Below are 144,179 nucleotides of genomic sequence, written 5' to 3'. Positions count from 1 at the left end.
GCTAACAGCCTGCCTGGGCTGTGATTCTGTCCAGCCAAACCAGGACACTGTTTTGGTATAACTCTTCCTCTTCTCTCTCTAGCCTGCCAAAATCCTTCTACCCTTTTAGCAAGAGTTTCACACTAAAAGGTCATGATGTATCTCAAAGGTTCAATCACAGTTTCCCTGCAAAGCAAAAAATGTGTGCTCCTTTCCACTATATTATCAGTGGATTTACTGACAGAATAGGAGCAGGGATTATATGCTGATGGATGTGCAGGATCAGGAGACTTGGATTTTAATATTATATTTCTCATTAGCCTAGCACCATCAGTTTTAGAAAGCTCAGTGAGGTGCTCAGCTGTTGCTCTGTGTTCATCCTTCCTTCCTTCCTCTAGCTATGGAAGTGTCATGGTCTAGGCCGACTCAGCTGGCAACTAAACACCACACAGCTGCTCACTTGCTTCTACTTCCCTGGTGGGACAGGGAGGAGAAAATATGACCAAAAGACTCAAGGGCTGAGACCAGGACAGGGAAGGCTCACTCATCAATTATGGTCACAGGCAAAAAATAGAATTGGTTTGGAGAAAAAAATCATCAATTTAATTTAAACACCACCACCAATTTACCAATCAAGTCAGATTAGGATAATGAGAAATACAACCAAATCTTAAAAACAGCTTCCACTCACCCCTCCCTTCTTCCTGGGCTAAGCTCTGCTCTCAGTTTCTCTCCCTCTTACCCTTCCAGCAGCACAGGAGGACAGGGAATGGGTGTTGCGGTCAATTCATCACATGTTGTTCCCGCCACTCCTTCCTCTTAAACGGGAGGACTCCTCACACTCTTCCCCTGCCTCACCACGGGGTCCCTCTCCCGGCAGACAGCCCTCCAGGAACTGCCCCAACGCGAGTCCTTCCCGCGGGGCCGCAGCTCCCCAGAACCCCCCAGCGCGGGGCCCTCCCGGGGCTGCCGCCGTCCCACCGACGGGCGGCTCCAGCGCGGCCGCAGCCGCGCTCTGCTCCGGTCCCGGTCCCTGCTCCTCCGGCCCGGGGCCCTCCGCGGGCTGCAGGGCGACCTCTGGGCCATCGCTGGGCTCCAGGGGCCGCAGGGGCTCAGCCGCCACCCCACCGCGGGCCACAGGGGCCCAGCCACCACCCCACCGCGGGCCGCAGGGGAACCTCTGCAGCGGCACAGCTGCCCCTCCCCTGCCTCACTGACCGGGGGTCCGAAGGGCTGTTTCTGTCACATCCCTCTCCTCTCCCCCACTCCAAAAAAAAACCCAAAAACCCCGAACCCTTACCCAGGAGGTTTTCCGCCTCTTAAATATATTATCACAGAGGCACTGATTGGCTTGGCCTTGGCCAGAGGCAGGTCCAACTTGAAGCTGGGGGAGCTTCTAGAAGCTTCTCATAGGAGCCACCCCTGTAGCCCTTCCCCTGCTACCAAAACCCCACCAGACGCAAACCCAACACAGCAATAAAGGAGACTCTCTTACCTAAGCTGACCTGGTAAGTGCACGTACTGCTGGGCACATTTCCTCACTGTTCACTTCTGAAACCAGCTTTTCTCTGCATGACCTTCACAAGCTACAATTTCCCCACCTGTACAATGACTTCTTTGTGAACTACCTCAATGTCTACTGTATCACAGCTAGGTATTTATAATACTACAGTTGATTTTTTTTTCAGATGGAATGACTCCATTTTAGACAGCATTTCTTCAAAGCATTGATGTATTTTTCCTTTTTATCCCTGGAATGTATAAGCATAGCGGATTGCAAATTTTAAAAATCCCAAAGAGTAATTTTATTAGCTGCTGAAATACATTAGTGTTCCTGGACTTTGAACTAGGAATAACGATAATAGCCTTTCCTGAGAGTGGAATTTTTTCCTGACAGATTTTTTCTGATGTTAGATTAAATTATCTTTGTACTGCTTTAACTTTAGTGGTACATAAATAGCTCTTTCTTAGTCTGCCTTTATGTGAGAGGACAGTAAATATGGCTTGCTTTTTGATCTGAGTTACTTATTGCATGGTGATGGTTAGCCAGATGATGGCTGTTGCTGGGCAAGCTCAAGAAAGAATCCAAGCCTGTGATCTTTCCTGTCACTTAAGAGGCCTAATTTTTTATGGTGCCTATTATACCTGGAAGGCTTGTAAGGAATCACAGAGAGGCACAGGGAACTGGGCAAGAGAAATCACTCAACTTTGCCTGTGTTTCTTGGTTCTGCCAGTGCTGTGTGTAAAGCCTTTGTGGAGAGCACTCACTGTCTGAGGTCACCCAGCCCTGGTGGTAGTGTACTGGTACCTATGGAGAGCAAAGTGATGACATCATAGGGCAGGTCTTCATTCGCACACCTCTCTATGCTTACTATCAATGCCCTGAATACCTTCTATCTCTGTCAACTTTGAAGCAAGCTTAGATGCTCTCAGTGCACTGAACAAGCAGGGTTTGCATTGCACAAGCTCCTTGCCCCATCTGAGGTCAAATACACCACCCTGCTTAAATGTCTGTACACTCTAGAAAGAGACTGCCTGGGTCCATGGGTACTCTGCTGCCTGAGTTTGACATTCTTTTGTACAGTACTTTCACACAGGGGCTTACCCATACCTCCATATTTGAAACCAAGATGCAATTCTTCTAGTGCCAGTGAGAGCAAGTTCTGAGTTGCACACACCACAGCCAAGTGCATAAAAGACTTTTATTCCATAAGCATTCAAGTGCTCATTTAAAATTCTTTTCCTTCCTCTCACAAGGGGTAAGGAGTTGTTCTTAAGCTCAAACATTCAATATTTGCAGACAGCAAACACCAAAGGTTCACAGACATTCAGAATTAAATTCAGTTGCAATCTGATCAAACAGCAACAGAGAAAAATACCTCAGTTAGTTTCACAGATCTAATTCTTACAGATATTATAAAGACCCAAATACACAAATTCAGAATTAAGAAAAGTCTGTGCATCAACTTGTATGAGAAGATTAAATAATGGTTCTTTGTAATTTCATTCATCACTCCTGAGGGTGCAAATTGCTGTTTTCCTAGACACTTAAACACTTACATACAGCTATTGTAGCTGAACAATCGGGCCAGAGAAGAAAGCAGGAAAAAAAAAAAAATGAGAGGGACAATGACAGCTAGGATTATAAAAAAAGTGGTTACTAATTTTAAATGGATTTGAAGGTGTACTCATTAATTCAATGTAATCATTATTCCCAAATCAATCAAAATTAGGATTAATAGGAAGCTATACTGAAAAATAAACTCTCTTGGACTGCCAGATCTGGATAGCTAAATAACTTCCTGGTCATCAGTAGACCATGATTCAGTAGCCCTAGCTCTTATGGAAATATTGATAATGTTTGTAGGATTTTATCATGCTGTAATTTGATTTGAATTTCAGACATTTAGAATTCTCAAGACCAGGAGCTGAGTATTGGTTTCATGAGCTGCCTCTCCACAGCAGCTGGTGGGAAGAAAACTGCCCACTGAGATGAGACTGAAATATGCCTGGGTAGCCCCATCTGCAACAACCTGGACACTTTGGTCACTACTTTGCCTGTCAGCTAGTCAAACAAAAAAAAATATGTAGAGGTGAGAGGCAGAAATCTGTCATCTGCACATCGAACAGAGTTCAGACGTATCAGTAGGGTCCTTGTCCGTGTATTAGTGGTGGGAAGCAGCGTGGCTGGCTGTATAGTTAGGAAAGTCCTTATGCATGTGAAGAAACTTTAACACCTGCTTAGTCTCAAGGGAGCTAAAGGAACCACTTGGGAGTTTAAAGTATGCATGAGAGTCCCTTGTTAACCAGTGAGAGTGGAATTTCTAGGTTGAAACCCTGCCACTGGGCCTTCATCATATATAGATGTCAATAATGGAAGTTCAGTCATGTTGGTTTTCCTTTTTTTTAGTTTTTTACAGTCATGTACTGTTTCTGATTCTTCAGTGCCACATTTTCAATCTTGATCATACTCATTTTCAGTCTTTCAAGATGCAGTTTTTCAGCTGGAGATGTATTTTACATGCCCATATTTTGTATTTAGTGTTCAGAGGCAACATAATACTAAATCCTTTGAACATTTACTTTCCCTCCGAGTAAAGGACAGTGAAAGAGCAAGTTCTAAATGGTCCCAAATTTGGAAAAAGACCTCACTTCTGTAGCTGAATGCCATCTGTGCATCAGTCATGTGGTGAATAGGAGTAGGAAAAATATACACAAAAATTACCCTAAAGGCCCAGTATTTCCTCAAGCTCTCCAGCTTACCTGGCTGTGGCTCCAGCCTTCCCATCTTCCTGACTGAAGACTTTATTCAATGCCTGCTCTGAGGCTGATGGAAATCATTCTGTTGTTCTACCAATGACTTCAGCAGGTGCTGTATCGGACAAAAAGACTGGGAAGAACAGAGACTTCATCCTTTTTTTCTTTTTTTTTTTTTAATAATTATGCAGAGACTGCGTAATTGTTGTCAAATTAGTTTGGTCACTGATGTATTTTCAAGTTTCTTTTTATCTTTTTGGAGTTGCTGATGCATGATTTTATCCAGATCTTCAGGATATTTGGAACCCTTTTCTGGAAGACCCAAGCAGCTAAATTGCTGAATCAAGGTTTTTTGTAAGTAGTGTCTGGACTCCCTAACTAAAGTTTGAAAACTATCATGCAGCCATAAGCCTCAAAAAAAGAAATAAAATTAAAAAGAACATGATTTTCATTGTCATTTTTAAACTTGATTTAAGGTAGTTTCACAAATTTTTGAGGCTTGATGCATTATCATTTGATTTTTGGAACTGCCAAACCCCGTAATTTCTTCTCTAAACTTCTGTTGTCTGGTCCTCAGCGATACTAGTAATAAGTGTTTCCTAACTGTTGACTCTAAACAACATTGTGCTTAGTGTATTTTCTGCTGATATTAAACATGGGCATCTCTTCTTCACATCTCCTCAAGGTGACTTTCAAACTGAGCATTATTCAGTGCTTACATGAACTCTATCATGTAAGAAGTAGAAGCTGTAGGTATTAAGTACTTGTGAAAAGATGGTGTATCAATAGTACACGTGATTCAGGGTACAGTGTTAACCAGTGCAGGGAACACTTTCAAAAGGAGAATAAAAAAAAAAAAAAAAAAAGATGAGGAAATATAATGCCTGACCACGAGGCATTTTATATTGCAAGTCTGTAATGCAGAAATGTTACCGTGAAACTCCAAGCGCCACCATCTCCCAGTGTCATACATGAAAGGCAAAGGTTATGAGCAGTGGATACTGCAAGGTTACAGATGTGCTAAATTTAGTTTATTAAACTGTCACAGACTATTTATACAGGATGCTCAGGGGAAAACAAAATCTAGTATCTAATGTCACAATGGATGCACTGCTTGCACAGCAGAAATTGTCCAGTTCAGATAATATTTTTATTTATCGGTCATACATCACAGCCATTTCAGCATTTCCCAGTGATTTATGTCTCTGTTCTCATTTCCCTTATAAAAATTTGCCATAGAAGTAGATGTAGAAACAGCATGTGTCTTTTCTGCTCAGCTGGTAACAGATCACATATGGGAAGACAAGCTGCTTTTATTTTCATGACTTTCATTAAAATAATGTGATGCTCAGAAAAGGCATTCCTGAAGGCCATTTGATAAACAGGAAGCATTCTAGGCTATTGCCTTGCCAGTGAGATTTAAAGTCTACCAATCTTCTTTGGGAGGCTCAGTGCAATTTTTGCTTCCAGCTGCATGGCTACTGGAAAGGGCGTCTGTTTAACATCCCATGCAGAACATTACCTTTAAAAGAAAATCACCTGTCTACAGCTACGCTTCAGTGTCGGTACAGATATGAGCCCAGCTCCTAACATATAATCTCAGCTACATTGCCAGGTGGCCCAGAGTGCCTTGCATGAACACCTACCCATGTTTAAAGGGATGTTTCTTCTTCACAATGATGTAAGTGATACACTAACACAGCATCTGTCCATGCTGAGTCTCACAGAGACAAATACAGCAGGAAACTCTGTCAGTGAGTACATTAACATAGGCAGATTGGTTTGAGTCTGCAACAAAGAGGCAGCACACCTGGTCTGTGAGACTTTACACACTGTCATAACAGGTAAGTTAAGATCCTCTGAAGCAAAACCAAGGCAGCCTAACCTTTCCACACTGTTGAACCAGTTAAGAAGATTTCAGAGCTGCGGGTATAAAATGCATGTGGAAGAGAGGACGGGGGCAAGAGAACTGGGAGCAAGAGATTAACTAATTAGAAAAATATCAGAAGCAGAAACTCATATGTGAATATTATTTTTGGAAACAAGATTTTGTTAAAGAATTTTTTTTTTTTTTTATAAATGGAAAATGCTTCAAGTTCAAGCCATGCTTAAAAGCACAACCATATGGGACAAGAGAGCAACAGCTGCACTCAAGTGTTTTCTTAAGAGATGAACATTCATACTTACTCTGTGCTATATCAAAATAACATTTCTGTATATCAGCTTGCTTCACAAGTGCTTTTGAAAGGGAGTCATTGTTTGTCCTTTCCAAAGCCATTTTTTGCTGGGGCCATCATTGCTCACTCTTCCCTGGTGACGCACAGTATGCTTGATACTCATATGCAGAGTAAAATATCCCTTTTCTGGCAGTAAAGAGGGCATTGGCCCCTCAGTATTGCCTTGAAGAAGTGAGGCATATGTTCTGTCCACATTATTTCAATATTTATCCGTCCTTGAAATAAACATTCAAGTATAACATGTTAAAAATAAAATGTTCAAGATCTTGCTCATAAATACTTTATTTATGGCTTTGAAAATGTAAGTTGGAATGTCAAACTGAAATATGTCTTGCACTTACAACCATAAATTACATAGCACAATAAACTTACCGGACATTTTACAAATACAGATATTTCCCCTGTCCCAAAGAATTTAAACCTAAATCGGGCATGACAAACAGAAGGCATGGCAGAGGACAATAGTTCAAGACAGGAATGATGAGAAAAGAGTAAACATTGTCTGAAGTGATGGGTTTGAATGAGAGAGAGCAGGAAGACAAGGTAAAGTTCTTCTTTTAGGTGCAGGAGATTTTTAATTTTAAATCCCTCTCTGTTCCCCAAAGAAGGACAAAATAGAGCTCTGGAGGTCTTCCTTTACGTGCTTACTGATAAATTCACTTGCTGAGTTTTGAAGGTTTGGTTGGAACTTGTTTATGTTTTGATTGTTAATAGACTATTATACTAAGTATACTTACAGAAGGACACTGAATTTACAAGTGACAGCTTTTGGCTTATTAACAAAGTCAAAAAGCTCAGCCAGAGGTGACAGAGGGTTTTGTTTTGCTCTGTGTTCCCAATAGGGAGAGGCTGTGCCAAGTGCAGAGAGGAGCCACAACCATGGTGCAGAGCTGACTTCACAGCAAGTACTGACAGTCAGCAGCATCTGCGCAAGACAGGCTACATGGGAACCGGCTGGTGGCAGCCACCCCAAGCTAACTTGTGGCAATTTCTGGCTGGCAGAAGTAGGGTTGATATCACTGGACAGTATTGGTGTACTGTGTGTTGGGACCTAGCAAAGGTATGCTGGTAAACCTCAAGGCATCTACAGAGGGCTGCAACTTCCATGTGTCCCTTTTCTACCAAGGAGGCCAGAATGGGGTTTTAGTGAGGTGGTAGATGAGATTTGTGGTGGGAATAAGTGATCTGGACCTCAGAAAGCTGGGCAATAACTCCCTGGAGCTCAAGGCTGAACAAACTCTACGTGCAGTGCTTTGAAGCAGTCACTTCCCCAAACATGAGCTAAAAGCACAGAGAATTATCCAACTTTTCTTTGTTGGTCTTTTCATCCCTCTGCAATAATACCTGAATTTCCTCTTCTTAATCTATGCTTGGGACTGGTAAAAAGCAAGAGCTATTCCTCTACACTGTGGCAGTGGTGCTATAGCTAAGGTACCTTGTGGGAGATGTAGTCCAACTGCAGCAATAAAGCCAACTGCAGTAGCCTCAACACAGGAGCCTACTGTGATTTAAGGCACCCTCAGACACCTGAAACTCTTGTAAAGGCCTCATGGGAGCTCTGTAGCCATCTGGGACTACAGATGGTGGTAAGGTGTGATACCCCATAGCGCCTGAAATGATGCTAGGCATCAATGTTTAAGCAACTGAATTTCTCCCATGGTGTCAAACAAAAGCAAAGGAAGGGTAAAAGAAAAAATACTTTAATATATGTAACTGAAATGATACTTTACCTCAGCCATTATTTCCTGACTACCATGAAGCCGTGACAAATATGCATAAATTCTCAAGCTACAAAACACCCTGTTTATCTACCGGCAACTGAAGTTGCTGAATCTTTTGAACAGGTCTCTTGTGCCATGATACCCACCTTAGCTTTAGATAAAACAAGCTCACTCTGTTGGTCTTCAGCAATAAGTAGAGTAGTTGGGTGACGAAAGGAATATCAAGCTGTCAGAGGTGTACAGACCAGCCTCAGCCTTGGTGGTCTGACACGTCTCAGAGAGGTGGTGGACAGGCACGAAGCAGGAACACGCGATAAGACACTGTGTAAGGAGCTTTGGCAACTGATACATTCTGGCAGCTGAGAAACTGTTCACCTCTGCTGTCTGACTGCGCTGTCTACGAGGCCAAAGCTCCCCCAGTGCTGCTTTTTCTTCCCAGAAGGGCAGCTGTACACTGCTGTCAGTATGTAGTGGATTGGGCATGCTTGTACTACAGGGGACACTTAGCCCTCTTGAGGCAAGACATAGCCACTGCTACTGCTGACTTGATTAAACGTCCTAGTCTGAAATCTGCATGCAAAGGGCTCTGTTCACATTGGCGGATGCATGAGTGCAAGTGGTTTACTCCTCTGAGAAAGACATGTTGGACAATTTTTTGAGATATACAGTTTTCAGTGACAACTTGTGACTTTCAGTGGGAGACCACAGCCATTTATAGCATACGGCTCTTTTAAAAATGACATTAAGTACACAATTACCAGCACAAACACAAGCTCCAGTTGCAGTTCTCGTTCCTGAAGGGACAGAATGTATGTACACCTGATTGATGAAATCACTGTTGTCCTGACTTGTTATCTTGTTTAGTTACAGAGACTAAGCTTAAAGCTGTTTAATGGTTTATCCAGGTCCCTAAGCTTTCTATTTAGTTTTAACCAAAGATTAGGACAGACACAGCAATCCCTCATTACTGCCTGCTGGGAATGCAAACTAGCCAATTTGCTAGAAGTTATGGGCCAAAGCATCATGCCCCCACAAATATGTTTTTGCACAAAACTATGGTTTTCATTTTCCTAATTGCTGGATCCAACTGCTGGCTTCCAGAGAGATAGACCAAGGTGCCCCTGAGCAAATCAAGGAAGAACTGTGCCTTGCAGGAAACTCTCATCATGGATAATACAACAAAATTTAAAAATGTATCCGAGACAACTAACTAGCTATTCTGGAGACATTTAAAAAAAATAAAAGTTATGATAAATTAGCTTTGCCTGTGACAGTGTTAGTGTTACCTACAAGTCTAATACTGTAGGAACAAGCAGATCAGAAAAGGCCACCACTCTCCGCTGAGCTGGAGTGATGAAGCAGATGTCTGAGCAGGCAACAGTGCTGTGGAAACTGTCTAGAACTCAGCACTTTGCTTTCCCAGACTGAAGATAAGAAGGAAATTCATATGAAAACTGCTAATATGCTAAATCCTGGTCTATAAACTTGAATATCTGGGCTTAGCACAACAGTGCTGGATGGGGCTATCAGGACAGCTCTTGACCTCCTACAGATGGTAGCAAAGTAACTGCTTCCATTAGGCCACAACTGTAACACGATAGGTGCTGATGTCCCCACTTAGATAAGTCAAAAGCATCCAGTTTGTCTGTATGAGAAAGCTTTGTGGGAATGAGTTGACTTCCACAAATTTGTCAGGAAGTGGTTGGAATGTGTAACTTACATTTCTCTGTTTTGATCAAGCTTTAGTTGCTCAGTTTGTAACAAATATTAACTTTATATAAAACTGCAATCTATATACAGACAATGTTAAACAGTTACACATTATGAACATTATCTATCACATAAGCTAATTTAATTTAATTTTCAAAGTTTCATAGAACTAAAACACTAATATTGAAACAAAAATTTTCCAATACTATCACAGTAGTCAAACCCTGTCAGACTTCTGTTTGATGGGAGTGTGTTAGCATTTATTCTGTTTTGGAATAAGCTTTGTTTTAAACCATTGGAATTTCCTTTAGAACAGAAATCCCAGTTCCCAGCCATTTTTGTTCCCATTGTTCCTGCATCCCAGATCCCAGCACCCAGAGGCTAAACTTCTTTTCCAGTGCATGTCCCTGTTCCACCTCCCCATGCCCACAAGTCCTGCTGTGTAGAGTCTCACAGGCTCTCTTTTTTGAGAAACAGCCTCTGCAGACAGCACAGGCACACAGCCCACTCTTTGGAGAGCAATTGTATTGTGTTAGATTCCCGTGCCTAGGGCTCTTTGTAGCATAATCTCTCACAGCACTAACATCAACCATCTGGTACTGTTTAGCCCAAGGAAAGGCCCTGTGGACTACACTACCCAAAATCCCTGACAGGGGAGTCAACGAGTAGCTAATGAGTGAAGAATAAGTCATGCTCAGTCACTGTGTTCCTCAAAATCATGTTCTTTTTCTTGCATAAAAGCTACTGGCCAGATGTACACAATGGATGATGGTGGCAGCAGGTAAAAACATAAGCCAGAAATAGGTTGTACTTAGATTCATCTCAATAACAAGTGAAAAACTCAGACCTAGTCTTTCTGTTCAGATCCATGTCCCCAGCCATAATATAAAAAACTTACGTTTGCTCTGTCCTGATAGAAATATCCAAAAAGTCACAGTCATTGTAAAATTCTAATAAAAATGCCCAGATTCTATAAACAGAACACCCAATGAGATTAACCAAAATGAATCCCATTAAGGATAGTGGGAGGCAGTGGTTAAACACAGACAACTCTCCAGATGCTGTAGCAAGACACCCATAAAGATTTCATCACAGGCACAGCTGGAGAGATGCCAAAATGCAACTGGAACAGGTGACAGCAAATCTCTGGTTCTTCCTTAAATAGTCACACCACTGAGAGCTTGGCATTTGCACCCTCTTCTACCAGCTCTTTCAGATCAGAGTGCTGCTGCTTTCAATGCTGACAGCAGGCATCCACTTTCAGAGATGGATTACCATACTTTAAAAAAGCTTCCTTAAAGTTTACGATGGTGGAGATGTCACATAACATTTGGCTTTTGATGTGATGCAGTGTAAATGCTGTAATCATATTTACAAGACATGATTGATAACATGCTGTGCATTAACTCCTTCCTTTAAGCTTTCCCATAAAACACGCTCTTCTGCCATTTCCCAATCTCAATTACCAAAGGATCCAAGTGAAAAAACAAAAATTAAATAGGTCCAAGCTGGGCAAATAGGCCCTGAATGACTGTTCAGGAGCAGGAGATGAAAGTTCAGCTCCAAATTTCAATTTGCTGAATTATTACTCTCTTCCTTTAAAAGTGCAAACTGGGGGTTTGGAGGTGGGGGTGTTTGTTTGCTTCACTGAACAAGCTAGACTCACACCCTATCTAAGATTAATGTGAGATCCCAATGAATGCTAAATCCCACAGCAAAACTGTTCACTTAATCACCAGTTCAATTAATGCTTTTTTTTCAGCAAAGTGCTCTCACTGATACAGAAAATTACTCCTGAGCTCCACTGCTGTACAGACATCTACAGGATATGCTGTGGAAGAGGCTATGGACTTCTTGAGCTGTTTTGCTGCCTTATAGTACTCTCCCCTCAGCTGCAAGCAAACCACAGTAAATCACTCTAAATGACTGCTAGGTTAATATAGCTAGCTCTGTGGGCAGGGAATCAGGGAGCACTCTGTTGCCATTCTGTCTCCAGAGCTGGGAGGTGATAATCTCTGACACAGGGCAATCGCAAACGGTGGCAGGCAGTAACCCTGTTAGATACTAAAGACTTCCACTGCAGCCTTAGGCACCACAGCCTGTGTCTTGAGGAGGGAACATTTTACAACCGAGTCAGTTGTGCTCACTTACCTTGCTTGAAACTCCCCTTCAGCACCCATACAGGCAAAGTTTAAGTCCTGTAGAAGACCATGAATGTGAACAGCTCACACAATAGGAACGGCATTAAATTCTTGTAAGTAGATTGTGATGGAATAATTAAATCAACAGTAAAAATGCAAATTTGTCATAGTGAAAGAAGAACGTGATAAATAAGCCCAACTAGAATGGAAGGTCTTAATACACATTGGTGTTGCACTAGACTTTCTGATTCTGAGATTAAGGCTAACAAGTAGCATGTATTAATAAATCTCCAGTTGCAAAAGAATCAAATTTAAATTTTTGTGTCATAGAGAAATATATCATTTTGGTATAGCATGTTTGAATACACAGCCAAGAATGTCTAAAATATACTGTAAACCTTTAGACAAATAGGAGATGAGGTTGAATTTGAAGAAAAATCATCCTTCCAGAAGTCTGGCATGTGGTAAAGTCATGCTGGAATCATTTAAGATTATCTCACATAGTAGTTGGAGACACTTTGAATGGTAGAAGGACATCCAATCCTGCAGATGTTCAGATAACAAATGTTTTCAAGGCACTTTGAAGATGAAGCACATAAATAGAAGGTTTCATTATTAGATATTAGGAAGACTAATAAAAATAAATACAGTTCATACTAAAGAACATCTGAAGGCTCTTTTATGAGACACAACATAAGGGTCTTTTCAAAGTAGTGATTTATTTTTTCACATTACTCCTTTCCATTAACAGAGCTCAGAAATTAATTTGAAAACTTCTGTTTCATTCAATCCAGCAGTGTCAAACATTTTGCCAAAGAAAGACACAACTACTCAGACAGCGTAAAGAAGCTTGTAAAAAGCTACTAGACAGAGAAGTTCACTCAACCACTAGCAGCACTGATTGGATCCAGAGCCACCACAAAAATGGATAGACAATATATGCCCTTACCTTAAACCATCTCAAATACCACACAAAGGAAGGGGGGACAAAGGAGCAAAAGAGCATCCTGCGGAAAAACAAAATGAAAGCCATACACCAAACATCTCAATTTCGAACAGTTGTGTAAAAACATCTGGAAGCTGCAAATCCTGAAAAACCCAGCAGTTCCCTAGTCTCCTGTTTCACCCAAGGACGCCATATTTGGTCTCTATGAACAAGGAAACACGAACAGAAAGAAGCACCGCATGTCAAACAAGGCGCAGGCACAAGCTAAAGATATGTTTGCTTCATTACAAATTAATCCATTTTCTGTGTGATGAATGAGAAATGTCCTACAGACTTGGGCTGTGAGAGCAGTATACTGCAAAACTCCTTTGTTATATGGATAGGTGTTGGAAGGGGATCTTACACCCTGAGCCTTACATCCATAAGTGTGATCTTTCAGCCATGTGCCTACAGTAAATGTATACTGTACCTAGTCAACCTTTTGATGGATATATCTTCAAGAAGGGAAATTCCAGAAAGATCGTAGAAGTGCCTTTGAAGTAAGGAATATACTGAATGATAACCATTAAAAATTTATGAGGTTTCCTTTACTGGTAGAAGAGAAACCTCTGTGGTATTCGATAGACCTAAAGTGAGACATACTGCAAATTTAAGTACCACTTACAAGAAAAGATGAGGAAGCAACTCACACTGTGTTAGGAAAAGAATATACTACCTTGTACATAGTATAAGGCAATTTTTGTGAATGTTAATATTATCAGAGAAATCCTTTAATTGAAATACCAGACAGGATATCCTCAGAAAGGATAGGGCAGGGAGTAGGAAGGTAGAAACAAAGCAGATGCGAAATAATTGTCAACTGGATCAGTAAATGACCACTTACAGAACTGAGAACCGAAGCACGTAAGGACAGAACAATCCTACAGAATACAAAGTTCTTGATTTTCCCTGTGATTCTACAGAGAGGGAGGGTGGGTGTGTTCCCGACAAATAAATACTTATTTCTCTGATTTAGACATAAAAGATGACATGATGTAGAAAACCCACAGGCAGTTTTCTAGTGAAAGAGAAGCCTAGGAATACAAGGAATATTTTAGGAACCTCCAATTAGGGTTAGGACTATAAGGATCCTGAAAAGCAAAGCTATTAGGGATGACACTATTTTGCATGTGTGGTGCACACATGTAGAACTAAAAATACTCAATGAAGTTGTAGATTCAATTCTTTAAAATTAAGAACATCAGAACTTCCCTCACCCATAAATCTTCCTTGGGCTCACTTGTGTGTGTGCCTCAGGATATGGTGAGGGCTTACAGACTGGGATGCTAATCATCAGTGTGTCCCTTCCCCAATGTTCTGCATGTGCTTTCTGCATAATTCAGACACAACTTTGAAGAGAGAAGTGTTAAGTTGCTTGCAGGTCTCTGTTTTTCATCTTATAATACTTGAGTGCTTCACAGACTGCATTCACAACAAGCCTGCAAAATGAGGGACTACTATAAAAGATGGGAATTGAAGCACAAACAGATGAAGAGGCCCACCTTCACTGGGTGCCTAAATTGAGGCTGCTCTCAATCCACTCATCACCCAGCCTGTATCTGTGCTTGGGATTGCAGGTGCAGGACCTTGCACTTGGCCTTGTTGATCTTCATGAGGTTTGCATGGGCCCAGTCTCCAGCCTGTCCAGGTCCCTCTGGATGGCCTCCCTTCCCTCTAGCGTGGTGACCACACCACACAGCTTGGTGTCGTAGGCAAACTTGCTGAGGGTGCCCTCAATCCTACTGCTCATGTCGCTGACAAAGATGTTAAACAGCACTGGTCCCAATACCGACCCCTGAGGAATACCGCCCATCACAGGTCTCCACTTGGACATCAAGCCATTGACCATAACTCTTTGAGTGCCACTGTCCAGCCAATCAGGAATCTGATCCACCAAGTGGTCCATCCATCAAATCCATGTCTCCCCAATTTAGAGACAAGGATGTCGTGTGGGACAGTGTCAAATGCTCTGCACAAGTCCAGGTAGATGACGTCAGTTGCTCTTCTCTTATCCACCAATACTGTAACCCTGTCATGAAAGGCTGCCAAATTTGCCAGGCACGATTTGTGCTTAGTGAAGCCACGTGGATGTCACCAATCACCTCCTTATTTTCCATGTGCCATAGCAGAGTTTGCAGGAGGATCCGCTCCATGATTGTACCAGGCACAGAGGTGAGACTGACCGGCCTGTAGTTTCCAGGTCTTCCTTTTTTCCCTTTTTAAAAATAGGGGTTATGTTTCCCCTTTTCCAGTCAGTGGGAACTTCACTGGACTGCCACAACTTCTCAAATATGACGGATAGTTCAGTCAGTGGCAGCATTTCACTACCTGAGCTCTGCTTGACTGAGTAAATACCTTCCAGTTTCCCCAACAATAAAGGCTAAAAAAAAAAAAGATAACAAAGTCTTTCATTGAAGAGCCCTGTCCCTTGTGCTACTGCATTCAGTGTGCTGAACAGGCCTGCTCAGACTGTTGCCAAAATGAGTCTCCTAAGCAGACTGCAAGTAGCAGTTTTCTCCTATTACTCCAGTGAGTTTCTTCCCTTTCTTGGAGAATTTCTAAAATCTCATTGAGGAAAAAGAGTGCAGTCATGAAAGGTGAACTCCAAATTGGAGTTCCTATTGGAAATCCTACTCAGCAATTTCAAATCTAAGCAAGGTAGTGGTATGAAGTCTGGAAAACATAAATGCAGCACAGATCCCTGTATTCCTGTTTTGAGGGGAAAAAAATTAAAATTAACTGGTTTACTGGAAATCAGTTTTCTTGGTTTTGACATTGTGTGCAGATGAGTAAGAATGGATGATGGAAAGGCTCCTCATATCTTGTGTCCTTGATACAGCAAAATAATGTGGAAAAATTGGTTGGCTGTTGGATACCAAGATTTGCTAATTATAGCGAACATCTGAAGGCTATTTATGCATATGCTGCTCTGGCCAGTCTTGAAAGTATAAAACACAGTGAAAGGTGTTTAAACTTCCTGTACTGTAAGCATGCGTAATGCCCTAACATAAAGCAAATGAAATTCAATGGTTGTGAAAGAAGGTAATGGTCTCTTCTGGCTTTAAACTCTATGAATCTGTAAAAAATATATTAAAAAGTTACAAAGGCATTACTATTAATAAAATAAAATTTCCCCCTTAGTTGTATAAGAATATTTGGTTAGATCTTTCCAGACTTTTGATTCAGCATCTTCCCAAGACCCTGACATTGGCTGGAGAATAGAAGACCCACAATTCACGGGAACAATCATCTGAAAAAACAAATTAGCTGCTCTAACTTATTTTCAGCTAAGAAGGCTACAAACAGTTGTTTCTGTATATAAGGCAATTCTTTTGCCATAATACACTATGGTTTAGCCAATGTGGGGTCATACAAGACCTTGCCCCATCATATCACACTATGCAATAAAATGACTGTCACCATGTCCTTGTCACTATTGCTACCTCCTGCTTCCACTGGCAAGCAACCAACACTTGCAACTTGATTGACACCTTGAAATGAATTTCATAACAGCTATAGACAACCACATTTCTCTGTCATTCTCCTAAGACCTTTACATGCAGCCCTAGAGCAAGATTTAGAAATTGGTTATTTGCAATAGAAGAAAATAATTTCCTACCCGTCAGCCCTTAGTAGCTGATAAGTTCCTCTGTCAACATGAGCACAGTGACATTCTGCTGATGTGGAAGACTGAAATGCAAGGACAGGAAAAGCCTACCAGCACATGGTATGCCTCAACTCCGTGTGGAGAAATCTGTAATGGTATTCTTGGACTTTCCAGAAGTTTGGATCCAACACTGACATACCTGAAAGTGAGGCTCCATTTTTATTTAGGCAGGAATTGTTTTTTTTTTCCTCTTTCTTTCTAAGCCCTCAGGCACTCTGGGCCATATTCACTGACACTGCATGCCTGTTACAGCATCCAAATTCAAGAGCATAATGAGTGATTCAGACCAAAACTTGAGTGGGGGAAGGCAACAAGATTCAGCACCTAATTTAGGCTCCATAGTAAGCTGTCTGGATATTCTGTACTTCAGCAGATCATATGAATATCCTTTTGCCACTCTGCCAAAGAATGCAGTACTCCTGCATCTCACAAGATATAGTTTTAGCTTCGGCTTTTTACAACTACATGTGAACTTTACTGTAATAACACCCAAGAGAAAGAGACGGATTTCCCCTGTTTAAGTTGCTCATAGCATCAAGATTTTTTGTGTATTCATCCCTCTAGGTCATGTATGATAGTCTAGTGCAAAGTTAGAGGAAGCATAGACGTTCTATCAAGTTCCGTTTTAACTCTCATTTAATAACAGTCATTATTGTTATGTCACATAGCGGCTGCAGAATAGCTACAACATTTTCAGCCAGTTCTGTGCTGTCACCTGCAACCTGATGAATCCAAAATACCCTGGCATTGTCTTCCTGAAAGGCTCGCACTGACCTGTATATTTTTTGAATTTGTTCCAATTTCCAGCAGTTTCTTCAAGGTTTGTTCGAATAACCATTTGCATTTGAGGCTGTTTCCCACAACAAAAGGACACAGACTCTGAATGTAGTCTTTGTGCTTTCTCTTTGACCCCAGTTATTTGTTGCACAGACGACACATCGTTGTTGCAGTTCCCTGGCACCTGTAGTTACTGTCGCCACTAATCCAGTAATTTGTAGTGCACTTTTTAGGGCCATGTCAGCCAATTGCTGCTTTTTGATTGCCTCCTTTTGCACACCACACACTAACTAAGCCTGCAAAGCAACACTGAAACTCTGCAGCTCTATGCTGCTCCATTAATCTTCGTAATTGAATCAAACAGTCAGAATTTCCTTTGTTTCATTTGTTCTCCATGTGGAGACACACCTTTTACTACTAATATATATCAACTACATACGTTCACCATGACCTTTGATAATTGTACTTAGTAAATACGCAGCCTCATGAAGATTAGCTTTATAAAGGCTACCTTGTCCAGCTTCTCAAGCAGGACACAGCAAACATCAGTAGTCATTCAGACAATTTTAAAATTTCTCACCAAATGTTTATATGTCACTACGTTACGCTTCAGGGTTTTGACCCTATAGCTTCCTGTATGTGCTGCAGAGTATATACAAATTTTGATAAATAACTCAATTTGTGATTCTTTGATGATGTATCTGCAGAACAACAGCACAGAGAAGGAATGAAAGGAAATCTTTCTATGGGAGACAGGCATGCTGGAGTGGTGTGGGTTCTTTTGTTCTTCCACACAAGACTGGAAGCCTAGCCCTCCTGAAGACAAAATGAGTTTTGGTGTAAATTACAGCCACAGATCTTGATTATTACAGCATTTTGCTTCCTTCAGTGTTTTACCAGAATAAGGCTCAAGAGAAGCAAATCCTATGACAGATGTGTATCCTCCCGCAGAGGCCTTACTTGACATTTTGCTGCACTCAATAATATTTAACATAGGTGTTTAAATTGTGCAAAGGACTTTGTGGGAGAAACTGGTCAACAAGTTTGCCAACTTAAATGTTAAAATAGCATTTGATATCAGGATGGTCTCTAGATGAGGCTCCCCCCTATACTGAAAACACCTGGTAGTTACCTCGAGAGAAAAGGAGGAGAAAACACATGCATATTCTACAGTTATCATATCAGTAGGCACAGAGGAATTAAAACTTAGTTTGGGTCAGAGTACAGAAAGCTGACCTCACTCCAAGTGGAAAATTGCCAATAGGGTGGTGATGGAGACATCCTGAGGAGACGAGACATTTCATCTGGGAGAGAACTGGCCATCAGGAATGGTGACAAAGGGCCAGGACGGAGCTGAGGACCTGGAGGATGTATGCTTTTGGTGTTAGACAAAGGGTACAGATGACTTTGGAACAATAACTCAGGCCTTCACACAGATGTACCAAGATGCTGCTATGCTCTGAAGTTACAGAAAGGTACACTTTAAGCATTAAGTATATATGTACTTAACATTGAACAAAGCCACAATGTTCCCTGAAAGAGGTTACTGCTTACAAACCATTACCTATCCTCTACAGAAAATTGTCAACCTTTCTGCTCAGTGTTTTTGTCACATTTAATACATATATCCTGAAAAAAATTTAAAAAAGGTGGAGTCTGGGAACGAAGTAGAAAATATGGCAAGCCCTTGCAGTGAGCAGAGAAGCAGAAAGCAGAAAAAAGCAAGGAAGATGTGCTGTCTTTCGAGGATTTCAAAGCCATGATTATTTTTTTTTTTTGGCATGATGCAGCTTTTTAATTCATAAGGGGTCTCAGTGTTTAGGAGCTTTTAAATTATGGATAAATATTATACATAAAATGCTGTATTCTCTTTTCTGCATTTCTTTCTCTCACTCATTCCTCCGGCACACTTTCCTCAGAGCTGCTCACCTCAGTGGTTGAAAGGCATTTATTGCTGGAATCTTCTAGTCTTATTTATTCAGGCATAAGAAACATACCTTATATCTATTGCCTAGAGAGAACAAAAATCATAGAAGTGAAAAAAAGCATTTCCAAAGAGCTACAAAGCCTCACTACTTAAAGGCCTTGCAAAACAGAAAAGAAATACCTGGCAAGAAGGTCGAAGAGCAAGTAGTAATGCTTAAAAGCCCTAGGTTACTGCTTCAGCCTGTGTATAAATTATCCCTCTAGAGGCCAGCAGAGTATCAAAAACCAGTTACCACGAACTAGACCATAATACCACTGTAGGCCCAACTCTTACCCAAGTTATTAACATTTAAAACTTCTTCCAGCTCTCCAAAGGCTGCCTTTTGCATTGAGACTTAACTGTCCTGCAATTGTAGTAGGAACGTAAAAAGCATGACATAGTATTACCTGTATCATAGATCTAATTTCCTTACATGAGGTCATGGATGTTAGAAGTAGAGAGTGCTCACCAAAACAGATACATTGCCTTCATTCATAGAGGGAAGATCTGCTCATTTAAGCAGCTTGTTTGAGGTTAGTGTATACTTAAGAGAAAAGTTGTGTATTGTGGTCAGAGCCAGGAAAGGAACTCTACCATACTTCAGCACTGATTTACTGTCTCTGAACTTTGTGTCTTCATTTTACCCTCTGTAAAATAGATAATGTAATACTTACAATGCACAGCCAACCTGGGAGAAACACCTCCTGCCTCACAGAAGTAAATCCATTAAATAATGGGAACATTAATTACTGTAATCAATTATATGGAAAAGCCTCAATAAAAAGTGCAACGGGAATGCAAAGCAATGAGACATTTGGCAAATGAAACAGGTAGATGCATGCCCTAGTATTTTTTTTTCGGGTAAGTGCACTGATCTAATGCTTTCACTTTGAGCGGTCTCACTCTAAGGCTTGTTCCTACAGCCCTCACACATCCACATTCCCACAGAAGTTTGCTTGAGGAAGGCCTCGAGATGCAGCTTTGTGTGTTTTGTCTCAGTGCCAGGAAATATTATCCTTTTAATTAGCAGGTCCATTTCTTTGATAAGTGGCTTCACTGCAATTTAATCCCTTCAGTTGTCATCCAGCACCCGGGAGGTAAGGAAAAAGGAAGCAAGCACTGAATTTTTCCATCATATCTACAGAGGAATATTTCTGAAACACTGTACTTGTGTGGGTGGGCAGATGGATGGATAGACAGACGGAAAAGGGAGTTTCCTTTATGGGATTCCAATAATTGGTATGTGGTTTACATTCCATTCATCTGAAGGACACTTATTTTAATCAGAAACAGGCCTGGACTACTAAACTACCTCTAGTGTTCAAAACATGCCCCTGCTTTTAGATGATGACTTTTCTCACATGCATCTTTTCTTTGACACCCATAGGCCCCAAAGAGTAATGTGGTCATTTACCACCAAGAACTCAGCGTCAGGTCCTATAATAGGCATTGGTTCGGAGCCCTTATCCAGGCAGAGGTTTTCTGATTGCTAGCTTCACAAGCAGAAGCACTTTACAGCGTGGTATTTGAAACTGGTATTGATACCTCGAAGAGGGTTTTGGTTTTGGTGGGTTTTTTTCTGAGGCTCATCAAACTCTGGAAAAGCCTTGCCTGGACAGTGTCAGGGAGGTCTGGCAGCACAGCTTGGTCTCAGTAGCCAGATGCTAATGCAGATAACTGCTGAGAAAAGCCCCATATTCAGCCGCTGGACTCGCTGCTGTGCATTAAGCACAAATGAATGAGGGGCTAATACCTTGTCCAGAACGAGTCAGACTAGATAAACAACAACACAAGGCAAATTAGCTTTGGAGCTGGGGAAAATGTGGAGAACTTCAACATCAACTGATGTCATCCAAGGGCAGGGAAAACTTATAATGACTTTTGTAGTGCATTGGTATGCTGTTATTCAGAACTCTGGCTGGACTATTTGTGATAGGCCTGTAGCAAAGCGTAAAAATTTCTTCAAATCCCACTTTTCCCCACCAGCTAAGCTGTTTCACTGTTCAGATTTGTTCACCCTTAACTTTTAATTATGCAAATCCTAACATATTTTTCTTTTCGGGGCCTATGTTGACTAACCTGTCTAGATTGTTTGGAGATTTCTGTACCATTCATCCTTGACCACACAAAGCGCTTCATGTCACAACCCCCTATGGTGCTCACCATTCGGGCAGGTCTGTCAACTAGCCCAGTGGGAGATCTGCTGCAGGATAGTACACAACCTAAGAAAGGAAGAACAGTTTTGCAGCTCAGGTCTATGGCAACCTGAGTCCATCACAGACTTTTTGCATGCACTGTTTACCTGCCTCGTGCCTCAGTTTCCCCATGGGGAAAGGGTAACTAGGGAAAGATGCAGTCCTGACATCAAAGGGAAGGCTAAGCCCGCCCTGTCCTTTCCACATAGAAGATGTGATGGGGGACGTCTGTGGCACTGGGCTGTGGACACAAGACAAGAACTGCACAGGGTCACCAATTCTTTCCGGCTCCGCGAGTCCTGCAAAGACAACACGCAACATGGCTTTGGCAGTTCATCAGTCTTTGGCCTGCACTAGGCAAGCAAGAATTGCCAATGTCATGAAGGAAGAACAAACATCAAGTGCCTCTTCCTTCTCCCTTGTGATTCAATAGCCTCTTGGCAACATTAATTTCTCTGCTGTTTATTCAGAACATGAGACCCTTGGGACCTAATTTAACATTGGCACTGGCAGGTGAGAAGTATTCTAAGTTGCATTCCAGGTTGCAAAGGTCTCAACAAAATCCTCCATCTGCAACATGATGATTTCCTCTCTCATACCACAATGAAGAAGGAAACTCTCTCCTTGGGCAAAGGCCTTTAGCACTGCACTCTGCTAGATGCCTGAGAAGTGTGGGTCCATCCTGTGCTACCTTTGCTACACAGCTGTCACAGGATGCCTTAACCAAATTATGTTACCATGCTTTGTCCTGCCTGGGCTCTTACAGATCCTGATCTCTCAGGCTACAAGATTTCTGTCCAAGACTCACTTTGAAAGAGATTTTTCAATCTTGATGTAGCTTAGAGCAATAACAAAGCTAATCCTGTAAAATACATGGGTCGGACAGTCGGGGTGTTGGCTACATTGCTAATTTGGAGTAAATCTATCAAGATTACTGATATTCTGATCACGGAATACTGGATTGAAAACAGAATTTGGAGTACTCAACCCTGTTCTGGCCAAACAATTTCCAGTTAGGCAAATAATAACATTTTGTAAGGTTCGCTGGTGTTGTCCTGTCATTTGGGTTTCATCCACAGTTGCTTGTTTGGTTCATTTGGAATTTGACTGTATTCTGGGATGTTTTTCTTTCTTTCTTTCATTTTTTATTTCCTGCCATGAAGTAAACCATAATTTATTTTGGATGCTAAAATTTAGCACAGAGCTAACATTTGCTACAATAACGCTTTGCTGCTGGACACCCATGTTTTTCCAGAACCATGTACTTACGTTGAACACCAAACCAGCTTGATACAAGGAGTCTTTAGATTCATCTTTTTGCGGGTGACTATAATGAGTTTGCACCACATTTGATTAAAGGTGGAATTCTGAATAAACTATAGCCAGCACACCACAGGGAACTCCTAGCAACACAGTCAGCTCATTTAATCATTCATCAGTGTTCTCCCTGGACTGATCAGACAGTACCTTCACACACCAAGAGCTATAATCCAGCTTTTAATGTTAATTAAGGTGTGACTGCTTAAACTTCTGTGATTTTTTCCCCCTCCTCTTCCCTTAGCTGGCCACAACTGTTCAAGTGTTGCTGAAGGTTATTCTGTTTAAGAATTAAAAAATGCTTAGCTAAATACGTTAGCTTATTTGCTTTTGCTGATAGTAGCAGTCCACCCACAGAGCCCTTTCAAATCTCTTCAGTGTTTTGGAAACTGGATAAGGGACTTATTCAGTGACACGCAAGTTTTGCTTGAGCCAGGAATGAAGCATGCATTTCTTGAAATGAGAAATAACCTCAGACCACACACAGAGTGTAATTTCTGAACTCCGGCTTGGACTCCCTTCCCCTCATCCCTGTGCACACATACTCACACTCCTGCTAAAAAACAAGATGATGACTGACATCCCTAAATCCTTTAAGCATTCTTCTACAGCGAAGAGCAGAGCGAGGTTTTCAGAGCTTTTATTTGTGCCTCATTATTAGCAACAAGCTGATGAAAAAATGGATTACTACAGTATGTGCATACCATACCAAAGAGAAATAGCAAAAATCCTATGCCATCTAAACACAGCTTTCAAGAGGAGAAAGTGCTGATGCAAACATATTAAAGCCATTTTTACTGCACAGGGAGAGGAGGAAAAGCCCTCCCCAGAATTTTCCTAAAGAATAATGTTGGTTCTGTCACTCCTTGTTTAGTTAAGCTAAAATCACTGAGTGTTTCAAATACTATTTTCCATTATAATCCAGAGAAGTAAAACAGACAGATAAGTTTATTGCATACAAAAAACTCAACATCCTTTCCTCTCCCAAGCAGAGGAACTATGTTGCACGGCTGGTGAGAACAAACTACACACAGAACAGGCAAAGGGCAAATTTTTCCACAGCTGTTACTCCATTGCTTCAGTATCACCTCCAGAGCTTAGTTCTCCACAGCCTTACAGTAAGCAAGTGCACTTAAACACTAAGACATTGGTCAAACCCCTGCTCAGCTCTCCTTAAATATTTCCTTTATGCTGTTCTAAAAGAAGTAGCTTCACTGCATTCAACAGGTAAGGAGGTCTCCTGTGTTACAATTGTAGCACCTTTGCTGAACCTCTCCTGTAGAGCTTAAAATGAACAAGCAAAGGTGCTTACAGACTGACTTCTGTACCTCAAGCACTGCTTTGTGCCCGATCAGTAATACCATCATACCACTGAGCCATTGATAACTACTCTATCACCCTGGATGCTCTAAATCTGCTTATGCGTACAAATGCACATCTATACTTGTATTATATGCACTGCCGTTATTTCCACCAATAGTTAAGCTTGCTTAACACTTTCCATTATAAGCCCTTGCTTTCGGTTGTTTATAACTATGACAAACTCTGAGTGCTCAAGCTGAAATTTTCCATGCTGAGTGCCTGCGTCAGGCTGAATTTTTCTGGTAAGTTTCAACTAAAATAGTACAGCTGTTCTGAATATGGGGTTAAAGGGGATCAATCTGCCTTTCCCCCATATTTTTCATGCAGCCATTTCACTGAGAATCTGTTTTGTCTTCATGCTTCGGAAGAGATATTGGGGGTGGGAAAAAGGGTTACTTTACTGTAAGGGATCAGACTGTCAGGATCATGCCCAGTACTTGCCTTCTGAAAACCTGACAAATTTTGTCCAAGTTACAAAGTTCTAAAAACTGTCTTTTATCTATGCTCCATGTAAGTCTCCTAGAGAGATGAGCACCATTATTTTCTGAACACTCCACTGAAACAGAAGACAACCTTGATGCCACACACCCCCTTCAGGTCCATCACCACACTGCGTGCACGTCCTTGTCACAGATGAAATGAGCAACCTTCCAATTACAAAAGGATCTATAGGGGCAGTTTGGGACTTTTCATGCAATTTCTGGTACTGGCCCCCAGGAGCTGCTGTGGCACCAGAACTGAGAGCTGAGAAATTCTGCCCATTGTACCATCAATACCCGTTGATGATGCTCATGCAGGAAGCTCATTAGCTTGGAAACAAGCCGAAGAGCTTGGGGTAATAAGAAAGACATGGAAAAGCAGAGCAGACTCCAAGAGACAGATGCAACATAGCCAGGGCATAATGATCCATTGTGTTAAACACACAAACATTGTTCCCAGACTGCAGAATAGAACGAAGAATTCACAAAAGCCAGCTCTCCTGTTCTCAACCAGTTTCTCTGACATCTACTAGCAACTACATCCTTTCTTCCTCTAACTGGCTGGTCCACAGAAGAGACTGTAACCTACTGCTTCCTGCTATTAGCCACTCCAATCAGTCACGTAATGGAAATTGTGATTCTAAATGTGGATGATGATACACATAGGAATCAATCACTTCTGAGTAATAGCATTCCTTTTTTTATTTTATCTGAAAGTTTTCAGAAAGAACATTGTTGAAACTGCACTAGAAATATTAAACTTATATAAACATTCAAAAGCTAGAAATTGACAGCATTACAAATGCTCATGCAAACTGGTGTAAATGCATTACAGCATAGACTTCAACTGTATGCTCACTGATACTAACTTTTTTCCAGGGTCATCATCCTTCTTCTCTGCAGAGGACACCATATTTCTGGAAAGATCCCTTTGTTTCTTTCCCTTTCAGATTTGTAGTTTTTCCCTATGACTGTCCCAGCACAAAGCCAAGAAATTCCAGGTTGCACCCCAGAACAGCTGCAGAGGCCACAACCGCACAGCGGCTACCATCTCAACTCATACAAACCAAACTACTGGGTAATTATAATCTTTTCTAGTTAATTCCTGATTCCCTGCCGGAACAAAACCAAAAGGTAACGCCAGACATGTATCACAGACTTCATGTCTGTTACCCTATAATCCCACAAGGCTAAAAATGGTTACTGGCAGGAACAGACTCACTGCAGCTTCCTAGCAGTTCTGAACACCGATTTCCCGCCTCTGAAGGAATGAAACAACAAAAGATAAAGCAGTGGCATGCTTAAATTATAGTAACTTAATTACAGAGGGTTTTATTGCTCGCTCTGAGTCTTAAACACAAAGTCTTCTATTAAGATGACTCTTCAATTTCCATGGTAAGGAAATTAACATTAAAGATAAAAGATAAGATAAAAATGTCTCATTCTACTTTTTTAAACTCCCTTAAACTTTCTGAAATTATTTTCTTACCATGATTTTTTTTTTCAGACACATCATCCTCAAGACTAACAGGAGACAGCTGTCTCTTCTCATGGTAGAGGTTAAGACTTCATGTATGAGATGAAAAACTGCAACCACACTGAACCTACCACCACAATCTAAATACCTAACCATATGGGAAAACACTGCAGCATTGCAAAAAGGCCTAAGACTTTAGGTTTCTTGGGGTAAGGGGGGCAGAACAGTCTGACATTCTGCACATCAGGGTCTCCAGGTGCATACATTCACTAGCTAGGATATTCCTCCTTTTAATGGTATTCATGGATGTTAATATGTAGAGTGCCTGAATCAAAGGGTAAAAGAAAAGATTAAGAAAAACAACTTTAAACAGCTTTCGTCATTATTACTGAGTATTTTAACCTTTCCATTACATAAGAAATACAAGTCCAACCTTCCCCTTTAAGTGCCTTCCTACTGCTTCTATCTCTTTCAATGAAGTGGAATTTATGAAGAGCATGCCTTCATACATACCCAGAAACGTTTTAAGAGAAATACCATAGTCTAGGCCAAGTGCATTTTCCTATTTAATTTCTTTTTCCTTGTTCATATGCATAGCTTACAAAGAATCAGAGAGATGAATGCCACTGAATTCAGGTATTTGCTATGGATGCAAGTTACAATTTTTTAATGTTTTCATAGCAGCCTAAGGTTTCTGAGTTTGAAACAAAGTGCTATCAGATGGTGAATTACCCAATTACAACCATTTGACAGAATCACAAAATTCTAAGCTACAAAATTATTCTGTGTTCCCAAGGTTCAAACAACAGTATGTCATAGAATCATACAACAGTTTTGGTTGGAAGAGAGCTTCAAGATGTAGGTAAAATAACTATTATTTGTTTTGACACAGGCCTAAAAAATGTATTTCATACAATCATAATTTATCTCCATGTATGTTAGAAGTCGATTATATCGTATAGATAATCTACAATATAATTGTAATTTATATTATACACATGTATGTAAAATGTATATGTATAATGTATATATACATATATATATGTATGGTATATACTATAGAGAGTATATATAAGTATATGTATCAGTGTATATATATAATATATTATCTACCTCTAATGACTATGGTATGTAGTAATATAAAGTAGTAGGGTTCACTACAAGGAACTTAGATTCTGGTTTTGTCAAATACTGCATAAAGCAACATGTCAGTAGCAGAACAGAATCTTAACATTTGATTAAAGAGAAGACATTCCTTGATATTCCCTCCAAGTATAAGTCTCTTAAACTAGAAGTAGCATTTGTAATGCAGCAAATTATACAACTGCAACTACAAAACACTGGGGGGCAGAGAGAGAGGCAAGAGGAGTCTGAATTACTCTAGCTATACTAGTACAGTATCTGCACATAGAAGGACCAAGCTAAGTTCACGGCTGAATCTACTGTGCAGGCAAGCGATGCAACCAAAGCACAAAAGAGAAGTTTTAAGAAAACATCTTTCTCAGAGGTACTCAAATTACAATTCCCAATTAGATCACAGTATGAATTTATTTTGTTTGCCATTGAATTACACACCAGAACAATGAGAAACCGTGCTGGTACATCCATCACTGCCTGAATTACGGAGTGGCCAGTGCTGCCAATGGTTGTGAGCACCAAACAATACAAACTGACATCTGGTATTTGTTTTTAAAGTAATTGGCATAGAATGATTTTCAGGGTGATACAGAAGATCATGTTTACATGAGTGTTCACTTGATGGAAACAACTTAGTATCAAACCATAGAGGAAGAAAATCCTTTAGTATAAACAGTGCTGTTGAAGTAAAACACAGATTGATTCTGAGTTGAGATGATATTCGTTTAGCATCCGAGCTATCCCCACTGCTTTGTCATTGTCTTTAACAGGTGTAGCGCCAAGGATTGTGAATGTTGGTATCAAGTACACAACCAATGTTCAGCCATTGAAACATGCTACAATAGATGGGTGAAAATTTTAATGTAATTATGCTGCATGTCTGCATTTTCAAAAAACAGTGCTTTAGCACAGCAGGTCTGCTCTTGCTCCAGTTTGTGTAAGTTACGTGTGCAATCTCAGTTCAGTCATACTGCGTGTAGACACACAGACACAAGGCCAGGTTCTGACTGCTTGATTCCATCCTTTCAATTCAAGCCAACTCAAAGAATGATTGAGATAATCTGTCCTCAAGTATCATGGATATACAACATACATACATTCAATTACTACTTTCGTTTTACAGCACAATCTTCACTTCATCTTTGAAAAAGGAAATTTAGCTTTTTGCATGCCAACGAAACAAAGGTTAGGATGCCAAGCAAACAACTCTGAAGCCTTCCAATCATCTTGTTTAGATGTATTTTCCTCCTCTTGCAGAATTAGCTGGCAAAATCATGCATGAGATACAGGCTTATCACAAAGACCCTCCTATGATCCACATGTGATCTACAGGAAAAGAGGCATACCTCTTAAAAATGCTCTGAATCACTGCATACCTCTCTCATCTGCACATCTATATAAGAAGCAGAAATTGAATTTCCTGAGTTATCTTGAGCCAGTTTTCTACATTTCAGGTGCCTTAATCAGGAAGGAAGTCTACTTAGATGATCAGTACTCTCTTCCTATAAGATGCACCAAGTCAAGATGTACTGAATTGTGGAATGCGCAAATGCAAGGACGGAGAGTTTTCAGAAGAATATTACCTCATTTGTTGCATAAGTCGGAAGGTATGCAGTGAATAAAATACGCAGGGCACTGCATGAACAAAAAAATATGTAGCAGCAAATGCTTCCTTGGAAGAACAGAATCCCCTTCTCCTTCTGCTGTTAAGGTTCCTAAGCAAGTAACTTAAACCACACACAGTAACTGTATTATCATCTCTCAAGTATTCAGTGATACTTTGATTATGCTATTACCAATTTCTCTTCCCTCCTATTAATGCTGCTTTCGTTCACTGTGCTGAAGCCATGGCACTGGCATGAGTCCGCCTTTCAGTGCTCACGGTCATGACCTGCTGAAGCTGAGCAAATACATCCTTTGAAACTGCCTTAATGTGTTCACAAAATGTTTGTATGCACACCCTGACTTTCTCAAACATATCCATTATCTGAAATTATTCATTCTGCCTCCCCAGGCCAAATATGAAATCTGTGTACCACATGGCTACTTCCAAATGTAGTTAAAAGCATAGCTCCAGTTTGCAAAACATGCTTAAGATCTGAACTATACTGCAAATCAGACTCAGGACACACACTGTTTTTAACTAGGTCTGGTGACAGTTTTGTAAACAGGTTGCTGACAGAGCTGCATTTGTTAGCATAGGCAGGGTCAGATTTCTTACTATTTCACTGGAAACCTATTTTTTTTTTCCAGTCAAAGAATTTCCATTGAAGGCAATGGGAACCTCCTGTTATGTCAGGGACACAGAGACAGACCCATAGGAACCCCACTGAGTTAAAGAACAAGGAAACTGCAATAAGGAACAGTAAACCTACCACGCCATTTCCAGCTGAAAGCAATGACAAAAAAGACACCCTTCTCCTCCTAGCTGATTTATACTGAGATCAGGTGATAACTACAATGAAGCGATTTCCTTAAGCTAGGAGGCTGTTACATTTTCCACATAGCCTGTGCCTCCCTTCCACCATGCAGGAACCTGCATGCCAAAGATGTATGAACTCCGTTCTACCATAATCCTAAACACAGCATCCTCCAAAGCCTCCTTGATTTTTAAAGCCAAACAAAATGATCATCACAGATTTCTGAGATGACAAAACTGATCTCTTTAACTTTTGAAGGATATGCCTTACAATATAGTAAAATTCTTCTTTTTGAATTTGTTCAGATTCTTTTTTTCTAAATCATACAGACATACTCTTCATGAAAAAATATTATATACACAGATCCCTAGGGCACTAAATTGCAGTATTTATGGATTAGGTGATATTCCCTAGTAAAATACATTAAATTTGCAGAGGAAGCTACATAAATCTTACTTCAAGACATCTTCCTGCAGCTCAGTTCAGTTGGAGATAACCAACTTACTTCCACAAATACATCATCAGTACTTGGCATACACGTGAATAAAACATGCAATTTTATGGAGGTCTGATTTATGCTTATCATCACCTTATAGATGAGAAACATAATTTCCTGATTACTTCAGGAAAATGTCGACAGCTTCATACCTGGGAATCAGCCCTGCAGTTCAGCCTTCTACATGTACAGTTCCACTGCTCTGAAGTTCTTCTAAAAGAAGTAAAATATGAAACCTTACCCAAGTCAATCAGATTTTGCCCTCCTCAGTATCTACAGATTCAGACCACGACTGACAAACTAGTGGTGCTCAGGTGAAGCCTCTCTCTAGTGCCCTGACATCAGCTAACATCAGCAAGCTTATTTATAGCCCCTTCTGGCCCCCAGATTGAGAAGTTACCAGTCCCTCCTTCTGGCCTAAAAAAAGTCAGTTTTACCCGTGCATCTTCTAACTCGTCTCACCTATTCCTGATGTCTGATATTGGCACTGTACAACCTATTACACAACAATTACCCTCACAGACGTTTTCTGTTACCTAACTTCAATTATCTTTGCTGCAGTTTAAGCCATTTACCTCTTCTCTTTTTGCTGTGGACTTTCTCTATGCAGCAGCCTTTTTACATATTTGATGACCATATTCTTTATTCCACCAAACCTTCTCTTCTTTAGCTAAGCAGCAGTTTGCCTCTCCAAGCAGAAGAACGCTAATCTGTAACAAAAATCAATACTGCTGCCACCAACAAAAGGCCTTAATTTATGCCCTATGTATTAACACCAGCAAGAAGGGGGCAGATATTCCTTGTCTTAAGGTGACTTCCTTCAGCTGTACCTAATTCACATGTATCAATAACTAACAGTTTATGGCTTCTTCTTTCATTTTCTTAGTTGGGACTTTTTTTTTTTAAAACCTGCTCCAACTGACTATCCTAAATTTCAGTTTGTATCTTAAGTATCATTTGGTATAATAAAGTGGCAACAGTACAGACTCAGGGCAAGAAAAGCAGTCAGGGAACATATTTATCTTACTTAGGTTAGCTGCCTGTAAAGACCAAGGCTTTTACTACTTTATGATGTATGTTAAATACTGAGCTCTTTGTTTCAGGTAGTTCAGATTTCCCAGTTAGGTTTTTCAGCATCTTCCACTTATAGTAAGTGCATAACGGTTAACACAGAGACAGAGCAAAGCCTACAATAGCTTCCCATGACCTGAAGTAGAAGCTGCTCCAGATAAAATTTAAGCTGATTTTCCAGTGGGCAGTCATCCAGACCACAAAAACTACCACCATTCACACACTGCTGCTGTGCAGCTTCAGTGTCCAAGGTTTTAAAATTTCATAAAATTCACCCTTCATATAAAACAATTTATACAGTATACCCAATGTAAAACCCTATACTAATACAGCACTATAGCTGAGATTTCAAACGTTACAACAATCAAAGATTAGGGTTAAGGTTTCCAGAGCAACATGAAGCCCTGGCCTCTTTTGGTTATGCATTATGACAAGGTACTGCTCCACATGATCCCATAGCATGGACAAATGTGACAGACCATTTGGCAAATGAGGTATAGCATTGCTTATGTTACAACCACTCCTCCAACCTGTGAAGAACCGTTTTCATTTGGAAATTTTATTATAGCCAGCATTTCAGAAGTAAGATGGTAACTTGTTGGTATGTAGAAATTCCTTACTCCATACATACTGTACTCCGTATTCTCAACAACTGACAAGGTGAAGCCCTCCTTTCTGAAATACTGGTAGTATGTTAAGTATCAGAACAAAACCGAGATCCAGCAGCTTTTTTTTGCCCCTCATGTATACCTTGGAAAGTATTTATTGTTTTCAGAGGTGTACACATTTATCTATGTTTTGCATCCAAAATGCTAAATAGAACCCTGAGGTCATGTTCCTCACCATCTTAGGAGGAAGAATGAATATGTTCTGTTATAGAAGTAGTTGAATGGAGTGCAGCTTGTGTATATTCTTATCTATCATTCTATTTGATACCACATGTATTTGATACATTTATCAGAGAGAGGACTTACGGTTGAATCTGATCCCAGTTTTACACATTTTTATCCTGAAAGCTTGGGACTGCAACCCTACATAGCACTAGTGAACTTTTGGGTAAAACTAATGCTTATGACACCCAACATAAAAACTATTTGCCCTGAAAATGATGAACGCAAAGTAATAGTATGCCAATTTTAGGTTGTGAGAAGTGCTACGGTCATAACCAGGAGGCCCATTCCAAATCCAGTGCTAAAGGTACAGTCAAATCTGGAAGACACACATAAATAGATTTGCTTTGGCTGAAACAGAGCAGCCAGAACAGGCACCCAGCAACTGTCATGCCAAAGCCAGAGAAACACACAACACTCAGTGTTATGGACAGAAATCTGCCTACGTAGTAGAGGTGGCATAAAGGAAGGACTGGCACCAGTGCTTTCCTCAAGCATAGACTGCTGTCTAAACAGGCTCAAAGCATAATGGAGTTAAATAGTCAGATATGATCAGGAACACAGATTCTCTGTGCTTTCAATCGTGAAGGGATGCATGGTGCACACACCCAGTGAACTTGGATCATTTATTCCTTGAATTACTGGTCATTTGCATAGATGAGATAATGGAGTGGTTTGAGACAATGGTATGACTTGAAACTAGGCGATTGACTGAACCCTCATAATTGTGATGGATTGCTACAGGAGTCATCCAGGTGGCAATTTTGGATAGTAATTCTCCCCCTCTACTGTCACTCCACCTGGAGTCGTGCATCCAGCTCTGGGGTCCCCAGTACAAGATAGACATCGACCTGTCAAGAGAACGGCCATGAAAATGGTTAGAGGGCTGGACTGAGAGAGTAGAGCTTGTTCAGCCTGAAGAAGAGAAGACTCCAAGGAGACCTTATTGTGGCCTTTCAGTACTTAAAGGGGGCTTATAAGAAAGACTGAGAAAGAATTTTTACCAGGGTCTGTAGCGACAGCACAAAGGGTAATGGTTCTAAACTGAAAGAACATAGATTTAGGTTGGACAGGAGAAGTTTTTTGTTTTTCGTGTTTTTTTTGATGATGAGGGTGGTGAGACACTGGAACAGGTTGCCCAGATCTGTGGATGCCCCATCCTTGGAAATGCTGAGAATCTGTGGGGGTGGAATCCATCAAAGGGTACTAAGACACAAAGACATCATCCCTGTCTCATGAAGTCCTCAAGTCTCTAGTAGCTCAGAAAATATGTGAAGTATCATTGTCAATTCCCGTTAATATCATTAGATTCTGCTTAGATGACTGAGGGTGTCCAAATGTAAGTAAAAGGAAAAACCACTTAGTACTGTTACTGAGTCTAGGTTTATAACCAGAATTCCAGAAAGCAAAGTGCACTCAGAACATTTAAAAGAGTTTAATTTAAAATCAATATATCACAGCGTACAATATATAGTACATATGCACTATACATTACGTGTGCAATTACATATATATTCACATCTGTAAACACAAATCTGTATCATTATAAATATGAATTCATCACTTTGTCTTCAGTTTCATGGAGGTATCATGTTTTGCTGCATACTGCTGAGGTTGTGGATATTTTAATGTTCAACTAAAACAACTATAGTGCAAGTCAGGTAGAAAACTTTCATTTTACTACTGTACAAGATGTAGCACTGGATGGTTCATCTGAATCATCTGGACTATATTTTTTCCATAGAAAATTTTCATTTTTTTTCCAGAGAGAACTTTCACACGCTTCTCTCTCTTCTATCACTGGGTAATGAGGTGCTCTTTCACACAGCTTCTCTATGACTGCTATGTCTGTGAGTTTTCTGAGGCTCTCTTCATTCTGCTCATTCAGCATGTCCCAGAAATCTTTTGGTCTCTCCTTTGATTTTTCTACTTGCCCTGAAGGGAATCTCCTTGGTGATTCTGTAGGCCCATTTCCATCATTTCTGAAGAGGTCATTGAGAATAGAGGTATCCCCAAGTAAGTCTACGAAAGACTTTTTCTTGCAAGTCTGAGCTTTTCTCTCCCCATTTTCTGACTGAGACAGGGATCTTTTTCTTGGCAGCTGTGGTCCTTCTGAGTCCTGCTGTCCTTCATGACTTTTTACAGGCAGCACCTCAATTATTTCTGATTTACTGCTTAATGAGCCAGATGCCATAAAATCCTTGAATGCCTGACTGTTTCTCCTTTCGGTATGTTGAGTAGCAACAGTGGGTGATTGTTTATATTTTGCATCAACACACACATCTTGCAAGTAGGAGTCATTGTGAAGCTGCTCTACTTTTCCTTTACGGCTCTGCTGGCTCTGTGTTTCTGTAGTTCTGCTCAGAAGCACTCCTTTAGTTGACAAAGATCTAGACTTAGATCTTTCAAAATAAACAATGGATTTTCTTTTTCTGGAGTGTGTTGTACCCAATTCTCTTTCCTCATAGTGATGTGAAGCTTGTGCTGGTATTTCAACTGGGAAGAAAGACTCCATCTCTGGATGCTTGGAAATGTAGAATTCCTTCAACATCTTCTGCCTTGTTTCTGATGTAGCTTTTACAATACACTCTGCAAGTGCTTCCACTGTTCCCATATTAAAGTGGGATACCATTTCCTCAAATTGTCTCCTGTAATTATCAAGAAGGAAAAATGTGTTGACACCTTTAACTAGCAACAAAAGCAGCTTTCAAGCAGTTCATTCAATTCACCTATTTCACATATCCCAGAAAGTAATCACTAAAAGTAGCTTCCTTATTAGGAGCACTGTTTGTTTTTATTAGCAAAGAGAAGACAGAATAATGACCTCCGAAGACGCGAAAAGACTTCTGAATCCCAAACTCCAGTGTGATTTCCTCAGCTTATGATCCAAAGACTTACTTTCAGCATAAGTAAGATATTGTACCAAAGGACCAGATTTCAGAAGTATTTAGCTACCAAAAGGATGCAGATCGACAGATGGTAGACTGTTGGGTTTTTTTGGCGGGGAAGAAAAAAAAGGTGGTTGCTCAAACTCCTTTTAAAAGAGTTGCTAAAGAAGAGCTGCATGCACATATTCACAGGACATGGGGACTGTCCCCTCCATCCTTTCCAGTGAACTATGGAATATTTGGTCCTGCTAAGAGGCCAAGCTCTAACTAAAGGGGATCAACCTAACTGAGTTAGCTGTGGTCTGGGGTAAGGTAACCTAACTGGAAAGCTGGAGAGGTGGATTTATGCTCCCTTGTCAGAGAAAGCATAGGAAATCTGTTGCGTTTCCTCTATGAGGGTTCCAATAGGCAGTGAGATTTAACCCTGTTTGCTCTCAAACACCACTTGACAAACACCACTTGACTGGCTAGCTCCAACTATACCCTTTGTGTGTGGTGACTGCAGACAGCACCCCACTTCCCCTTACAGCACAAACCGGGGCACCTAGTCATCGTCATTCATTGCACAGCATATCCTACTATGTACTACATATGTAGTTTTCTAATAGTCTTTCAATGACGATGATATCTAGGCAAAACCAGTAGGCAGTCAGAAGCTCACACTATAAAATTTCTTGTTTCTATATAGTTTAAACATTGGTGTGTAGTACTGCAGGATGCACATACAGTGAACACTTGTAGTGATGACATCTGCACAGCTATGTGATATATGACACACTGAATCAACATGTTAAAATGATTTGTGGGTTCAATTCATTTTATTAATCAATTTTGGTATTCTTTGTATAGTGTGAGTGGAAGTTTCCCATTAGTTCTGCTCTTGCCATAGAAAATAATTAGTATTCCCTGAGTATGGCTGAAACAAAGACAAAAGCAACTGCCCAGTGGGAAGTTCATTTCAACCTTAGAATTTTATTTCCATCTCACCAACACAGTCTCACCTGCGGATTTCTTTGGGTGTCTTTCCAATCAAGAAGGTGGTTGAACCTACTCTGTGTATTTTTTTGTTGTTCTGGGTCACAGGATGCATAACATACAGGTGGTGTTGATTACTGCTTGCCAACATTTCTTGCCCTTCCTCAAGAATGTTCTTCTCTGCTGTGTTGTCTTCAGAGTTCTCTTCATTTTTCTAGTAAAATGAGACATGGAAATCATCAAAATGGCTGTGTCTCTGATATAATGATGAGTTATGTTGTGCCCAACTCTGTCATTCTTAGTATTCAAACCATGGAGGGCTAGCTAAGACTGGGATTGAGAACTGCAGTGTAGAATCCCTGCTCAGCACAAACTTCCAGGGACAATGAAGGCAAGTCTTGGCTCTCTAAGAGTAAGGTGGGATATTTTTCCAAACAGGTTAATTGTGAGGCTAAATGAAAGATCACTATAAATTCTCTAATGCAAAAACAGGGGTTATACAAATACTTCGTTCTGTGCCACAGGACCCAAATCTCAGTTACAACCTTCAAATGTTACTATAAAATAGAAAATGCCTGTGTCAATAGCTTACAGTCTTAATAGATACATAATAGCTTCCTGGTTTAATTTATCAAGATTAATGGATTATTTGGATTCACAATTTTTACATAATATATGTTTGGAACTTTTAGTTACTTTAGTAATTTAATACTCAAAGAAAAACTATAAATAATCACAATGCTATTCAAGGATACCAAAGTTAAGGTAAAAACATTTTTGTCAGTATCACAATCTCTAACACACACACAGTTATTCAGAATTGTAAAGATACTTTCAGAAGATGTATCACTACACTCACATGTAAAGGAATAGGAAAAAAATTATACATTACACTTTCATTATAATACTCATAAGATTAAAACAGTAACAATCACATGATGCTTCTTAAATGGATAATGAAAATTTTAAGTGTAATAGTCATAAAAAGCTAGTGTTTTAATCAACTTCAAGAAGATTGTGCTATAGATAAACTCATCATGCATTGACAGTCAATGTCTTGTACAAATATACAACGCTATTTACACCTTAGTTATTTTTCAGAAATTCTCACAAATTCTGTTCAAAATTTCCCCTTTGCCTAAAGGCAAGCCAAGGCAAATACAAAAATTAGAGAATGTGTTTGAAGAGCAGGGAGATCAGGGGAAAGAATTAACTGCTTTGTGATGTCCTCAGTCCCCCTATTAACACTGCTTCAGAGATGAATACACAAACTGTCATCTGCAGTTCAAAATTTGGTTTTGGATCTACAATGTTTCTTTTCAATATGTTTCTACTTGATCCATGTCCACTTCCTTTACTTCCACGGGCTGCTCAAGTGTTCTTGAGCTTCAGAATCTCACATCTGTTCTCAATCCATTACTTCGGCAAGTAATCTCAAACTAGCATACAGAGAGAGATGTCAATATTAAGGGACCTACAGGCATAAATTTTCACTCTTTAAACTAAATGCACAACTCCAAAGATTAATATTTCACTGCACTATTGAAATCATACTACACAAAACTGAAACAGAGGCCCCAGTTAAGATAAAAATCCTATTCTCCAAGTAATGTTATGATGATAGTCACAAAATTAAGATCGAATTAGCTGATGTTATCTACAGTATAAATAGTCTACAGTTATCCTGCTAATTCTGTATAAATTTAAGATGTTTAGATATTTTTTTTTTTGGAAGATATGTATGGATAACAGAACTTTACTTGGAAAATGTATTTTAAAAGGAGAAAGCAATGCTAGTTTTAAAATATATTTTTGATGGAATTTTTGCATGAAAAATATTCATATTATTCAGATCTCACTATGATAAGACCTAGTGTATTTGTCACTCTTCAGGAAATCAAGACTGTATAATTTAATCCAAGCACGCATAACTTGCACAGAATACAAGCCTAACCATGTCAATGCCTGTCTTAAAAGTATTTTAAATCCCATAAATGTGCATCCATTTACCTCTTATTAAACAAGACCAAAGTATATGAGGCAGCAATACTCTAGCTTCCATATCCGTTCAAACACAGAAGATTAAAAATCTTTTTGGGAAAAATGCCAAATGTTGTAAACATTACATTGAAAGCTGTAAAACTGCTTCTCTTTGCAGAGAACAAGAATTAATGTAAAAACTACTTCTAATTGCAAATAAACTCACAAATGGAATATTTGGAATAGTTTGGAAGCACAAAACTATTAAGTACATTGACCCACAACACCAAACCTGAAGGAACAACAGCAAAATAGCACCATATACATACAAAGAGCTCCTCTTCTTCTACCTAAATCAGCTGTTCAATTTTTTCCTTAAGGGAAAAAAGTTACTATGAGCAAGTTACCTCAAGAACTGCAGGAGTAATGCCAGTGAAAGCCCACGGCCAGTGAGTTACTCCTGAAAATCCTAGCTCTCTGGAGCAAAGCCAGTTGGTTAAATGGCACCCAGTTAGGCTGAAACACAACAACTGGCTCTGTTGAACTTGCAAATGTTTTTGAAAGTTTGCCAATTTAAATCCAGTCCCCTACTCCCAAATCCAGTAATTTCTTTTTAAAAAACAATAAACATTTTGTCAGGGAAACTAAAATCTTTATTTAATTTTTTTCTTATGATGTCTCCATGTTTGCTGAAGGTCAAATCTGAAGTTTGTTACTCTGAGCAATACATGGATTAGGGTCTAGGTAGAGGTAAGCTCTACACACATAGACGAAAATATTCCCTGTAACTTTCTACTAGCGTTACCATTAAAAAAAGTGAGAACTTCAGTCAACATTCCAGCACTGCAAACAGTCCACACTATTTTGCTTTCTTTTGAATTTGACTTCATGTATTACTCTCTTTAATTCTTCCCTCTCATGGCCAACTTCTTTCCCATCCTCTTTCAATGTTCACCTTCTAACTCACCCATCAAAATCTATTTAATGATGAAAATTGCCTTTCAATAGCTTTGTTTTCTGTTCCTCAAGCACTTTACCAAACTACTGTGCGAGTCCCCCCATTATTTGTTCCTACATGAAACCCCATGTTGACCTCGCAGCAGGTCTCGTTCCCCTGAATTATCATGTGTATTATATGTGTAAAAATCTCACAAAACAAAATTGAAATTAATATTATTTGATTCAGCTAGGAACCCCTGACTCTTGTTCTTACACTGATACTAGCACATATAATTATTTATATTATTGAATGTCAAACCCTTTATGGATTAATAAATGTTATGACTAAAAGACTGGAATAATAAAGGAAACAAATCCTTCAGTACAACATGTGTTCCATGCATTTGGAAGTGCACATTACCTTTGTTTAAGTACTGGATATTAATTAATATACTTCAGTTAGCACAAGTGTTGCTGAACTTCCTGAAAGAACATTTTAATAACGTAAGGTCCGACTACAGCATTTTTGAATCATTATTGGAAATATTTTGAATATTACTGGATCATCAAGAGCAATCAGTCCATAAACATATCTCAGGACTATAAAGAAACAGTGATTCAACAGAAAGAAAGAAAAGGATAATAAAGAACAAGTCAACTTTTTCTGGTCAAAAAAAAAAAATCCCAACTATTTTGCCAAATCACAAGTCTGGTTTTGCTTTATGGTTCAGCCACGTAACTACCGAAACACATTAACCAATTTAAGACAGAAAGGAGAAAAATAGTCAAAAAACTCAAATGGCACAAATAGCAACACAAAGTCTTTCTCCTCGAATTAAGATTCGATCTAGTACCTAAATAGGTAACAGCAAGTTTCTCCCACACTAAAATGTAAATATGCTTTAAAATTTCAAATACATGAGTATGGGCAAGTTATATGTATGACATAAAGCTAAAGAAATACTTAAAATAGCATACAGTATCTGCTATATGTATTTTAAAAGAATTTTTACAAACAGATCAACAGAAATCATGGAAGTCTTCACTAAATGTTTAACTACACTATAGACAGTATGCATTTGCAGTGCATGTTATGACATTTCCCCTGTTGAAAGTGGCAAAGTTTCACTTAAACTTGACCACATACTTATTGGTCATCTGAAATTAACTGTGCCTATATTGAGTAATCTATAACACCATTATACATTTCTGTATTCTTCACATTTCCTGCTTTCTCAAACCAGTACCTTGGTGGGGGGAAAAAAGGTGTAGCAAATTAAATCCTTTGACACCAAAGGTAAAGAATTTCAATTGAATTACTGAAAGTAACATTTCTACTACTTTATTCTACTTTGTGCACTTCTACTTTGTCATTAAATTCTTCACACAAAGTTCAAAAGAAATAATTTATTTTCAAAAGCATAGATGTAAGACAAAGGCCACAGATGCAAGTCGTTTAGTAGGAGGCAACATTTTTTGGATGCAAAAAATGACATGAGAAAAGGTTACACTATAGAAAATATCCCAGTAAATGTAAAGAAAGTTAATGAAAGTACAGTAAAATGAAATTGTGAAATGCTATTGTGAACTAGGGAAAATAACACAGAGAAGTGCAGCCTTTCCTTCCTGTCTCACACTTGTTTTCTTATCCTACCCCCTCTTCATTTACTGCACTTAATCTGAAGAGGCTTTCCATATATTGCAACAGAAAAAAATAGGGATTATTATGTAGTTGTGCAGAAAATAGTTTTTAAAGTATTCAGAAAACACAGTGATTCTTACCATACATGAAAAAATACTTCAAAGAAAGCATTTATGTTCATCTTTCGTGTTCCAATTAAGTCTATGTGGTTTTCAACATAAACACATTACATCTTTACCACAGAAGATCTTTTCCTCCATTCCTTCTTCTTTTGTTATGTATGGCTCTTATTCTTAAAAATGATGTATCAAGTTTTGGATACCAATAATGAGTTTCCATTTCTTTGAGTTACATACTACACACAGGCTGTAATCAAGAGTCCAGCAAATATGGTAGCATCTGCACATTTGGAGTCTCACACCAGTTCACATGTAAGAGTAATGCTCTTCAACGAGAATAAAGACATGCAGCTGAGCATAGAGCAAATATGTAAGCACCACAATGCTGCAGTCACTTCTTCTTAGAGATTCCATCTTGAATCTCCAACAACTCTTGGATCTGTTAGCTCCATGTGACAATCTGTCTCCAGCTGCATAGTTACAGAAGTTTTAAAAATAGTATACATCTACCAAAACCAATTTTTGTCTATCTCTGACAGTACAGAACTTCAGTATCTGTTCTTACTACAACAGGAATAAAGAGGTGGCTCCACACCCTGGAGCAATCCGTGCTAAAGCACGTATACGCATCCTTGGACATGACAGAGATGACTGGCTACCTTAAGCCTGTGACTTCCCTCTTCCTCTCTTTAGCCCCTTCAAACAAGGCAAAAGGCAACAACGTTTGTCTTTTTAAGTAGAGCAAGATGAAAAATGTATGGGAGTCTAAGAGAGCAGAGGCTAGGAGTAAGATGAGTAGAGAAAAAAAAAAAAAAAAAAGAGAGAGTTTCAGGGATACCTTCTTTTCTAAGCTCTCTCACATTTGTGGTAATTCCTCAAGTCACCAGAGGATAATAAACTTCCTTCAAAAGCCTGAATCTGAAGTTGAAAACAGGTTTGCATATTTGTTCCTCAGCCATAGTTATACTGTGTCTCAGCATCTTCTTTTACTGTCTGGCTACCTAAAGTATCACTATGGTAAGTATCTAGCCAGATATTGACTTCCAGTCAGCAATAACCCTCTCTGACTTCCCACTCACAGCTGAAACAGTGTTAATAGGCTTTTCCCTTCAGGTATGCCTGAAAATATTGCTGCCAGATATCCAGGATACTTTGCATTGCACAGTTTCATTATTTATTCTCATTTCTAAAACAAACAAGAAAGGCCTTCTCAAATCTCTAGTTGTCTTGCAGCCACCTAAATGATACGAAAGCATGAAAGCCAAAGAATTCAGTATGACCGTCCTCTTAAAACACAGCTTACAAGCAAATAACAAACCCTTAAGCTGTATTCTCCCACTTCCCTCAAAACCTGAGAAAAATACATGACTTTCCAAATATATTGAGAGTTGCAGTGGGTTTTGCATGATTGTTAATATTTTGATCAGGTGATACTGCATGCCAGTGAACTTATCTACTCAAATTACAATTCTAAATTATTTCAGCTCATCTTTTTTCCCTTTATAGTTTTCTTTGTTTTTTTTTTTTACCTGGGAGCTTTTCCCGTAATATGTATGAATTACTTTGACCTTTCGATATGCTTTTCTGGAACATAGGCTATTCCTAGATGTTGTTTTTGTTTTACCAATGTTTTCTCTATTTGTCAGGACATAAATAAATACCCTGAAATTGCTTGTTCTTGGTCTTGTTTCCTTCTCTTTTCTACAGATGTCAAACAGGAATTTCTTCCTAAATTATTCTGCATGCCAAGGAAGACAAAGTGTAACAGTGTCCACATAGAATTTCATATAATTTCTCTAAAAATGAGGCCAAGATAATAAAAAAGTTATCAAATAATGAGACTGTCTCTCACCCAATTCTTAAATAAACCAGAATTGCTTTTCTACTTACAGAGGACATACTACTGCACAAACTGCAGTTCAGAGGGTTATGGTGAGTTATACAATTCCACAGCTTCTAACAATCCTGAACTTTATCATATTTTAGAATGATTTCTGATATGGTCATTAATTTTCCCTCTGAATTTAACTTTCTGAATTGAAAAGCAGGCTCACTCTGACTGAATTTGTCTACTGTTCTAACAAAACAGGATTGTAGAGTGAGAATTAGAGGAAATTGTATAGCTAATGGCCAATACCTCGATTGTCTTAGAAAAAGAAGCTAACCTCTCTTACAATTTTAGAATACTCTAGGACAATCGCATTGATACTCAAACTTCCTGAGGTAAACAAAACTACTCAGGATGTTGGCTATGACTACAAAGATATCTAATATTTGATAGTATCACAGCAGACCAACAGCTGAAATACCCTCCAAACTACGAAAACTTTTAGACTTTTTCTGGGTCCAAAGCACTCCTCCAAAATATTCTGCCAACACCAAGAGACCAGTATTTAGCTACAACTGCTGATAAAATCAAAGAAATTTTATCAGACTAATATGTAGTTATTTTCCCTGGTTGTCATATCTAGTTTTTCTGCTTGTATAAACTGATACCAAGGACATTCCATAAACTCTAATCTTTTACTTGTTAGTGGAGAATTGAGTACTGATTGACAACTGAGGACAAATTGCGTTCTTTCTTTCACATTTACTTCTGAGTCTGTTTCTTCTTCAGTCAGGTAACAGAGCAAGAATTTCTATAAGACATATCACTTTCTTGCACCAAAAACCTGATCATAATTCAACATAGCTATTACTACTGTTGAGAAAGGCTGAATATACTTCTCAATCTCAGAATTGAAAGCTAAGGTAATTGCTTATTCCAGCAGAATCTTCTGGTCCTGCACCTAGCTTCTTTCATCCTCTGACCCCTCCCTCAAACAGCAGCAAAACCAAAAGCCATACAACATAATGAAAATGTAACTACAGGCTTCATAGAATGCCACATATGAACTGACCGCATTTAAAAAAAAAAAAACAAACCCAACCAAAAGCCATACTGAAATGGTTAATTCTATTGTAAACTGAAACAGTAAACTCAAGAAAGCAGCGTTACAGGCCAATCATTTGGGAACAATTATTTTAAAGCTGCATAGCATTCCCCATCCTAGAAAAGCAAGGATAATGGAATGTTATCTCCCAAAAGCCTACTCTTTGTAAACAACTATCTGAACTTGTTGAATCTGAAAGCTGTACAAACACACTGCGATCAGAGTTACTATAACTGACAGAAAGTCTTTGTTTAAATATTCTACAAAATGTCAATGTAATACAAATAAGATAAAGAGGAATTCTTAATGACACAACTTTTTTATTTACAGTATTCTCAACAGCACTTAAATCTGCATTGGAGATACAAAGGGCACGTTTTTTCCTAGGCTGACAGCATGCTTAGTTCTCTCATTTACACCACATTGTAATAACATAAAGAGGGGTTTACCATTAATCCAGGTTTTGCTACAAAGCATCCTGTTATTTCTCTGTCAAACACTGGCAAGAGTGCCAAATGTCTGTCATCCAATTCAGAGGATTAAGTCTCTTATAGTGCAATTCTTGTACGAATTTATAAAAATACAGATATAGTTTCTTGGAGCTGGTCACAGTCTATATTTTGGCCTGAATTCATGCACAGAGGTTGAATATGACAGCTGGCAGGAAGCTGAGGGGAGAATACATCCTCCCTCTTTTCAGTCACCACATTTTGGCTGCCATAGTGATTAATCCTCAATTGAATGGCTGTCTTTGTACATTTCTTTTCAGTAAAACTTTAAGTAAACTTAAGTTGAAAACACGCAGTTGACTGAAAAAAAAAAACAACTCCACATATTCAACAAGTACAGTACAAGTTCTTGTGACTAATAGTTTTCCACGTATTAAAAAGTGAAAATTAACTCTAATCATCAGTTTTTCAAATGGTTTAGTATGTCCTGTTCCTGTTTTTTGCCTTTTTTGTGAAGCCTCCAAGCCTCCTCCAAAGTCTTCCCCATGCTGTACCCCCCTGCCCCCCAAGATTCCTATTGAAGAAATACTATACAGATCAAGCTTTACAGTAACTAGCAAAAGCTTATTCCAGATTTCTGTACTTGTGTAAAATGTTTCATATAGGCTGTTTTTGCCAATTAACACATAAATTAATCAGGAAATTAATTAAGGGATGCAGTCATTTAATTCAGAATAGACTAGAAACATTAGAAGATATTTAATCTTGCCTCTGGGAGGCTTCCATTTATTATGGTAGCTAAGAAAAAGCTTCACAAATAACAGTGCAAGTTATCCAAAAAAAAAAGTATGTAAAAAGCTCCTGCACTGAAAATCAGCCAGGTTACTTCAGAACCTAGAAGCCGCTACCAAAACAAAACAAACAAACAAACAAACAAACAACAACAAAAAATCAAAACCTTCTAAATATACTCAGTAGATGATTAAGGTCTTAAGAGAAGTTGTTAACACTTTCACTTTTTCCCCCAAATCAATAATGTCAGAATAATTTTCAGCAAAATATCACATGAATGACTCAAGACTTTTTTTTTCTCCTGAAAAGCTGGTCTGCTCTGAAAATTATAGTCTGGTTTTTTATATGTCCACCATGTCCAGTCTGCATGTTCACTTCGCACGTTTTCTTTCAGAAGCTTTTGTTTTCGATATCCTTCTTCTTGTAGTTACAAAAGACAGTTCTTTAGTTTGATTTTCAGGTGTCTTAACAGATAGTGATGGGTTAATACAGACAACAATCTTCCACTTGTTTAATGAAAAAGCAATGAATTTTTAACCAAGTCTATTTGCACACATGTGTAAACAGAAGACTTGAATTTAAACTAAAATGCAGAACACAGCTTACACAATGTCGTTAAATCAGGCTAAATCCAACAATGCAGGAAAAGACAAAGTTATTTATGGTAGTAGATCAACTTCTAATATAATCTTCTTCCCTGACATTTCTACATAAAACACCAGAAAACCCTTCTTACACATAGTCTTCTGTGAAACAGTGTATCAAGTGTATTTTGTACTCATAAGCACAAGGAAGCAAAACAAAGACCAGCTCTCAGTAATTTTTACTGGAGTGATAATCAGCCACACTAAATGATGGGCATTTTCTACCTTCAGATGTTTAGAATACTGCAGCCTGGCGTGATTCTCCCTGCATCGTGGCATCACAGATCTGACTGTAATTTCTGCCTTAACACTTACGACTTGCTACAGAAGATTACAAAAAGCCAGAGATCTTAGATTGCAAGGAGAGACACTTGACTGCTCTCTGAGACTCAGGTTCTGAGATGTACAATAAATTTTTAGAGCTACAGAGGAAGTTGAGATGTACTATTAACCTGCAATACAGTGTAATCTGTATCTCCAGAATTTCTTCAGAACAGCTATCTGTCACAACTCTGCATGTTTTGATTACTGAGGCTCTTAAACACCTCCAATTATAGACACTTCAGTGCCTTCCACATAAGCAGCACTACCAGAAACATCAACTGCTTGATGGAAGATTATCATATTGTTCTTATCTCTTTTCTTCTCACAATCTACATGGATCCAACACTGCCAGTTGTGGTCAATGGTCAGAATACAGACAAGCTTCAGACACAGAATAATGGGTACAATTCAGGAGCTGTTGGTAGTAAATTAAAATATTTTTGCTGTAATTTTAAGTATTCTACATTTAAGGGATATCAAGTATATAAAAGTCATGTCTATCTAAAAAAATTGTTAGTCTTTTAAGTACCTCCCTGATTATACTTGCAAAATAAAGAATAAACAGATCTCCACTGCTCCAGATGACTATTTATGAAGGCCCATCTCTCTTCATTGAAAATGCTACTCCAACTCACTTAAAAGCTACAGAATCATCTTCTACTTTTATGCAATCCCACAGACTTCTGTGACAAGGGGAATATATTCCCCAAAATAACAATTTATTTTCGTTTCTTCAGGATTATGCAATTAAAAAACCCCCAATTTTCACATTTGTTTGCTTCTACTATTGTCATACACAAACTATCTTCAAATAGTTATCTTTTTTTTATTCAGATGCTGGACAGGATTTATTTTGACTAATGATATTCAACCAAAATATGGTTTACCATATTCAACCAAAATATGGTTTATTCTCTAGCTTGTACAATTAATGCATACTTTATACTGTTACTTTTACTACTTTCAGATTTTATCTCACCTTTCTCTCACCTGCTAAGTTGTGACAGAGCTCTCATGATGAGCTGTTTTTATTTTTTGATGACAGACTTTGTATTGTGGTTGCTGCTACCTAACTGTATTTTCAGTAGCCAATTAGAATGTATGGAAAACAAACATTCAGTACTATAAACATGAACATTCTAGCTAAACTAGTCTGTTTGCACAATTCCTTTTAAAACAAACAAAAATAGAAAGTATGACTGCACTCCCTACCACCTCTGGAGAAAGAAGAGTAGTCAAAGGCTCTGCAGCACTCTTGAAGCCAAGTACCAGGACTGTTATGGAACCTAGAGCACAAAGCAAGCAAGAACAGAAGAAATAGTAGCAAGATGTATTTCTAATAAAAAGAACCAAGACTTTGTTCCCTTAAGCCTTTAGAGGTATAGAACAATAGCAGGTTAAAATAATATGCTCTATTACTTCAGAGAAAAGGAAACCGGACTATATTAATACTAGCATAGGCAACATTAAGGACAGTCTGACTACTTACTACTGGATGAAAGAAATACACTTGATTGAAAGCTACAGTTTAAAAGGCTAAGAGAGATGTCTTGGAATTAGCCAGATCTAACGCAGACCTTCTGAAGTCAAATTAAAGAAAGAAACTATTACGAAGATGAACACCTTCTCGTATCCTAAAGTTCTAATGTTACACTTTATAACCAATTTAAACCCAAGCTTATTTATTCATAGTTACCTATGTTCCTAAACAAGATGTTCTACATACCTTCAAAGTTCTCTTTTGAGGAACAAAACTCGCTGCTCCCCATCCCTTCCACCTTATCTCTTTCATCTTGAAGGAAGAATCCTCACAGGCTTTGCAATCTGCTCCAGTTTTAAGCAGTTTCTACAACTCAAGTGACTACATTAGCCTCCATGCTTCAGCAATAAAGGAAGGACTAATAAACCTAATTTATATTCCTTTTAGTTACTGCAGGCAGAAAACCAGGAAGATGACCTTTTTTTAAATTGCTTTCCAGCAACTTATTTTTGCGGTTACTCATATTTACCTAAATTCCATAAATTAGCTACTGAAACTAAAGAGCTTAGGATGTAAAAGTTCATGTGAATTTAGTGAAGCCAAAATGTGATCAGGAGACTAAGTCTATAGCAAGAAATTAACAAAATGTCAATGTTCTTACAAAAGGTTGTCTTATTATTTCTGCCTATTACTTATTACATTTTGCTTATTACTTATTGCTTATTGTAACATTGTTTATTGTGCCTCCCATTCTAGATTCATATGGAATTAGGACAAAAATATTTCACTCAGTATTCAACCAAGATTTGTAGGAAAAGCTGTATTTCCCAACTTACAAGTCATCCACTTCAGTGGAATACTTCGTTCCTTCTCATATACTCTTGCAACCCTTTCCCAGAGATATTAGTCATTTCTTGAAATTGTATTTAGACTTTATTAAGTCAGAAATACATTATTACAGACAGATTGCAGAACAAAATTGCAAAGCAGCAAGACAGAGTTAGCATAGGTAAACTGAGCAGCACAAATGATTTTTACTTTTGTCCTAAAAAGACCTATCTACAAAATGAAAGGAAGAGATCCTTTTTTTATCACTTCTGCTTAGAAATAAAAGAATTTCATTAAGTGTGCTTAAAAAGGGACATAGATATTATCAGGGCATTATTCAGGAGCCTTCACAATGCTTCAATATAAATATACTGTAAAAAAAGCTTTAGTTAAGAATGTGATCACTGATACTTAGAGGAAACAGAAACAGCTACACAACAGTTTCTCACAAACACTGTTAGAACAATGATGCTAGAAAGCATCAGCGAGAAATTTCAGCTGACAAAATTTTTTTTTCCTTTCAATAACTCTGAGTTTATAATTAGTGTTCCAGTATTTAATACTGTAATTTTATTTATCTAACATAATGATGGAAATTTCACTGTTAGGCTGTACTTTTAATATTATAAACAACGCTATTTTAATTTGTTGAAAAACTTTTTTATTAAACTTCACTTCGAAATCAGCATTCTCTTTATAACACAATTAGTTGCTCTGACAGTGAATGTCCTAACTGAAACTGATGGCAAATAGTGAAAAATGACCAGCAAAGACTGATGGCTAGAAGAGCAACAATGATCACATTTTTTCACAGATTTTATTCTAAAATACAAATAAAATAATGAAGAAAGGAAAACAGTACCAGTAACATTCTAAGTAGATCATACTTCAAAGTTGTCTATGAAGCTCTGGCAGCTCTTTTTTTTTTTTTTTTTTCTTTTAAGCAAAGCAGAAAAACTCACAGCTTTGCATTTAAGAACAGCCAGCCATCTAGGGGTTATTTCTAGATTAATGCCTCTATGTACAAGAAAAAACAGGAACCAAAGGAAGAGGCAGGCTTCTCCATAGATCATTGATATTTTTCTTCTTTCTTAGGTCTCCAAGAGAACTGAAACTACTGTTGCTTCTCAGTGAAAATTAGATACCTTAGAAAAACCGACTGACAAGTTAATCAGGAAAAGCTCATTTGTAATACTTGCAGTCACACAAATGCCAAATCATGAGATGTAAATTACATGAACAAACAAACGAACTTCCATAAACTAGTTTTGCACATATGTAGATCAACAGACATTTACTCAAAGTACTCTCTTTGAAGTTTTCTTTTATTTATGTTTAGTTTTAATAATGTTGTCAGCCATTGCCATTAAGTACCTTCCTACAGTATTCTTGAGTATTTTTGACCAACTTTTCTGTTAATAAGGGACATTCTAATGCAAATGTGTTAGAATTGAAAAGGCCTCACTTTTACTGGTTGGCCTGGCTTGAACTTCCCATTGTAAAAATTCTTTGGCATCCCTGCTAACGGCTTAATTAAATACAGTACAGCAACAACACTGGAAGAAACTCTTCTAGCCACTGTGGATGTTCAACATCCCAGCACAACACAGTCTTATGTCTACAATTTCTGTAGTGACTACTAACATATCTATAAAGACTAAACAGCACATTGACCAATTACTTATTTTATGCTTGTAGTCTAATCTTAAGAAGCAACTCTAGGAAACCGCAAGTGTTTATTGCAAGGCAAACAACAAAGTGTCCACATAATCAGAGTAGATTAAAACCACTATGTAATAAGAACAAAAATTTGTACCTGAGTTTATTCCAGATTTGCATGTACTCCAAATGTAATTAAACAAGACGCATGACCAACAAAAAGCACAAAAAGTACCTGTTGCTGCAAATAAGCACTCCCAGTTAACGCCAATTTTACGTTTCGGATATTAAGCGTAGACAATTTAACTCATTATAACAACTGCATATGCCCACCCCACCGTCCCCCCCAAAATAAATCTGCAAACTGATTTATGTTTGACTTTCTATGATACAGAGATTCTAGCATATACTGTGGCAACTGTATTTTTGTTAACTGGATCCAGGACAAAATGAAGTTTTTCCAAGCCTCAAATCAAAAAAACATGGCACAGAATTCGATTTCAAACACCCAATCTTTAATTTTACCGTTTCTCTCACAGAAAAATCCCCCAGAGGGTGCTGTGCTGCTTAACTCTCAACTCCTTCAGAGCTGGCCAATGCAAAAACAACCCCAAAAAAAACAAGACATAAAAGTAATTTATTAGACCTCCATTTGAGCCTCCTCCTCCTCCCATTCTCAGTGGCTTTGATCATTCATGGTGGCCATTAACAGAAAAACAAGTTTGTTAGATATTTTTAAGATGAAAAATGAGGATTTAAAAAAAAAAAAAAAAAAAAAAGAGAGAGAGTAAAACCAACATTTCCCAAACATTTCTCTTTACCTTGGCACTACAGACTGCTACATTAGCAGGGAGCTGGGAAAACTGCTTCAACTCAAATACGTCTCGCACTGCCCACCGGCTCAAGCGATTCTCAGCTTTGCTGGATCCAACCACATTCTGATTTGAATGAATATATGCCACTTCTTGAACACCATCTGATATATTAGAAGAAAGATATAATCAAAGATGTTGGTTATTCCCAAACCCTGAAGACACACAGTTGCACTGAAGAAGGCTATTGTAATTTAAAAAAAAGTTTCACATGAAAGTTGTAAAATTTGTTATGATTTCATTCAGCATCAAATTTCTCAGCTTTATGAAATTAACAACAATCAATTAGACTGATTCAGATTTATCCAGACAGTTTAATACTGCTTCCATTTCAGTGTGGGTTTTTTCAGATGGGCAAAGTAGTTTCAGAGCATCTACTATTTAACGGCTGCAATATTAATTCTTAAAGTTCAATTTCTAACAGAATCAAATCTGCTATGTGGTATTTCAAACTCCCAGATCACGCAATTTTTTTTCCATGTATGTTAAGTTTTTATTTACCAGACCTGTCAAGACTTTTACGGTTTTACAGTTCAAACATTTAGATTCATGTATTCTTAATAAATTTTCAATCTTAGCATCTTTCAACAGACAGTAAGTGCTTAACAAAACATTGCAAAGCAGCCCATAACCCCAGAAGACAGGAAAGCAAGGCTAAGAGGTAAAAAGAAAGATACAGAAAGACACTACTGAACAGTTTAGCAGAGCATTTATTAGCATCTTGTAACAGACACATGTACAGCAGGAAGAACTTCAAAACTGCCAGCAATGATAAACTAAACATATGTTACTACTTTAGGTGAAATAAAATCAAAGAAATTAAATGAATGGTTACCTAAATACCTGTCCATTGATTCCACTTTTTGATCTTCATGTTCAAACTCAGTTTTACTTGCAGAAGTTCTAGACCCAGCATAATCGCTAGACTTCGTTTGTGCAACAGAGATATCTTGAATAGCATGAAGCATTTTAGACCCAAACCGAACTCTGTCTCTCTGGCTTTTACACTTATAGCTTTGCTTTCTGGCATGAATTTTCTGAACTGGTAAGTTATCTTCAGAAGACGAAAATTCTTCTATATTCTGAGAATCACTGTCCTTTTCTTTTCTTCTGGGCTTCTTTGCTTGTAGCAGAGATTTGGAGACATTACCTAGTCCATTGTTATGGGCATGTCTTTCCTTCCATTTCAGAAAACTGAAAGTTCTTAATTTTCTTGATTCAGAATTATGGGAAATTTCAATATCATCAGACTCATCACTTATGTCGCTTGCCCCTTTCAATTCTCTTGTGTTATTCTTGATGTCTTCAAAAGACACGACTTGGCTGAAATTTGACTCAGTACTATGGAATCCAAATTGCCTACTGTCTCCCTTAAATACAAACCCATCTTTTTCTGTTGCTAACTCTTCACAATTCTCAGACGTTGACCTGTGTATTTCAACTTTTTTAGTAAGCCATGTTTGATGGCATGCTGGAACCTGAGTAGGAAAGATGACACCTTCCTCTTCTTCAGAACTGCTTTCAGTTTCCATGACTATATCACTTTGCTTTGAAATGCCTTGATCCTCATTTTCTCTGTCCCCTTCCTCCTCTGAGCCTGATAAAACATGCCAGTCTGTACTACGCATATCTTGTTTATCAGTTCCATCTGGTGACTGAGCAGCTGTCCTAGGCTCCAAAAGGGGCACATGGCTTCGACATCTCTGAAAATCACTGTGCTTGCTATTTATGTTTGTTCTTATAGTCTGATCATCAGAACTTGAATGATGAGAGTTATAATTATTATCCCCTTCTTTGGTAGTTTCAGTTTCTCTCTGCAACAACTTAGAGAATCCACACTGCATTAAGGAAAGCTGTCCCTTCGTAACCATTAAATTATTTGCATTGCAAGGCTTCTTTCTGTCACATTTTTTCACAGAAGTTTCCAGAATATCATCATCACTAAAGTCATCAGAAAACCCCATTTCTTCTCTCTTTAATTGTGTCTGAATGCTTTGGGGATCTCCATCTTCTTTACAGTCTGGTTGTTCATACTAAAAAGAAAAATAATTTACAAAGTTACTTAAAACCTAAATAGTATATGGAACACGCCTAATTACAAAGCAGCAATGATTTTGAACAAAGTAATTATGTTACTCAATCAAAAAAATATACAAAATAGTATTACAATACACAAACAGAAAGCAAATACAGAACAAACCATAAAGAGAAATTATATGAAAGTCTTCAGCAGAATACCACAGAATCACAGAATGGTAGGGGTTGGAAGGGACCTCTGGAGATCATCTAGTCCAACCCACCCCCCCCCCCCCCCCCGCTAAAGCAGGCTCACCTACAGCAGGATGCACAGGGCTGTGTCCAAACAGGTTTTAAAAATCTCCAGAGAAGGAGAAATTACAATGAAAATCAACAAAAGTATTATATATTTGAGACTATACATGCTGCACACTGCTAAAACAACCTATGTCTTCACAACCCACACCCATATTTTTCTAGTTTATACTAATACTGTTGCAGCTTGTCATCTTCAAAGGTAGTTTGAAAAGTGACTTCATGATTCAAACCTCAATACTGTGTAATGACGTTCATAAAAAAAAAAAAATCTCACAGCAGTGGTCAACCTCCTTGTATACGGGGGCTAATACAGCTTAAAAAAGTTAGGAGTACATAACATTTGCTCTAAAATGAGCGGAGGGCTACTGTTATTGAACAAAAATTACCCCCAGACAGCCTTAAAACATACTGAAAAAACAGAATTCCAGAATACAGCTCCAAAACTGTGTATTACGGAGACAAGAATTATGACAATATGTAAACGCAAAGTCAGAAGGGTGAATACTAAACTTTTATACATGAATAGAAGTTTTAAAACTAATATAGTAATCCTGCTATCACCCTGCTTATCAAAAAGCATTTAACATAAGCTAAAAAAAGTTACTGTTTGTTACCAAGTCCAATGTGAGATCATACCCATACAGTGATGTATTAGCAATGTGAGGTCATGACCAATGTAATGGCATACCGATCTAAATTAATACTGACATTTACCCACAGAAATCTCCAAAAAGCATAAGAGACAGTGGCTAACTTTTAGTACCATTCAGTGAGATCTACTCTAACGACATTTTCACGGTCAGAGGCCTTACTGTAGACCTGTTTCCCAAGTCATTTGGACACAGTGTTCAGTCTAAAACATTCATAAAAATGCCCCTATTAAACCCAGCCTTTCAGACAAAAAAACAACAAATATTCTAGTTCCAGAAGGAAACCTTTAGATAAATTATTAAAATAAAAAAAGCCAAAAAAAAAAAAAATGCCAGCATTGAACAGACCACTGATTTGGTGGGAATCACTGTCTGATCATGTCTTCCACAGAGTTCCACAAAACCTGAAGCAATCTTTCAATCCTCTAAAGCAACTGTAGTCCTTTACACAATTCCCTAACCAAAATCTTCAAAATAACAGCAGGTGTCACATTCTTAACTGACTTCTTGATCAGAAAAGCTGTCATATCATACCATGTGTTGTCATTCCGTATCATAAGGCTGTCACTCATAAGACACTATGGAGCAATACATCATGCCACATTACCAGATGTACAGAATACTCCATTTTAGACACGGGAATACAGATAGCATGACATTATCTAGTGCTTTACAATATGTAAAATCCGGACAAGCAGACAATAAAAGACGGCAAATGCAATCTAGGGTAAAAGCATTATCAGCTTAACAACATACTGTCCACATTTGCCACTGTAGTATCAGGAACTGGAGGGACTGGCATGTTCTGGTCCATAGTCTACAAAGACACCTCACCTTTTCTGAGCTGCATGGAGGAAGCTCTTCCTTTAGCCATGTAGTTGCTGTCATGACTCCTGCTTCTACTCGCCCTTCCCTCTAAAACAATCAAGAATATAGTAATAAAAACTGTATCTGTTCCAGCTAACAAAGGCAAGCTCAGAGAAAAAAGTAGTTTTTCTTTCTTTCTACAGAGGTGTAAGCACCAGAAGTACAATAGGCAAAGTCCAGACTAAGACGTACATTTTGGCAATACACTTACTGCTCTTTGATTTAACGCGTAACCTGCAGGAAAAGTAACATACCGCATCAAATGGGAGGATCTTATGCGTACACTGTTTTAATAACTTTTAAACTTTTTTCCAAAGCAGAATACCTAGTACAACATTCATATTATGTGCCATGTTTTACTTTAATTTAGAGAAATTTTGAACTTAATAACCCTGAAGCACATGTTCTTATACCACATTACTCTTTTGGCTATGCTATCTTTATACTGCTATATCCCCAGCCTCTTCCTAGCACAGGCAAAATAACAAAATAAAGGGAAGGATAGAAAGAAACACAGAATAAAGCTGCAATAAATTTCAAGCTGCAAGTTAGCTGCAGCAAACAAGCTACATAGAAAAAGGTATAATACTGCATACCATTAAAATCAGTTTGCACTATATGCTACGGGATTGGGCCAACAGTCTTTTTACAGTAACGAAGAAATAAATTTTAAAATATGAAGTCCCAGTTCTTTACTTCCATCCTGTAACCTTTTCAAATACAGCATTATAAAATATATTTTATTAAACAGTTTTTGACATCTCAGAATGTACTATAAAAAGAACACTATGATCATAAAAAAATATTTTTATGATCAGATTCTGGCTTAAAAGGTCATTCTGACCTATTGCCGAATAAAACGTATCTGTGCACAAAGTTGATAATGTGTGAAAGTATCACAAAAATAAGTTATGGCATTTTTATTAGGAAAATAAATCTATCAGCAGACTTTCGAAAATTATAATCCAAACTTTTTCCATTTTTTGGTTTGATTTAAGGAAATTTATCTGGTCTACATCGGAGTGAGAAATTAGCATGCCTATTTCATTTAAGGCACAGACAAGTACTGTTTAAGTTTCATCATTTTGTTTTATAAATTGTTGCCATTCAAAATTATGTCAAGATACCTCATGAGGAAAGGAAAAATGTAAAGTTAATATCCAAAAGGGCAGGAATTCACACCTCCAGGATGTCTTTGGTAAGACAGGACCCATTAGTCCTAAGTTTGAAAAGGTTATGGATTCCAAAAAGCTCTCCTTGATGGTCTTTTGATCCTTGTACTGCCTCGAAATACCGCTTGGCATTTTCACTTCCAACCACCGCACAGTGAAGTTGCTAAAACAGAACAACATAAGACGTTTCAACAGATGCTCCGACAAATGTCAGAATTTCCTGGCATCCACATTACATACAAAGCTTTAGTTGGAGCAGGCAGAAATTCCTAAGGGAGGATATTTTGGTTTTATTTCCCTGGCAGACAGTGGTATAATAGACTGTGGTATAATATGAACCTGCTTGGCTTTACTGAATGAAAAAAAAAAAAAAAAAAGTTATTTCAAGTCTTCTACTTCATTGTTGTCTAATATCAAACACTTACTATACACACTACTGACACTCCTCTTGACTGCTCATCTTTCCTCAATACTAAATTCTTACTATTTTTTGCATTGTATGCTTACCTGGCAAGGACTAAACAAAGCCACAGGATTACCCCTACTGATCTCTGACCAAGCACAAGTCTCAGAGATAGATTTTACAAGTCTTTAAATGGAACAGTACTCTGTATAACCTGATTAATGTATACTGCATAATTAAACTGTCAAAAGTTACAGAGAAACTTGAATACAAATCTAACTCGCTCTGTTCTTTGACAATTGCTAAATGATCCCTCCCGGCTTACTAAGTTAAAGTAACAGCATATATCATAAAACCAAGGTAAACTACAATTTTGCTAAAGGCTAACTTAGATTTCAGTCATTGAAACCACTAAAGAGAGCTCCCGATTTAAATAGTTCGTGAACTTTACCTGTTTATAAACTTGTCGCAAGTACATTATCTCCTCCACAGTTCCCAAGGATATCAATCTAAATACTTTAACAGCTTTGTATTGGCCAATCCTATAAGCTCTGCAAGGACAGTGACATATCAAAAAACCATTTTTTATCAGTAAAAAGAGTAAGAGAGCGCTCTTAGGGGAGAAAAACAAATAAATAAATCAAAGCATTCCCATAAACGGGAGTACTCTAAAACACTTATGAGTTGGCTGGTTTGTTTTTGGGTTTTGGTTTTTTCCTTTTTTGTTGTTGTTTTTGTTTTGTTTTATTTTGTTCGCTTTTTTTTCCTTTTGGGGGGCTGCGTTGCTTTCAGGTTTTGTTTGTTTGTTTTTTTTTTTTTTTTTTTACTTTTCCAAATTTTCCTCAGTATTTTGTTCCCTTTACCCTTAGTTTTCCATGTTTCTTCCCAGGCCTATCCAGTTGCAAAAGCTTTCTCCTCAATTTGTATCACAAGGCCTGTCTCCCATCTTTCTTGAAAACACATCTTTCACTATGTTTTCTCAGGTTGTTTTTTTTCCTCTCTGTCTCCGCCTGCTCTTTCACAAGATATTCTCCTATTTGCATTGTACTGGAGTTAGATCATGGATTACTTGGAGCAGTCTGTTCTTTCTTAACTTTATAAAACACTTCACAAGTTACAACTTCATAAAAACAGCTAATGAGTAGGCACTGTTCTATCTACACAGTAAATCTGGAGACTTCTAATAGGTTATATTCCGAAAATCCAAGAGAGGCTAAACTCATTCATAGAAATGGGATCTTACGAAGATTCTTTAAAGATAACCCCTTTCAACAACACACATTTCGACACACCTACTTCTCTGGAACAGATACACATAAACAGCTCCTAGAAGTCAGAAAGACCCTTAAAATGGAATTACGTAATTGGATGGGACAACAGAAACAAGTTTATTTCTGCTCATGAAAATATATAAATCTACTGAACTTTGAAGGCTTCCAGTATTTTTTACTTCAGCTACTCAAAAGTCTCTCCTGAATTCCTAGGGAACCATCCTATGGTCAAAAAGCCTTGAAAGAAAACTCTAGATTCCTGGAAACATTCTAATGGCATTGTATCAGCAATGGAAACGAGTGCTGAAAAGACACTGATCTCCACAAGGCTGAAGCAGAAAAGAACATAAATGTTTTTCTTTAAGGATTCTGGAATTCAAAACATCACTTGAGCTAAGGTCAACTACAAGGTACTCTGTCCTGACAAACACAAGAAAAATGCCATCCAGCTATACACACGCACATTATAGAGGTAAAGTTACAGTAACTATGGGTTTGGTTTTTTTTGCCACCCTCCCTCCCTTTTTTTTTTTCAAATGAGCCCACCATAACATGCCACAAAAATAAAATGGAAAATAAGTAGTCAAATTCAGGATAAATTCAGGATAAAACAAGAACTTCCAAACTAAAAAATAATTCAGCTGGGTATTTCTTACTGTCTTGTGGACAAGTCAGACTATGTAAAAGAATTTCTTCCCTGAGGAAAACTTTAGTTGGACAATCAGATTACAGAATCAAAGCAAAACGAGAGCATGAAATGGATCAAGTTCTGTATTTTGAGAGCATACCTGTCAATAGCTTGAAGATCATTTGCTGGATTCCATGTAGGATCGAACAGTATAACAACATTGGCACCAACAAAGTTAAGACCCAGTCCACCAGCCCTAAAAACATAAGAAAAAATGGAATTATTTGACAGTACGAAAAACAGAACAATTTTTTTTTCTCCAGTGTATTAGTTCCATATTGGCATACCCTTCCCCAACATAAAATAAGAGCGAAATAGCGATACTGAAAATAGTGGGGTACAGCTTTGTTACTGTTTTGTTAATAATCACTGCTGTAAAATGCAGTCTTCTCACCTAAGTAGCAAGAGTATTACAAACTGTATGACTAGCTGAGTCATAACCTACTGCCATCACCTTACTATAGTAAAAGTCCTGAGTGCTACTTCATGCCCACTGAGCCCTATACAGGCCAACTCCCGCAACAACGATCCTGAAATTCATAACCACTTTTATGCCAGTTAACATTACATAGAAGCAGGAAAACTATAGCTTAAATAGAGACTATGCATTAAGTTTTACTTCCTCTAATCCCACTACATAGTTTTGACAATAATGCTATGCAGCTTCCACTAAAATGCTCACAGTCTACGGTAAGTCGTACCTGTAAGAACTAACAACTGTCACAAGTATATCTATATAGTACATAAGTCAACTGCTAAAAATACAGTTGGCCACACAGCCACATATGAGCAACATCCATACCAATCATTACAAGGAAAAAAGTCACTGTACAAAAATAGTTTACTGTGGTGGTTAGAAGTCACAGGGGTACCAGCTACATCATGTTAAAACGTTCAATAGCTGTAGCGTGCTTTCAGGTGAAGCCTGCAAGCCAGAAAGAATCTGAAAAAACGCCTAACCTGAGGTAGCTAACTAATGTCCTGTTGAATCTGACAAAACTGCTCAGTTGCTTGGAGTTTGGCATTTGCATAGCTGAATGATTTGACAGGAACAAAAGTGAGGAAAATATCATTTCTCACCCAGCTGCAAAACAAGCAAATACTGAAAATTCTTTTCAACTGGCTCAGCCAACATTCCTACAACAAGAGACAAGATCTTATACAACCACATGCTAAATACTATTACTAATTTAACTATTAAAGCAATTCTTCACATTGACATGGGCAGCACTAATTTCAAGTGTGTTTTTTTCCTGAATGAGGTACTGCAAAATTGTGTAAAAACTCAAGCTCATTTAATTTACCAAGCACCTGGCTCTAACAGATTACTTTATATTCTGCTTTTTTAAAGCAATGGGAAAGGTGAAGTTTCTAGGTATAAGAATGAATAGAGTCAGAAACAAAAAGCTTCTGGAGCCCCACCACTTTTGGTCTTCATGGAATCCTTGTCAACGTAAATACAGTTGTGGCTTCTTCCTTCCAGGTGTGGTGTGGTGTGGTGTTGGATTAGTTAAATCTGGAAAAGGAGAGTATGTGGGAACCTGCCAATATTAACGGAGGTTTCTGGAGGATAAGCGTTCACCAAGTTTGAAATGCTGAATAAAAATCTTTGTATTTTTCAGAATACCTTACGGTATTTTGGAATTTTGGTGTATGTCTTTCTAGCGAGGACAGAATTCAGCCTCTCATCTTACCAAACCTACCCTGCAGTCAGACTGAAACATAAGTCAACATGTTTTTCCAAATGCTTTCTCATAAAAAATTGCAGTATTTGGAACTGAAATATGAATTAAACCTCAGTGCAAAGCCTTAGTGCAAGTAAAACAGACTGACTATAAAAATTAACTAAACAGGATACTTAACTTCATAAAGATTTTACCTTTCAATATTTTTAGGTATGCCACAAAAATTCAGATACTCCAAAACAGAAAAAGAATGGCTCCTGTATCCTTCATGAACAGAATGAATGCAGTAGTTAGTTTGTGCATCGTAAAGAATACCTTCCATTTTAACTATTATTTTAACTAGATGTTAGACATCACTGCAAGATGGACCATGCAAATTCCTATAGCATGGCTCAAACGAAGAGCCCTAAATGAAAGGTCTCATAACAGTTCTGTTACAAAAAACAGTTTTCAAAAGATCCTCTTATTTAATACTGCATACTGTGTTAAGTAAATGGCTTGTTTTTATACCCTGTCACTAACAATACCTCAATGTTCAGAAGTTACAAAACACTTATCGCATTAGGAAAGTTTCCATGAAATCTCTGACTATGTAATTCTGTTTACTGAGGTAAGTTTTTCACAGCTCATAAGTTCTCTGTTTCAGTGAGATCTCGTGGCTGAGAGTTCTTTGAACATGATTACATGCACATTAAAAATTATTTGCAACACAGTTGTGAAGAATTTGCGTTAAATGAAGCCTTGTAAAAGTAAAAAGCAATAGACAGCAGTGCAGTAGTGGACACAAATTGAGAAGGCTGCAGGTAGAATGGAAGTGCATACTGTAAACCTTTTGTGGTAAAAAACTGTCTACAAATTTCTCTAACCATCATCTCTTCATCATCTAAGCACTTCTTTTTACATAATAAACAAAATTGAGAAGGAGAAACAGATTTTAATTTATAATTACTCTGAAGGAATTAATCTACAGAAAGACTAGCGTGGAAAACCCAGAAACAGTGATTTAGCCTTAAAGGTGGGAATACTTGCTGCTCTTACTTCTTCCAGAACACTATGATGGAACACAACTGTGCAGACTTCAGTATTGTACATATACAGTTCCCCTTCTTCAGGCTAAGCAGCATCAATGCAGTTGCAAGCTGACATTCTCCTATCAAGCTATAGCAACTCCAGCAATTATATTAATGTTTCTAAACATGCCCCCAAATCCCCTCCTCTTCTTCCAAATAATCATACATCTTCCCAGCAACACCAGCATAGGACTGAAGTATTCCGAAACAGATTTTACTTCATGAGCCTTGGAAGTTCCAACAGATGCACACCTATTTTTCCATAGAGCTCAAAGCTGAAATTCATCATGTATACCTAATGGTTTGATAGAATTTACAAGATCTGAAGAAACCAACCATATTTTCTCTAAACACCCATAAAATGTTTATCCATATAGCACAGCTATCGATAAAAGCATTATGGATAGTTATATAACTATGTTTGACATTAACATTAACTGCAAGACTTGAGGTTGAGCTATATAGATGCATTTTGCCCATATAAAACCAAAAAGAAATATAAACCAGGAACACTATAAATTTAATAGTGAAGTCATCACCCCTATCTGCATTGTAATTCTCTAATTTATAGACTGGAGCTTTCAGTTTAAAGCTGTATGTTAACTGTGCCAGTGGAATATAACGGCAGACTCAAGATCACTATGTGGGGAATTCATCCTTTGCAGAATGCATTTCTGCAGCCAAAAGACTGTGCAAGTACTTTCACTGAAAATCAACATTTGGCTCTCTGAGCAATGGGACTTTCAGAACACATACAAGTTAACCACACAAAGCAGTCAGCCAAAAACTTTGCAAGAAAGTATGGACAGAAGAGTATGACCCAATTCTGTCAACTTACTATGTGTTGAGAAATAAAGAATATACAGTGAAGTCCTAGTGCCTGAAAACTGAGTAAGAGGAAAGATTAATCTCTTGTAGAGTAGAACTAGGATAAATCACTTCCTGATTTTCAAAGGATTACAAAATTAGAGCTGCTTCCTTTACTGTATATCAAGCAATAAAAAAAGATCACTTCTTGCTATCTGTGATAAACTACACACAGAATTGCACCTTCCGTTCTGCTTATATTGACTGCAAATCCATCATTGTTTGTTCCTTCCATTTACCCAGTAAGATAAGAAACACTAAAACCAACAGAATCAAGACTCTTGTTTCAGCACCACCAGCAGGCATGGAAAGCTCACCAGTCACTATTCACAAGCTCTCAGTACAGAGAGGAGAAAGTCCATCTCTGTTTACCTGACCTTCATGTTTTCTTCTATGTAAATCAATGGAAGAAACCTGAAAAATTTATCATTACGCAACTAAACTAGATTGACAGAAGCACAAACTAGAGAGTCTTTCCTAATGCTGCAGATGCAGTAATTCCCTGCTATCTTCAGAGAGAAGGAACAGGGACTCAGGAAGGTCTTAGGCAAGTTGATGGCCAGATTCCACAGCTGACAGAGATGACAAACAAATGTGCATGACAAACACCACAAATCTCTTCATAATCCTGCCCACAAACACCAGAGTATCTGAAGGCAGTTCTGACATGCACTTGCAATAGTCTTTAAGATTATGTCTGACTTCCAATTAAACAGAGTTAGTGTGGACAGTCCTACCTAACTCCAACGTGCACAATTTCAGTAAAGAACAACTAAAGTGGCTGTATAGGCAAGAACAGCATGTTTTCGTGTTTCATCAAGTTTCATTGAGTCTTCCTCTGGGCAGGAAGATTAAAGTTTCTCTTTGTTCCCTTTCTGCCCTTGCCTAGTAACAAACTTCATACAAGATGAAAACATAGAATTGCTAAAAAACAAAAAAAAACACCAAAAAACCCCAACCAAACGGAAAAGAGAATGGTCAGCATAGTTTCATTCATTTTAGTTGAACATATTGCTCTATTTCAAAGAATTAATTATCCATTATAAATTGGTAAGATCTGACAGGTAAATATATTTTTAAAGGTCCATCAAGTATTCTTTGAAATATTTTAAATAGACATACGCTAATTACATGGTTAATAAACTACAGTAACACCAAGAGATAATTTTCCAGTTCAATATAGCATTTCATGTTCACACTCGCTAGTTCTACTAACACAGGATAAGAAATTGAGTCTGTCTACAATAAAATGAAACCTTTTCGTGAATAATGACATGATAATAACAATGGTTTAATAATAATGTTTAAAAACTGTTTCCTCACTCCTACAGCAACTGGAAATTCAAAATTAGGATTCAGAAAACCCACTTGTTTCAGATCTTAGAAATCCTCATAAAGCAGAGGAGAGGGGAAGGGAAGAAGTCTCCAGATATGTTAAGAAGCTTCAGACCACAGCAGTGAGTTTACGTTTACTAACAGACATGAGAACAATTCACTTTCTCAAAAACGTAATCTCTCACAAGGTCATGAAGCAAAATGCAGAGTAACCTATTTACTAAACACTAGAAAGGCAGAATGAAACAGACTACAAGTTAAATCTTCTTACATTGTAGATACAAGACATATGTTAATTTCTTGAATGCTGTTGAACTCTCTTACAATTCTGGTCCTATCTTCTGATTTTGTATTTCCATCAAGTCTTCGGTAATCTAGCCCAGATGCCATACAGTATTGTTCCAGCACATCTAGCAACTGGGTAGGAAAAAAAAAAAAAAAAAAGATTAGGTGTTTACTATTATTTTTTTAATTAAACATAATCACAGAGGCCATGTTTCTCAAACATTTTCAATAGACCAAGCATTGACAATGAGAGTAATCTGCCATTTTAATATCAAGATCTTCAACCCTCTTTAGCTCTGGATTCTACAGCACTCAAGGTGATTGATATTGGTCTGCTGTGGTCTTATTCAGTCCTCCAACCCTGGCTGCCTGTCCCACCTCTAAGTGATCCTGAATCAGTTCAATCCAATAAGCTGGCAAGGAATTTAGAACAGTTTCCTACCATCTTAGCACGAGCACCAGATCCAGTGCAGAGAAACACACTGGTATGCACAGTCAGAGTTCAGATGGATGGAGTGAAAGAGACTGCAGTAACTAGCAGTCAGTCTGGTCTTGAACACCATGAAATGCAACTTAAGACACACAAGAATTTTACTACTGCGTCTAAATACTAAACTTGCAGTCTTCCTTAAAGCCACAAAATTATTAAATATTTAAGACCCTGAACTGTCATTCACACTATTATATTTAATAATTTTTAGTACTATCATCACAAATATTTAAGTAAAGAAAACCATATTACAGATTGTACCATTTCAGCAAACACATTGCTCCCTAAAAAAGTCCCTTAAAAGTGAAAGGCGCATACACCTCTTGCTCCAGTTAAACACTGTTTTAAGTTCAAATCAACTGGTGTAATAGGTCTCAGGGTTGAAGTTTCATTACTGCCGATGGTCAAAAGCCAGCAGAACAGAGGAAATGTAACTACTTTCAGTGCTAACACAAGGGTTGTACAATACTTCAGTCATACTTCGCTGTGACATTGCTCTAACTCAAGACATACCAGCTGAACTCAGTATAAGCTATCTACACCTGAAATAATACAACAATTTTAAAAAGGCAGAGTGTTACATTTATTTTGCCATCACCATTTTTATCATGAGATAACATAAGGTTTCAATATGCTTCTGGAGTACAGCACACTGTCCATGGTTGACAGCTGTGACCTCAGTGCGTTACACTTCAGAACTTACTGTTAGAGTTAATTGATAAAAGTCATATGGAGCTCACCTTTGTGGAAAAGGAGAAAAGAAGAACTTTATCCTTGTTTTTTCGGAAGTGATTCAAAAGCTGCTGAAGGACCTGTAAATGAACCACAGAATACAAACGAAGAGATTTTTATCTACAGGTTCTCACACACACTTGTGCTTTCAACCTCACAGCTTAGCCTGTTTAAATTAATTGTTTGCAAAGCCAAACAGAGACGTAACAAAAGACATTACTGACATAATAGCTGTGCCAGAGGTAATGGAGATGCTAGACCTATGCATTTTTCAGTGATCTACATAGAAATCCTGCTGTAAAAAGGCAATCATGCCATCAACAAGTAAATTCAGAAGCTATTTGTGTCAGCACACATACTGCAACAAGATGTTACTTATCTCAAGGTCTAGCTAGCTTGTGAATTTTTGCATTTAACAAATGCACACTGTTGCCCTGAAAACACAAAAGGTCTGTTTAAGTTTTCTGTACTACATCTGAGTTCAGAACTTCTTGGAACTTGTCTTCTTAAAATAATCAGTGAGATGTATGCCCCTCCCTGCTCCCACTCTTGTCTGTTGCTCTGTTTACAGTAGGATCCAGCTTCCCAGACTCTGTACAGACCTTGAAATGCCAATAATCCGCCCACACACAATGTTCTTCTGGTGGGGAAGCAAATAATCCAGAGCCTTGTGTATAACAGTGATACTGTTATTTTCAAAAGAAGCATGTCCACATCTGGCAATGGCAGCTCCAGAGTACTATGCAGAAGCAATACACAAAGGGGAGAGAGGAATTCTCTGCACTATGTCTGTAGCTTTCTCCCACTGGGCAGTAAATATTTAAAAAATTATATTTATTCAGTGATAATTACATAAACTGTTAATCAACACTGATTTCACTAAAAGCCTAACAAATCTTTGACAACCAAATAATGACGAATGTTTATATTAATTTTACAGTTCTGGATAATATCTGCAATATAAAAATAGTAATTATACATCACTTACAAGCCCTTTTGTACATGTTAACCAGCCAGTTACAAGTGAAAACAAGGTATAAACAAGATAATTCTTGCCTGGTTTCATTGTACAAGAACATATAATCCAGGATTTATTTTGATGGGAAGAAATCCAGAGCAGGTAATTTAACAAGAGCTAAATGACTTACATTGGCATTTTATTTAGCTATATTACAAAAAAGACCAAAAACAGTAACAGGTTTTTAAAGTAGAAAGCATTTGGCTACTGTATTATTGTTATTATTAAAGTACAGGTCAAATAATGAATTTCCTATAGGACACCTCACAAACAAATCCACCTAGTTTGTTTAAATAAAATGTCATGTCCATCGAGATTTTAGATATTCTGGAGTATGGAACAGCTCTGACTAACAGGGAAAAGTAGTGAATGGTTTTGCACCAAAGAGAAATAAATTCTATGCTTGCGCAACGAAGTTGTTAGTCTGAAGAAATACTTGATCATACTCAAGCAAAAGTAATACGCTCTTTGTAAGAGGCCGTATTGATGTAAACACGTATCTCCCCGTCTCCTACACATTGTGAGTTCTTTGACTGTGATGAAATTTTACCTCTCACATTTCAGAATACCTTGTTTGTATACAGATGTTCAAGTTAGCCCTTTTCTCACAAGACAAACCTCCAGTACAATCAGCACAGAAAACAAAAACCACAAAAAAAACAACAAAAGCCCCATCACAACCTCGGACACATATGAACCAATTTTTGGCATCATAATTATTCTGAAGTTAAAATTAATGGACTTAAAAACCACCTTATTTTTCAATGATGGCTACCTGGCCCACTACATAAAACTGCTCCTTCCAGACACAGAGTTATCACTGCACAGTTCAGAATATTCTGTTTATATTAAGATATATTTCATGAACTGACATAAAATTCAAGTTCCCCTTAAAAGAGAAAGCAGACCAATTTCCCTTGAAGAAAGTAATTCTTTCAATAAATCTTAAATAAATTCTATACAGTTTGCCATGGACTGAAATAGACGCTATATATTTCTAAAACAAAGCATCATATATACAAAATCAGAGGCCATCAACACTGGAAAAATATTCTCTAAGTCTGCTGGGCTGTCATAAATGCAGCATTTCAAAATGCTTCTAATTCATAGTTCATAAAGTAAAAACCAAATCAAACAAGCAGAACCCATGATACGAGATCATTATTTCTTATGCTGGAGGAAAGAAAGGTCCATACCGCCTTGTACCTTTGCCTACTAATACTGCAGTGTAGTGTCTGATCTGATCTTTTTTAAAGGTCAGAGTAATAAAATGTTCTGTAAAAGAACCAGAGCAATTTAATCTCCTACTTTTTTTACAAAAATTTTATCACACTTCTCACCTCTCATCTACCAAACACACTGAAGAAATACTTTTCAATATAAATATTACTTCAAAAAGACAAGATTGGATATTAAAATCCAGTTTCCCATTATACACACTGCACTTTTTTTTTTTTAAAAAAAAAGGCTCTTCTCAAGAATATGTTCTTTTTTAGGGTTTGGGTTTTGTTTTTTTGGGGGGGTTGTGGTTTTCTTAGTCTTGTTTAGGGTTTTTTTGCAATTACCTACAATCTGTATTAAAAATACCTTGCAATACAAGAATATTGATCAGTATAGACTGATAACAAGCTAAACGATCAAAAAATAAATAAATAGCACAATGTATCAGGGAAGTCTCTAGTGAGACAGAATGAAGATGAGCACTAGATGATTCACTAACAATAAAAAAAAATGCAGGAATAATCACCACGCTAGTAATTCACTACTTTTAATCGTGTATTTCTCGTCTTGTTCTACTTATGTTTAGGCATTTTATCCAGACATGTAAATTGGCCTGGCCCTTATCTACTGGTAGCTCAGAGATTAATTTTTCTAACTGTGTAGATCTCCTCAACGTCAAAAGTAAACACTCAACTTGCCTGACATCTCACCAGTATCAAGACATCAGCACAAGCTCAGTATAGATCACAGCCTCTGCTCTCTGGCCACCTCAGTTATGCTCTTACTCTGCAATAGCAGAACCTTCTTCTTTACCTCCCAAGGCCACTGCACACAAGCATGAGAAGAGCCTTACTGCTCTGCCTTGCCAAGGTTACACCCAACCCACAGCTGTAGCCCTGAGAAGATGCAGGAGTCTATGCCGTCCCAGAAGCAACTCGGACTTATGGCCATGGTTTGGAACACATTCCTCCCTATAGGCAGTTCTGTAAGCCGTAGGCTTTAAAGGCACAGACTGTTGGAACCTCTGTCTTAACTCAAGCATTTTTGCTTGCCTGTGTTGTTTGCTATTGAGTCAAAAAACACGTAGTGAAAACGTTGTAAGGCAGTGCTGGAGTAAGGTATGCAACAGCCCCTTCATGAACTGACAAAGAGTTCAAGAAGAGACAAATTTCTAGAGAAAGGGAAATTAGTTTTAACCAATAAAAGAAGAGCTTCACAAGCACCACTGGACTTAGTTTTTACAGGTATGTATTAAATACTTGCTGGTAGCTAATTTAACAATAAAGTTGACTTTCATGAGATAACTAAGTGTCTACAACAAAGCTCATGTGCAGGCTTCTCACATGTATGTAGTAACAGAAAAGAAAGATGTTGCTTGCATAATTAACAAATCAATAAAGTGATGACAACCATTACAAAAGCGTGGCCCTGTCACTGCCCCCGCACTGGTCCCAACCAGCAACTCTGAATATCCAGGTTTATAGACAGCAAGAATATAATACACTCCATTCTGCAGAACTTCTCACCCTCCAGTTACTCTCAGCTCAGAAACATGCCTAAATCTAGTGTGGTTTTCTTTATAATTAGCTAAACATCTCTTTTCACCCTGTTCCCCTCCGAAACCAGAGAAAGCCACAGTTTCAGAGGCAAGGAGTTTCACAGGTTTACACTTAACACATTTATTTTGTTCATCTTTTGCATGCTTCCTATTGGCTTCATTTGATCTCTAAAGTGCTAGAAAAGATAATAAATGCTCAGTACATCTTCACCAGTGCCATAGTACTCGTGATTGCATAGGTCCCTCTCACATTCATCCTAGGACATTTTTTCCAGGCTGGAGAGTCCCATCCTACTTGGCTGCTTCTGTCCCACGGCACTGATCACCTTTGTGGCCATTCTGTGAACCTTTTCAAGGTCTAACGAACGCTTTTTGAGAAGAGGGACTGGAATAATACAATTGAAGGTATGCACATATTATTAAGTCCATAATGATTTTGTTTTGCTCTCTGCCTTTCCCAAATATTTCTGACTGCCACTGAGTCAATGGTTTCACGGAACTATCTGTCATAATATTATGACCCCAACCCCCTTGACTGTAAGGGTCATTTCCATGGCCATCACTAAATACATGAAGTTAACACATTAGGGTATGTTAGTATCACAGGTCACTCTATCCAGTCTTTGCCCAGAGGCACTCTAATGCATGACAAGAGCTATCTGCTGTGGTACCACCACCATAAACAGAATGATTAAAAAACCACAGCTGTTAGGTAGACATTATCTTATAACCATATACTAAAGCAGCAGATCTATTACTATTATTGATACTTATTTTTCTTCTAAAGAACAGGTTTACCTTCATTTTTCCACTGTACTTTGGATCTGAAATTGTTTCAAAGGCTGCATCTTTGCTTAACTGCACAAAATCTGGAAAACTGGAAAATACCTGGCTGCACACCCGTTTGATATGTGCTTCCTGGAAGAAAAGCAGAAAGTTTGAATAGGCATCAAAAATTAGAGCTACATTGGGATACCAGTAAGCCATACAAGGAGTTAAATAGCTTGAAACCAGTGATCTGCCAAAGTAACTCAAGCAGAGCTAGTTATGTGGTTTTATTCAGCTTACTACAGAAGTCCCGAATAAAACATGTCCTGTGTGCTTTGGTTTGATTCTTAAAAAAGAAAGAGGATCTTAATCTGAAACCGTGGATTCTAGTTACTGGAATAAGAGATGACCAAAATTTCTTCTCCTGGGCAGACTGCAATACGACTGGCCAGAACTGTCAGTCTCAAGAACTCTGTTGGCTTGAGGTTTGCATTACTAAACAGTTGTGAACCAGCATTTCTCTTGACCCTCTGGCATGATAAGCCAATTTAGGAATTACGTATCGTCCCACCAATACAATAAAAAACAATACAAGAAATGCATTTAAACTGTTCAAAAGCCACATAAAGCTCCACTGCTAGAATCTGGGTAGCTCTGAACTCGAATGTGACCATATACTCTTAAGTCTACTTCTCCAGAGGAGCAGAAAAGATCTCATCTCTCACCTAAGAATAATGCATGTGATGGACTTTAATACTAAGGCTAAGAAATACTACCACATATCAGTTTCTTCAGTAGATTTTGGAGAGCTTAATAATTATGCATGTTGCAAAAGACAGTAAGTCTCAAAATACTCGTATATTGTTATTTCAGTGGTTTTTAAACTCTCAGATGTTATTACAACAAAAACTGCATGCACAACGTAAAAAGAAAAAAAACAAAACCAAACCACCACTGACAACATTTGGGTATACATTGTGTATAAGGCCCTGGACACTGACTAACATTTCCTAAAAAGCAACACTGCTTTAATGGAACAAACTTGCCAAAATGAGCTAGGATTTTCTGATTTCCATTCATTTGTGGCTTCTGAGAGGAAGTGGTAACATGCTTAAATCCCTTTGCTCATTCTTGGATCTTAAGGATCACACAGAAGCATTTTTAAAAACTCTGCTGTTCTTGGGTCTTGTAAGTTACTTGCCACAGTAACAAGATAAACTTATACTGTTCTCTTGCTGAGCATTTTCTACTAAAACGTATTTCTCATCATTTAAAAATAATGAGAAATTACATATATATACACATACAAAAATTCCGCTCTGAATACAAAGTACTCAAGAAAAAAAACAAAACACATTCTAATTGCCTTTTACTTATTTGCACAAAGACACTCCTCTTACTAGGCACTTGTCATAAACAGAATAGAAATGGCACTATCAGAAATCACTAAAAATTCCTTTCCTTCCTAAAGCTCTCCAGTATTTCTATAACCCTTATTTTCAGATATGCATCAACTAAATGAACATACTGTTGTGTAGGATCTCTATAAGGACTACATTCTGAATTACTGAATGGAAAAAAATTTTTGCAAAATATCTTAATTTCAGTTAGTTAAGACTTAAAAAGGTGGCGAGCAGCAATATTCACTTAAGAGTTTTCATCCCATTTTCCACAAGTCCATTTTTTAGATACTTCTGAAACCAACCTGCTGCTTGCTAGTGTTGTCTGTCTGCAGCAGTGCAGCGTGATTTGCAACCTTCTGTAGGATTGTCAGGTAACTGAAGCGCAGTGACTTAATGGTTTCACCATGAGCATTTACCTACAAAAAAAGAGAAAGAATGTTTATGCAAACAAATACTCCTAAACGTGAGAAATAACCTAAAATGAATGCTATTCTTACAAGGTTGAATGAGTTAGCAATTCTAAGTTGCGATTCTGCAGTTGACCCCAAAGAGATGCACACTGTATTTCTAACAAAAACACAGCAAGTTTGTTGTTTTTTTTTTCCTCAGCTTTGTGATCCTATTAACAGTAAACACCTTCTCAAAAAGAAAAAAAAAACAACCACAGCTATGTTCATAGTTTGCTAAACATTTCAGATAGCACAGTATCTACAGTAATTTATTAAGATAATCAAGAATTCCTCGGTAGACAACAAGACAGTAACTTTACAACTGATACAAATGTAAAGCAAACCGAGTTCTCTGAACAACTTCCAACCCTATGACAGCTAACTTTATTTTTCTCTACAGTAAAAATGTACAAAGTTTCATAAAAATCTCAAGTAACATAATTCAAACAACTTCAAACATTCTGCAATGTAGCAGCAGCAACAGCATCAGCTATTTTTCTGGCTGATTTGACCAATATCTGTTTCCTTTCCCTTCTCAAGTTACTGAATTTCATGGTTAACTTTAGAACAAGACAGTCCACAAGAGCACTTAAGTATCTGCAGGTCTGCCTACTGCCATTTGTGAATCAAGTTCAGCAGTATTTTACTTTTTCTACAAAACATCACAAGAAACAGAAGCCTGCGAAGAACGAATGCTAGCATCCATAGAATATTAAAAAGACTGATAGGAGGATTGTTTTTAAAGAAAGGTGCAGAAGACTGAATAAGCTACATCATTTGGAAAAAAAAAAAAAACACCAACAAAAACCACTACAAAAGAATCAAAACAGGCTAGAAGAGAAATAGGGAGAAGCAAGTATGAGACACATGCTTCTAAATGTTTAAAAGACGTGGAGTGATATGGGCAAAACAAACACAAAGCTAGACTAACCAAGTGTTAAGGAAGTCCAAAGAAGATAGAAGAAATCTGCAAAGCTGTTACTAGCGAACAAAGTTCTGCTTGTACTCTATGGCTACTGTCACAGCTCTCCCTTCAATGAAGCAAAGCAAAGCACGTGTTCAGTGGCATAGAAAGACACAATACAACTGCAGCTGCAACACAAGCAAAGACCAGACAACCTGCTGGGTCCAGGATGCCTCCGATTTGCAGCTTCTGCACAGACCGCCTGAGGCGCACGGGAGCAGCACACCTGATGGGCACATACTGAACATCCCCAATGCAATACCCTTGCCAACATCAGCTATATCACAAGAGCATGTATTAATACAACACATCCAGAATTTACTGCATAAATAACAACCACCTGCTCAAGGCACACACAGCAGCTTTGCTGTTAATCCGAAACTGCCTAACTCCATTCTGCTTGTTTTGCAGGCACCCATGTTCCCAGCTGGGATTTCCCAAACAGACGGCCTATGACCACACAGCCATTTCAATCAGCTCTTCATCAGCAGAGAGTCTCTTGAGAAAACTAGAAATACTATGTTCTAAAATCCAAAGAGTGACAGTTCTTACTCTGTAACAACAGTTCTTCCTTTTACGGCCACTGTTGCAGCTACAGGGCTCTCCCGCTCGTAATACTAAGCTTACGTCCTCTGTCTCTAGCACAGCCTGGTACACTGCTTTCTGGAATTCGGTCAGGGAACAGTACACCATCTGCCAAAGACAGAACCCCAAAAACATAATTATGTGCAGCATACAATGAAAAGCAAAATAGCACTGCAACAAAAAACCATAAAACATGGAACACTGAAAATAAAGCAGAAAACAATATATTTGCTCAAATAGTTACAGAAAATTACCACCAAATGAAAAAATGTGGATCTTGACACAAAAATAGTGTGAAATCGTGGCCAAAATATATGCATAATTATTTCATTCCCTCCCAAAATTCTACAAAGAGTATCAATGTCAAGCTACAAGAACCTGCTGTTGGGTTTCTATAAACCTTTCAGCATGGCTTTTGTGGAGGTACAGGAGGAGGGAAAAGTGAGAGAAATAAATGTATAATTGTAATTAAGGATTCCCCTCAGCTTTGCCAGTTGCCTAATTTGCCCTTTCTTTCCTCTTTTTAGTCACAAGCAGTTGTAGGGCACTACCACAGGCAGGACAATCAGAATATGCAATGAGAAGACAAGGATCTACAGTGCTATGGCCAAAACTCTTATCCCCCTTCTTAAGAGATCATGGGTTGCATCTCCATGACATCTTTAGTCTTAAACAGTAGGAGACAGAAATCCCAAGATCATTCCTTAACCTAGGCCACCCACACAGCAGCAGCACCATGCTGAGCTGTAATAATACAGCAGTAACTTGAACATATACTCACATTAACAAGAGAATGAAAAGAATAAAACCTGCTAGATTTAGAAAAGTGATTGACTGGTGTTTGTGTTAATCTCTCCTTAGAGGATAGTTTAGATGACATTATTATACACTAAGGATGAAGAATAAATACCAAATTTTGAAAACAAAAACCACTGCAAACTAATGTATTTGTGTACTTAGAAGGCACAAATATATGTAATAATAATTTATTAGAACTCTTTGCTATAAAGTATTATCAATTCATATAATGTTTACAATAGCATCACATGAAGAGAATTGCAGACTTATCAACAATTAGCTTCAGGTTTGGGGTTTTTCTTTTATCTAGTGATCAAAAATAAGGGAGTTAAAAATTAAAAGCATACTGTTCCATGCACAAAGTGTCAAGCTGCAATTCAGAAGCCCTCACAGCATTTCAAGAGATTTACATACATTGCGTCAGGTTTGCACAGAGAAGTACTAAAGTGCACATAAAATAGATGTGTAAATCACTAGTCAGGAGTCTAGCTGAGCATTTTCATGCTTGATTAACTCCATTTCAACACGCAATCATAGTAATTATGTGAACAAAGCACCATAGTAATTATGTGAACAAAGCACACTACTGCATGTGCACTTTTCCAAGGATCTGGATTCTTCTGAAGTTCGTAAGTCCAAAAGAAAACCATAAACTACTACAGGCATGATGAAAGAGAGAAAACGCAACAAAGAAGAGGAGATATATTCATTAGTATGGTATTTGAGATGTGCAGGCATTCTTACTCTGTCTTCCTTTTTTGGCAACTGATCACCAATAAGCACTTTGGTACGTCTCAGAAACCAGCCAGACATTTTTCTTGCTAGCTTTACCATGGCCTTGCGACCTGTTGCTAGCTCTCTTTTAGTTGCAGTGTGCCTCTGGCCATGCTCCACCGGATCAGAAAATTTCCTCTTGAAATGTACTCTGCTACCCAAAAGTCCTGGTACAGCCCTATTAAAAAAACAAAGGGAGTGGGGTGCATATGAAGGAATAACAGCATTTTCTTCACTCCAAGGCAGTCTATCCTTTTCATTTGACTAAAACATACCATAAATTGTTTCTGGCTGACAGCAAGAGATCTCAAATTAAAAATCACTGGAGAAATTAATAAAAAAACATGTATATAAATAGAAACATATACTACTTCCAGACATGCCACTTTTTCACATACTTTCTGTGACCCTCAAATGTTAAAAGAGATTCCCCTTAGGAAAAGGGTTCCCATCTCCAGAAAAATGAAAGATCAGCAGACCAACAGAAGTCACAAGTACATAGAACCTCTAAACCACAAGACTGCTACTGTTCAATAGCCTAAATTGGAAGCTAAGCAGTCATGTTTACAATTTTCACTTTTTTTACTAAAATCAAGTTAGGCAGATACTACAATTTACTAAATAAAATCTTAAGAAACACAATAGCAAAAAGAATTTAGTAATCATCAGCAGCACTACATATTGGAACTATCTATTAACAACATCAGCATAGTTTTAATGGACTGGATGCAATACTAAGCTTATTATTAAAGTATTTCTCTCCTGGTATTTCAATTCAGTCTGTATATCCTTATATTTACGGTACATTTGCTTTGTTCCTCCTCTCTAAAGCAACCCCAGTAACTCTTCTATGTTTTAGATTTATATCTAGGGTTAGTTCCATCTCTCTCTCAATTTTCCTGGACAAGACTGTTGTTTTGCAAATATATGCAATTGTGTATTTTGAAAAACAGCAAAATACTACTACTTCCACCGTCCAATTAAGGAAGAACGACCAACTCATATTAGAAAGAGCAAAGGCACAATGTTGTTTGAAGTGTGTACTGATTTTCTATTTACTGTGTGGAGGACAGAAGAAAAAACGTGTCCTTAGAAAATAAGGGGAATTAAAAAAAAAAAACAACAAACCAAAAAAACCCACAACTTCTTCCCCAATTCCCCAAAGCAGCCAGATAGGAGGAGCTCCAAATGTATTAAATAGCTACTAAATTTATACCAGGATGTATATGTTACCTCCATAGATGTATTGGAAAAACCTACATTCTCACAAAGCACTAAGGGGTTTTTTTGGGTGGTTTTGGGTGGGGTTTGCTGTTGTTTGAGTTTTTTTGACACAGTTGGGTCCACATCATCCAGTTCTATCTCAGTTCCACCGCACAGTTAACATATAGAGGTGTTTAACCATACAAAAAATAAAAAAGTATTTACCAGTCCATAACACACCAAAGCTCCTTCATATTGTTTTGAAGAATGGTTCCAGTAAGACCTATGCGAACACTGCATTTTAATGACTTCATGGTTTGTGTTATTTGAGCCTTTGGATTCTTGAGTCTATGTGCTTCATCCACTATCACAGCAGACCATTCTACACTGCAGATCAACAAGAAATATTATATTAACCGAAACTACTTATCCCATCATCCACATACACATAACAAGCGGTCAGCCACACAAGTAGCTGTGATTATTTTAAGACACTATTACTTTCTGATTTTCCTGTTTCACATTCTATTATGCTACTCAGTTTCTTTATATTGTTTGTTTAGTAAATTCAATTGCCATAGCTGAATATAATGGCCAAACTACATGAACTACTGTGAACTGTATCAAATGCTTTCTGTGAGGAAAGCAGCTTTCAATCTCTGAAGCAATCAACCCAGCACATTTCAACAGCACTAAATCCACTCATAAGTAAGATTGAGAAAAATTAAAAGAATCTCCAAAGGTAAACTATTGAAACGCGCTTAACACAGGTATGTTTAATCTTCCCATCAAAACCTATCCAGTGTAACTAGAAGTAGACTGAAAGCATTTCCATCGGCGTGGTTTCCTACATGAAAGCATCACTCAACTTCTTTAATATCTGTATGATACCAATATGGCAGAGAAGTTTTAATATTTTGTGATTTTGTGACTAGGAGGAACATACCTAGAAGCAGAAAATGAAAGATATTTTGCAGCCAGTTCAGGCTAAAACTGGAGGTAGAATGACCTGTATACAGTGATACTAATTTAAGTCATTGAGTTCCTAGGACGGGATTTATTAACTTTATGAGATTGCTTTATATATATGAATATTTCAGAACAAAATCATATCCACTTTGATGATACTTCAAGCAGCAAAAAGCTGAAACAGTCATGTTTAGAATGAAACCTCTCTCCTGAGCAGGCTGCATTTAGTTCACTAATCTGAAGGCTGATATTGTGATATTTTTTGATGTCTGCTAAATACATTCATATCTGAGTTCCTTACATTCCTAAAATCTGCTAAAAATTGGAGTTTCTGAAAGGAGACTAACAGATGAGCATACACTAGCTCCTTCAACTTGATGTCTCATTATGCTGATTTACATGCATAACTGAGCCTATTCATTCCTATTAGTGATAATTATTTAAGACAAGTTTTTGTGTCCAGTCCATTAGTCTAGCTAAGCAAGACATGTAGCCTCTTTCAGCGTCAAGATCACAGGCCCATCCAGTCAGATGCTCTGCAGAAAGAGTTTGGTAAATCTGTATGCTGAAGCAATGTATCTGCAAACAGTCAGTCACACCTGCTCTGCACATGCACCTATTTCCTGACTGTCCATCCAATGATGAAGCCCAAAGAGTTCCTCAGAAAGACAACAGCAGAACTAGGGTACTAACACAACACCTTCAGTCTTCTCTTATCTGCACTTCTTTTTCAGATGTGAGCACAGAGAGTGATGGACATCTGACTGTGATGTTGGTGATGGCTGTTCAGACCCCTAGGACACTCTATGGGGCCTGGACCTTTCCCAACACCTAAAATGACAAGATCTGCAGATCCAGTAACAACACCAGCTGCTAAGGGCAGGCTGCTACTAGCAGCTGTTCACACAACTTGTACCTTACTTTCAAGATGACATAAGGAAAGAGGACCACTAGGATCAGGTGAGAGGTTAACTACTCCTGAACATAGCCAAAGAAAAGGCAAAACTCCTAGTTTGAAAATGCTGACAGCTATGGAGCAAATAAAGTAAGATTTCTAATACAACCTGCTGTCAGAGAGACCTTGATTCTGTTAAGTCCATCAGTTATTTAAAACTATACACACACTTATATATCTTATAAGTTTTAGGACTCAAAAATTCCATCATGCTGATGAAAAGCACAAATAACAAGGAAAATATCTTTTGAACATTGCTAAAAATTCCAGATTTTTTTTCTCCTTACACTATACTGAATGATAGAAATATCTTCTGCATATCTTTTAGCTGCCACCAGTTTCCAGGCAGGCAGCTCCTGCACCTCTTAGAGAATACTTCATGAATGGGTTAACGGCAAAGATGAGCTTTATGAAAACTATTCAAACACTTCTCCCAAGCATCCCACTACAAAGATAGTATAGGGGAAACTCCCTGAACATAGTTAAATGGGATTCTCCTCTTCAGCAGTGAGTCATTGTATTTAACAGCACATACACACATACACAGAAAAAATAAGTACTTGCAAAGAACAATAAAAAATTAGACAGTTAAAATTCTGTATGTAGAAAAATACACTAAAATCATTACCTGTTAAACTCATTCAAATACAGGCGAAGTATCTCATACGTTGTAAGGGCAACTTCACATTTCCCTTGCTTGATGCGACTCAAGTCATCATCTTTTCTACTGCCATGTAAGACAGAGACCTTAAAGTACCCCCATGTGTCTAACTCATCCTTCCAATTGTACAGCACTGAAAGAGGGGCCACTATGAGGAAAGTCTGAAAACAAATAGATGTTGTAGTATTACTGGAAAAACTACAATATAGCACTTTCTCGACAAGGAAAATCAAAATCTTGAGATTTATTTTACTACTTTGAATAGTTCAAACTATTTAATTCTGTTACTTCAAAGCACAGTATAGAAAGTATCTGAAGAGTCAATATAAATTCAAAAGTAATCTACTCAGAGTATGTAAATAGTACAGAAGAAAAATACTGTAATACTGCAAAAAAAAACGCAAAACAAAGTAGTGCTACTTACTCAAATTATACTCTAATAACTGCAATAAGACATGAAATACTATCACTTTGCTTTCTTACACCCTCTGTATTTGTATACAATACAATGTTTTACAGATAGAGAAAATAAAAGGATCAAGAAGGTAAGCTGCTTCCTCCAATCCACAATTGTAGTCATCACAAGACTTCAAAACAGAGACACATGAAAAGGGTTTAAAAATTCAAGACAGCTCATACAATTCATTTAATATCACAGAATACTAGAATCAGTGAGGTGGGAAGGGACCTCAGGAGATTTTTAATCCAACTTTCTGGTCACAGCAGGGGCAACACTGAATTCACACCAGGTCATTTAGGGCTTTTCCAACTCAGGTCTTCAAAACCTCCCAAGGATAGGGGCAGTCCACAACCTCTCCCTGTGACCTGTTCCAATACCTGATTGTCCTCAAAGTGAAATTCTTCTCTTATTTCCAGTCAGAAGCACCCCTGTTTTTTTTCCACATGAAGTGCTGTCCCTTCACCTCTTCCTCTCTGCCTATATTTCCTGAGGAACCTGTATCCATTATTCACAGAGCTGCGGTCATATGAACCATTCTGCCAGTCAAATATTCCAGTTACTCCAGTAAAATAAAAATAGCAATGGAAAACAGAAATTGCATGGGTCTTGTGATAGGTAAAATTAAAATGATCTTCAGATTTCTCTCATTCACATAGAACTTTTACATGTATTTTTTTTGCTGTAACTGTAATCTGACGTTACGACAGTAATTCAAGAAAATATTAGCAATAAATTTTCCAAATATACGTATTTGCCATAATTACCTAAATATCCTGTTAATGTAGACACACATGCTTTTTCTACTTTAGAAACATAATCACACAAAACTACAATTTTCTACTCATTGACATGGGCTTCTCAAAGTAATCTAGCCACAAATGTCATCCAGACATTTCCAAATGTTTTGTGTTAGTGCTGATCAACAGTATTAACAGATTAGACACTAATGCTAGATAATGCATTATGTCAGTCTACAAAACTGAAGGCTTACCTAATACTACTAGGAAGGCAATGGAGCTCTAATCTACCTAAGTAGCTGAATTTTAAAAATTAATATACATAAGCTCCTAAAGCAAGCAAGCAAGCAAAAAATCCAAGTATTGCCTTTTACCAAAATCCTTAAGCTTGTATCACTAGAAGCTGTACCTTCTTGGGGTTACACTTTGATTCTTTTTTCATTGTCCTCAGTAAAAATTCTGGCATATTATTTTCAATATCCTCACGCGTTCCCTTTTTGTGCAACACTGCAGCCAAAAACGAAATGACCTTAAGAAAGAAAACAATTCTCAGTGATTACGTACAAATATGCAAAAAGAAGCTGAGTGAGTTCCACTGAAAAAAAACATTTAGGACAAAATCCTGGATGGGATTTAGGAAGGTGGTTTGGGGGGGATGGAGGGGGGTGGGGTGGTGTTTCAGGTTTTTGTTCATTTGTTTTAAATCAATCTCAGTTTTAAAATGGGAACCCCCTCCCTTGAAGAATCCTGAATTCGTAAGAGCAATTAATCGCTCTATTTTACTCTTTCATCCTCTAAGTGGAAAAGTCCCCAAAATACGGAAGAGACCATGAATGAGCCAGGAAAAACGAGAGATGAAGCATGCCTTGCAATTCTCCTCCATTTTCAGGAAGACATTTGAATCTTAGAGGAGAAAACAGAAGGAAGAGATACTTGCTAACTATACTGCCAACACTATTTCTGCAAAAGGAAGAGGTTAAGACTAGAGGACAATTTTTTACTAATATGTCGTTTTCTGTATGTTCTGTTCCTTTCTGCTCAATTCCTGTCACTGGCATCAAAACCAGTTCCTTCTGTTGTGTTTGGGCTATATTCTCTCATTTGCCTCAAACCACTCAAGGTGATTTCCCTTTGCTAAGAGAAGACACTTACTCTAATACACCACAGCAAGGACAAACATCCCAGCATGGGTATTCCAAGCTGCTGCCATTGTAATCCAAAACAGGAAGCTGGCACCAAGGTATCTGGCCAGAACATGCAAATCCATAAAATCCACTTGGGATAAATGGTATCCATGGGCCTAAATAGCAGCAAGGACCAGATGCACCATCAGAGTGGTGCCCTTCTTTTGAAAACTCAACAGGCCCCCTTTACTAGGAGCAGCCAGCTCCAGCCACTTCCTTTTGCAGCTGCTACACAACTGCTCATAGGAAGGCAAAGGTAAAGCTGTCAGCTGCTGATTACCAAAAAAGAGGAAATTTCCAGAGCTTTCTCCCTCTAACAATGGGGGTAAGAGCCAGCCAGGAGTGCAGAAGTACAGGAAAAATACCTGAGAATAGTAAAGGCAGATGAGCAGAAAAGAGAGGAAATCCATCACATACAGAGCCGCAGGGTGGGAATAAGATATGTAGAAGAAAACAAAACCAAACATTTTAATAAATAGTATTTCATATAAACTGAGGCTAAGAGGAACTTTAAGTTTGCACATGTTCTTTGACTTTTTTTTTTTCAGTCCTTTTGGGAATAAGAATAAAATTTAACTGAACATAAAATCTCCATGCATCTTCCAGATCCTCCATTTTTGCAAGAATTATGCTTCACACATTCGTAACAACAGCAAAGGCTGTGAAACGGTAATTCTGCTTAGAAACCTTCAGTTCTTCCAGATAAAGCAGGAACCAACCTAAAGGCCTTGATAGGAAAGTAACTTCCTGCAGTCACATTAATAAACAACATTATTCTACTTGCCTCCACCTCAGTTTCAGCTTGAAATAAAAAAGCCATAGAGTCAGGCCAATTTAAGCAAAAATCAGTTCAGAAGTACAAAGAACATTAAAATGTAAAAGTTTTCTAGAAAGTCTTTATCTCATAAATCACCCTATAATTCAGAAACAATAAGGTTCAGCCAACTGATGAGCATAAGACAAGTTTTCTAGAAGACTAAATCAGTTACTTGACAAAGTTCAACTAATATTTATTCTTTCATATACACTAATCTTTCTAAACAAGTGAAATCCTCTTCTTCATATCCACTGAACTGCCTTTCCCATATTGAACGCGAAGAACATAAATACCATTTTTTGCAAAAAATACACAAGGTATTCTTCGAAACCTGTATTTTCCTTCTGCAAACTTGACACTGTGATTAAAAGAAATAACCATCAGATGTGAATTCCACACCGGAACACACTGTCACTGTGTGATAAACATGACCAGATCACCACCAAATAAGCTCTGAGATTCAATAACTAAGAGATGCAAGCAAGACAACTCAATTCCCCCCCCTGCCCCCAGTTTACTATTTTATATAGACTCATTATATGAAATCAAATTATTTGCAGTTCTGAGTAGAAACAAACTTCCATAACTACTGAGTTCTTAAACTGCCATGGACAAAAACACAGCCAGGCTTAGGCAAAACACAAGGTTAATGGTGGATCAGTTTTAATAAACACCTGCTAATAGATCAGCAGCAGCTACACAAATCCATGATGCACCTCTAAACGCCCTACGCAACCAAGTTTTGCCACCTTAGTTTACTCCTCTTGTCAAGTTTGCCACAGAACAACTTCTTTGCACTGAAGGGTGTCTGTTGACATTGTCCTAAATGCAAGGGCAACAGGTGCTACAGCCAGTAGTAGTCAGTGAAGGAATGAGCTCCCATTGGACACGAGGAGGAAGAAAAGAGAGGGGGACAAAGACTAGCAACCGTAGGATTCAAGCTGGTAACTTAAAACCAAACAGAATAAAGAGAGTTTCAAACATAAACCCACCCTAATTTTGGTAAAATAAATAAATCCTTCAGGCCACACTGATTCCAAGCATAATGGAAAAATCCAGCTATACTTTGTCCTTTCATCAACCCAAGCTCTATTTCCAAAAGAGTCACAAAAATAACATGGAACATCTTAGCACTTTTTCCAGAGATGAGCGTAAATGTGTCTGCTCCTTCTCGTTCCCAGTACAGTTAAACTATTTGTTTTCAGGAAAAAAGGAAAAAAAGACATTTAAAGAGATACAGTCAGATAAGGGCTGCAAGTATTTTTAGCATACTCCAGTGCAAATTACTTTCATGATGCACAGCTAGCAATCCTCCAAGTAAATTCAACATAAAATGAATGTTATGCTAACATCTTAACTACCGTAATTACCCATGCTTACACTGAAAGAGGCCACAGTTTTGTGGCCTGTCAGGAGTGAATCTTAAATCAGCGATGGCCCTTGGCTCTAAGTTCTGTACTGGACAGTTGCATCCTGCCTCCTCTAACTCCAGAAAAGCAAAGAGAAGTTAAAACTCCACTGAGGTGTCTTTTCTTAAATACGTTATTTTAAAAAAAATATTTACAACTCACAGAAAAACACTGCCAAAATAAAATTATCTATTCTTTCACTGTAACCATCAAAAAGAATACCTGTATTGTCTTTCCAAGGCCCATATCATCTCCAAGAATACACCCCCTTTTATTAGCATAGTGTCCATACAGAAATTGAGCTCCTTCCCTTTGATAATCACGAAGGTATCTGTTAATTGTATATGGGATAAAATCGCCATTGTCAGATAACTTAAAAGCAACTGCTGGAGACAGAAGATTTTGGTCAGGAAAGTAAGGCTTTTCCAGATCACCATCATCAAATATTAAGCATTTCCAGGGTCCTCTACTGGCTTTGACTCTACAAAGTTTAGTAATTAGTATTTTCCTTTCTTCAGACTCCAAGAACGATACAACAGCAAATGATTTTCCATTCTTGTCCTTTTCAATAGAAGATATTGTTCCTTCAAGAAGTTTCCCATTTTCAAGGCAAGGTGCAAGGCATTTCTCCCCAATCTGCCAATTATCTACAAAAAAAACAAACACACACACATAGTGATAAACTGCCAGATGTACAAAGTATTTCATTTTGTCACACTAGTAGAACATTGGATACAAATACATACAACTTAAGATAGACTATTTTATTGAAGGCAGCACTAGAATCAGGATATTGATTACTGTTCAGAACCAAAGTCTGAGCTAGACATAAAATTATAGTTTGCTGGAACACTGATATTATATAAATATCTGAAAGTCTGTATAAAAAGATCTGATGTAAAAGTCAAATTTTAATACACTAAGTTGTTACACAGTGGCTTCACGCAGGCCAGCACTGATAGGCTGATGCCTGCAGGTTTAGTGTCCAATTAACAGATCATGCGACCTGGTCAAAAAGGCCTTCTATATTGGACACACTTCTGATCTACCTGAATCTAGTACTGCAGTGTTAGTAAATTGTTTTATAATTATAATCACATAAGAAAATATCACCTTTCTCCTAACGAAGTCTGGAACAGCAAAAAAACCCAAACCAAACCAACAAAACCCAAAACCAACTTCCGTTTAGAAACAACAGACATATTCTTTAAGAATATACGATAGCATATCATTTGCCTGTATTTTTCATCAAAATGGCTAATTACTTAGTAAACTGCTTATGTAGCTGTCAAGTCTGGAACTGTTAAAATCTGTTCCTCTACATGGTCTCACTACAGTCTTAATACAGCATATGAAGTATTAACAACAGAGATGACTGAACTGCTTCATCTTCAGCTATCTCATTTTTACATCTCATGCACAAAGATGATTTTTAAATGGCATGTATGCTGCTAACAGAGAAAGAGGAAGATAAGAACAGCTGTATATTAGCATCCAAAAAATCCACATCACACTGCCAACGAAAAACCCAACAAAACATCTCTATCAGAAAAAACAAGGCCTTCACTCTGCATAGTAAAAAGAGAAAGACCTTGTAAATAATGGTTGCACACAAAGTTTTCCAAGTCTGAACTGAAGTGTTGTCCTTTTGAGTCTGTGGAAACAATTTCCAACCTTCCCCTGCTCAGCCATCACAAAACAAAGAAAGGGACACACAACTACTTTCAAAACTTTTGTTGTTTCTTATCTATTTGTTGGAGTAAGTTCTCTTGGAGTAAATGAGAAAGTCATTGTAAGTAGCAGTGAGAAGGACCTAAGGTTTTCATCGAAAGGAGCAAGTCAGACAGAATCTTGCATCAGAGCAAGTATTCGTACTTCACACCTATGATCAGTGGTAGTACCCCTTTCTGAGTGTATCAACCCAGTTACTTTTTCAAGGTGGGAAAGAGTAAGTCCTAAAGAAACTCCACCTTTGCAGACTTTCATGTCTCAGTGCAAACACCTCATGAAGAAGACAGGTTCTTCTGACAAGTTCCTGACCTCCTGAAACTGTACGCTCACAGGATAATTCTCCACAATGAATTAGTTAGATTGGTGACAACTATACTTCATTTTTAAAAATTAAATAAATTACATACAATAAAAGAAAACAAAACCATCCATGTAGCCCACTATTCTGCAACCAGCAGTGGCCATAAGTTGACATCCAGGTACCAATAAAAATAACACAAGAATATGGAATACCTCTCTTCTAAAATTCTTCAGCCTTAAAGTATTCTTTCATCTACAGATTTCCCGGACCAGGTGTGGTTTGTCTGTTTAGCAAACCACAACGGACCTCTCCCTTTCAAGTAGCTCCATTCACCCTTTGACATACAGATTTCTCGCATTCGACGTCTTCTGACTACAAATTTTGCAGGTCTGCTCTCTAACACCTGTCAAGCTTTTCCCTGCTATGAACTTGGATCCCACAAACTAAACTGATGGCCCATTAGTTCTTACACTAACAAGATCATAAAACACGACCTCGCCGACACTCATAATTTTGCAGATCTCTCTTGTAACGCCCCCCATTACTCCTACTCGAGAAGTTCAGCCCCATACCCTGTGACCTGTACATAAGCTGCTTCGTGCCTTCGGCCATTTCCGCTGATCTTCTCAGAGACTCACAAGCTCAAACATATCTTTTCAAGACAAAGGGTAAAGTACAGACAGTACATTCAAAAATACATAAATAACTAATCTCTTAAAGTTTAAGGCATTTGTACCGTGTCTCACACATCCCCAAATCGCTGAAAAAAAAATGTGCACATGAACTTCTTCCAGTAGCACCTAAGTCTTTGAGCAATTTCTCAAAAACAAGAAGCAAGACTGAAAAAATGAAACTAGCTATATACAGCACACTGTTAAATATGCAAAACAAAGTTTAAAATGAGAGCAATTCTGTAATTACTTTCTTTTATAGTAATATCTGAAGTGACATAACACATTAGTTTAAAGATGCTCAAGTTAAAACTATGATTTAAGATGGCAGTGACTTTGTTTCTAACTAAGCATTTACTTGAGTTTAGTGACTTGTCAGAATTAGAGTTTCAGGTGCAAAGTGCAATAAATTGCATGGAGCAATAGCTTCAGTATTACCAAACTCCAAACCTAGTGAGAAACAAGGAACAGAGTGAGAAAGAAAGAAAAGCAATGGTTTTTAAGACACCACTGCTACAAAAACCCAGGAAACAACGCTGTACAAGGCAAAGCAAGAATTGCTACTTTAACTAGCCCGATCCACTAACTTCCTAGTCTTTGAACCAGAACTATAATTTATGTACGGTACTGTATTTAAAAATTAAGAAAAATATCTGATATGGCTACCTAGCGTGGGTACAGTACACTTGCCAACAATGAAGAAAGCTGGTATTTAAGACGCCTGCCTATACTTAACCCTTTTACCTCAGTAGAAAAAAATGTGCCATTATATATATTAACCGTGCTAAATCATGCTGATAATGGCCTGCTGTCACACACTAGCTCCTTTCAACTACCACTCCTCTACAGAGAAAAAAAAAAAAAAAAAAAGGCAAAACTATCATGAATGCTTTCTAACTATTGAGGTTTGAATACTTAATGCAGAGTGTAAAGGTTTTTTTACACTGCAGTAACTGACTGCAAAAGCAAAATTCAAAGATATTATGAAGTAGAAGCCTCGCTCTTCTCAAACTGTAAAGCTTAACTACAAAGTTGGTAAACAAATGAGGCCAAAATGTTACCTTCCAAAAGACGTCAAAGCAGGATGTTTTGAGTTCACTTACCCGCTTGTTTCCACTTGTTGCACAAAACACACTCAACATGTACGCTTCTGACATACAGAACTGATTTTAAAAGTGTTTTCTCACTTCGTATTTCTAAAAAAGACACACCGCCATACTTCTTACACTCAAACGCCTCAGCTTTGCTGTCAGGCGAGGCGTCGCAGTAGCCCTGTGGCGCAGAGACGCCCGCGCAGGCCGCTGCCAGCCGCCGCCCACGGGCCACGCGTGGCAGCGCCCACCGCGCGTTACCAGGCACCTTGTAACCCCCACACCTGTTCTCATTTTCCACCTGGGCAACCGTGGATAAGCGTCCGAACATCGCTCCGGAAGACACACGGAAGACGCTTACCTGGGACATCATCACACATTTTAGCTCTTGGCCGTGCAAAGCCCGGCGGAGCCTGTGGGCGGAGGCAGCCGGGGGCGGGCGAGGACCCGAAGCCCACTGGGCCGCCGCTCCGGGGGCCTACCGCCACCGGAGGGGGGTACGGGCCGCTCTACCGCCCACACCCCTTCGTCGGGCGCGACGCCCTCCCCCGGCAAGCCACAGGCTGAGGGGGCGGGGCCGAACGGACACCCGGCGGGCACCTCACAGCCTGTTAGGGAAAGAAACTGCCGTTTCCACGCTCCCCGCACCACTGCCGGCCCCGACAGCGGCCGGACCCCTCACGACCCACCGCCCCTGCGGGGCGCGGGCAGAAACCATACCCTGGGACGGGGGCGAACGGCCCCTCCACCCCCGCCTTTTCCGCCCCGCCCCCTCCGCAGTGGGGGCGGAAAGCTCGGCCATCGCGGGACTACAGGTCCACGGACAGGGCGCGGGGGGTGGATATCGCGAGAGGAGCGGTGGTATCGCGAGAGAAGCAGCGCGGCGGTACGTCGGGCTTAAAGGAGCCGGAGGAGACGCGGGAGGAGCGGGAAGTATCGCGACGTTTGCGGAGGGTGTCGTGAGAGGCGGGGGAGGAGGGATCGAGGTACGCGGGGGCAGCGAGCCGTGCGCAGCCTGTGGGGGGCTTCCCCGCCTGGTCCCGCGGGGCGGCTGAGCCGGGCCGTGGGTGTGGGGCTGGGGCTCGGAGGGCGGTCGTGGGCGCTGGTAAGGCGAGTGCCCGGGAGGGCCCAGCGCAGGGCTGGGAGCAAGACGGGTCTGCGCGGCGGGGCCCGAAACCCTGCGTGTTTGGCGCCCGAGCTCAGTGCGCTCTCGCTGGGAAACGTGTCGAGGCGGAGCGTGGTGCGTGGGGCCGCGTTGTGCCAGCCCGTGGCTGCAGGGGAGTGCGGCATCGCCGCTGCGCGGAGCGTTACCGCTCCCGCCGGCGTAGTTTGGCATCTTGAGCCGTGCTACCTAAACTGTAACCGAGTTTCATCCTAATGCGGCACTTTTTTGTAGCAAGGCCGGTAAAGGAAGGGGGGAAAGGGGGCCTAAAGTTGTTTCCTATGAGGAAGCTGCACAGGTAAGGAAGCGGGGAGAACCGCCGGTGCGATGGAGGGTGCAACTCGCGCTCTGGCGGAGCGCGGCCTCGCAGCTGGCGAGGTGCGGCAAGATCTGCCTTGGAGGCAAAGGCTGGAGAGAGAGGTGCCCGCTTGCTACAACGGTTCCACCTTCGGCCGTTTTCAGAAGAGCTTAGCTGGATGCAGTAACGCTTTGCAAATTACAGATTCAATCGGTAACAGCCATCGTTCTTGCTGAAAAAATTCAGCCCCACCAACAGATCTAATCAGATTGTCTCGTCTCTCAGTAGCAGTTTAGTAGAACCTTACATGATGAGCATGACTTCCCAGATTCTTGCTATTAATTTGACAAAACAGTTTCGTGTGTATTTAATAGCACAACACCGAGAAGTTTCACTTATGAAAGTTAAGCGTGTGTATGTAAATACCATGCAAGAGCCATTTTTAAAGTAACTTTGATAACTTTTTTTAACGTGGAAGACATCAGTTTGGGATGGATTCCTCACTTTCTAATTATCTTCCAACTTCAGTCATTTTAATGACATGTTGAGGGGGTTTAAGTTGTCTGCTATTAGCCAGAATTTCGTTCTAACAGAAATTAATGAGGGATGATGTTTGATCGGCCAATTATATTAGACCAATAGGAAAATAGCAAGCATCAAGGCACTAATACAGTTGCTGCAACAATACACTACATGAATATCAGGCACCAGATATGTTGGGGGAGGTTGTTCAAAAATGTGATATAGTACCAATAAATTACATTGTTTTAAAAATATACATGCAGTTATGCACTTAACTGCCTCCGTTCCAAAGGAATGTGGTGAGAACTATACCATCATAAAATCAAAGCTGAAAACAGGATGGCGCTTCAGATTTTAAAAATCTGGCAAAATAAATTCTATGTAACTTTACCATGACCTCAGATACTTAATACATCTCTGCCCTCGAAGCATCTTAGAAAAATGGGCAAGAATGTAGGCTCTGATTCTAAGGCAAGCTTTTAAACTGGATCACGTTCGAAGATAAAGGTGTGTTTATACCACAAGGTGTTTATGTAACGAATACTATGTTGCATTTGATTCTTATCGACATGATTGTGCTTAATAAGGACTTTTTTCATGCAGAGTACAGCTGTTATTTTATAGTCACAAATACAGTATTATGACTTCACAATAGAAGGAATTAAGAAACAGATTAAACTCTTGCATAAACACTTTAATTTTTCTGATAAACAGGCAGTAAAATTCTGCCTACACCCCAAGAATCCTGTTCTGCTTTTATGTCAGTGGCTTAGCTGAAAACAGAATTGCCCCTGAAAGTCCAATGAAATCACTGGGATGAGTCTCCATGACAGCTGTGTACGCTCTTGAAGCGCTTCCCTTCAGGAGGGAGAGCAAAAGGAGGAACTTACCTGTAACAGGAATGGCTGGTTAGCTTTATGTCAACAGGTAGTTTTCCTCTTGCCATTAAAAGTCGTTTTGCAAATTACAAGCAGTTTTTGTATCTTTATTCTGCTTTGTGGAAAAAAAAAGGCTAGAATAAACAAGCTGGCCTGCTGAGCTTAGGGCTTCTTTCATGCAGTATCCTTATAGGACCAGGCCCATAATGAAAATGTTTTCAGAGGCCAGAGAATTCTCTACCTCTGTAGTGTATCTTTAAAAGTTTTTTTGGACTTCCACAAATCTTTCCTAGCACAAGTTAGAAGTTATTTGCTAGCATGTCAAAAATGTCTCGCACCGTGTTTCCTTGGGGAAAGATTTATAAAGGATTTAATTTTGAAAAGCTGTTGCCATTACTGAAAAGTTGAATATATCCAAACTCCATGTTAAATTTTGAACTCTGCTCATGTTTGACTTTTAGTTTAGATTTCGTAAGAGAAGTGTTAGGCTCAGATAACAACCAAAATGAATAGGATGGTGGGGATAAGCACTTTTTAAATATGTGCTATATCCCTGAAAGCATTTCACATGTAACGTTGTGGCCTTCCTGTTCATTCTTCTTTGACAGAGAAAGGAGATGAATTAACTGATGTGCATCTAGAAAGAGCAGCCTGGTTACATTTACAGCATCCTCGATGTCAGTATGTCTGAAATCAAAGCAAGCTAGTGATTCTCAGACGGTATTTGCAAGTCTGTCTGAAACCCATGGAAAGTGCAGGTGCCTAGAATTTTTGAAAATGTCAGTCAGTTGTTTAGTTCTATACTAGAAGAACGAAGAGGTGGTTCAATTCACTGATATTAATTAAGCATGGCAGTATTAAAGTGCTACAAAGAGGAACTCTGTAATGTGTTATGCACTCAATTAACATTTTGGGAAGCCTTTTGTCTCTCCAGCAGTTCATTTACCCAGTATTTTACACATTACCCATTAAGAGTATCAAGAAGCTCTCAGAGTTCTTTGTGGAAATGAGCCTGACTGGGTTCTCTGAAGTCACTGTACGCTGATGCACACCGCATGGGGAGCAAAGAAAGGCATTAGAGCCCCTGTGTGCAGCTGCAGGGCTACAGTCTCTTTGAGATCACAGAGATGTGGCAGAGTAGCTCACATGAGTGAATGCTGCTATGGGCAGTTACGGGCTGTTTAAGAAAGATAGGCCAGGACAGTGGGGAGCAGAACTGGCCTTTTATGTGAGAGAGCAGCAGGGATACGTGGAGCTCTGCCTGATCTGTAGTGACCATGACATAGGGGAGTCCAGGATCTTGAGAGAAGGAAAAAAGGTAGATAGCAGGATCATAACCCTGAACTTTAGGAGCTGAGACTCAGACCTGACCAATCCATTAGCCTTCTACAGTGAAATTATTGTCTTGGTGGACTAGGGGAGAGCAGTATGTGTTGTTTATCTTGACTTGAGCAAGGCTTTCACCACTTTCTCCCATAACATCCTCTATATACAGTCTGATGAAGTATGGACTACATAAATGGGCAGTGAGGCAAACTGAAAACTGGCTGAACTTCTAGGTTTAGAGGATTGTTGCCAGAATCACAAAGTCCAGCTGCAGTCCCATTACTAGTGGAATATTCTGGGGTCTGATACTGGGGCCACTGCTGGCCACTACATTGGTGGTGAGACAAAGTGCATTCTCAGCAAGTTTACAGGTGATGCATAGTTGGGAGCAGTGGTTGATAGACCGGATGGTTGTGCTGCCATCTGAGAGGGACTGCGACAGGCTGGAGAAATGCACAGGTAGGAGTCTCACAAAGTTCAACAAAGTCCTGCACCAGGGGTGGAATAATCCTGTGCGGCAGTATAGGCTGGAGATCAACTAGTTGGAAAGCAACTTTGCAGAAAAGGACTCGTGGGTCCTGGTGTACAGCAAGTTGGCCATGAGCCAGCAGTGCAACCCTGCAGTACAGAAGGCCAACAGCATCTTGGGCTGTGCTAGGAAAAGTATTGCCCAGCAGATCAAAGGAGGTCATCCTTCTGCTTTGTTTGGCCCAGGTGATACCACATCTGAAGTGCTATGTCCAGATCTTGACTCTCCATTACAAGACAGATGTGGACGTACTGGGAACAAGGCCATGAAAATGAAAAGATTGGAGCATCTGGCCATAGCTGAAGAGCCTGAGAGCTGGGATTATGTAGCCTCAAGAAGAAAAGTCCTGGGAGATCTTGTCAGCGTGCACAGATACCTGGTGGAAGGATATAAAGAGGATGGAGCCATACTCTTCTCAATGGTGCCCAAGGCAAGAGGCAGTGGGTGCAAATTGAAACAGGAATTTCCATTTAAGGGTAAGGAAAAGCTCTTCAGCTGTGAGGGTGGCTGAAGGCTGCCACAGTTTAGTCAGAGAAGTTGTGGAATCCCCATCCTTGGAGATACTCAAAACTCAACTGGACAAAGACATGAACAACCTGCTCTAGGACCCTACTTTGAGTAGGGGAGGTTGGATTAGATGTTCTCTAGAACCTTCCACCCTCAGCCATTCTGTGATACATTGAAGAAATCTGTGGGACAAACTGAGTTCTGGCTAACTCCTTATGCTGTCTATTATTTAAAAATCAAAAGCTATAGATAACTAGGCAGATTGCTTAGCCAGTATCTAGTGCTAGAAGACATGGCACCAATTCTTACCTAGCTATATGCAGATTTCCTATCTCATCTTCAGGTTATTCTTAATGACTTACAAGATCTTCAAGTCATTCTTCTCCTTTGTATCCTCAATCATAAACTAAAAGCCTGAAAATGCTAACTAAGGATGTCTGGAAATGCTGCATAACACTTAAATGTGTGCACAATGCATAAAAAAAATAGATAATACCTTGAGAGTTTGACTCAGTAAATCAGATAGCCCTTGTACTGTTAACTCATTCTCTCTCGAAAAGATTCTGGCCAGTCCTAAATCTTACTAACTCTTAGAAGCCAGGGTAGTATAGTTCTTATAACCTGCTGCAAAATTGTCCTTTAAAGTTTGTCTGCCAGATGATGTGTTACTCAGCTTGAATAAACCTGAGAGACTTGATTCCACAAGTGTTATGAAGTATTGATTCATTTCCTTTGAGCGTCTGGTTAAAGAGTGACTTGAGGAAAATGTAAAGTTTTGTCCTTAAATAAATATTGTATGTAAATGGATCATGTCAGCAACACTCAGGTTTCATGATTGCCTGGAGTGGAAACTGGATAATGAGACTTGTCAGCTTCAGTGGATTTGTAGCAGGTATTTGTGTAGAGCAGTTTTGAATGTTTCAGAAAAATATATGAACATTCAAAGGGCTTGTGGACCGGTCTTAGTTATGCTCTGGGTCTGGTTAAACCAAATCAGTGTAATTGTTCTTCAGAGGGTCTTTTATTACGTGTTACACATATCACTTTACAAATAAAAATTATTTCAGAAATGGAACAGAGCTTTCCATTAGGAGTAGTACTCATAGAAATGTTTTATGGAAATTACAGTTGAGTTTGGTTCCCGTAATCCCTTTTTTCCTTGAGGAAAAAATAAAAAGTATTTCTTCCTCAGATTTGATTTCGCTTTCTTGGGTTTTGATTGACAGCGAAGCATGAAGGGAAAGACTTAAAAGCAGTGCACACACAAAGAGCGAAAAGAGACTAAAACTGGAAAGACAGATTTTTAATTTTTTTGGTGGGGGGTAACATGGCAAGCTGTCCTCAAGAGTTAAGAAAGTTATTTAAAACAGATGAGATGCAAATGTGATCTGGTGTGGGAGACTGAGACATGCAGCTTTTGTAACTAAAACGACTAAAACTGGAATACTCAACCCTTGTAAACAGCCATCTGACTTAATCCTGAGGTCAAACCTAGCCAAAGCATTGCTAATCAAATGAAACTGCAGGGTCATCTTCAAAATGTGATGCCAGCTGTGAATTGCTAAGCTGCTATGATGATCCAAAAATAAAGAAAACCTGCACGTAGTTATCCTCTTAAAGACAGAACTTTTTTTCTTTCTTACCTGTTTTAAGCAATTTACCTCATTATTTGTGTGAGCCGTAACCTTGTGTGTTATTCTTTTGAGGAAACATGAAGAGACATACACACCTATACACACACCAAAAAAAGCATACTAGGAAGCAACTCTGAAGCTCCATTAAAAGATATGACTCCTGTTTAAACAAATACTGTGAGTAGAATGCAGTGCTTTATACAAGTTACTTCCTGTGGTTCTTCTTTGTGCTGTCTATACAACAGATCTAGCAAAATAGGGTAGCTTGATGAAGTGGCAGTTTTTAGGGGAATATTATAGCTGTGTACAAATATGTTTAAAATGTAAACTGGAGCTAGACAAGCTAAACTGGGGGCTTGTCAAACAATTCACCAGTCAGTTCCCCTAAAGGATGTAAGAATGCTGTGTGCTCGTGTGGAAGGCAGGGATATTTTTTCTCCTGAGGGATTTTTCCCCAACTCTGAAGTCAGTTAACCTCTTTTACTGGGAGGATCAGACTGCCATTGGTGCCAGAAACCACAAATGTCTGGGACCAGTATGTCAGAGATTATTTCTGCTGAATCAGCTCTCAATATAACAAATGTATTAAACCAGTAATCCAAGCACAGAGACATTTCATGACATGATGGGAACTGCACTGCGAAATATGTCTTTGATTTAGACAAATTCTGAGACCCTGTCCAATGTTCACTGTTATGTAAAAAAAAAAAAAAAGAGTCTTTGTGATACCAGCAACAATACTAGTAAAACTAGTGGTAGACTTTTTCAAGTCTTTGCTTATGAATAAAACTGGAGATAAAATTATGTAGCGGAAATACTGTTCTATGATTTCTAGATCAAAGGAATTAAGCCAGTTATATGAAAAGTTACTTTAATTATTCAAAGAAATAATCAGAAATCGTTATATATTAAAAAGTAAGTTACCATGCATGCCTTTTATTGGGTTAATATGACTTGGGTGTTACAGTGATCAGGTGTCTGATCACTGAAAAAGGTAACACCTCTCTTAGGTTTGTTCAAAACTGTCTATTGATTTGCACACATATATATGTGTGCATATGCTGATCCACTGGTTTGCAAAAAAAACGAAAGTCATTCCTAGTTTGTAATTAAGGCTGTCCAAATGGAAGTGTCAACAATTAAAACCTAATAAAACCACAAAATAGCAAACTTGATTCATATGCCAAATAAAACATATGTAGCTTCCTCATCTGTATACAAATTCTCACTTACTTTGAACTGCACTGTTCTCTTATTTTTTGATTTTCTGTGATTTACAAAAGAAATCACCGTTAAGAACATACCTGTTTTTTCTGACTTTAATTTGTCTCAAAGACAGGTAGTAAGCTTCCTTATAAAAAAGTAATCTTGAAACCAAAACCACCCAAATAGTCAGTCTTACTGTGGGATTGGATCCCAGCCTTAACAATTTTTCTTACTTTAAACAGAACGAATTTCTCTTTTTTTTTGGTAATATTTGCTGTTAAATTAGTTTTAAATACTGTTTTTGCCGGTGCATTTTAAGGAACAGACCAGGGCTGAAGAAGGGGAGCATTTATCGGAGTATGTAAGAATACTTTTGTTTCCGAGGATGATTGCTTACTGACTTTAAGTAGACTTGTAATGAAGTTAGTTGCACTGCCACAGGGCAGCATGGAGCAATGGACCAGCCTACTGGTGCTCTCTCATACTGCTTCATTTTCTGCACTGAAAACAAAGAAGAGTCATGCTTGAAGTGTAGTAAGTAGACAAAGGCAAAGGGAAAAAGAAAGCCAGAGAGAAAGACAAAAATCCCTTGTGCTTTCTGTACAGGCCTACCCACAATATTCAAGATTACTGGCATTGCAGAGGTTACTGGCCCCTTTTCAAATTCAGCTGTCCCTTTTGATCGATCCTAGGGGCTGATTCACTCCGTGTGGGTCTTTGGTTGTAAGTATAAGGCGCAAGTAACTGACTCCTTAGGTGAATTGTCAAATGCAGTCCATTGACTTTCACTAAAAGAAGAAAAAAAAAAAAAAAAAGACGACATGCTAAAGATCCAAACCTGCAGTCATAGGTGTAATTAAAAAATGAAAAAATAGCGAAAAAAAAGTTCCAAAGACCATTCTTATCACAGACAGTCACTCATATTGCATGTCTTATTTTTTTTTTTCTTAAAGAAGAGATTAACCCAGTTCTGTGTGTGTAGGTGGGAGGGAATAATTCTGTGTTAAGATGTACTGTTATTGTGACTTCACTGATGTTTATCATGTAACTACTACAACTACTGGAGCCATACAAATAAATGGAGTAGCAGCAGCCACCATAGAAGAGGCAGAGGTCTTCTAAGCCAAATTGTTGAGGTTTTGCGTCTTCTACATGATATGAATAATATTTGCATTCATGTAATGTTTTCTTATAATACTTTAGGCAAAATATGGAAAGAATAAAAAATCTCAATTAGTAAATGGCTGTATTCATTTATACTCATGTACAGCTACTACAAAGTAGCACAATCAAGTCAGTTTTCTACAGAATCTGGCGTGTTCATTTATAGCACAATATTTGTATAGATACACAGAAGAAAAAAAACTTCAAGTGCTTGAACTTTTGCTTAATGCACATTTTCTAATCAGTGCCATCCTTTCACAACAAAGAGTAAAACAAATTCTTTTAGCTGAGTCGACTTAAGCTTTAGCTTAAATGATTTTCTAGGACAGAATGAGGTTAGTCAGAACTTAATGCTAGGACAAATGAAACTAGGTTATTATGTCATCTCAGAAAGACCACAGAATGCAGAGAGAGTTGGACCTTGTTTCTGAAAAGCCATGCAATCTTGATTCCTTTTAGGAAAAAAAAAAAAAAAGGAAGACTACTATTAACTTTTGTGAGGTAATACACTGTTTTGACAATGTCATTATCCAGATTTATGGATGTATCTTACAGCTTCATTGAAGATCTAATTCTCCTCAATCACTCCAAAGGCTCGAGGACTAGTGATTGCTGGAATCCTCCATGGATTACCCCTGATCCTCAAGGACATGAGAGCATTTCCAAATTAACTTCCAAATACATTTGTGTAAACTGTGTATCCTGCCTTGAAAAGAATAATCCACTACAGTCACATATAAACAGAACCTTTAAATATGCAACAGATGTTCCATTTTTTGAAAAGCTCTTGAATTCATTGACAGGCCTTTGGCTAAACTGATGAATTAATTTGTTAGGGGCAGATTTCATAAATCCTCTAATAATTCTTACCCTTACACATCTTGACTTGATTTCTGAGATCTACAGCATGTGTTTTAAATGTTTTAACCTTTACTACTTTAATCAGGTAACATTTATTTCAGGGCTGGATGATGATCGGTCATTGAAAGGTATAGTTGACTAGGAAATAAAATCCAATTTGTCAGTTAAACAAGCCTCATCATCTGAAATAAGAAGAAATCTGTCTGTATTACTGGATCCCTGAAATGCTTAGTAGTTTTGATGTCCTGCTCCCTTTCAAGAATATATCGTGCTGGATTGCTGAGTATTGCTGGATGCAGTGCTGGTATGCAGAAACCACAGTTACCATGCTTGTGTACAATCAGCTTCTTGGGATGGTTTGAATGTAAGCCTTTACCTCTACCCTGAGATTTCTATAATTTTAAGTTATTTTTCTTTAATATTTAGAGGCTAGATAGCAGTTTAAACAGCAATGAAATCAGTCTGAAAACCAAATTTTGTCCGTTTGCTTTGGAGAAGTCTTCAACTTTGTTAGTGCCTCTGATGTAATGCACTAAATTATATGAAATAATTTAAGGCATTTTTTATTGACAGATGTGTTTGATAGAGTGCAATAAAATGTGCAGGTAAAACTGCATTAGGAAGACTTTTGTCGTCCATTGCTAGACAATTGGCATGCCAGCCACCCACTCAATAAACCTTCATATATTTTCTTACTATAAGGGGACATTCAGAGGTCTGGAAGCCTACAGTCTCTAAGATAAGAGTATATTACATTTATAATGCTTTTATTTCTGATGAAAACCATAAACAGAGTGAGTGGCCATTTTTTGCCTCCTCCATGGCATTTGCTCATACTTCCAGGTTTAGCTAGATTTAGAAGACTGAGTACGTCAGTGCTCAGTGCATACATTACTAGTCCCCATCTGTATGAATCCATAGAATTCTGAGCATTACAAACTAATCTGAGATGCTGACATCCGTTCTGTAGTGTTTGATGCTTTTTCGCTTTGATGCATTCTGAAATGAACTCTGCTACAGCAAGTAAAATGATGGACTTGTGAAGGAATTGCAGGATTAGACAGTCCGTAACAAAACCAGACCTGCCCATCTGAATTCATCCTTCAAAAATAAATTGAATTCTAGTTTAAATCCATCTAGGTGGTTTATATTTATTTGAAAGAGGTCTGCACTTAATGTTTCTTAATCTGGGCCAGTTATGTGTATATGCTTTTAATGTTTCTAGTGTGAAAATGCTGTTCATGAAGTGGAACTGCATTTCATAAGTGGAAAAAATAGTTGAAAAATGAAAATTCTGCTTACCATCTTGTGTTTATTCGTTTTCCAAGCTATTCTGTAAACAGGAGACTTAATAAAGCTTATTTTTTAGCCTTGATATGTTCACCAGGTTCTTTCTTGCTGGTTCCTTGTAGGCCATAATAATCTCAGCTATCAGCTGAGTAGCTAACTAGCAGAAGCCAAACAAAACGTTTATTATCTGCCTCCTATCTGCTGTTCCTTTGACAATGCCACCCATATTGACCTCTCTACCCAGATGGCAAATTTTATTAAATTTTAGAAATGTAATCATAACAGATTTTTTTTTTTTTAGGAGATGGATAGTCCCTTTTTAGAGCTTTTAAAAACTTGACTGGTCAAAATGCTGACCTTCCAATTTGAAATTAGGCTTCTAGCTTGAAATTAGGTTTCTAACTTGAAATTCTTTATGCTTCTGATTTGAAATTCTGGCTTGAAATTAGTCTTGCTTTCAGCAAAATGTTGGATGCATGCTCACCCAAAACCTCTTCTGAATAGCCTTGACAAAGATCCTGTGATTCTGTCTCCCTTTAGTTGAAATTAGCCCAGAGATTTGGGGATTAGTAGAGAAGACTAGTAGATGATATAATCACATGTGCTTTGCAAAGTTATGTGGAAATAACAATACGTATAGTGCAATATCCAAGAAAAGATCCAAAGTACAGAGTGCACATAGGTGAATATTAGTTCATCCTGTTAAACACCATGCATCTTGCACTGGAACAATCAGAATTCATCGTTATTAGAGGTCCTTTAAAGGTTATGATCTGGAAAAGTCAGTCAAAATCTCCTGGTGTGCATTTTGTTTCATACATTGTATTTGGCACTCTGTTCCTACTTCAAAAATTATGAGGAATTATTACTCCTGAGAAATGAAGTGTTTTCATCTTATCCACTAGATGGGATTTCCTGCAGGGTAAATCTAGATTACAGTGTTCTCAGGGATCAGGACTGATCCTAATGTGCTGCTCACATGGCAATAGGAAAGCAACAGATCTTGTGCCTTTGAGCTGCTCACCAGAAACAAACCTAGCCACTGCAGAAAATGCTAGAAGAATTTTTAAGTTGTTGTCAAACACTGTAGTTTACAATTGCCAAATGCAGTCTGTATAGAAACAACTATGTGATTACCCTTTTCTTTACTTTGCTATATTACCAACTTTGGAACATACTAGTGCAAAATAGGTGACAGGATAAACCTGTAACTGAAAACAAAATATACCACAAAGTGCGTTATGTTGTTGCTAATTATTTTTCTTTAAATGCTTTACTTAATAGTAACAATACCTTTTGTCACAACATCTCTGATACCTAATCAGTAACATATTGCAGCATATACTGAGGGCCACAAAGTATTTCACAGCTAAGCAGTGAAGTGTGAGGAGGTTGAGTGAAAGACTTGCCCTACAGAAAAAAAGAATTCTTACAGTAGCTGGAAATAAAGTGTACCTTGATTCTTGATTTCTCATTTCTAAACTCCAGATTTGCACTGCTGAACTCAGCTAAAATCAACTTTTACTGGTAGTATGTTGTTTTCTACTAAAAATTGAGTTTCATACAGAAGTCAAAAGGACCTAAACTCAGCCACAAGCTTAGCTGCAGAAATATAAAATGTGTGAAACTGCAGTGAAACAGCATTGGTCATGCCAAGAAAATCTTATATAAACACAGAAATTCTTCTCCTATATCATTTAAAGTGGGTGTGGCCATTTCCATAAGATAACCAGAAAAGACTATATTGCTCAGTGCTTGACTCTGCACTCTTTGTTTTGGAATGAATGTGCCTCTAAGATAAGAAAATAGAGTACAGTTTTACTGAGTTTACATACCATTTTAGATGAAAATACACCATCAAACCTAGCTGTTGTCATCTGACAAAGGCAGTTTCATTTGGCAAAAACAGCTGGTCTACATGTATACTGAAAACTTCTCCCAGTATTGTAATATAAATAGTATGATTTCTAACAATGTATTTTGACCAAGAAATTACTGAATGAATTTGTTTGGGTAAATAGGATAAGTTATTCCCCAGAAAGTACTCTCTTGCCAGTGTGGGTGGTATTTAAATTAGAAGAGTCCCCAGGTGTAGCTATATTATAATAATTGTACCAGGAAACGTTCTTCAGCTTGTCTACAATAATCTGGCTTTTAATTAGCTAATCTAGATATCAAGTAGCAGTTCAGCCACATCAGAAAAGAGCTCAGCAAGGGCATTTGTATTTTTTCCAGAAGGCTTTGCAGCCTGTGTTGTGCTCTGTCTTGTTGAAGTGGTACTGATAACTGCACTGAGGCAAGCCAGTTTAAAGGTAGCTTAGATTATTCAGTATCCAGTCACAGGTGAAACTCTTAGATGAGTATGCCAATACCTACCTAGCTTATTGGTGTTGCTGTGTGTTTACTTTCAGTTGCATCATAGCTGTGGCCTCAGAGTGAGTGAAGGCCCAGGCATTTAAACAGGAAGAAAAGACATGTCAATGTGGCTAGTTCCTGCAAAACTCCTATTTTTCCCTGAGGGAAAAAAAAAAATAAATAAACCCAAAACAGACAAAACATTTATTCTAATTGAACAATCATAACTGGCTGTCATTTAAACCTTTTCTTTAACATTGGAGTTGACAAAGAAAAATGCCTAAGGCACAGAAACTAAACTTTGAGATTTGTTCCAGTCACATTACAATCCTGTATTTTATAGAAAGGCTTTTTCTAATTTTTGAGTAACATAAAGCAGTTCAGTTACTGGGATGAAGACATAAGAGAAAAAAAAAAAGTGACATCATAACTTTTCTCACCTTCCCTTTCACCTATTTTCCTTCTGACTTCAGGAAGGATTCCTAGGACCAGAGGGGAGCTGGAATTAGAGACCTAGTTTGTAGACTGCAGGCTTTCAAAAAACCAAGAGATCTCAGAGCTGAGACATACCCATACGTATATTTGCTGACTCACAAAATTATTAATGCCCAAGCTTCCTACAGATGGAGCTATAATGCAGTTTGTAAGGGCCTGTTTTCTTTCACAGCAGATAAAGGGATGGCATCTCCACAACAGGGCTTGTTGTTCAGATACCTTCTGTTGTGTTTCCAATTTGCTTGTCTTTAACCGGAATAAGTATTTTTCAGAAAAGGCTAATTTAAAAGGTACAGATTCTGCTACATAAAGTTGTATGAAAAAATTTGGTTTTGAGGTTGCTGAGCTTAATTTTATTCCCATTTAATGCTAGTGCATTTAGCTTATTACTTCCTTTCTTCAATATAGCATAATTAATACATAAGGAGAAAAAACCACAAAGAACGTATTTGAAGAAAATAGGAAAAAACACGGGCTCAGTGTCATTGCTGTATCATTCTACTCTTGTTGCATGCCTTCTGCTATTTTGCTTTTTCTGTTATCTGCCTCTGTTGTAGGCTGTTTGGACCAAAGCCATTTTATCCACATGTGGAGTTACATGAATAGTATTCTTAAGCCTTTGTTTTAGAAAAAAGACAAATGGCTGTGATTTAAGTTTTCTTGGGGTCCTCCAGAGGGTTAAAGAGACATCTTAAATGGTGTCTTTCAGACTTCTCAGGTAGTGTATCCCTAAGTATTCATACTTTCAGGTCTTCTATTGTGCCACTTATCTAGCAGGCAGCAAGGTAGAAAGCGCCTAGGCTGGCACCATGGACAGAAGCCCTTTATGAAGTAGCTGAAGTTGTAGCCAGTACATTCCTGACAAATCTTACTCGTGTTTGTAACTAAAAGATTTCAATTATTTAATTAGGTTAGCTGAATTAGCTGCACTGGTAGATTTTAAGAGTGCATAATTCTTCCCTCAAAACTGGACAAAACCAGCAATTCCTTTTCTATGAAATATCTGTTTAGGGGAGTTTGAAATTGACAACCGGTAGCTGAAAGATTCTGCAGTTGTATTCCCTACCACATAATCTGACAATAATAGTAAACACCATTATGAATCGATAGTCTAATCTTGTAGCATGACACTGGCAGACTTTGCTTTTTGGTGGTGGTCTTCTGCCCTCCAAAACACATTTCTGGCTCCCTGCATTGCTCTCCATTGCTACACGTAATGAATACATACATCTCCAGCCCTAGGAGTACACAATCCAGACATACTCCCTGTGGCAGGTGCAGGTATCTGTGTTTAGCCTGTACCCAGAACTAAACTATAGAAGTTGCTCTATCACATGATGACCCTTTCCCACATCAACATAATGAATGCTTGTAATGACTTGGTCAAATCCATTAAAACTTCAGCCCTTGGAGACTCTCAAATTAAAGGTCTGGAATTTTCCTGGGTGAGCTATTTAAGCTGAGCCCCAAGTAAACATTAAGCACCAAATAAACTGTCTACCTTTAACCCATATTGGGTTAAACTATAGCGATTGCTCTATCAACCAACAACCCCTCCCCAGCTAAGAAGGGGAATCAGGAAAAGGAAAGGAGACCTGTGCGTGTTGAAGCAAAAACAGAGTTCAAGAAACAGCACTAATGCCAACAAAAAATGTACAAAGTAATACTTAGCCCAGTGAATATATGGTGGCCACAATAGACAGGAGAACAATCCTAAGGTGCAGGGAGAATCCAAAGCAGAAAGAGAAATAAATACCCCCATGTCTTTGGCAAACTTCCCCTGCTTATAAGGAGCATGAGGTTTATGGTATGAGATACACCTGTTAGCCAGCTCAGGTCAGCTGCCCTGGCTTTTGCCCCTACTAGCTTAAGTACCTTGACTTGAAACTGCTAATAGCGTGCATATCGGGGCTGGCTTAAGATTCTATTTCAGCAAAACCAGGATGGAGGGCTTCCATTTTTATTTTTCTCATGCGAAATTAATCGGAACTGAAAGACATTTCCTGTCCCCAAAGGACTCTATGATTCAAACACAGCTTCTGGAATTTCAGCACTGCGTTGTAATTAGCCATTATAACTGACCTGAAAAAAAGATAATGAGGGGGAGTGTGTGCATGTGTCCTAAAATTATTGTTACTATCCGTTTCATGTTCAACGTTTTGTCACACACCTATAGCTGCAGACCACTTGCTGATACACTGAGACTTCTTAGTCACATACAGAGCCCTACATCAGCCACACCTGCCAGACGTGCAAGTGGGTTCTCAAGAGTAGGTAGAGATGAGGTGATTCTTAGCCCTGAAACAAAACACTGCATCCTAACAAGTGCAACTTGTCAAAGCCTTTGGCACATGAAGGTAGGCTCCTTTTGCTTAGCATTGGCTTCTGTGAGATTATATTTAGTTAATCAAATGAGAAATATAAACAAAAAGTGCTATCCCAGAGGCCCTAGGAGTCCATTTTCGGGGACTGCTAGTTTTGCCTAAAACCTAAGGGCTGAGGAGAGGTTCAGGAATGGAGAAGAGATTCTTGCTGGTCAAGAATATATGCATGGAGCCTCCAGAACAGCAGGGAGAATAACTTCTAGGTGAATTTATTATCCTTAGTGGTGGTAATGTTAGGCTGCAGTCCTTCATTGTGTTTATGATAAATGCTTCTGTCTTACTGCAGAAGATGATTTATTTGTGGCCAACATCTGTTTATCTAGCAGTGTCCAAACAATGGGAATGCTCCTTGTCTGGCAAGGTAGGCCTCAAAAGTGCCTCCTGTGACTAAAAGTAACAAAAAAAAATGCTTCTCACTGGACGACGTATGAACCAGTTGGGCATTTGAGCCTATTGGTCTTGTGGTCATGGGGCTGAATAGAGTAACACTCGGAAATATTACGGAACGCGGAAATTATCTTCTGTGGAAAACAAGCACTTCAAAATATGAATTAAAAAAGATCTGAATGTCTGAATCCCAAGTGGTCCTTGATTGAGAGATTCAGCTGATAATTGTAACTGTATAAAATGATTACTTTGGGAAATTTCTGGTACTGAGGAGACAAAGCCTGTTTCATATATTCCATCCCATATATCATTAGTTAAGCCAGTTCTTCCCTTTGGCTGAACATTTTTTGCACTTGTTTGCGCTTGTTGCCAGCACCAGTGAGCCTGCTGTGACATACATTATCAAGAGTATGAACCAAAGATAATTTAGTGGTAAAAAAAAATTATATATTTTGCTTCTTGAAAGGCAGCTTGTGTTGATAACTGATCCTTTTCTATGTAAATGATACTAAAATTTTATCCCCCAGGGATATGGTTCTAATGTCCCTGAGACTGAGGGCATTCTCAAAATGGCAAAAATTGATGCTATCTCCCAACTAAACTGAAAGCTGCCCAGAAAAAAAAAAAAAAAAAAAAAGGTTTATGATATACTTGAGATGTTGGCTTTAGAGCTCCTTTATTTTGCTTAAGGAATACTTTTTTCTGTGTTACAGTAATGTCTGGATATGATGAAGGAAACACTCTGCCTTTCCTTCTCCTTGCTGCCTGAGGGACTGTTTGCATTTCAGAGTTGTACCTGTCAAGTTCATAGGAAGGCCACACAACCTTAATCTTGTGAGGGCTTGTGTATCAGACTTGGTGGTGAGACTGTAAGCCCTGTCTGGACATTGGAATATGTAGCAGATGGTTTATTTCTGTAGGAAACGCATTAAATATTGTGAGCTCCTACAACAGTAACAGCAGTCTATACAAAGGGGGGATACTGAGCTGGGTAGTAGAAGAGTTGAAACACAAGGAGCAGGTTGCATGCAACTTCTGTGTACTTTGTACACTTTTTCTTGCTTTGGTTGGGGAAAAGGACTGCAGTCTTCATCAGATCCTGTCGCTGCTACTCTTTGTGAAGTTTACACTGTGTATAAACTAGCTGGAAGTTTGAGTGCTGTGAAAAAGTAGACTGCTGCAAAACTAAAGTAGCTGTCAGAAGAAGGAGCCCCAAGGATTAATTATTTTGCCCCTTGCTGGCCTCTCCAAAACTTTGCACATCCTTGGTCCCTGCAATCTACTGAAGAGTTTGTTTGCTCTTTAACTAGAGGAAACTAATATGCTGTCTATTGTCATTTGTCCAACTGACCACAATCTGACTATTACCTTTTGTAGTCTTTTGTGTCTCAGCTTGGATTTTGTTCCCTAAACCCTAACACCTTATCTCTGTGCATACAGGTTCTAGTATAGAGGGTGTGAAGCTGCTCTGTGCTATTAAAATATAAAATTAAAAACAGCCTGGGAAGAACTAATAATTGATAACATTTGGTGTCAACATTGTTCCAGTTCTTCATGGCTTCCTCAGTAGCCAAAGGGGATCCTTATCTAAAGTTTATTGGAAGTCATAGGGCCAACTCCTACTGATTTCAGTTAGGTGTGTTTCATTAGAAACCTATCAGGCTCTACACCTAAACTTTATGCACAGTTACAATCTGTTTGCTATACAAGTTTATAAAAATGTTCATTCAAGTGTTACAGATAAAGATTTGTTTTCGGATTAGAGGCATACAGATTATTTCTGCATCAAATAACTCATCTTTCATAGTCTGTGCTACATAACCTCTGGAAAAATCCATCTCAGCAGCCAAAAGGAATCACTCTACACTTGCTTGATACTTAACACCAACGTCTGGGAGGGCAACCTAGGTGTCGAGTGAGAGGAAATGGCAACACCTCATTTAGCTAAAGTGCACCATCTGATCTTATGTCTCTCTTCTGCTTCTTGTCAAGCAAGTTCTCAATTTCGTTTTGAAATGTCTGCTCCTTTTCCTTAATAAACAACTCTCATTTGGAAGGTGAAGTACTGAAGCACAAGCCTAGGCTCAAGAAGAAAGCCTTCCTATCCTCAGTAAGGTAACATGGAGAGCATCCAAGTACAGGAAGATAAGGAGAAAAGACTTGAAAGCAATCCTCCAATGGATCCATGACACATTACTCTTGTAAAAGATAGTAGATGATAATAAACGAACCGTGAAAATGGATGGAAAGGAAAAGTGGGAACTAAAACCTAAAGCTTTATCTGGAACAGAAGAGCCATGCAATGGGAGATGTGAAGATCACTCAGACATGAATGTTCTTTCAATCTTACTTTCCTTTTAGTCTAATGTAGAAATAAAAGGATGGGTTTTTTTTGTATATTAGCCATATTTTAAACCAACAACCAAGCAGAAGATAAAAGATTAACAATTATGTAATTCAAATCTGTTTTCCTTTCTTACTTTCTTTAGATAAAACTCCTGCCTTTGGCACAGGCATAATTTCCACTTCAGCATATTCTTCTGATATTTCCCATTCCTGCCTTCTTCAGGGGGAGCTTGCACAGTTGAAATATATACTGATTTCGGGCTGTCTCCACAAACTTCAGTGTCTATTAGAATAATGACTGAACATGCTGTCTGTCTTTGAAATGTAATCTCTTCTTGTTTGGGTATGGGACCATTAATTCTAGGGAAGAAAAGAGTTTGAATCATTAGGTACGTTAAATCCAATTGTAGGATAATGTATCATATAGAGGCTGCAAAGATAGCATTGTTAGCCACAGAAAGCGCGGAAGGCTGAAGGCAAGATTTACTTCCAGGAGGGATGTGTAACTGAGGAAAAGAAAGGATAAACCTGCATTATTTTGATGTACCAGTTTCCATGACCTCTCTTGGGAACACAGACTAGAAGCAGACAAAAACCTCATGAGAAACCCATTCAGTACACTGCATGAACACCAGATCACAGACAGCAAAGGTTTCATATGTATGTCTTTCCTGACTCTGCTTAGAACTTCCTTGCTGTAACTAAGTATGTAGGTCAGGAAGTCCATGTTGCATCCAGCTAATTAAATTGGATACAGTGTTCAGTAAGTATCAGATAATTAGATACTCTTGACTGGATTTTGGTCAGAAAGCCGTAGCAGCTATGCCGACTCTTAAAAAAAAAAAAATTTAAAAAAAATGTTGATAGGTACTTTAATGGTCATAACTGGTCATAATGTTCTGTTTCAGTCTCAAAAGTGGCTTCTGCAATGGCACAATATTTGCAAGATATACACAGGACGTTGTAAATATGAATTGTAATAGGGCATTGCACTGCAAGTACTGGTGAGGAGCTGCTTTGATCTGTACAAAATCATTCTTTGGCTAAGAATACCCCAAACACTTCATTCACTGTAAAAATTTGTTTCGTTTTTTTTTACTATATAAATTTACAGAATGCTTGAAAAGAAGCTGTTCTATTGCTAACTTTATGATATATTACGATTCACAATTACATCACATATAGGAAGGAGACAACCAACACTAAAGGGCCATTACTTAAACCACTAGCTGTGCTCTATTATTTGAAAGATATGTGTGTCATGTGTGGAAGTAGGATAGCTTGGCAAAAACATTTAATGGTAATGTTCCTGGCTTCTCAGAACTTGTTCTTACAGTTGCAACACTTCCTGCCACTGTACCTGTCATTACAGATTTGTCCACCTATAAGCACAAGCATATGAGGCATTCAGTTGCATTTAACAATCCACAGTGACATAATGCTGTGATCTGCAATGTAGTGGCATAGCCGATATATAGTTAGGTCTTTCAGCAAACAGCAAAATAAAGAAACAAAAAGTTCTATACAGTGGAGGTAGGGGGTTTTTGGAACATACATATTACCTTAGATATGGAAAGCCCCGATAACCTGAAGCATTGTTTTACATAACAAAAATTGATAGTAAAACTTGAGTTGTTAGGGCAAATCAGCATAGTGATGTCAACAAATGCCAGTATAGGTGGATCTTACTGTGCAGTAGAAGTGATGTATGGAGTTTTATACTGACAGAGTTTTGGCATATAGTTAGAGCTTCCCAGACCAGCTTTATATGTTAGTTCTAATTTATGGTAAGATTGGAACAGCAAGCAACAATCACATTACCAGAAAATCTTACCAGATTGTTGCCTTTTTTCTCCTACCCCATGAATCCATACTCTTACCTGTTAGAGCTTTCCTGTCTGTATCTCAGCTAACACCAGGATGAAAGTGCTTTGGTCTACTTACTGCCACGTGTCTATCTGTGTAATTTCCTTCATACAGTTAAGTATTTGGAAGGCCTAGTCCTCCATTTCTCGTTGCACATTTCCCCAGTATGTTTGTATATATGGTTTAGATGCAACCTATACACTTTTAGACACTTCTTGAAATGATTTGCATCAATATGTGGTGTGAAACATGCATGATGATGTGGTCTTCATTTTCACCTCTAGTAGAAACGTCTTTTCCTTTTAGGAAGAAGGCACCCCATTTTTATTTTTCTGGAATTAGGCATTCCAGGGTTCAGGCAACTCTAGTGGGTTTTGTCACCCATACATAAGGAACACATGGTGAGCCCCAAGAAGTCTTAATTAGCTTTGAAGCGGCTTAGACCAATATTAAGCTTCTTGGGGAATTCACAGGGAGAAGGCTAGCACTGTTGTTTTTTTGTGCTTTGAGAATGGGAAGAAGAGAGCTTTTTAACCTGTTACTGTGGGACTAAAAGTGCTGACTGAGTGTCAGGACCTAAGGAAGATTTCTCCTGTGGAAAGGTAGAGCTTGGTAGGAGACGATTAGTTACTTAGCTGCCAGAAAACAACTTAGACTTGCCTGAGCCTGGACAGGATAGAAGCATTTGTAGAGTCTACCAGCAGTGAAGAGTGTAATGAAAGTGTGGGCCCAAAAGTGGTGAAAGATTTTGGGGGTTTGTGCTTATTTTGGACTTGGAGTATCCAAGAAGGGGCAGAGTTTTATGTGACCCTGTAAAAAAGCTGTTCTGGAGGCCAAATGTATAAGCTGAAAGGTCAAGAAGAAAAAAGAAGTTCTCACAGTGACCTGCCAAGAGTGAGTACAGTAAAAACATTTATACTTTTCTCCAGTGTCATTTCAGAGTGCTGTGCATACCTATCCCAGCTGTGTGTGAGTGACGTTTACTGAGAAGGATCAACAAGGATGGTGATTTAATTTGTCTGTTCACTACATGGATCTGATAAACACAGAAGATGACTTAACCCTTGGGTACAGAAATTTCATGAAGAATTTTTCTGTGTTGTAAGTGCTGTGCATACATCTATATGCTCAAATGCACATTCCCCAAATCATTATTCTTTAAAAACTTATCAATTTTAAGGTGTTTAATTGTTATTAAGCCCAGTGGCTCAGTATTATTCCTAGTGCCTAATCCTGTAGCAGATTGTCAACACTGTCTTCATCTTCATGTCAGACCTTCTGCCACTTTTTGCAAGAAACTGGTGTGAATTCTGTTTTCACCTACATTGGTAAGTAGTGTTACTGGATTGAATTTATCACCGTTACCTTTGTTCTGTCTTTCTTGAACCAAGTTGCCACAAAAAATCCAAAAGTCATTAGAAAGGTTTTATTAGCAGTGGTGCAGTTTCCCTGGCATGGGAAGTGACTCTAATTTCTAAAAACTGAGCCATGCTCCAGGCAGGATATATTGCCTAAAAACCCCTTACCTCTCTACAGTAGAAGAACTAAGGTTTCAGGAGGAAAGACCATTTGAAACAAGGCTGTACTTGCAAAAAATTTAAGAAGTTGCTCTCTCAGAGCCAAGGACTGCAATTTGGTTCAGTTTGCATACAAAAATGACAAGCAAGTCAAGCTTAGTAATGGAGTTAAAGTTGAAAGCAAAGCCAAAATCTTATCTGAAAAATGTAAATGCACCAGTAATGACATCTAAAAATAAGATACACGTTGTGTGGTAATTCAGACTTACAGCATATCTTAGATTATTTTTACTGTTCACACAAAAATAAGTTTGCCATCCTGAACAAGTTTTAATATTGGAAACACAAGCAATTCCTAACAAAAAATGAAAAAGGTATGTGCTATAAAAATACTAAAAATTGGTAAGAAGCAAAGCTTATTATGTACTTTATGTAAAATCTAGTGTGTTACCTAAACAGTAATGAAAATATAAGTCATATTCTTTCTTTAACTAAAGTTTCACATCCTTTTTCTGTGACTAGTATTTACTTCATTTACTGAGTGGATCTGAAAGACAGAAGAAAGGAATGCTGTAGCATTCAGTTATAATGACCATGTATTCATTAAGTATGTGCATTTTAAAAGTTGAGCCTTTCATTGTAAGAAGTATAGTCTAGATTTTTAACAGGGAGAGGATAAACTGCTTTGTATTTTGTTTCTCTGCTCGGTGGTGATAAGATGGGTGAAATGAATATTCATGTAAGTCCATTGCAGACAATATGAACTATGTAGTACTGCCAGGAATTTTGTAAATAATCTTCTCAACTCCCTGGCTACAAATTCCTGAGAAGGTAACAGGAGTAACATGAACAGAGACTAAATTATTGTCCAAGATTCAAGTCATTCCTCTAGATACTGGTCTAAATATCTATTAACACTCACATGGGGCACTCAGGCTCTCTTTTTCATATCAACAAAGCATTTTTGATTCCTAATTAAATGCCTACAAAAAAATGATCCGGGAATGTGTCTCAGAAAAGAGCATCTTAACTTCATTCCATTTATCTGTCTCCAAAGAGAGGCAGTTATACTGGTCTACATTATCACTATGAAATTAAATCATTGCCAGTTGAAGTTTTTTGTTCTCCTAAAGTGGTTTGAATTATTTTGATATGAGATATTATTACTCTATTAAAAATGTGCTTATTCATCTTCAGTTTATACAATCAAAATTTTAACCTGGAAATCAATACTCGATTTGCTTGCATTAACATGAAAGGTTTTCACACTTTTCCAAACTACTGGACATGTTTTCCCCTGTTGCTGATGAGGGAGAACTTATCACTGATGACAGTTCAAATTCCAAGGATTTAAATTAGATCTTACATTTCTTTCTGCTATGGTGGGAGCTTTTTGTATCACAGACAATGTAAAGGTCACAGTAGGCTTTCTTTACTAGCAAAATAGCTCCTTTTGTATTAAACATTGTCTAGAGTCTCCAAAAAGAGGAAGTCAAGGTTAGCCTTAATTCCATACAAAAGAAACTCTTGGACATGATTAAAAATCCCTAACATTGAACATCTAATTTCTGTGGTTCTATATTGAAAAGATTTTCCATATACAGAGTTTGACAGGGCTAGATCTAATTCATCAAATACTGAACACGTCATTAAAATATTCAAGTGTTAGGTGAGAAATACAAAACTTGGATTATCTGAGGCCTGAATAAATATTAGAGGATGGGTGTTATCTATAACAGATAGATGTTTTTTTTAATCACTTAATTTTTGCATGAAACAAAAGGGAATTGGAAAAAAGGAATCTGTGTAAGCATCATGAAAACATAAAAGAAGATGATTCAAGAGATACATTTGAGACCATTCTGACTCCAGATTTAATTGCAGTCTCACCTGTATGTCCACCTTTTTATTAAGAGCTTTCCTTTCTTGTCCTCATATATGCAGACTTTTAGGATTAAAAGAGTAAGTGCATGTGATCTTATGTTTGTGGCATGAAGTCTTGTTTCTAATGCTGAGGAATTTTATTCTCCCCACCTTGTGACATATGAGGAAGGTGCAGCTGCAGACTGCTCATTCAATATAAGTAGTATCAGTATAGAGTCCTAGGTACTTTGGGCTGCTGAAGGAGCAGCTGAAGGAGTGGGTAGCATTGTCCAGAGGGGGCATGACTAGGATGTCTAACCAAGGTGGTGGCTGGGACCCTAGTGCCAGCAGAGCTCTCACAAAACAGCAAATAGCCCTACACAGTGATGAATTGTCCCCTCTGGCATAGGAGGGTTGGCTGATGTTAGGAAGTGCAAATTACATCTCCCTGTGGCAGCTTGTCTAAATCTGAACCTTTAATTGTAATTACGTGATGAGTACATTTGCTTCATTTTTGTTTTGTTTTGATAAATTCAGCTCTGATAAAGGTGACATTAAATGCACTGGGGAATGAAGTCATTGAAGCTGTTTGAGAAATGGTTCAAAAAGTATTTCATTAACTTTTTTTTTTTTTTTCCTTGAATTATATAAAAAATGTTTCAGCTAGGTTTAAAAATCACACCTTAGTAACAGCAGAAGAGTCTTTCCCCTCAATCTGTACCACACCTTGAAGTGCTACTTGTGAAATACATCCAGGCACAAGCCACATGATTTTGTCTGTCTATAGGACAACCATCTCAAAAATATTTCAGAATGGCCAGACAGGTGTTCACATGGAAATATCTCCTCCTGGTAACTCACAGGATTTTCCTGTTCTTTAAAAAAGGAGATTAAAATCTCAGAATATTTACAAAAGCAAACTGAAATGACTAGTGAATATATATCCATGTTTATGGGGCTTTACTTGAACCAGCAGTTGTGAGTGGTGTGTGGCATAAAACTCTTTACAATCACTGTTAGTTTAAGTTGGTTTCCCCTGAAAGCTTCAGAAGAGGAGAGTGTAGCAAAGATCTGGTGGCCTCCTCCAGGGCCCTCTCTGGAACAAGAAGAGAGCATGCAGGTGCTGCTTCCCTTTCCTCATCTACCCCTGAAGAGATGTCATCCCCCTCTGCTTCCAAATGGGGAGGGGAGATTGAGGATATTAAAAGAAGTTGCTATATCCTAGTTGCTAGACTTTAACTTATTATTGTATCTTTTGGGGTCTTCTCCACTGCACAAACTATGCAGACAAGGAGAGTAAGGACATGTAAGCAGATAAATCATGATTTAGAAATTGTTGCGGAGCATCTTCTGGTCATCTAGTATTACTCTACAGAGGTTGCTTTTCATATCAGAACACTTTAACCAGAGGAAACATATTAGGACAAAGAAAAGAACATCTGGTAAATTGCACTGGAGCTGATAAATAACGCGATAGTTGTTTATATGTGTCCATTTTATTCCATGCACGTGATGTGAAGAGATAGCTTTGTGCAATGCAGTGCAATTCTTTGTCACACAAGGTAATGGTTGCCACCAAGGTAGTGCTTTGTATAATAGAGAATTCTAGTTCAACATACAAAGTTTAGATAAGTGACAAAGGATCAAATATTTTACAACCAAACATGTCTGCTAATGTGCATTTTCCATCTTATCTACTCCATTTCTTTTTTTTAAGCAAGTTGCTTTTATTGGACTATGAATAGCAAATTTTATAGCCCTGTGACATTGTTGTCATTGCTTTTAGCACGGGAAGTGATACATCTGTTACTAAAGGGACCGAAAGAACTCTCCCATGAGTCACCAAAAGGCATTTGCCAAAACTAATTAAACTAGTGCCAAATATGACAAGTCAGTTTAAGGCTTGTAGCAATTTACAGCACGCTGAATTTGCTGGAAGGTGTAGAATATGGGAATGAAGGTAGTGGGAGGTTAGGGTAAGGATCTGAAATAATAATTTCACAGAAGAGGTAAAGCTCTGTTGTCTGAATTTTTTCCTCCATAATTCAGCTACCTATGTTGAGCTAGCCCAAGAACAATTTTCAGAGCCTTTGTTTTCCAGTTTTATTCGTTTACCCTTAAATTTCAATTAACAGGAAAACTGTTCATTCTGTTTAAACTCATATTTTCTATTTCTCCGGGTATGAAATTTTCTAAGATAACTGTTTTAAAACAAAATTTAATTTATCCTTGTATGTAACTTTTCCTAGGAGTTTCATTACATTTCATGGTACTATCATGAGAATCTGCTAGAGAGATATTTTGATATTGATTTTTTTAAGGAAATTCAGAGTTAAATACACAGTTCTTTTGAGTATTAAGCTAAAGAATACACCAAGAAGAGCAATGTAAGTTTGATGGTATAGACTGCAGAAATATTTTTTTCCCATTATGCCTGCAAAACTGAAATATTACATATCTAGCTAAGGCCTGCAGTCTGATTTTAACTTCAGAAAAGCGTGTAAACAATGCATCAAGAAAGCTGAAATATCAATAATAATCAACCTGATTTCCACAAGCAGTCATATATAATACTTCAGAAAATTACTCCTTTTGAACTAAATAATTAGGCTTATTGCATGTTTACAGTTTCTGAAATGAGAAATTTTATTCCATTTTTATAGCAAATATAATTATTAAAAAGCAGCTATAAGAGCATTGTATAATTATTTAATCTAGATAAGCCATTAAATTTATTTTCTGTTATTAAAAGCATTATTGTGTGGTTGCAGGTTTTAGACCACAATGCATTGTGGAAGCAATGAGGGACACAAGGAGTAGAGATGGGTTATCTAGAGACAAGACCAAGGCCTTATCACACAAAAGACCCTCCAACAGAACTAGCTTGCATCATCTGCCACTCCAAGTCTTGTATCAAAGGAGTGTGGAGAATTTGGCCCCTGTTTTTATCTTACCTTGCATTTGTCTCCAATGTCCATCTTAACTGCCAAACTTTGTGCTGCCAGTGCTTTGAACTCTTTCCTTTCTCACTTTTCTGTGACAGAAGTATTACTTTTAGTGATATTTTTGTCAAGAATTAGCCCACCAGGCTGGCACTAACCATCAGAAATCCCTTTACTAATAAATATTCTGCTCCATTCTTGCATAATCCTATTGACACTTCAATGATTTATTACTCTCCGTCTTTGTTTCAGAGTACTTTTGTGTCCTCAGCCTTCATGTGCATGTTGATATATATGCTAAATTGAGGGAGTCCAAACAGTTATTATGAATAAGTTTCTTCCCTCTTTACAAGCTAGTTTAAAACCAGTGTAGCAGGTCTTACTTGTTTCAAATCTAGGAGTTTGTACTTTTCACTCAAAAGAGAATTTTGTGATATCCGAAAAAGTTCTTTTCAGAAAAAAATTTCCAAGCTCTCGTCACCATTGCTGTGAGCTGTTGATCAGTCTTCAGCAATGATCATGGGATAAATTTCTGGTGCAAGTAGCTGGCATTTGCAGGTGTCTCTCTAGCACCCTGAAAAAAATCTCGCTGAGTTTTCCCTAACTTCCCACCCTGCTGCAGCTCTCTCCTGCACACAGATTTCCTGTTTATAAAGTGAACATCTTCTGATGATTTAGGATATTTAGTGTTCCTAAATTAATATCTAATCCCATTATGTGGGAGGAAGTATGTCATATTACTTTCATTAACTAAATTGAAACATCTGTGGCCCAAACTTCACTGGCATGGACTCAGTGATCAAGATCTCCTTAATCTTAATTATTTTTCTCTGATAGGAGCTCCTGGTCCTAACATCTCCTGTTTGGATTACTACGGTCATCTTACCCAGGACTGAACGATGACCTTCATTTAAAAGATAAAGCTAACTCAAAATATAAAAACTTTTCCATGACATACAAACTACTTAGAAGCCTATGGTAATACTGCTGTAGACATAACTGTTCACATTCACATTAAGTTTACTGTGTGGAGGTTAGGAGTTCTGTAATGTCTGAGCATTAGTTTCTGAAATTTTTTCTTTTTCTAACCCAGTAACTTGATGATGCACTTATTCTTCATCCTTTTGTTCCCAGAGGTATGCCAAGCTCACTGATTTTAGGAACATGGGATACAGATCGTCCATTCCCTGAATTTCTTCTCAAAGGTGTGATAAATGAGTTCAGTTTTTATAGCAATGGGGGTTCCCATCTTAAGAAAAGGGTAATCCTGCCTACTAGATTTTATTTTTTAAATAGGAAAAACTATAGGAAAACAAAACAAGGGAGATAATCACAAGTGTTAAAGCTACCATATGAACTGATTCTCCATCTAGTTGCAAAAAGAGTAATTTTTGGTCAAGGTCAAAGATAAAAATCTACTGTAGTAAGAGACAGAAAATTATTGAAATAAGGAAATGCAATGTTTTATGTAGAAATAAAAGTGTTTATACTCTAAATGGAGACAGAGAATAAATGTTATTTTTCTCTGACATAGACAAATTTCGGTTTATGTTTTTCTTATAAATAGAAGAGGACTACAAGATTTCCTTAGAATTCTGTGTAAGGTGTAGATAGCAGAGTAACTTTAGAAGACCGTCTTATCAATTACACCACATTTATAGCTTGTATGAAGTAAAAACCATGGCAACCGGGCAAAGTCCCCAGTGACTGGAAAAAAGGGAAACATCGTATCCATTTTTAAAAACAGTAAAAAGAAGGACCCTGGGAACTATCAATCGGTCATCCTTACCTCTGTACCCTGTATCTGTAAGATAATGGAGCAAATCCTCCTGGAAGCTATGTCAAGGCAAATGGATGACAGGGAGGTGATCAGAGACAAGCAACATGGCTTCACAAAGGGAAAATCACACCAGATTGGTGTGATGGCCTTCTAAGATGGAGTGACTGTGTTGGTGGAAAAGGGAAGAGCAACTGATATAATCTGTGTTGACTTCTCTAAGGCCTTTGACAGAGTCCCACACAACATCCTTGTCATTAAATTGGAGAGATATGAGTTTGATGGGTGGACTATTCAATGGCTAAGGAACTGGCTAGCCACATCCAAAGAGTTGCAGTCAATGACTCAATGTCCAAAAGGAGATCAGTAACAGATCAGTGTCCAAAGGAGATCAGAACAATACTCAGGGGTCTGTATTTGCCTCAATATAATTATTAGTGGCATAGGCAATGGGATGGAGTGCACCCTCAGGAGGTTTGCTGGTGACACCAAGCTGACTGCTGCAGTTGATACACTTGAGTGAAGGGATGCCATCCAGAAGGACCTTAACAGGCTTGAGGGGTGGGCCAAAGTAAACCTCATGAAATTGAACAAGGCCAAGTGCAAGGCCCTGTACCTCGGTCGAGGCAATCCCTAGTATTGATACTGACTGGGGCATGAATGGATTGAGAGCAGTCCTGCGGAGAAAGTCTTAGGGATTATTCGTAGATGAAATACAAGCTGGCAATGTGCTCTTGTAGCCCATTGTAGCTGCCGACATCCTGGGCTGCATGAAGAGGACCATGACCAGCAGGTTGCAGAAGGTGATTCTTCCCCTCTACTCCACTGTGGTGAGACCCCACCTGGAGTACTGTGGCCAGTACTGCGGTCTCCAACCGTGGGGTCCCCAGCACAAGAAACACATGGACCTGTTAGAGTGAGTCCAGAGGAAAATGGACACCTCTGCTACAAAGAAAGGCTGAGAGCGTTGGGGTTGTTCAGCTTGGAAAATAGAAGACTCCAGGGAGACCTTATTGTGGCCTTTCAGTCCTAAAATGAGGCTTGGAAGAAAGACTGAGAAAGACTTTTTACCAGGACTTGTACTGATAGGACAAGGAGCTGCAGTTTTCCACTGAAAGAGGATAGATTTAGATCGGACATGAGGAAGAATTTTTTTACAATGAGGGTGGTGAGACACTGGAACAGGTTGCCTAGAGAAGTTGTGGATATCCCCTGCCTGGAAGTGTTCAAGGTCAGGTTGGACAGGGCTTAGAGCAACCTGATCTGGTGAAAGATGTCCCTACCCATGGCAGGAGGGTTGGACTCAATGATTTTTGAAGATCCCTTCCAACCCAAACTATTCTGTGGTTTTATGACTCTAAAGTGAAGTATAACATAATCTAGTATGCAATTTTAAACATTAAGGCCTCAGTTAAGAAATTAATGCCTTGCTGCAGACTTCACACAATATTAGGCAGAAATCAATTGGTAATCTGAAAACTGGAGTAGTATTTGGTATATGATGACTTTTAGGAGTGAGATTTTTACTGGGAAGGAAAATAGTATCTTGTGGAATGAAGGACAGCCTAGATGTTTTGTAAATACATGAAAAGCCATTTAAACAGTTTTGGCAGAATCATAATCCTTTCAACACAAGAAGTATAAAATAAGGACTCACTAAAAAATTAGGACTAAAGTCTGAGAAAAAACAAACAATTCCTTTGAAGAGTGAGACAGTTCTATTTGTAATTCTTTGTTAGTCATAAATTAAGATGCACTGATTAAATCTAGATAAAGCTGTTTATAGGGTTTATGTATGTTAATATTTCAAGTGTATACTACTTGTTACAATACATAAATACATGTTAGTAAAGCCTGTCCTGTTATACCTGTAAACCAGAGGAAATCCCCTAATTTCACTAGAGTTTTTTTGATACTATCATAGAGTCATAGAATTATAGAATGGTTTGGGTTGGAAGGGACCTTAAAGATCATCTAGTTCCAACCCCTCCTGCCATGGGCAGGGACACTTTCCACTAGACCAGGTTGCTCAAAGCCCCATCCAGCCTGGCCCTGAACACTTCCAGGAATGGAGCACCCACAGCTGCTCTGGGTAACCTGTTCCAGTGTCTCACCACCCTCACAGTAAAGAATATCTTCCTAATATCGAATCTAAGTCTACCCCTTTTCAGTTTGAAACCATTACCCCTCATCCTATCACTACACTCCTTGATAAAGAGTCCCTTCCCACCTTTCCTGTAGGCCTCCTTTAAGTACTAAGGCTGCTATAAGGTCTCCCCAGAGCCTCCTCTTCTCCAGGCTGAACAACCCCAACTCTCTCAGCCTGTCCTCATAGAGAAGGTGCTCCAACCCCCTGATCATCTTCATGGCCCTCCTCTGGACCCGCTCAAGCAGCTCCATGTCTTTTTTGTGCTGAGGGCCCCAAAGCTGGACACAGCACTGCAGATGGGGTCTCACAAGAGCAGAGGGGGAGAATCGCCTCCCTCGATCTGCTGGCCACACTTCTTTTGGTGCAGCCAAGGATGCGGTTGGCTTTCTGGGCTGTGAGCGCACATTGCCAGCTCATATTCAGTTTTTCATCCACCAGCACCCCCAAGTCCTTTTCAGCAGGGCTGCTCTCAATCCACTCATTGCCCAGCCTGTATTTGGGGTTGAGATTGCCCCAACCTGGGTGCAGGACCTTGCACTTGGCCTTGTTGAGCTCCATGAGGGCCCACCTCTCCAGCCTGTCCAGGTCCCTCTGGATGGCCTCCCTTCCCTCCAGCCTGTCGACTGCACCACACAGCTTGGTGTCATTGGCAAACTTGCTGAGGGTGCCCTCAATCCCACTGTCTGTGTAGCTGACAGAGATGTTAAACAGCACCTGTTCCAATACCGCCCCCTTGTCGGAATGCCCGCTCGTCACTGATCTCCACTCGAACATCGAGCTGTTTACCATGACTCTGAGTACAACCATCCAGACAATTCCTGATCCACCGTGTGATCCATCCATCAAATCCATGTCTCTCCAGTTTAGAGACAAGGATGTCGTGCGGGACAGTGTCAAATGCTTTGGACAAGTCCAGGTAGATGACGTCAGTTGCTCTTCCCTTATCCGTCAATGCTTTAACCTGTCGTAGAAGGCCACCAAATATGTCAGGCACGATTTGCCCTTAGCAAAGCCACGTTGACTGTCACCAATCACCTCCTTATTTTCTTTTATATCTTACAACTGAAAGTAGGATTTGGCTCAAAAAATAATAAAATAATGACATCTGTGTTAGAAGCCATGTAAATTTGTGTATCATCTCTTTCCCTTTCTTTGAAATGATAGCCTAATAAATAAAATGCTATAAAAATGCGTAGAATAAAAATAAAAATTTAAATTTGGTAAAAAGCAGAAGCTATTTTTCTTACTGTCAGCTTTCAAAAAAATCCTCAGAGCATGTTAATTTGAATAAAATCTCCAATGAATGCTGTTCTTTGTCATAACAACAAAACAAAAAAATTACAAAACACATACCAACTTTCAAAACAAAGTTATGATTTAAGAGAAGGTTTTGTTGTTATATTTGTTTATTTGCTTTGTCACTAGCATAATTTTTTTATTTTGCTTCAAATACTCAGTTTTGCCCATCTGTGTTTCTTGCTGATTTAGTTGAGTTTGTAAAATAAGAAATCTCTTGAAAACAGGCTTTGGATAAAGCGAATAATAAACCTAACTGTAAAAACCAGCTATCAGACATTAATCTGATCTGTTTGCAGTCCAGCATCATGCTTGAAAGAAATACAGAAATACAGAAGTTAGGGGTTTTTTGCTCAATTATTCTATTTTCTCTATTCCAGTCCCATTTAAAGACTCTGAAGTCTTCTGTTATGAAACAAACTATAATAAAAAGAAACAGAAAAGTGTAGGGCTTCTACAACTATGGTATTAGTATGTCCTTAAGAGAGAGGTTGAATTTTACATCTTGTTCCATAAAGATTTTTTTAATTCACCAAATGAAAAAAGTGAAGTTCCTGTGCCCCTTTTAAATAGACCCTTTTGATTGGATAAGCTAAGTTTTCCTTTAACGTTTTTTCAGTTATGCTTAAATGTTAATGTTCTTGTGCCTTCTTTGGCAGGGATAATGAAGGGGTGTAGATTCATAAATGGAAAAGAAATGCTTACTGGAGTTTCTTTTGCACTAGTGTGGGATCAGAGAAATCAGCTATACATCTAATATGCTTGTTAAATTCTGTGGTACATCATGATGAATCATCCTGACAAATCTCTGAAATCCTTAAATTTGACCTTGTCTTTGTTGCTGTGATTAAGGAGAGAGAATCTTTTATACTGCAGGAGACATCCAGGCTCCCAAGTTCCCCTCAGGAAAAGCTTTTTCAAAGTACAGTCGTGCAGGCTGTGTCACCACCTAGAGAGGAGAAGAAAAAGCCACACCCACGTTCTTTTAAAAGCTTTTTTCCCCTCACAGAATCTTTTTGTTTTTAACAATAGTCAAAGAAAATAAAATCTGAATTGAAAACAGAAGCCAGAAGCCTCCTTGCTTTGACCAACCAAAGGAGGAAAGGGAGGAAAATACGCCCATTCTCCAAAGCTTCCCACCTCCATTTTCTAATACAAGCTACGGAAGAGCCAGATTGCAGTCTTTTCCGTGCAACTTTTTATCCTTTGACATGATGCCAGTTGATAAGCTATTGTGTAATTAGAAAAAGCTCTGGTGGGTTAGAAACCACCAGTTCAGACGAAACAGAGATGGGGAACACCTAGACTTGATTGATTTGTGAGGAGTGAGCAGGGCTGGAGGTTAGCGAGTTGTTTGCTCAAGGAACGTTTCATGTTCTGCTTCATTTGGTGGCACATTTTTGAGGTAGCCCCTTGTGAGAGGTTTGAAACCCTACCATTATGCCTGGGTCTAAAGAGTGCACTACAAGTACAGGTCTGTGTTTGAAGGTAGAAAAATCTAACTAATTCCAAGGAAACCGTAGTCATCAGGCACGAGGAATTTCCCGCCAGAGGTAGAAAAGGGGGTTGGATCGTCAAAGCCATGGGAAGATGCAGACACATTCTGGAATTCCAGGGAGAGAATAAGTGAAAGCGTGCAAAACACTCAAAACAGAGGAAGCATAAAGGTTATACTGAAAGGTACTGGTGTTTCTAAAACTAAATATTTTGCACAGTAACCTGGCCGTGTATTGCTATAAAGTACCTTGTTAATGTGCTGTTATGTTAGTGTTAGAATTTGCCAAGAAAATCTGTGTTTCCTTACTTAGAAATCCAATGGGCTATTTTTTCGAAGTGCTTTATTTTAGCACCATAGTTGCAAAGACCTGTCTGATACTGAACATGTGGTACTTGAAAATATTTTTCACTTCTACTGTAAGCTCAGACCGGTATCTTATAAAACGTTCAGCAAGCACTTTCAGGAGAAAAAATACTACTGAGGTCTATAGAATAGTTACTGCAGTCTCTAATCACTTGTTTCTGTGCATCTACCTGTGAACTTGAGGAGCAATGTATATACAGAGTTGAAACACAGGAGAGCAAAAGCAGAACTAAGATATGCCAAAGAGCTGGGATTAATCAAGGAGAAGAGACGGCAAAGGATTTTGAGAAGATTTTTTTAATGCACCAGGCTTCTTTAAATCCTATTGTGCTGAAGAAATATTGAATTAAGTCTGAATAATTTTAAATTAACTTTTAATTTTGCTTTGCCTGTAAGTTGCATTGAGAGGGACGTAGACATCTCCAGCTGGAAATAAAACTTTGTTTATATTAGTTCACAGCTTTAATTATATGATTAGTAGGAAGTCTCCTACAATCTTCAGTTCAGAAAAAAATGTCTTTCTGTTTTTTGGTTGTGTGTGTGCAAGTAAATCTAATTTTGTAATCCTAAAATATTCTGTACCCTTATGGTTAATTGTGCTGTCTGAATATATTGCATTAACTCCCTTAAGAGGTAGCATACAGTAGTTCAAATGCAGAAACTAGAAGAAATACAGTACTTTGAGACAGTTTCAAAATCAAAACAGAAAGTCTGTGCAGTAGGTATCAGTGAAAACACACCATGTTATGAGCCTGCAGGCATGGCATTCTGGAGAGAGACTAATTTGAAAATTTGCCTTCTTATGGAAGAGAAAACCAACGTTCCTGTTCCCAGCCCAGCAAGTCTTTTGTTGGTGTTTTGTACCTCAGGTTTTATGTACTTGCAAGCACCCCAGGAAAGCAAATCTTTGAAAACTAAACAAGTGTAATTTTGAAGGATAAACAAAATAGGATTCATTCACATAATATGAAGTGTGTAGAAATGCAACAAAGCTCAAAGCAGAGATCACCAATTAAGATTAAAGAGGGCGATGACAGGCAGTTGACATCACAGCCAGTGTCAAATATATCACGAAGCCTGCTTCCCATGAAACAGCGATGCCGAGACAACTGATGACAAAAATTATTTTTCTCCTCAAATGATGATGTTGCAAAGTGTTGACCTGAATTGGAGCACTCCTCTTTGTTCTGCACTGGGATGGAAACATTGAAAATGTATTTACAACTGAACTGTCCTCATTATACAGTGACCTTGTACAGAGACCTTTTGTTTAGTACAGAGACAAAGTGAGCATGCCAGCCAGGGAATATAACTGTCTACTTCTTCTGTCTGTGCATGAAAGTCTATTGAGTCTCCTTTGGCTACAGTCAAGATACAGTCACATCTGAAATTGGGTGGAATGCCATCGATGTGAGTGAATATCCCACACAAGAGGCTTCTAGGCTCAGACATGTTGTTCATAGGGGAATACTTTTGGTGAAGTTAAGGATGTGTGTAAGTTCTTGCCAATGTCAGGGCCAAAATCATGTGGGTGAAACTTCAAGATGTGGCTGTTGACCGTGACAAAAAAAAAAAGTAAATAGAAGTAACTGCTAAAATGAAGAGAGATGGATCTGTTTAAAGTGCAGCTGAGAAGAGAAGAGGCCTGTAGAATAATTCTAAGGTGTTAAAACTGAGGTAGATAGTTTGGCTCAGGCTCTCTAGGCTTTTAAAATCCAGATTTTCATGTGTAGTATGGTGAACTGGATGCTTAATATGGCCCCTCTCCCATTGTCTGCCTCTAAAAGCTGAACCAGAATGCTTGCTTTCAATTAGAATTCCTACCTGTTTGATGATTTCAGCTCACCTGTGCCCATTTTTAGGCCACCTCTACGTTCTGCTTCCATAAATTGCCACAACTGAAGTCTCCATAGAGCTAAATTTGCAATCTGTAAAAGAAAATAATGCTCTTTGCTACTGAAAATCAGGCATTTTGGCATAGAGTTATTTCCACTTTTTCATAAAGAAATGTTTTCCAGAGGGATACATTAGTAATTTCAAGAATCAGTTAAGTTTTAAAACATTTTTATAGAGTTCTTTTCCATAAAAATTATTTTTGCCTGCCATAGGTGTTCAGAAGTATAACGTGTCAGTAGACATATTGTTAAATGTTTATTTTTTTGGTTTTTTACTAAGAACATTGTCCTATCTGCTAAGGGGTATTAAGCCAGGTCATTAGTACCAGGGCATTGACCTTCACTATGCAGAAATGACGCAAATCACCTAGCCTCCAGAAAGAGGCTTTCAAAAGACTGGAAGTGGAAAGTTTTTTCTGTTCCCTGGCTGGAGAATTCACTACCGATACGTTTAGCCAGAAGTTATGACAAGATCTCTCAGTACTCTGCTGTACTAAGCAGTTGTTTCCCATGACAAGTTTTCTTGACTTTTAGCAACATCTGACATCCATTTAAATAAAATAAGCCAATTTCCTGTGTCATTTATGCAGAAATTGCAGCAAGAAATATAACCTTTTGCTGAATATGCTCCTGACTCCTTAGAAATTCACTGCAGTGAAATCTGGATTTTGCTAAATGAGACAATTACTTCATCATTTTTGCCACTAGTGCTGTTATAAGCATACTTCAAGAGAACTCGTGGGCTTTAACAAACTGTTTTATGGACATAAGATTTGTGAAGGAAGGACAGCATATTCCTGAACCGTGAACATCTGTCCTCAGGGAAGGCAGAGAGAGGTACAAATGAATGCAAGCTTTTCTTTCTGAAGATGCTGCCCTTTATTGGCAGTGCCTTTTTACTCTGGGAAGTCAAAATTTGAGGTTTTGATAAGCCATCAGAGGAATCAAGTTCTCTTTCCATATCCGTCTCGTTCTGCGCCTCTCTCTCTTCAAACTCCCAACTGGAGTACCAGAGGTAACACAATTTTAAGCTTTTTTTTTTTAAGCTTTGCACCATTCATTAATAATTGAGCTACAAGTTTTAGCTGACTTCTAAATTAATACACTACTAAACAGTTACTTATCTTAGTTTTCTATTAAAAATGGCTTGATATTTTTGAAATTATGGCATCTCTTTGAAATATTTTGCTAAATGCCAGTTTTCTGCTATTAAAACCTGTCAACATTTTTGTTTTCTAAATAATGTGTAATATCTGTTAATGCAGGCTAAAATTTATAAAAAATTTAAAGTATGGACTAAAACTCAAAACACTTACTAAAAATTACTTTGAAGTGTTGGTGAATACTTTAATTATTATAAAATCTACAGATCTTTTGCCTTTTTCCGAGCTTTAATGTGGCTACTTTGAAGAACACACATCAGATGAGCTATTTTTGTATCCATGCCTGTGGGAAAGTGGATATGAAGGAGAAAAAAGCACTTCTGAGCTCTTCAGTTGAAAACAGAGAAAAAGCTAGAGAAGTCTAGAGTATAAGTAGCAATAATAATTAGATGAGCTGATAGAGTCCAAGTATGAGGGGAGCTTTCAGTTACAAATCAGATCCCTTGGAGTAGTAACCATTCTTTGAAAAGTTGGAGAAAAACACAAAATACATGTATAATGTGCTGATTCAAGACAAATTACTGTGAGTTTTGATTACTCCGTGTTCTTTAAAGTATGTTGCTGCTATCTGCTACATTAAATGATACATTAATTTCTTCTATGAAGTAGGCTCAGCCGTGCTTTCATCAGTCACCAATTCCAGATTCACCAAAACCAGAACCACCTATTCTACATCTCTACTAGCTTGAAGAGTTAAATTGTTCATTTAAATAATTGCGCTCTGGAGTGAGTTGACCCTGTCCAGCAGCTAAGCTAAGCTTTTGTTAGTTTGGGTCAGCTGTCCAGATTCCACCCCCTCCCAACTTCTTGCCCACCCCTGGCCTATTTGCTGGGAGGGCAAAGAGGGAAAAAAAGCAACTGCAAGCACTGCTTAGCAAAAGCCAGAGCACTAGTGTCTTATCAGCAGTTTTAGCCACAAATCCAAAATATGGCACCTACGAAGAAAGTTAACTCCATCCTGGCGAGACCTAGTACATGTTCCTGACTACAGAAGCTTATGGGCAGTGAATAAGTGCAGTGAAAATAATGACAGGTAGGGAAGGTGATAGCACAGAAAGAAGAACAGGGCTCTAGCTTGCACTTAATTTTGCAATGTGCTTTCCTGAACCCCCAAGCCACGTTCCCTTAGTGGGAACTCAGTCATTTCACTGAGGGCCTAACTATAGGTGTTGCTGCTGAACATTTCTCACAACCCCTTTTAAAAAATTGACTTGAAGCTCCTCCAGACCCATTTCAAAAACTAAACTGTCCTAGGCTTCCTGCAGCGTGAAACAGTTTATAATTCAGTGTGAATTCCTGAGTTACCTCAGAGCTACCTGGTGGATCAACACAGTGCGGCTCACCACAGTGCAGGGAGCTTTGTAGGACCAAGCTCTTGAGCTTGCCAGCTCAAGCTGCAAAAGCAGTATAGTGCAGGTAACATCACACTCGATGGTGCTGATGCTCTCATCACAAGCATGTAAAAGTCAGAAAAGCAAATAACTTGCTTGCCACTTCTTAAAGCAAAAGCCAGTGCAGTTATAGCTTCTACATGACAAAATGCTGTCTGTCAGAAAACAATAGTGGATGACAGTTATGTTCCTGTTTTCTGTAAATTGTTGTTTTCAATGAAGAACCCATACTGATTTCTTCTTCCTTGCTATGACTACCTTTGGATAAGCAATTAAGCAAGACTACCAGCACAAGAAATTTCTCCTTATATCCGTAATGAAAACGAGGTACATCAAGGATAGTTTCATCATTCATATAACCATCTTCTACTTTTGTCCACCTGTGTTGGGGTTTTTTGCATCTTTGAGGGGGAAAAGAGCAAAAGTGTTTAAGAATTTATTTCAATTCATTTTAATAAAAATAAACCTGAGAACAGCCAGAGGTTTACTGCTCACCCCTAGCTAAGGACTTCAGAGCAGGAATTGGTGAGCCTGCTGGGTACCTGCCTCCTGGTGCTGTAATGTTGCCTCAGAAAGTGGCATTTTCCTCTCAGTCAAAGTGGTATGGATGTCTTAAAAGAACATGACAATGTGAGAGAAGTGGAAAAGCTTAAAGATAAGAATTTTGATAGATATGTTTCGGTCACCAGCTCTTGCCTACAAGGTGTGACCTTTGTATACACTTAAGGCTGTTCAAAAAATTCATAAGGCACATTTCACTGTAAGGGGAAATGGATGGTTCAGCTCACTCGCCAACAATGAAATACAGGTGTTAGTAGGGTGGAGTGAAGCTGCTATGTAACAGTGCATGAAATGCTACACAACCTTTTGGTCAGGGTGGGAAGAATGCAGTAAAAATTTGAAAGCACAGAGGGAATGACAGACTGTAATGACTCACTTGCAAGCAGTAAAATGGGGCTACTGCCCCACCTCTTGCACAAAGCAGTAAGAATCCTTAACTAAAGCATTTTATTATTTGTTTTTGTCTTGAAAGCAAAAAGCTGAGCAGTATAACATTGAGGTAGTAGCTCAGTACTTACTCAGTGGTTGCAAATGAAGGAGTCATGAATTCCCTGCCATTTTGGTTCCAGACTGGTGACAATACAAATGGAGGCTATACTGTAGGGAAAAATCTGCTGCCCAAGCTACACTGGCAGGTGCAGAATATCACCTAGGTTAAACACCAAAAATAACCCTCTATTATGCTGCAACTTCTACAACTGCAGCTACCACTCATCAGCAGTAATGGTGCGGTGTAACAGATTACAAACCTGTAGTATAAACACAAGTGAGTGCTGCCTGCTGAATCTTCAGCACCACTTTTATGCAATATTTTTTACATGGATAAACAATAGAAAACATCTAACCTTATTCTCCAGAGGGTTTGTACTTTGTCATGAAATACACTGTAGGCAAGCTGTATGTGGGTAAAACACTAAACTAGTGCACACAGCACCAAAATTTTTTTCTTGTGTCCTCACGCTTTTTTCTGTAATTATAAACTCTGTCATCATTAATGTATTGTTTTACCTTTGTCGGTCAGGTAGCAGAACCATTTTGCAGGACATTTACTGTAAATGTAACAAAAATATTTTTAAAGAATTTTAACAAATGGAGAGGAAAAATCTCTAAAATTGGCATTTCAGGGTTCTGAAGTAATTGTGAATACCTTCATATCATATTTAATCACATTAAATATAAAAATAGTTATCCTGAAACATGCTAGTTAACTTGTATATGAACCTAAAATAAAATTTAAAAAAAAAAATCAAAAATAAGAACGTTTTGATGGTGCAGTGTCCAGAATTTTTATTTCCTTTCCACAAGGTTACGTTTTTCCATTGAAATACACAAATGGAATTCTGAGAGATTTATTTACCTCTGACTTTTACAAATGCTGACTTACTTCTTTGGTGTACTTTCAAACATAAAAGGATTTAGAACTGAAAATAAGTGCAGTCAAGTTTCAGATGATGACTCCACTATACTAGTTTTATTCTCATTATTAAATTATTTACATTGATAACTGGGAAGTAATTACTGGGGTGCCTTTCTTTCACAATTTCCCAAACAGTAAGGGATATTTAACTTGCCAAAGGCAAGATAAAATCAAACGTTCAGTCCCAGTCTACTTCTTCATGCATCAGCTCTCCTCTCAGAGATGTGCTTCCATGATTTATGTTAAAATTTTCTTGATCTTTTTAAGCAGAAAAGAAATGTCTGAAATAAAAATGCTAAGCATCATCAGTCTGAAGGTACACATAGACCACTTTAAATGTAGATGAAGTACATCCTGTGTTACAAAAAATTAAGAGAAAAGGGGAAGTTTGGGATCCATCGAGGTAAATGGTGAAAGGGCCTAGGTTTTCACTAAAAGTATTGATGCAATGTCACTGGCAGGTATTGTGGTCTTCTGCGTAACTATATTGTATCAGGAGGAGAACTACTGGTACCCGTTTCCTAGATGACTGTCCATCCTTCATGCTTTCTAGCTCTTACTTCCTCACTCACAAAAGTAAGTGCTGTTTGATGTAGTAGTAAAATATGACAAGCACCCAGCTTTGGAAGGAGGAAGAACTTGTGGTTTCTGGCCATGCGCTTAATAATTTCAAAGCAGCTTTGAGGTGGGTAACATAAATATATTAAAAGAATCTGAGCAATCTGCCTTCCCAAGCTGAAAGCAGTATATGCTAATGGAAAGCCATTAGACCAGCAAGACTCTCAAGTCCTTGTGAAAGTAATTTATCTTCCCTCTACCGTAGTTTCCATAGCAGAAAAGTGGGGATGAAACACCACTTTTTGTGATAATGCAATTAAAAGAAAGACACTGTTCAAATACTATGTTTTGTGCTCTGGAACAGGAATTAGTTTTTTGGACTACTCACAATACAGTGGATAACAATAGTCTTAGATTCCAAGATGGAAAAAGATTGATTTTCAGTGTACTAACAGTGAATTGGAAGCATTATTTTTGCCACTAAACTTTACATGCCAGTAATGTTTTGAATAAATTGAAAAAAATATTCTAAAAACAGCTATATGATTATAGGAGTATTGATCCAAGGCTTTGCAGTGGATTATAAAACTGCTTGCACTGACAGTTAAATGAAGTCTGTAGATTGCTAGTGGCAAGCATGTATGAGAGAGAAAGAAATGAAACAAATTGCTTTTTAAATTTTATAGCAATCATGTCAAGAGGGTGATTCTGTGAGGTATTAGTTTGTGATGGTTTTATTTCATGTCTTTCTTATTTGTTTAGAAGTAACAGTTTACTAGGATAGAGAAATACGATGTTTTCATGGCCCAAGAAGCAGAGATCCTATGTCATGCTGTAAGAAGTTCAGCCATGCAGTCTTAGAGGAGTGAGAGACCTAAATCAGTGAAAATTACTGGAAAAGACTGGGACAAGCAAGGGAGATGTAGCAAATGGAGTAGCAATAGAGTGCGGGAGGGAGGAACATGTGTAGAGGAGCAGCTTCAGTGAGCCTTGGTGTAGTGGGGAAGGAGTTTGAAGTGCTTGCTGTATGAGGCAAAGAGCAGTAGTGTGCTCTTGTTCCTCTCTTCTCAGCTCCGCCGAGCCTGTGTAGTAACACGAGGGGACTTCCAGCTGCTGCTAAAAACATGCAGCGAAACTGCAGAGGAGGTTCACTGGGGGCCAGAGTGGATGTATGTGGAAGAAAGAATGGACAAATAACTACTTTAGTTCTGCTTAGTTGCAGTAGGGAGAGGTTTTCTACAGAGGCAGAGAGGACAGTTTGGAGCGCCTCCAGGGTAAATGGCACTCAGTATTCACACGGGCCACATGCAGGGATTGTGCACACATATGCACACAAACACTTGCAAAACCAGATCCTTTGCATAGGCTGTCTCAGCAAACATCTTAAAAATCTGCACTTCACCCACAGTGCTGGAGGATGCTTTAGGACCTTTATGGTTGTTGTTCAGGCAGCATTGCAAATGTCAAGAAACACAACATGTAAAACAGAGAAAGAAATTGAAGAAAATGGAAAGCACAAATTTTACATTTAAAATAAACATAGAATATGCTTGCTGCATATGCAAAATGTTCATGGGACAAGTGGGTGGGCTTCCAGGCATTTCAAGATGAGGGGAATATATCTCTGTCTGTTTCAACTTTTGCATGCAGAGGTAAGAGTATGTCATGAGTAGCTCTGCCTTGCAGGCTTTAAGCTAGGTATGCCTTTGTGTGTGTGTGCTACGACTAGAAAGCAAAGCTGAACAGCCTACCACTATGTCAGTTACGTATGAGGCAAGTAAAACCAACTGCAAGAAAGAAAGTCCCACAATGTTTCAAGGTTTAATGTGAGAGCCCAATCACTTTGACTTAGAAAGTGATTATTTTCTTTTTGGCTCTTGTGACCAAATGCTTTACCAGAGTTACTTGAAATATGAGACACAAGAAAGTATTAGTCTGTGTCACTCTTCTCATGCAATCTTGAAATCAGCAGCTGTGGGTTGAGTGGGGCATAAGCTTTGTGTGCCTTCTGCATGTACCTGCCTCTGCTCTCTCATAGTTTTGGACCTATGTCTGCGTGCTCCGTAGTCAGCACTTAAAGAAAACCAGTACAGAACTTGTCAATAAAATGCATCTTTATCTTTTCCAGAACATTACTCCTGAGCCCACACCCAGCTCTGGCCCACATGGGATTTTGTGCCTGAGGCACAGAGCCCTTTCTGAATCAGAGCAGCCCACAGCCTCGCTGGAGACCTGGTGGCAGAGAGCTTGGCACAGGGACAGCAGCCTGAGTTTCCCACCTTCCAAGTGAGGGGAAGAGCTACTGGTTATTCAAGGTAGGGCTGTTGCAACTAATAAGCAGGGGCTATTAGTAATACCAGGACTTCAATCTTGTTTCCATACCTCAGTTCAATACCACAACTTCTGAGGATGAGGTCTTGCACTATTTCTCCCGTTTATCATTATTTAATGTAAGTCAAATCTGTATCACTCTTTAAACAAAAATTTGACTGTGGAAATTTTGCTAAAGTAAGCTATTTAAGGATGTTACCTTTTTGTTGCAATGATTTGTTGTTGTTAGTGCTGCAGAACGAATCAAAGACTGTATGACAAGGAGGTCACCGAGTGAGGGTTCACTGCCTGGCTCCCATGCCCCCAGCCAGCTCGAGGTTAGTGATGTTACCTGCTCCCAGAGGTTATGGAGCCCTCTGACGGTTGGAAAGTGATCAGGAAGTTAAAACAGAGCCTACTAAGGAAAAGATGTCATTATAATGCTGTACCTACTTGAGGAAATGGTTGAATTCCAGGAAAATCTGCAGGTCTGACCTTCATCTGCTGGGAAAAAACAGAAACAAAAATGAAACAGGGAAGACTGTAGTTTAGGTATCTGGTTGCAATAGGCAGATAGAAAATTACTTCTGTTTAGGCTAAAGAAACAAAAAGTTGAACAATGTAGAGCTCCAAAACTGTTCATGATCACTTCACAGCTATCTTGTGGGTGTCAAAGGCCACATTTACTTTCTGTAGCTCTTCCCTCTGCTGTAGGTACAGGAAGAATTAGTCTTATAAATAAGCATTCATCCTATATTGTTTGTGTAAACAGGTTGTGCCCTTGTTCGGTTCATACACATTTAAAAAATGAAAAGAAAAAGTACTCAAATAGAAATTCTTGAAAGACTTGTGATTTTTAGTGGGAGAGAAAGATGTGTACTTAAGGTATATGTGGTGTATGTACTTAATTTTTTTACCTCATGATAGAAGCATTCACAAGCAGTGTTCCCCAGGGCTCAGTTTTGGGACTGGACTTGTTTAACATCTTGATCAACAACCTGGATGAGGGGATCGAATGCACCCTCAGCAAGTTTGCAGATGACACAAAATTAAGCAGGATCTGCTTGAGGGTAGAGGGGCTCTGCAGGGGGATCGGGACAGGCTGAATCGATGGGCTGTTGTACAAGGTCAACAAGGCCAAGTGCTGGGTCCTGCACTTGGGTCACAACAACCCCATGCAGCGCTACAGGCTTGGGGGTGAGTGGCTGGAAAGCTGCCTGGCGGAAAAGGAGCTGGGGGTGCTGGTCAACAGCCAGCTGAACATGAGCTGTCAGCGTGCCCAGGTGGCCAAGAAGGCCAACAGTATCCTGGCCTGTGTCAGAAACAGTGTGGCCAGCAGGAGTAGGGAGGCGATTGTGCCTTTGTACTCAGCACTGGTGAGACCGCACCTTGAGTACCATGTCCAGTTTTGGGTGCCACAGTACAGGAAAGATGTTTTGGTCCTGCAGCATGTCCAGAGAAGGGCAACAAAGCTGGTGAAGGGTCTGGAAAACATGTCTTGTGAGGAGTGGCTGAGGGAACTGGGATTGTTTATCCTAGAGAAGAGGAGGTTGAGAGGAGACCTTATTGCTCTCTCCAACTACCTAAAAGGAAGTTGTAGTGAGGCTGGTGTTGGTCTCTTCTCCCAAGTAACTAATGACAAGACAAGAGGTAATGGCCTCAAGCTGTGCCAGGGGAGATTTAGATTGGATATTAGGAAAAATTTCTTTACTGAAGGAGTGGTTAGGCAAAACATGTTCAAAAAATGTATAGATGTGGTGCTTAGGGACATGGTTTAGTGGTGGGCTTGGTAGTGTTAGGTTAATGATTGGACCTGATAATCTTAAAAGTCTTTTCCAACCAAAATGATTCTATGATTCTATGAAACTTTGCTGAATTATTATCAACAGAGAATTAGTGTTAGAGACAAGAAGAGACCATGCAAGAAGGTGTCACTAGCACTCTGGAGTAACTCATAGCAAATGTAGTTATTCCTCATGTGTGAATTTTACTACAGTGGTTTGCAATGCCCAGTCTGAAAGGTCACAGTAAGTAGACTGCTGCCATTCTGCTCAGCCATGCTCAGTAACGTATTAGTAGTAATATGTCAGTTCTGCCTGGCCATTCAGATGATCAGAAAACTTCAACCTTGACAGTGATGGACTGTTCCTAGCCACCTTAAGATAAACAGGAAAACAGGCAAACAATTAATTTTCTTTAAAGTTCATGAGATCTGAACATAATTAATGCCCCAAAAGTACATGAAGAACTACTCCATTATTTGATACCGTTTCTGACTGAATCCATTGGAGTCTGTCCTTGAACGGAATCCATATAACACTTAATTAGAGTGGGATATGAGTACAGATTGGATACCCTGCCAATATAACTAGTGGGTATTTAAAGATATTGCAATAAATCATGGATGGTAAGAAGTAGAAGAAGCTCATTTGCTTGGCAGGGAAGCAGATGGCTAGGGTAGCCTGAGGGAAAAAGTCTCTTGTTTAGTAAAAGAAAAAATGTCAAATTTGTTGATTCTTTACAAATGACATAATGATGGAATGCATTCTGGAGGTTATGAGATTTATGACCAAATTAGATAAACACTTTCAAAACCCAGTCAGCCATCAAAGACAGTAGGAGATACCCTTCTTAGTAAGGATCATGGGGTTGAAACTAGTGGAACGAGCAGCAAGAAGGGAGCGGCAGTGGATACAAGAGGGCAGAACATCACCAAAAGTTCACATAAGAGCCACCTTTAAAAGAAAAAAAAAAAAAAAAGCTTGACAAACAGTTGTTTTTAAAGTTCTAAAATTTGTCAAAATGTATTGCCTGGTACTACTGAATGTGTTCTGTTAAAAACATATGCAATATTTTCAGTAAAAGTAACAGTTTTCAGCAATTTTCACACTTCATTTCTAGCCTGTTAAGTGAGCGTATCTTGCCAAAAACATTGTTTCATTTTGTGAATGTTTTAAAAATGGTCTTTGCTAATGGAAACATATCTTCTTTCCAGGAAAACTGAAGTTCATCTGAACAGAAAGTACCGCTGAAATAAGAAAGACTAGCATAACACAAAAGCTTTAGCTGAGAGAATTAGTAAGAGCCTCCTGTGAGCTCTGCAGGCATAGGCTCAAACTTTCATTCTTCAGCTAATTAGCACAAAACAGAAGTTTTGCACCCTGAAAAGCAATATTGCCACCATTGCAAACCAATGTAACTTACAGAATTGCTGCAACAAATTGGACCCAAGTCCACCTAGCCGCACAGACAGTCTTGAAAAGTGTCTGGTACATTTACAGTGAGGATAGCGTGACGTTTCCTACCACACATTACCGAGCCTCTAGTAGCCAGTGTTTGAGACATTTGTATCTCAAGCCTCCAAGTTCCACAATTGGAGATGTGGAGAATATCAGTACTTCTTCGGTTAGTATTAAGTCTGTGTATGATAATTTCACTGCATGTCCCTGTTGCTAATTTCATTAGATCCTTCGTTATGCCTCTTCGCTACAGTAATAACTTCATCAGCCTCTGTGATTCCTTTCCCCTTCCTTCATGCTGCCTCAATCTTCCCAAACTGAAGAATCATTTTTACTCATCTTTTCCTGTATGACCACTGTTTTGTACTGCTCCTCATACTTGTTATCCTTCTCTGTTTGTTTAGGTTTGGGGTTTTTTTCTTATTCTTCGATAGTCGTTTTGAGATAGCAGTACCAAAACTGTCTAATCTGGGTATGTATTAGGTTTATATAGCATAACAGTTCTTGTGTTGTCTGGATGATGAACTGAAAGTAAAACTTGAGAATTTAATTCCTAATTAAATTTTTAAGCATTCATCACAAATAAATGCACTGTGCAGTGCTCCTCTAGTGAGTGGCTATTTGGTAAATATTAATATCAGTACTCATCCTCTGCCTAAGGAATGAAAACCAAATTTTCATAACTGATAACAAGGAACAGTAAGGAATACTTTCAATGCTAAATTGCACTAACCTTGACAGTTTGTCACTGGAAGTCTGCGGAGTTGTGTAACTACAAATTATACCTTCCACAAGGTTTCCAGGTAAAAATAATTTTATCACATATAGGTGGATGACTTTGGAGGGGCTGAAATTTCAGAACCGATGTAGTACGTGATTTATGGGAAATTCTTCAACATAATTTTTACCAGTTTTAATAATCAAGGATTTGAAGTAGGTGCCTCTATCACAAACAAGCTCTTGACTAGTTTATCAGACTTTCTCTTATTTTTAAAATATAATTTTACTGATAAAAGACTGTTACAGAAAAGAATTCACACCCCTGATAATTTACAACAAAAGCAAGAAGAGAGCAGTACAATTTCTAGGATAAGTTCACTGAAAACAAAACCTAAAATTCTATCAAATTTTTCTTGAATGATATATGCAGAGCTAACAGGGCTAACTGCATGTATGCAGTTACTTCACTTTTTCTCCTTTCTTGGAAATCGGTCAGTTCTGATCTTTGGGCTTAAGTAACAAATAGAAATGGATTTAAGCTAAGGGGAAATAAGACTGATATTCGTAACATATACGACATATTCCTCATGAATGCTTTATTTACCTCACATATTGTACCAAATATCCAGTTCTAGAAGAGGCTGATCACAAATAACTTTTACTCAGATCAGCAGTGACAGAAGAGCTACTACTAAAATAAGTTCTACAGCAAATACCTTTAAGGAATAATGTAGGAAATGTATAGCTGTAATTGGATCTGGGGATACTTTCCTCTACTTCACATTCATCAGAATCATATATATGTTTTCCAGTCCATTTTGGTCAATATATACTAATAGTATGGGTAAGGTTACATTTTTTTAAAAATTAATTTTTTTGATGTCGCTGGAGATAGATATATCAGCATTTCCACGCTAAGTAAATGTCTCAACTATGAAAAAACTGAACATCATAGGCACCCTTATGGATTTTTTCTAAACTAAACCAAGCTTTCACACTTGGGCAGCAGACTGGGGTGAAGATGAAGCAGAAAGGCAAGGAAATGATAGCATTATCTTTGACATGATCTGTTAAACAAGAAATATCACTTGCCTGGATTCTCCTGTATCGTCCCGACATGCATATCCCCCACCCCAAAACAGCAACTGTGACATCCTGTAACTCGAAACTAATACTTTAAAGCAGTTTAGTGTTGTGTAAATTATAGAGTCTGCCACACAAATAATTTGCACTGCAACGTTTATCAGCTCTCTGACATAGCTGCTTCCATTTATAGCTTATAAACTGTTTTACTGGTTCCTTCACATCAGATAACACGGCTTGAGAACAGGTGGTGAAAATGTTAGTCAATTATAAGAGCCTCTGTTTGCGCGTGTGTGGTCTCTTGGTTTTCAAGGCCACTGACCACATAGGAAGGCATTGTAAAAGTTAGATTATCAGCCTCCGTTGTTGAGTACTGCCCTAGCTGCAGCTGGAGTCTTTCTGGACTGTAAACAGCTCTTTTGAAGGGTTAAAAGTTCAGAATTATCAAAACCTACATTTAAGAACAGAATTTACTCAAAGTAAATCACAAAATATTTTTAAATCTTACATGCTTAAGTAATGTGCCTGGGTAACTCTCCGGTATTCCAGGTTGGTTTCTTAGTAAGGCTCAGAAAGTGATATGTTTGCCAAGGCAGGAATGGCTGGTTTTGCTGTGTGTTACCATTGAACCTTTAGAGGTTTTGCAGCGAACGTTGCTGGAATAAGTTGGCTGTCCAGAGATCAACTGTAAGTAAATAAGTTTAATTTTCTTTGTAAGGAGAGATAAAACCTGTCTGCAGTTTTCCAATGAAAAATTTCTTGCTAATTCTTCTTACTTAATTAGAAATATCCACCTTTAGAGGCAGAATGCTGTCTAATTCGGGATTCAGGTTTTTATTTTAGAAAAAAAAGAATTAAGTGTTGTGATTAGTCATCTCTGATTAAGAAAAGATCCAACTAATAGTACAATCTTGCAAATTATTGGTATAAAGCCCTTTAGCCAGTGTAAAGGCTTTATATAATTTGAAATGCTTTCAAACTTAAATGTCAGTATTGCTAAGAACTTTTTTGCCTTGGAAGGTGTAAGTGCTGCAGGACTGTTACTCACCAGTGGGTGTAGTCCAACTCAGAGTATTTTCCACTACTCTCCTGCATTTAGATGCAACAGGAGCCATTTGTTGTTATACAGAAACAAAAATAACTTCAAATACAACCACAATAGGGTTGCGGATCTTGGATTCCAGCAGCCATTAAAATAACCTTTGTAGAATAGAAAGAAACAAAGAACTCCTTCTGCAGGCTCATTTTATGTTACATATATATCCCAGTATCAACTTGGTATGTTCTTCTATTTGTCTGAGTTTACAAAAATGGATGTGTCTGAATAAAGAGAGAGGTTTTGAACAGAATACGGTTGTGTACTCAACGATAATTTTTTCCATTTATACTGTTCTGACACTTTTATCATGAGTTTATAATAGAGTTTTAGCTTGCTCTTTCAAAATGCACTTTAGAAAAAAGTAATTTTTCATTTTCATATGGTTACTTACACAAAAATGTGTTATATTTTTTTCATACTCATGTCAAACACTGTCTATCAAAAATATTTTAAGACTGCAAAATCGCATGTCGAGAAATTAGTAAGTGGAACAATTACAGTAGTCTGCCAACTTCAAGTTGTGTCCCTTCGGGAATCTTTTGAAAAGATTTTAAGAAAATCATCACTTATTTTTCCACTAGACCCTCAACTTTGGCAGTGCACACAACAGATATCACTCACTGAATGCAACACCTGATAAAAATTTGAGAAGTCCCCAGCGCTTAATGCTAACAAAATCCCTTTTCTTTTCCACTCTCCGTTATTCACATGCTGGAAAGGATTTTTTTCATTGAAGTTTTACCTAAGAGCTTTCAGTCTGCAGAATGGGAAATATCAGTTCAAATAATTAGTTTATCAATGTCAGCAAATGACTGAAAATAGAAGTTTATAACAGAAAGTGCTTCAGTCCCCTCGGCATTAGGCTACTTCCACTGTTTGTGCTATCATCACAGTAGTAATTATGTCTTGGTAAAGGATCAAACGCATTAATACAATTTAAGATAACTGATGCAATGGACGATGATGGCTTTGCAAGGCAAGTTGTAGTTGTGGAGTATCCCCACAACAGTTCACACTGCAAACATGTCCCTGTTCAGGAAAGCAGAGGAAAAAAGCAGAGAAAAAAATGTGGCCTAACCAAAGTGCCTTTTCCTCCTTGTAGGGATTGTGTGTGGTGAAGGCTCCAGGCACTTGCAGAAAATGAGGAAGGGTGAACAGAGATTTTCAAAGGCTTGACGTTAAACATATGTCTACCTAAGGGTTCCTGTGTGGTAAGACTGAAAGTGACACATGGAAAGACTGTGCCATTGATCTTCCCAGTAACTTTCCTCAAGCCTTTTCTGTCATGGCTTTTCTGCTTACTTTGACACCCAGTTCTGGAGAAGCTGAAATGTAGACCAGCAGTGTATATATTGACATGTGCTTCTATCTACTATGATTGCATTTTTCAAGTTTTCACTATCATTATGCAACAGAACCTGTTAAATCAATGGTATAAGTTGCAACTGACTTCTTAATATTGCACATAAAATTTTCTGCAGACATCTTAGCTAACACTGAAGTCTAGCCAAGTAAAGTGGTCCTCAGATACAAAAAAAAAAAAAAAAAAAAAGACAAGAGACAGCACTTTCAGCAAAGTCACAACATTAACATAAGAAGAAAAAAGTTGTTGAGATCTTTTGCTTGTTTTTTACCTTTCAAGCATTGGACTATCTTTGGGCTAATTTTTCAAGCTTTCTTTGAAATTATGGGCAATAACGTTTATAAATGAAGCAGAGGATTGTCACACATTTGCAAGCTACTAGGATCTGGGACAGAAAAAGAGCCATCCAATATCATGAAGCTTGCAGTGCAGTGCAAAAATTCTTTCAGCTCAGCTGTCACCCCTCGTGTTGTGGCTACTTGACTGTAAAAATTGCTTTGTGTAGGCCAGACAGGTTAGCAGAACATTTTACTAATTACCTATCACAATTACATTGCTATGGGTTCATCACAGCTTAAAAGTATACAAATTTCAACTTTCTATTGAGTTGCATCAAAAATACCAAGTGGGCTACATCTTATGCTTACACAAACAAAATTAGAACATGGAAGCAGTTGTCAAGGCATCAGCAGTTGTTGTCCCAGCGCCCCCAGTTTATTTTTTTTATTCTAGAACATTCTTCTTTTGCAACGTCAAATGTTTTACTATGTTTGTTTTTTTTTTTAAGGGGCCTTCCCTCTGCATTTTGCATTTCCTTACTCAAGTCAACCATTCACGTTAGGAAATACGAGCAGAATAAAGTATCTGGGAATTATGTAATCTTTTTCAGATAGTTTCCTCTATCAATAGTCTCTATAGTGTAATGGATTTCTTTGTGTATCATAATAACATAATGAATTGTATCAAGTGCAAAGAGGGAAATTTTAAAGAGGTTGAGTCTAGATTATGTCACACCTTATCAATTGCAAGATACAAGAATAAAACCATTTATTTTCATAGTACCTTACACTTACTTTTTGAAGGTTCAAGAAATTCAAATAACAAAAGAGCCAGACTGATCTCAATGTTACTTATGGAATTAATAACAGGGACATGGGAAACGTACTGGTTACACAACTGCTGTTAAAGTTACTTGTGGTCCTGTCATTGATAATGGAGTTAGGTATGGCTGCAGAGAGTCTTCTCACAGCATAGAAAAAGGTCTGAACTGGTGCTTTTATTCTTATGATGACTGATGCAGTAAAGAGTAGAGATTCAAGTATTCTGATTAACTATTGCGTATGTCTTGGATGACCGCTCATTCTTGGACTTCAGAGAAAAGTCCATGTTGAAACAAACACAATCCAAAATCTACCACTTCCTTGTAAATTGTGACAATTTAGACACTAAACAGGAGCTCAGAGATTAAAACATATTCTACAGAAAGATACTTTCGTCTATAGATTATTTGAATGATGGTGGTGTAGAATAAAAACATAATAACTGAATATAATGCTTTTTGCTTCATTTTCAAAGCTATTTGAGCTTATAATAAAATTATAATTATAATAGAAATCCTAATATTGAGCCCTGGCCTTGTTTTTATTCATCCAAAAGTTATTCCAAAGAATAAGGAACTTGTCTTGAAGATATCAAGAGGAATGGAGTATGCAAAATCCCTTAAATTAATTTCTTTAAAATCCTGTCACCTTTGGCCACTCTAAATGGCCAGATTCATCATCTTTTTTTCCTCAGTAAACATACACAAAAATTGCATTCTTCTATGGTTAGGACTTTAGAATAACATGATATAGTTCCCCATGGCAAAGTTTGCATAGTAGAATTACAGTCTAGGAAAATTAATGGCAAGCTGCAAAATGCTCCAGGGATGTACTGTAATTATTCTCATGATAACCCACACCCTCTAATTGCTTTATTCCCTCTGTCTCTCATCTAAATTGTATTTTTACAAAGCACTGTGCAGTCTGTCATTAAAACATGAAGGTTTACAGAAGGACCTTCAAAAGGCTTAAAGTTAGTTGGTGTCCAAACCCTCTCAGTCTGTAAATCAATAACAAAAGACGTTTTGCCTCCTTTTTGCAAACAGAGCAGATGTCTAAGTAAAATATCACCTCTGGAACAGAAGCAACTAACGTTTATGTTCTCATCGCAAAAATGGAAGCTCTCCACTGGTGACCCTTCTTATTTACGCCACACACATGGCAATTTTTGACATTCATTTCCTTGAATATAAACAGAAGATACAACCTCACTCTCCTGAAATTAATGAATTGAATGATAAGGCCTTTCCATATACTCCCTTAATTCAAATGCCTAATGACTCTATAGTATTTGCACAGTTCTGAGAAGAAATTGCCTTAATAGTGTTTTCAGATTTCAGGATAAAATAGAAGATTGGTGAAAGCACACTTTCCTGCTTACTATAAATGGACTTGTTCACATACATCCTTAAGCCAAATTAGATATACCAATTTTAATACTGGCTAAAACGACATTTTTATTTGACTGATTTTGATGGCTGGAGCACTGGTGTAGAAGTTTTGTAGCTAATCTACAGGATAACTAATGAAAGGACATTAACAATATTAAGACTGAATAGACATCAATCAATAAATTGAAAACTTAGATAAAACATACATTCATTAGAACTAGTCAGATATTTTCAGGTGAGTCTTAAAAAAAAATTACAAAACATGAAATTTTCAAATGTATGCCAATTTTGACCCCCAAAAAAAAAGCCAACAGGAGTTTCAAGTCACACAGAAATGCACTGCTGGAGAAAAAATGTACAGGGAAATCACCTATAATGTGGGAAAGCAGCATTTTCTGCCTGGTTCAGATGGAGGACTTGAACCTTTGCTCTGTTCAAGCCTCCTAGGTTAAGCAACTATTTTGGTGTAAAAAACTCTGGGGTTTTTTGTTCTATTTTCATGGAAAACATCTAAAGTTCCTGTGAAAATGTACATAATCTTTGTCCTACTGTGAGATGAGAATTTTTCCCTTCTTTAAATTTTGAAAATGGGAAAACACAGCTTCTTGTCGAGCTCTGATATTACCCTCTGCTGAACTACTGTTTATCAAACTTGCTTAGTGTGCATTACTGACTAAACATTCTGTTTCCTGTAAACTCTTGAGTCCCAAAACATAAAAACTGGGGAAAAAAAGACCTGCCCAAAAATGGAGAAAATTTAATGTTTGGGGTTTGTTTGTTTGTTTGTTTTATTTTGTTACTACAAACTTCAGTAAGGGACAGTTCTTATTTTTTTTTCTATTTTAACTTTTCATATACATTTGATCCCAAGAGTGTGAGAAACTGCGTATCTTATATGACAAAATCATGCATGTCTCCAGAGCAAACAAAAAATAAAGTTAAACTGTCCAGCCGAAACAATTCAATCCATTTTTTGTGTAGATCATTTAAAAACTCAGGAATTATTTTCCCAGACATCTGATAGCTACTCTAATAAACTTGGTGAAGCTGTTACTTGGGGCTTTTTTGCAGTTTCTCTCTGAGGTTAGGTAGTATCTGCCAATTCGCTGCTTGTATGGTCAGCGACAAAAACTTCCAGTCACTCTCCATATAACCAGACTTGAACTATGGATAGTTTTGCATCTTATTATTGTTATTCCCTAATGGAAACCTTTTGATCTTTGCAACTTTGCATGGTGTCCCGTTTTTGAAATTCAAGTTCAATGTACCAGATCAAATCTCCAGTCAATAGCACCTCATGTTCTGGGCAAAAATAATTTCCAATAAAATCTACAGACTTCCCACAAGATTTTCAGGTTGCTTAGCTGCTGTTCTGTAAAGAAGAAGTTGTGGACCTGGGCCTTGATAAAATGTGAAAAAAGTGCTTTGGCCTGTAATAGCTGTCAGATGAGATTAAATAAGCAAAATAGTCCTTCCTTACCTTGAAATCTATCAGTACATTGTACTATAAAACAACACTGGGCAAGACAAGGGTGATACTTTCCTATGATCGGGAAGTGTTCAGCCTTCTGTAGAGTCTTTATTCAAAACTCTCAATCCTGCTCTGTTTCAATAAAGTTGTGAAACTATATGTTTCATAAATAGCTCTAAATGAAAAAAATGGAAAAAAGCCACAAACTTGATTTTATACAGGTGTGAAGTATATTAAATCAGCAGCAGAAAACAGGAAGAGCTGCTCCCTCCATCTATATGTGTAATCTTTTGGCATGACAAAGCATTAATAAAGAACTCCATAACTCTGTCCATTAGCAGGCTAAACAGAAACCCCTGTAAATTCATACAAATAAAAACATCATTCATTGGAAACAAGATCTGCTCCACTCACATTTCTGGTGAGTATTTAGATGGACAGGAACACATGGGATAAGGCAGAGAATGGGGAAGAGCATTAACATAATATAGGCACTATTTCATAAGACAATAGAAAGTAAATCTTAAACTTCCCCCTGCACTAAGATGTACTGCATTCCATGACTGTGTCCCATTTGTAACTACCAGTGATATCAGTAAAGGGTAATTATTTAAGAAAATTATGTAAATAAGATGCCAAATTAGGAGGAAAAGATTTAACCTGTACTACAAACTATGTGATGATAGTACTCATTTGAAGAGCAGATCTTTGAGTGCTGTTAATCACTTGCCATTTTCTCTGCTTTTTTTAAAAAAATGCTTAAATAGAGGTTTAAAGATATATAAGTATTTTGTTTAATTTTATCCATCTGCTAGAACAATATGTTAGGAATAGAAAACCCTGGTAAGGCTGAAGGAATGAGTTGTAAAATTCAGGGGGGGGAGGGGGAGGGGGGGAGGGGTTGGGGGAGGGGGAGGGGAGGGGAGGGGAGGGGAGGGGAGGGGAGGGGAGGGGAGGGGAGGGGAGGGGAGGGGAGGGGAGGAGAGGAGAGGAGAGGAGAGGAGAGGAGAGGAGAGGAGAGGAGAGGAGAGGAGAGGAGAGGAGAGGAGAGGAGAGGAGAGGAGAGGAGAGGAGAGGAGAGGAGAGGAGAGGAGAGGAGAGGAGAGGAGAGGAGAGGAGAGGAGAGGAGAGGAGAGGAGAGGAGAGGAGAGGAGAGGAGAGGAGAGGAGAGGAGAGGAGAGGAGAGGAGAGGAGAGGAGAGGAGAGGAGAGGAGAGGAGAGGAGAGGAGAGGAGAGGAGAGGAGAGGAGAGGAGAGGAGAGGAGAGGAGAGGAGAGGAGAGGAGAGGAGAGGAGAGGAGAGGAGAGGAGAGGAGAGGAGAGGAGAGGAGAGGAGAGGAGAGGAGAGGAGAGGAGAGGAGAGGAGAGGAGAGGAGAGGAGAGGAAAACCAAAGCACTCCACAAGCTCCTACTTCTTCCTGCATATCACTGTAATTTTCTAAATACCGTACAGCATTTTTAGACTAATCTTGTGATGCAAGCTGGGATCTCCATAGAAACCAGTTCCACACAATCATTTTCTACAGAGGACAACCTATATCAATGCAGATTTTAGGACAAATTTGGCTGTACATTATATCTACACATCAAACACACTACTACTTATCCCATGAGTGAGGTACTACTGATGGAAGAGGAAAACAGAGCTTGTTTTCATTACTGCAGGGAGGGTTTTTTTGTTGTTCGTTGGTTTAGTTTAGTTTGGTTTCCCCCAAAAGAAGCCTCTCTTTAGGAAAGTTAAAACTGTAATGGCCACACTAGTAGCCCTACAATCTGTTCTGTATCAGATACCTCTCGATTTTTCTGTTTGTTCTTAGTGCCTAAACATGCATACACTCATGGAGACATCAATAGATGGCCTGCAGCAGTAAACACACAACTATGTGTGTAAAAAAGATTATTTGTTTGACAGCTTCAAAAGTGATGAACACTGGGACCAGTGCTGTTTAACTTCTTGATGACATGGACAGTGGGATTGAGGGCACCCTCAGCAAGTTTGCCAACGACACCAAGCTGTGAGGTGCAGTTGACACACTGCAGGGAAGGGAGGCCATCCAGAGGGACCTGGACAGGCTGGAGAGGTGGGTCTGTGCAAACCTCACGAGGTTCAACAAGGCCAAATGCAAGGTCCACCTGGGTCGGGGCAATCCCAACCCCAAATGCAGGCCGGGCAATGAATGGATCGAGAGCAGCCGGGTGGAAAAGGACTTGGGGGTGCTGGTGGATGAAAAACTGAATATGAGCTGGCAGTGTGCGCTCACAGCCCAGAAAGCCAATCGCATACTGGGCTGCATGAAAAGAAGTATAGCCAGCAGGTCGATGGAGGTGATTCTCCCCTTCTACTCTGCTCTGGTGAGACCCCACCTGCAGTGCTGTGTCCAGCTCTGGAATCAGTACAAGAAAAACACAGGGCTGCTCAAG

At 38.5% G+C, this 144,179-nt stretch overlaps 1 protein-coding gene and 1 long non-coding RNA gene across 3 annotated transcripts; both read right to left on the bottom strand.

The window, feature by feature from the left end:
* Positions 1 to 33,703: 33,703 nt before the first annotated feature.
* On the bottom strand, positions 33,704 to 91,767 carry ERCC6L2 (ERCC excision repair 6 like 2). Of its 2 annotated transcripts, XM_086480581.1 has the most exons (19): positions 91,758 to 91,767; positions 82,813 to 83,237; positions 79,590 to 79,709; positions 77,951 to 78,144; positions 75,624 to 75,785; positions 74,166 to 74,373; positions 72,591 to 72,731; positions 70,928 to 71,041; positions 69,253 to 69,372; positions 64,666 to 64,737; positions 63,422 to 63,567; positions 58,294 to 58,389; positions 56,686 to 56,785; positions 55,842 to 55,994; positions 54,627 to 54,707; positions 51,644 to 52,841; positions 50,758 to 50,912; positions 36,174 to 36,349; positions 33,704 to 34,932 (listed from the first exon to the last, which is right to left on the bottom strand). In XM_086480581.1, the coding sequence occupies exons 1-19, from the start codon at positions 91,765 to 91,767 to the stop codon at positions 33,957 to 33,959; spliced, it is 4,647 nt and encodes a 1,548-aa protein (XP_086336707.1). In that variant the 3' UTR covers positions 33,704 to 33,956. The 2 variants fall into 2 exon arrangements, with proteins under 2 accessions (XP_086336707.1, XP_009944387.2); XM_009946085.2 differs by lacking the exons at positions 33,704 to 34,932; positions 36,174 to 36,349; positions 50,758 to 50,912; ... (1 more) ...; positions 54,627 to 54,707; positions 91,758 to 91,767 and adding an exon at positions 86,746 to 86,764 and having other exon boundaries at positions 55,804 to 55,994.
* Positions 46,363 to 48,085, bottom strand: LOC147413273 (uncharacterized). Its single transcript, XR_015184076.1, has 3 exons — positions 47,696 to 48,085; positions 47,182 to 47,255; positions 46,363 to 46,384 (listed from the first exon to the last, which is right to left on the bottom strand). It is a non-coding gene; the product is annotated as an uncharacterized LOC147413273 (long non-coding RNA).
* Positions 91,768 to 144,179: the final 52,412 nt, after the last annotated feature.

This window comes from Leptosomus discolor, chromosome Z (genome assembly GCF_034619465.1).
Source record: "Leptosomus discolor isolate bLepDis1 chromosome Z, bLepDis1.hap2, whole genome shotgun sequence".
Taxonomy (NCBI): Eukaryota; Metazoa; Chordata; class Aves; order Leptosomiformes; family Leptosomidae; genus Leptosomus; species Leptosomus discolor.
The sequence above is the reverse complement of the archived record's forward strand: the minus strand, read 5'-3'. Positions and strand labels throughout refer to the sequence as shown.

What these genes read in the sequence shown, in the direction of transcription:
- ERCC6L2 (XM_086480581.1), bottom strand. An exon ending in TATTTGAATGAGTTTAACAG is followed by an intron (nt 75,786 to 77,950) that starts GTAATGATTTTA and finishes GTTGATCTGCAG; the next exon opens with TGTAGAATGGTCTGCTGTGA. An exon ending in TTTTCTCCTTTTCCACAAAG is followed by an intron (nt 63,568 to 64,665) that starts GTGAGCTCCATA and finishes TTTCCTACCCAG; the next exon opens with TTGCTAGATGTGCTGGAACA.